Source organism: Elephas maximus, chromosome 6 (genome assembly GCF_024166365.1).
Source record: "Elephas maximus indicus isolate mEleMax1 chromosome 6, mEleMax1 primary haplotype, whole genome shotgun sequence".
NCBI classification, from domain to species: Eukaryota; Metazoa; Chordata; class Mammalia; order Proboscidea; family Elephantidae; genus Elephas; species Elephas maximus.
Genome location: NC_064824.1, coordinates 76,719,973 through 76,826,551, shown reverse-complemented (window position 1 = coordinate 76,826,551; position 106,579 = coordinate 76,719,973). Strand labels below are relative to the sequence as shown.

The following is a 106,579-nucleotide window of genomic DNA, read 5'->3' as shown; positions in this document are numbered from 1 at the left end:
AGGAACTCTTACAGAGCAGGGGAGGGAGCAGTAACCCTGCAGCTTCTTGAGGACAGATTGATTAGTGTGTGTTTTTTGATCTATCTAGATGTTCATCTGTGTATTTTATTGACTATGCAAAGGCATTCAACTGTGTGGATCGTAACAGATTATGCATAACATTGCAAAGAATGGGAATCCCAGTATACTTTAATTGTGCCCACATGGAACCTGTACATAGACCAAGAGGCAGTTGTTCAAACAGAACAAGGGGATATTGCATGGTTTAAAGTCAGGAAAGGTGGGTGTCAGGGTTTTATCCTTTCACCATACTTATTCAATCTGTATGCTGAGCAAATAATCCAAGAAGCTCGACTATATAAAGAAGAACACAGCATCAGGATTGGGGAAAAACTCTTTAAGATGACACAACCTCGCTTGCTGAAGGTGAAGAGGACTTGAAGTATTTACTGATGAAGATCAGATTATAGCCTTCATTATGGATTACACCTCAACATAAAGAAAACAAAGATCCTCACAACTGGACCAATAAGGAACATCATGATAAAAGCCCGAGAAAATAATGAAGTTGTCAAGGATTTTACTTTACTTGACTCCACAATTAATGCCTATGGAAGCAGCAGTCAAGAAATCAAACAATGTATTGCATTGGGCAAATCTGCTGCAAAAGACCTTTTTAAACTGTTCAAAAGTAAAGATGTCACTTTATGAAATAAGGTGCACCTGATCCAAGCCATGGTATTTTCAATCCCCTACCATGCATGCAAAAGCTGGACAATGAATAAGGAAGACTGAAGAACTGATACCTTTGAATTAATGGTGTTGGCAAGACTGCCAGAAGAACAAACAAATCTGTCTTAGAAGAAGTACAGCTAGAGTGCTCCTTGGAAGCGAGGATGGTGAGACTTCATCTCACAGGCTTTGGACATGTTATCATGTCCAAAATCAGTCCCTGGAGAAGAACATCGTACTTGGTAAGGTAGCATGTCAACAAGACAAAGGAAGACCTTCAATGAGATGGACTGACACAGTGACTGCAACAATGGGCTCAAACATGGCAACAATCGTGAGGATGGCACAGGACCAGGCAGTGTTTCCTTCTGTTGTATGTAGGATCGCTATGAATCAGAACCAGCTTGACAGCACCTAAAACAACAGGAACCTCTGAAAAGCCGAAAGCTTGATCTGGCTTGAGCTAGAGATATCATAGGGAGGGTGAAGGAGCCACAATCCAAGTCTGAAGGCAGTGGCCTCCTCAGATTTTCTTGTAGAAATTTGTGCTGTTGAAAGCACCATATATTGGGGTAATTGAGAAAAGCAACATTAAAAAATTCTAATGTTTGGATTCAACAAAAAATAACAACACACACAAAGAAGCTGAAAATAATGGGCCATTCAAGTGAACAAAACAAAGGGAGAGAAATCATATTGATGGAAGCCTGAATAATAAACAGATTTTTTATTAAGGATATAATACAACAATATTAAATAAGCTCAATGAACTAAAGGAAAATACAAAGAACTAAAGAAAATCAGGAAAACAATGCATGAATAAATATTAAAAAAAGAGATAGACACTATAAAAAGAAACCGAACAACAACAAAAGCACAGCAGCAAAAATCAAAATGGATAAATGGAACCTCATCAAAATTAAATACATTTGTTCATCAAAGGCCTTTATCAACAATGTGAAAAGAAAACATACAGACTGGGTAAAAGTTTTCAGGAACCATATAGCCAACAAGGGTCTAAAATCCAAAATATATATATTAAAAAAAATGTCTACAACTCAACAACAAAAAGACAAACAACCCAATCAAAGATAGGAAAAGGATTTAAAGCAACATTTCACCAAAGGGATATTAAATGGCCAACGAAAACCCAATAAGCACATAAAAAGATGTTCAACATCATTAGCCATTAACACCAAACCCACTGCCATTGAGTCAATTCTGACTCATAGTGAACCTGTAGGACAGAGTATAATTGCCTCATAGGTTTCTAAGGCTTTGGAAATCTTTACAGAAGCAGACTGCCACATCTTCCTCCCATGGAATAGCTGGTGGGTTTGAACCACCTACCTTTCAGTAAGCAACTGGGTGCTTAACCTCTGCACCACCATTAGCCATTAGAGCAAGATGCAAATCAAAACCACAATGAAAAATTATTTTTCACTTCACGTCTACTAAATGGCTGTGGTTGAAAAAAAAGAGGTGTTGATGAGGATGCACAGAAATTGGAACACTCATCCATTGCTGGTGGAATTGTAAAATGGTACAACCACTGTGGAAAACAGTTTGGCGGTTCCCCAAAAAGTTAAACATAGAATTATCATATGATCCAGTAATTCCATTCCTAAGTATATACCCTAAAGAACTGAAAGCAGGAACATGCACAGATACTTATATACCAATATTCACTGCAGCACTATTCACAATGGACAAAAAGTGGAAACAGCCTAAATGACCATCAACAGATGAATGAATAAAATGTGTACATACATACAATGGAATATTTACTCAGCCATAAAGAGAAATGAAGTCCTGATACATGCTACAACAGGCATGAACCTTGAAAACATCATGCTGAGTGAAATAAGTCAGTAAAAAAGAACAAATATTGTATGATTCCACTTATATGAAACATCTAGAATAGTTAAGTGTATACAGACCCAAATTTATTAGTGGTTACCAAAGGCAAGTGGGAGAAAGGAGGCAAGGGGGACTCAGTGCTTAGGGGACACTGAGCTTCTCTTCAGGGTGATGGGAAAATCTGGAAATGGATAATAGTAATGGTTGAACAACATGACAAGCATAACTAATGTCACTGAACTGTACACATGAAGAATACTGAAATGGCAAAAGATTTGTATATATATATATACACATATATAAAATCAAAATTTTTAATGCAAAAAAAAAAAAGAAATTTGTACAACCACTTTGGAAAATGATTGGGGCTTCCTTAAAAAGCTAGCAATAGAAATATCATATGATCCAGCAATCCCACTCCTAGGAACATGCCCTAGAGAAATAAGAGCTGTCACATGAATAGACAGATGCACACCCATGTTCACTGCAGCACTATTCACAACAGCAAAAGATGGAAACAACCTACGTGCCCATCAAAAGATGAAATGAATGAACTAATTATGGTACATACACACAATGGAATATTATGCAACAATAATGAAAAACGAAACATCTCACAACATGGATGAATCTGGAGGGCATTATGCCAAGTGAAATAAGTCAATCACAAAAGGACAAATATCGTATGAGACCACTATTACAAGAACTCAAGAAAAGGGGGGCAGGGAGGGAAACCACTAACTAGATAGTTGACAAGTATCAGCTTTGGTGAAGGCAAGGACAACAAACACACAATATAGGAAAAGTCAGCACAACTTGACCAAGGCAAAAGCACAGAAGTTTCCTAGACACATCCAAACACCTTGAGGGACCGAGTTGCTGGGCCCGAGGGCTGAGGTCCATAGTCTTGGGGAACATCTAGGTCAATTGGTATAACACACTTCATAAAGAAAATGTTCTATATCCTACTTCGGTGAGTAGCATCTGGGGTCTTAAAAGCTTGTGAGTGACCATCTAAGATATATCTATTGGTCCCATCCCGTCCGGACCAAAGGTGAACGAAGAAAACTAAAGACACAAGGAAAATATTAACCCAAAGGGCTAAAGGACCTTATGAACCAGGGCCTCCACCAGGCTGAGCCCAGAAAAACTAGATGGTGTCCGGCTACTACCACAGACCACTCTAACAGGGATCACAACAGAGAATTCTGGACAGAGCATGTGAAAAATGTAGAACAAAATTCAATTTCACAAAAGAGACCAGACATACTGGTCTGACAGAGGCTGGAGGAACCCCTGAGGTAACGGCCCCTGGACACTCTGCTAACTCTGAACTGAAACTATTCCCGAACCTCACTTTTCAGCCAAAGATTAGACAGGCCTATAAAATATACAATGACACATGTGAGGAACGTGTTTCTTAGTTTAATTAAGTATACAAGACCAAATGGGCAACTCCTGCCCAAAAGCAAGACGAGAAGGCACGAAAGGAGAGGAAAACTGGACAAATGGACACATGGGGAACCTGGAATGGAAAGGGAGAGAGTGCTGTCACATTGTGAGCATTGCAATCAATGTCACAAAATAACATGTGTACAAATTTTTGAATGACAAACTGACTTGAGCTGTAAACTTTCACCTAAACCACAATAAAGATAAGTAAGAAAAACCTTCATCCGTTGCTGGGGGAATGTAAATGGTGCAGCCACTGTGGAAAACCGTTTGGCAGTTTCTCAAAAGTTGAACACAAGAGCATGTAAGGGCCACAGTCAGGGCAACTTCTTAGCCATAACCAAACACCTCGTGGGATGAAGTTCCTAGGCTCGAAGGCAAAGGACCATAGGCTCAGGGGACATCTACGTCAACAGGCACAACATTGTCCGTAAAGACAAAGTTCTACATCCTACTTTTTTGAGTAGCGTCTGGCACCTAAAAAGCTTGCAAGCGGCCATCTAAGATACAACTATTGGTCTCTTACCATCCAGAGCAAAGGAGAGTGAAAAAAACCAAAGAGTCAAGGGAATGATTAGTCTAGAGGATTAAAGGACCACATGAACCACAGCCTACACGACCCTAAGACCAGAAGAACTAGACGGTGCCTGTCTACCACTACCGACCACTCTGACTGGGGTCACAACAGATGGTCCTGGGCAGAGTGGGAGAAAAACTGTGGAACAAAAAATCAAATTCATAAAAAAAAGACCACACTTAACTGCTCTGACAGAGACTGGAGGAACCCCTGAAGCTATGGCCCTAAGACACCCTTCCGAACTGGAACTGAAACCATTCCTGGAGACCACCTTTCAGCTAATCCATGGACAGTCTCATAAAATAATAACACCCAAGAGGAACATGTTCCCTAGAACAATCAATTATGTGAGATCAAAAGGCCAACATTTGCCCAAAAGCAAAGATGAGAAGGCAGAAAAGAGCAGAAAATCAGGACAAAAGGAAACAGAGAAACTAGGAAAGAAATGGGGAGAATGTTGACACATTGTGGGGAATGAAATCAATGTCATGGAACACTTCATGTACAAACTATCCAATGGGAAACTAACTTGCTCTGTAAACTTTCGGCTAACACACAATAAAATTTTTTTTTATAAAATTGAACACAAAACTACCATATGAACCAGCAATCCCAATCCTAGGTATATACCCAGAAGTGAAGGCAGGAATGCAAACAGAAACCTGTACACCACCAATGCTCACTGCAGCACTTTTCACAATAGCCAAAAGGTGGAAACAACCAAAATGTCCATCTACAGAGGAATGAATAAACAAAATGTAGTATATATACATAACGGAACACAACTGAGCCATGAAGAGAAATGAAGTTCTGATACATGCTGCAACACGGATGAACCCTGAAGACATCACGCTGAGCACAGTCAGTCGCAAAAGGACAGATATTATATGATCTCACTTATATGAAACAAGCAAATGTCTAGAAACCAAAGATTACTGGTTGTTACCGGGGTGAGTGGGAGGGGGTAAGGGGGGGGGTTTGTGTAGGGAGCACCGAGTTGTGTAGGGAGCACCGAGTTTACATTAATGGTGGTGGAATGATTTGGAAAAGTAGTGAGAATAGCTGCACAACTTGAGAATGTAATCAATGTCACTGAATTGCACATGTGGAAATTATTGGGATGGCATGTGTTTTGTTATACATTTTCACCACAATAAATTTTTTTTAAAGAAAAAAAAAGATACATAAATGGCCAATAATCACATGAAAAAATGTTCAATATCATTTGCCATTGTTATTGTTGTGTGCCATCGAGTAGATTCTGACTTCTATTGACCCTACAGGACAGAGTAGAGCTTCCCTACAGGGTTTCCTAGGCTATAATCTTAAAGGGAGCACATCAATAGGTTTTTTCTCCCATAGAGCGGCTGGTGGGTTCAAACTGATGACCCTCGGTTAGCAGCCGAGCACTTAATCACTTTGCTACCAGGGCTCCTTCTCACTAGCCATTCCAAACCAAAACTCACTGCCATCGAGTTAATCCTGATTCATAGTGACCCTACAGGACAGAGTAGAACTACCCCATAGGGTTTCCAAGGTGGTAAATTTGTATTGAAACAGACTGCCATATCTTTTCCACACAGAGTGGGCTGGTGGGTTCAAACCGCTGACCTTTCAGTTAGCAGTTGAGTGCTTAACCACTGTGCCACCAGGACTCCTCCACTAGCCATTATGGAGCAGCAAATCTAAACCACAATGAGACATCACTACAGCCTCATTAAGATGGCTAGGAATCCCTGGGTGATGCAAACAGTTAAGCATGCAGCTACTAACTGAAAGGTTCAAATCCACCCAGAGGCACCTCAGAAGAAAGGCCGGGCAATCTACTTCCAAAAGATCACAGCCATTGAAAATCCTATGGTGTGCAGTTCTACTCTCAAACACATAGGGTCACCATGAGTCAGAATCAACTTGATGGCAACTGGTTGGTTGGTTAGGGTGGTTAAGATTAAAAAAAAAAAAATTAAAATAACAAATGTGGGCAAAGATGTGGAGAAACTGGAACCCTCATCCATTGCTGGTGGGAATACAAAATGGTACATCCACTGTGGGAAACATTTTGGTGGTTCCTCAAAAAGTTAAACATAGAACTACCAAAAGGACCCAGTAATACCACTCCTAGGTATATACCCAAGATTCTTGAAAGCAATGACACAGACACATGTACACCAATGTTCACTGCAGCACTATTCACAATAGCCAAAAAAATGGAAAAAACCCAAATGGGTTTTTAATAAATTAATGGAAATAAAATGTACATACATACAATATTTTTCAACCAGAAAGAGAAATGAAGTCCTGATACATGCCACAACATGGATGAATCTTGAAAACATTATACTAAGTAAGCAATCACAAAAGAACAAATACTCTATGATCTCACTCATACGAAATACCTAGACTAGGCAAATATATACAGACCAGCATTTATTAGTGGTTACCCAGGGCAAGAGGGAGGGAGAAAGAGGGAAGCATTATTTAGGAAGCCCTGAGTTTCTGTTTACAGTGATGGAAAATTTGGCAGCGGATATTGGTGATAGTTGCACAATATGATTAATTAGTGCCACGAAATTGTGCACGTGAAAAATCTGGCAAGTGTTGTTTCATATATATCTTAACAACAATTTTAAAAAATGTTAAACATAGAATAAGAACACAGAGACTTGTACACTGATGTTCATTGCAGCACTATTCACCATAGCCAAACGGTGGAAACAACCTAAATGTCCATCAACAGATGATGGATAAACAAAATGTGGTTCATCCCTGCAATGAATGGAGTATTACTCAACCATAAAGAGAAATAAAGTCCCAATACATGCTGCAATGTGGGTGAACCTAGAAGACACCATGCTGAGTGAAATAATTCAGGCACAAAACAACAAATACTAGTATGATCCCACTTACATAGAATATCTAGAATAGACAAGTTTATATACACCTAAGCATATTAGTGGTCACCAGGGGCCAGTGGGACAGAGGAGAAAAGGGAGACTCACCGCTTAGAGAACACTAAGTTTTGTTAAAGGTGACAAAAAAATTTGGAAACAGATTGACAGTGATGATGGCACAAAATGATGAACACAACTAATGTCACTGAATTGTACATGTCAAAATGGCAAATGTCTTCTTACATATATATTTATCACAATAAAAAAAAAATGGGCAAAGGACTTAAATAGACATTTCACCAAAGAAGAAATACAAATACCCAACAAGCACTTGAAAAGATGCTCAACATCATTAGTCATTAGGGAAATGCAAATCAAAAGCACAATGAGGTATCACTTCACTCCCACTAAAATGACTACGATCAAAAAAAAAAAAATGGAAAACACCCGGTATTGGCAAGGGTATGGAGAAATTGCAACCCTCACCCATTGCAGGTGGGAATGCAAAATTGTTAGCTGCTGTGGAAAACAATGTGGAGGTTCCTCACAAAGTTAAACACAGAATTACCATACAATCCAGTAATTCCTCTCCTAGGCATATACCTAAAGGAACTGACAGCAGGAACACAGATAGGTATACAGCAGTGTTCGTTGCAGGACTATTGATAATAGCCAAAAGGCGCAAATAGCCTAATTCTTCACCAGCAGATAACTGCATAAACAAAATGTGGTACATACATACGATGGAGTATTACTCTGACAGAGATGAAGTCCTGATACACGCTACTACATGGATAAGCCTTGAAAACATTATGCTGAGTGAAATCAGTCAGTCACAAAGGAACAAATATTTTCATAGATCCCACTCATATGAAATATCCAGCATAGGCAAATGCATGCAGACCAAGGTCAGCTGTTCAAACCCACCAGCGCTCTGTTGGAGAAAGATGGGGCAGTCACCTTCCGTAAGATTTACACCCTTAGAAAACTATTAGGCAGTTTTACTCTGTGCTATAGGGTCGCTACGAGTCAGAATCTATTCGATGTCAGTGGGTTTGGTTTTTGGAACAATCAAGGAGCCCTGGTGGCGCGATGGTTAAGAGCTCAGCTGCTAACCAAAAGGACAGTGAGTGGGACCCATCAGCCACTCCTCCTCAGGAGAAAACACCTGGCGATCAGCTCCCGTAAAGACTACAGCCTTGGGAACCCTACAGAACAGTTCTGCTCTGTCTTGTAAGTTCGCTATGAGTCGGAATTGACTAGAGGGCACACAACAACAGCCTATCAATGATTGCCGGCTGTGAGCCTGGGGGGTGGGGGAGGAATCCCAGGCGAGGATGGGCACCTGTTGGCCAGGGCAATTCACTGCAGACAAAGGCAGCTCAACAGCCAACACACAAGTAACTGGGGAATGGGTGCCCACGCCCTGGGGGATCTGGGCGGTACCAACATCCACTACACCATTGTACGACTTTAAATGGCTATTCTTACCTTAAAATGAGAGGCAGAGCTTACTGGATGATGCTGAGGATGATTCCCAGCTCGCCAATTGTCTAACGAGCCCAGTCCGAGCCTACAGGCCGAGTAGATGGGAATTCTAAAGCCGAAGACAGGGCTTTGCACTTCTGGTATTGCAGCTCCCAGGTCCTGAGATCATTGGGCCTGGGAGACAAGGGAGGAACAATCTGTCTGGCAAAGCAGATTGACTCGACTTTCCTTTATGCCTTAAAGAAAAGTCCAGCCCTTCTGTAAGCAGCATGAGTAGCCTCGTGGGCGCCTGAGACGATTGCATATGGAGGCTCCTGGGAAGTCAGTCAGAAGACACGCCGGCTAGAACGCCAAGAATCCCTTCTTGGGTTTACCCAACCAGCCTCTCTCCTCTAGCTCTTCCAAGAACAAGTGCTCCCAGCTCGGAGGGGGTGGGGAGAGCATTCCTGCTTCTTACCGCCCACCTTCAGCAACCTAGCACTAGAAACTGATACCGTTTGGATACTGTTCTAGACCGACAGGCTCTTCTCTCTCCACATCAACAGCGGGCAACAGAGAGCAGCAAGCCAGCGCTTGCTCCCTGGTTTTTACTCATCCAATCCACAAAATCTGTGAGCTATCTTCACTGTCATCCTGCAAGTGGCCTCTATCCTTTTTGCGAAGTCATTTCTATTTTATAAACCCCCACACCCAGGCTAGATGATAACCCAGTGGCTAGATGAAAAGCAGCATAATATAGGAATTGAACAATTGTTAGTTGCCAGAGTCGATTCGGGATTAAGCCTAAGTAAGGTGGTGCAGTGGTTAAGTGCTGGGCTGCTAACCGAAAGGTCGGCAGTTCAAATCCATCAGCCTCTGAGTGCAGATGTGGCAGTCAGCTTCCGTAGATTTACAACCTTGGAGTCACTATGAGTCAGAATGACTGAAGGCAGTGGGTTTGGTTTGTTTTTGCTTTTTTGCTTGTTTTGTTTTAATCAAAACTAAGACAGCTGAGCTCAAATCTAGGTTCTGTTATTTACTAGCGTGTGTAACTTCGGGCAGGTATTCTACTTTTCCATCTTTTGATGTTCTCATCCATAAAACCGGAATAACAAAAGCACTAACCCCACATGGGAAAACAGCCTGACACAGCACTCAGTATATAGCAGTTATTATATTAGAGTGCCTGGGTTGTGCAAGAGGTTCACACAGAGGCTCAGGCCCACCCAGAAGCGCCTCAGAAGAAAGGCCTGGTGAACTCCTGAAAAACCAGCCACTGAATACCCTGTGGAGCACAGTTCTACTCTAATACACACGGAATCGTCATGAGTCAGAATGGACTCAACCACAACTGGTTTCATGGTGGCGCAGCGCTTAAGACCTTGCCTGCTAACCACAAGGTCAGCAGTTCGAATCCACGAGCCCCTCCTTGCAAACCCTGTGGGGCAGTTCAACTCTGTCCTGTAGGGTCACTATGAGTTGGAATCAACGGGATGGCCACTGGTTTATTATTACTATATTAGGAATCTCAATAAATAACATCTTTAGTTCTCCATCACAGTTAGGGACCAGACAGAGAAACGGCATTTCAGAGTTTTTAGAGGGGCCTCAGCACAGTTCTCACGTTCACTAGACAGGATAAGCATCAGACAACACATCTTTATAGAAAGTCTCTTAATGGAATTTCTCAAAAGGTGGTTTATTATCACTATCCAATAGTAGCTGGTTATGTAGCTGAACCATGTAGCGGTAAGAAGCAAGGGTAACCAGAAATAGCCAATAAAATAACAGCTTAAATTGAGTCTCCATGGTGACTAGTTTAAGAATAACATCACATGACTGTGCTCCAGGAAGAGGAAGTACTTGTAATCTTGTTTACTTTGCCCCAAAGGTAATTTTGGAAAATGCAGGCAGAGAAAGTCATTTCCTGGTAATAGAAAATAATGTCTGCTAGACTCATAGAGTTTTGAAAACAGATTGGCCCATGCATTTTTATTCTAAGGTTATAAAAAACGGAAGGTTGGCTTTCTGCTTTTGGTGTGTCTGGGTCAGTATTTCTCAAACTTTGTTTCTTGGGAGGTGAATAAAGTGCTCCACAGCCAATTAATTTAGAACTTGGGTAACTGAATTTCTTTATGCAGGACTTTTCAGAGCATTTGATAAGCTAGTGTGCATTATGATGCTCCAAGAGGTGATACAGTGTTCCCCAAACTTGATGATAGAACATATTTTTCATCAGTGCTACACGCGAGGCAGGTTGAAACAGACTGCATTAGGTGGAAACGCTGAAGGTGAGAAGAATAGTTGTTGGTTGAAGGAGGCACAGGCTATCACCGAAGCAATGAAGTGCTACGATAGAAGAAATCCAGAGTTTTGGGGAGCACATCACTGAAGCATCTGATCCAGAGAAAGGGGGAGCAGTCAGGTTAGAGGAAGTTATACGTAAAAGTTGACACGTGAAGGGGAGGAGTTGGCTTTCTAGACAGAAGACCAAACCAAAAAAAAAAAAACCACTGTCATCAAGTAGAACTGCCCCATAGGGTTTCCAAAGCTGTAGTCTTTATGGAAGCAGACTGCCACATCTTTCTGCCATGAAGCACGGCTGGGCACTTTAACCAGCACCTACAAAAGCCTGGCGGCAAGGCAGAGCACCATACATTCAAAACGTAGGAAAAAAAGTTCAGTGAGGGCAGCAAGAGCCTCTGCAGCGCAGGGGGCATGAGGCAGGGCAACCCTGCAGCATGCCTCCTGTACCATATTATGGACTTTGGGTGCTTCCCTAAGAAATAAAAGGAACCATTATATAGGTGTAAGCAAACTAGTGACTTGATCAAATTTTAGTTTTAGGAAGTCTTTAGCTATTTGGAGAAAGCTATAGCATTTAGTCACCATTTTATATCAAAGGAGGAGCCCTGGTGGCACAGTGGGTTAAGGGCTCAACTGCTAACTGAAAGATCTGTGGTTTGAACCCACCCGCTGCTCTGCAGGAGAAAGATATGGCAGCCTGCTTCCGTAAAGATTTATAGCTTTGGAAACCCTATGGGGCAATTTTACTCTGTCCTGTAGGGTCACTATGAGTTGGAATACAGTGGACAGCAATGGGCTTGGTTTTGGGGTTTTGTATCAAAGAGTATTTCCTCATGGGAGGACCCACTCACAGCATAATACCTTTAACTATCACCAAATTTCTAAATCATAGTGTCCCTGTAACTCCAGCTTGTGGGGACAGGAATTTATAGTAATTCATGGAAAGGTCCTTCTTTGGATTGTCTGGGGATCTAGGGATGAATACCGACAAGCCAGCCTGGTAGACTTGATTTCCAGGCACAGGCGAGGTGGTGTAAGGGGACTTGTGGAGATGGGGGTGGAGGGCCTTACTGCCACAGCCTTCTCAGTGACAATGACCACTGCTGTGGAATTGGCACTGAAGAGGTAGAAGAGTCCAGCCCAGCAAGCCAGGTTCTCCTGAGGATGCAGCAGCAGGAATGTGGCTCAAGGAGATGATTCCCATTCATTCCTGTTCCATTTTCAGAAAAGGTGGGAAGCAGAAAAGGAGTGGGCAAATATGCCAAAACTTTCTCATCTGTCAGGAATTCCCTGTAAAAGATAGCTTATCCTAAAAGCCAGGATTCTAAACCTGAAATTCATGCTTATTCTGTGATGTTTAGGGGACCATGAGCTTCCTGAAATTCTGCCTATGTATTTTTTTAGGGAGATGATTGGTAGTTTTCATTTTTAAAAGATGCCAATGATGCAAAAAGTTTAAGAAATACTGCCCTACATGTTTCAGAGAGGTAGTAGATACACTTGTCCATGAAATACCAATAAACAGCTCCTCTAATCTCAGAAGCTGTGATAAGCCCCACTCTCAAAACCTCTGTGAAGGCTCTGGTGCCCAGGGCTCCTTTCGTGGTGTAGCTAGGAGGGGTCTTTGTTAGTGTGTACTCACCTAAGCCTGTTGCTGTCGAGTCAATTCCAACTCATAGCGACCCTACGGGACAGAGCAGAACTGCCCCACAGAGTTTCCAAGGAGCACCTGGTGGATTTGAACCGCAAACCTTTTGGCTGGTGCCGTAGCTCTTAACTACCAGGCCACCAGGGTTTTCCTGTACTTACCTATGGGCCCCTCCCAAACTAGGTGCTTCTGAACCAGCAGAACCTCAAGGATAAATGCTTCTTGCTAGGGAAGTTTCCATTACAAATTCCCTGAATAATAAAGTCTCCAGGGATGCTGAGGGAACCTGTCTGACACCAGTCCCAGCCTTAGAGGGGAACACGGGATGGAATTCTTCCCTACTATGTGCAATGTATGAAAAAGGTCAACTCTTTGCTGACACCTACCAGTTACATCTGAGGCTTCTATCATCTGTTCTTAGATTTTAGTCAGGCAACGGACTTTTAACGGACAGGTACTCCTTGTTCCCTAACCTGCTGAGAACCTGGGCACACATCCATAAGGAAGACTGGCTGTCCCTCCCCCACCTCCACTTCTCTGCCTAGAACAACTCAGAGAAGAAGAGAAGGAGCACCAACAGACCCATCAGTCAAAACTAGATGGGAGGCTGAGATGCCCTGTCATGGTAAGTGGAAGAACCACTAAAGGGAAGAGGACGAGGCCCATGATGGAGATATTCACAAGGGAAACTGAAAGTGGAGAACATTGAGATCCATAGTCTTTATATAATGTGCCCAAAGTCACATGGTTAGCAGCAGAGGGGGAACTAGAACCCAAGTTTCTGCTTGCCAGAGTGGTGTTTCCACCCCTTCACAACACCAAAAACCAAACCTACTCGAGAGTGAAAGGGCAAGAAAGGGTGCCTGTTTAGGAAGAAGAAGTACTCCACTTCGGGCAGTTTTGCTCCAGGCAAAGTAAGAGCCAAATCCCTCCAGGCTGCCCTCCTCAAAAGGCCCCGCATTTCTAGCGTAATCAGTTCTTCTTCTCAGAAAGCTAAGGCCAGAAATACTGGACCCTTTACTGAGAATTTGCAATATAGGCAGGAAATTGGGTGCCGACCTGACCCAGCACCTTACATAAGAAAGCCAGTGGTGGGAGGGCCAAAGCTTTCCAGAAATAACAGGCCTTAAAGAAATAACAGAAAAGAACCTTTCCATCCTTGAGGAGAGGAAGTGTCCTGACAAAATAATCTGCCCAATTCTTGGTGGGTGCCCAGACAGTGAAGCCAGTTGAGAGTTCCTGGAATGCTAAAGTTACAGGACTGTAACCCCGATAAGGGAGGCTGCTGAGAGCTGGGAGCTGGGTAGACATAGAACTTGGAAGATTACGTTTTATTCAGGTCAGCATGACATAAATGTTTCTTAAAGAAAATTTCTTTCTGAAGAATCCTCAAAGATAGCCCCTGTATGAAGTACCCTTGTAAGGGTAGTAATTTTTTTACTTAATAGATAAGGGAGCTGTGAGAAGAGACTGAAAGACCACAGCCTTCTGCTGGTGACCATTCTTTAGCTCCCTTCTCCTCCCCCATTTTAGGCAGAATGGAGTTTGGTGGTGATGGTGGTAGTGGTCATAGTTTCCCTTTGCATGTGCTCCAAACCAGAAAATCATCTCGAGCTATTAACTGGCTAATGTGAGCACAAAATGAAGCCTGTAATGAAAATGTCACAACTTGCTTAAGGCAGAAAACCACACAGAGAAGCAAAAGGCTGATGCATACACATCTACATTCACCCTAAGGCCACCTCCAATGGGGCTTCTCAAAGGGCAAGTGTGAAGGAATCACCTGAGGATCTTGTTAAAATGTAGATGCTGGGCTGGGGCCTGAGGTTTTGCATTTCTAACAAGCTTCCAGGTGAAGCTGATGTTGCTGACCCAAGCTAGTAATGACCTGGGAAAACATCTGGGCTTTTAGGCTAGTTGATGACAGCCTCAAACTTAAATACTATCCTTCTTAAATGCAGTAATCAGGAATGGGAGGTTCCATCTAGATCACTGGTTCTCAACCTTAGTTCCCCACTGGAATTACTGGGGAGCTTTAAAAAATACTGATGTATTATATTTTAAAAAGTAAAGATCACCCTTCTTTAAGCTTTCAAAATATATATATATATATATATTTTTTTTTTAGTGGCATGGCAAATGTATTAAACATTTTCCCGCACACTGTTCACATATCTCAGTTTTATTGAGTTTATAAAATCACTACAATACTTTAAACAAGCAAACTTTTCATAACAAAAATATTATAGAGTACACCCTTCAGTATTTGGAAGGGAAAAAAAGAATACTCACAAATTAAGTATACATATATTTTTAAATGAAGTTACCCCTCCCCAAGAATAGAAATCCTATCCTGAAGTTGTTTCAAAATTAAAGTGCTTCATTAATCCATATTTGTCATAAAGTTACTAAGTTTATTTAGAGACTAGATTTTATATCAACTCCAGTATTTCCGATTTGTTTAACTTCTATAGTTTCAAATTGTTTATTTAAATAGTCACAAACTCTTGTTGCAAGAATTACAACCAAAAATAAAAATTAACAGGCAAAAAGAATTGATGTGCTTATGTTTTCAATAATATTTATACATATAAAAATCTATTTTCTAATGCTTGCTTATTTATGTTTAGGTTAAAATTAATAGTTGGTGTGCAAATGTGAATAATAAATACTATTTGATTAGTTAACTGAAAAAAGTGAAAATTTAGGAAAGCCAATTATGGTTAAGAGAGTACATTTATCTAAGTTATTCGCTAATAAAGCCGTGAGTTTTACGTATACTCAAGCCTAAGTAAATACTGGTAACACAGCATATAGTAAAAGGCCAATGAATATTGACTGAACAACTTTTTTAAGGTAAACAAATGTATAAGCTGTTCTAAATTAAATGAGTAACAGCCTCCTTAAGCTCATCACCTTCTCAAGTGATTCTTTTCTTTCTCAAAACAGACCACCAAATATTAGAGGTAGTGAGGAGGCTACTTTGAGGAATTCTATAATCATCGATTAAAAAAAGAGAAAAAAAAAGTGAAGGAAAAAAAAAAGTGAAAAGGTGGGAAAAATAAGTCCAAACTATTCATATGACATCCTCTTTGGCTAATTCTGGATGATATTAGAAAGCTCTTAGAAATTTAACATTGAACCATGATTTCTATGAAAGCCCTTTAGAGCTGGTAGAAAGAAAAGGTCAAGATAATGTACAGATTTTGAAAAACAGGGGGCATATGAACTCATATAGTGAGTTTTTATTTTCCTTACAGCAGACTATTAATGGACTTGAACTATAAAAAAAAAAAAATCATCTAAGACCATATCTATTCCTCTTCATATTCCTCTCCACAAAGAAAGAAAACACCTGCAGGAGTTGAATCTGAAAGTGACAGATGCAACATTATAGTAGAAGACGGCACCATATCCAAAAACACTGTTGTGAGGCCAGAAAATTATAGGTAACCTGTACTTTTTGTCAGGCTTCATGACTCAAACTACATTCAAGGACACTGTGTGGGCAACCCGGCTGGATTCAGAAAAGCAGAAACAAAAGCTGCAATCTGTGCACCACCACCCCCCAAGAAGTCACAGGCTGTATTAATAAAACACAGCAAGGAGAAAGAAGGGCAACCTATCTTTCTAAGAAGATTTGCTACCTAAGTAAAGCTACAGATGAACTAAAACTCTTCTCTCAAGTGACGACTATGGGTGATCTAAACACAAAAGGTGACTTATGTAAAGTACTGATATGCTATTGAATTTCACTTACTAAACTCATACTTTCTAAAAATGTATATGGCACTTTTTTTTTCCTGAGCACCATGTCAAGCTTGCAAAGGTCTTCAAATTCATAAAGGTACAGTGTGAATGATACGTACTATTTATACATACATATACACTTAGCCTGAATAAAGAGATGATGAGCTATTTTTGTTCCAATTTTTTAAATATACAAATGGTTAAACTCATCCTAATGGCATAGTAGAAACTGAAAACAGGGTTAGTTTATTTTGAGTGGTTAAAAAAGTATAATCTGGCAAAGTTATGCCAAGTCAGACCATAATCATCATCCTATATTCTGGATAACAGACTATTCTTGTCAGCATTCCCTACACCCTCCCACCAAGCCCATGGCAGAAATCATTAATCAAGTAGATAGATCACTCTCTGATGACACTAGCCTCAAACTCACAATCTGGAAGCCACAACTAGTCGATCAGAGTTGGCACAGAAGAGGGGAAAAAAAAAAGTTCACCATCCATGGTCACAATGCTAAACCACGGTATTTACTGCCACACACTTTTCTATGTAGCCAACCACTGCAAAACAAGAAAACAAACAGGAAAGACAAGAATAAAGCTAAATGGGAGCTGTATCCTCAGGAATCGTGGCAAGGTACCATATTCCAGTTGTGAAGGCTTGCTGACACATCTGGATAACCTAGCAAGCACAAATACCACAGGAAAAGGGGATAGGATAGAAATTTCCTATTTAATTCAAGACTTAAAAGGTACTCATTGTGTGCTCATTTACCATATAAATCCATCAAATGAAGGTTATTAATCATGTGGATACTGTATACATCCCAACAGAAATCTGGAGGCTTAACCCTTATCACTTCTAGGCCACACTTGACAGTCGCCAAGAAGAGAAAAAGACTTAACTCCCTATTTGGACCATGAGCCCTGGTGGCACAATGGTTAAGCACTCACTCAGCTGCCAACCAAAAGGTCGGAGGTTCAAATGCGGGAGAAAAGACCTGGTGATCTGTTCCTGTAAAGAGTAGAGCCTAGGAAAGCCTATGGGGTAGTTGCACTCTGTCCTACAGGGTCACTCTGAGTCAGAATCAACTGATGGCACCTACCAACAAGCTTCTACAGCAAATGTTTCATTCTGTATAGTTATATTTTTTAAATCAATTATAAAAGTAAACACTGTTGTTAGGTGCCCTCAAGTCTAATGACTCTATGTACAACAGAGCAACAGAAAAAAACATCGCCTGGTCCTGTGCCATCCTCACAATTGTTGCTATGTTTGAGCCCATTGTTGTGGCCACTGTGTCAATCTACCTCGTTGACGGTCTCCCTCTTTTTTGCTGACCCTCTAACCTTACCAAGTATATAGATCTCAAAATAAAACACAATGATTCCAAGTTGCATTGTCCACAACCAAGAAACCATGAATACATACACAGACATATACACAATGAAAAAAAAAAAAAAACACTAGTATTCTAGAATTGTCTTTCAAAGGAAAATGGCCTCATTCTTGCTATCTAGAAACAGCAATCAATTCATAGTTCTTTACAAAGACCAACTGGTAACAGTTGCCCTCAAGTTCTGTATGGCTACCCTATGTGTGTCAGAGTAGAACTGTGGTACATAGAATTTTCAATGGTTGATTTTTCACAAGTGGATTGCCATGACTTTTTTCTGAGGCACTTCTGGGTGGCCTTGAACTTCCAACCTTTTAGTTAGCAGCCAAGGTGTACTATCCAGAAAATCCAACCTTTGCATAGAGAGATTAAAAAGAAAAGGACTAGAATACCTGTCAGACCACCAATGGCAAGTGTCAGAACTATTCAGCTGTCACACACAAAAAATACTCAAGTAAAGATATATAGAGACACCTTCTTTTTTTCACCAACTGCAACATATGGATGTACCACTGTTTGTTTAACCACTTGGCTATTGATGGGCTAATTCAACAATACTGCAATCTCCATCTGTACAAAAGTCAATACATAGGAAAAAGATCTGGAAGGATATACAACAGAAAAAAGTAGCTACCTCTGGGAGAGATGGGTGCCAGGGCGAACTTCTGCTTCAATCATATTGTCTAAATGATTGTTTAATAAAGAGAATACATTGAGACACTGCTTTTTAAAAATAAGAGGAAGGGTGAGAAATGCCCAGTTTAAGTCCAGAGTACTGGGAAAGATGAGGGTATTGAATGAGACTGAAAAGTTCCTGGAGTATCTTTTCATTACACATGACTCATTATTCCCCTTATTCCTAAACTGCCTCCTCTCATCCAAAATGACATTTTACTAAGGCCAGGAAAAGCTGTGAAGGAAGAGAAGGTGAGGTTAGCTCCTGATGGCTTTGTGACCCTATTCGACCTTTGTCCCTAACTGTCCCCATGCAACCAAATCTGACAGTACACTTTATATTGAGATTTAAATGGTTAAAACAGTCTTGTGCTGAACTTTCAAAAGCACAAAGAATTATCAACAGCATCCTCCTCCCACCCTGACAGAATAAAACTGAGGAGGAAATTCATCAGTCATACATTTTATTTGTCTGAGTAGATTACCCACAGAAACTACCCCCTTTAAAGTCAATAAGGTCAGAAGAACTGCTTAATGTGTTACTATCCCTGTACATTAATTCATTTGGTTTATTTATAGCAATTAACTGAAACTTAATCTACCTTGTCATAAATTCTGCAGTTTGTGAATAAACAACAGCTATTTGTTGTTTTTTTTATTTGTTCAGCAACTAACACTAGTCCAAAAAAAATCCAGAAGCAATATATAAACTAAACTACTAGATAATCAGATAATTTAAACACTTAGTATTTCAGGGTATAATAACAAAATTTCATTATTCTAATCAATCACTTGTGAGTTAATCCTGGTTCTGTGTATCTTGGTTACTCCTGTATTGTTATACTTTAATCATACCTTTGTTATGAAGCTGAAATGAGGTAAAGCACTGGCCCATAGTAAGTGTCCCAAAAATGCTTTATTATCAAAAAGATCAACACAAGATTTTTTAGTGGAGAGGGGAGCATGTTATGGGACAGAAAGGGCAAATTACTGCATTTGGAGAAAAGGGAGTATATGGTCTCCAGAGACACAGACATCAAAACCGTGGAGATGATATATCAAAAAATCAAAGAAGACTGTAAAAGGATACAAGATAGACACTAATATTCACATCTAGGGAGGGACTGCTATCAAGCTAATAGCAGTCACAGTTTTTAATCCTGCATGTCCAACTGCTTCATCGGCACTACCAAAGTTATCCTGACAACTTGTGAAGACGTTTGTTCACACTAAACAACTAGCCCTGCTGGCGTAGTGGTTAAGTGCTACGGCTACTATCCAAAAAGTCAGCAGTTCAAATTCACCAGGTGCTCCCTGGAAACTCTATGGAGCAGTTATAGTCTGTCTATACGAGTCAGAATCGACTAGAAGGCAACAGGTTTTTTTGGTTTTAAACAACTAGCCATTCCTTTTACAGAGAAATTTCTTATCTATAGTGATACTGGTATTTACAGTTATTTATCACATCTATGGAATTCTACTTTAATGAGAGAGAATGCTAATCTCCCTACAAATAAAAATACCCCTCTCCAAAGCACGTGGCTCTCAGCTAGCCATAAAAAAGCTAATGTGATCAAAAGACAAGCCCCTCTCTCACTTCACTCTAAGAATTAGAATTCAGCCTTACTGCACACTTCTTAATCCAGACTCAAAGAAGATACTTCAAATATCTGAAAGGTAGGAATTTAAAATCTAGGCTCAGGGTAGCCTTTACCTAGAACATAATTTATCATTTTTAAAACTTAAAATATAAAAAGCCACGTGAAGCAGAACAAAAAATTTTGCCAACTGAACAAATGCAGACATTTTGCTTTATACAAGTACATTAACATTTTCTGAAGGGTGTACAACCATTCACAGTGGCTGGAATCCAACTAGTTCTCTCTTTCAGTATTCAATGTATTCAAAGACTATTACATCTATCAGCTGTACAGAAGGCATAATAACCATCTCCACAACTTCATTTTGTATACTTCATATTTTAGATACAAAAGCAAAACAATATCGATAAAGCTTAAAAGCCCATCAAAACTGTCGCTATACCTTTTCTAAAACTTTTAAAGTAACTATTAATGATTGGATGTTTTAAGGCTGTAATGTTACTAAAAAAGACAATGTTAAAACCTGAACATTTCCTGTGAAGTCTGGCCAAATGAAAGGTCAATATTATCAAACACTACATTCTCCCATATATTAATAATTCTTCCTATGATGAAAACATCTTCATTAAAGTTTAAGTGGGTTACTGAATGAAGTGTGACCACAGAAATAACAATGGCAACAATATTAATAATAGTTAATACTTATTTAATGCCTACTATATGTCGCTATGAGTCGGAATCGACTTGACAGCAATGGGTTAACGGGTTATGTGCCAAGTACTGTTCTAAGTGCTTTATATGCATTGATTCTTCTAATCCTCACAACAACCCTATGAGGTGGGTAGTACAGTAAAACCACATTAATTAGAAATCATCAAGGAGTGGAAAGAGTGAATTACAAAGTAATGTCAAAGATATTGTATTCTACACCATTAAAATTTAAATCTAGACTTCCAGTTAAACGTGGTGGACTGACCACATGCATTAATTTCCTCCACATCCAAAATTTCCTTAAAATGGCAATAAGGGAGTATATATGGCACAAAATGAGAATAGGAGAAAGACTACACAGTCAGGAGATTTCAACAGACTTTATAAAGGTAAAAAGTAGGCGGAGGTATGATAATTAATACAGGAGAGTTAAGAAGTTAAAGCCTAAGTACCCAAAAGGGGGAAGCCAAAAAATACACCCACCTACCAAACCCCTAACGAGTTTGGGACTTGGAAGTACCAGGTATTATAGAAGATGAGAGTGAGGTATAGGGCTGAAATTAGTACTAGAAATCTATATAAAGAGCAATTGGACCTCAGGTTCTCCTCCAACTCTCCACAGCCAGACCACCCATTCACCTACAACCCCTCCTCATCCATAGGAGAAAATGAACCTCAGGGTGACCAGCCACAAAAGAGGGCCAGGGAGGGGTGAAGTAAGAGTAGGGCAGAAAACAGGGGAGTTAAGTAAAAGTCATCATACAACCTGTAGTATTCTCAGCCCTCTTCTTTGACCTTTCTGCCTCAACACAAGTCTTTTCTAAAGAAATGAAATGGCCCCCGAAAAAAGACCTTCGCTGACAATTTAGGAGATCACAACAAAAAAGCCCAGCTCTCTGCATGATGGCCCTTCAGATAACTGATAAACCTGCTCACACCTAAGAAGATATGTAATTAGCTTTTTAGTACCATATTAAGAGTTTGGCGATATGAATGGATAATCTATCCAACTTTCTAAGAAAGCCTTTATAATGAAAGATGGAATCAAAACAAAGGAGCAGAAAACAGGATCATGGAAGAAACAGAAATAATGCAAGAAACAGAAACATGAAAAAAATAGCCTTAACTATCCTAGAGAAAATGTGAGGAAACACTGAATCTACAGAATAAGAACAGGGTGTTATGAAAAAAGGAACTGAGAAAAAAGATCTCCTAGAAATTAAATAAACCCATTACCATTGAGTTGATTCCAACTCATAGTGACCCTACAGGACAGGGCAGAACTGCTCCATGGGGTTTCCAGGGGTATAATCTTTATGGAAGCAGACTGCCAAATCTTTCTCCCGAAGAGAAGCTGGGTTCAAACCTCTGACCTTTCAGTTAGCAGCAGAGTGCTTAACCAGTGTGCCACCAGAGCTCCTAGAAATTAAGTAGCTTAAAACATTCAATAGGACAACTTGATGCTTAAAAAGAAAGGGCGGGGGAAGTAAAACTTAAAGAGAAATGGAATAGAAAGGATTTTCAAAATTAAAGGATCAATCTGGGAGGCCCAACATTCAAACAATAGGAACTCTAAAAAGGCAGGACAGAGAAAAACGGAAGGGACAAAACTATCAAAAAGATAACACAGAACATTTTCCAGAACTGAAGTAGTCAAGCCTGCAAGTTGAAGGCTCCACCAAGTCATTAAATTGAATGAACACCCAAATATCATCATGAAATGTCAGGGGTAAAGAGAAGCCCCTAAATGCCTCCAGAGTGTAAAAACAGATCCCATATAAAGGAACGGTATCAGAATCTCACAGTAATACTGAATGCTATAAAAGACAATACAGCAATGCTTTTAAAACTCTGAGGAAAAATTATTTTCAACAAAAAGTTCAAACTACCAATCAATCAGGAGTAAAGACATTTTTACACCTGTAGAACCTTAAAAAGTTTACCTTCCATCCAGCTTTTGATACAAAGTTAGTGGTGGATAAGCTTCAGCCAAAAAAAAAAGGCCATACATCAAGAAAGTGGAATTCATAGTATCCAACATGAGAAAAAAATAAAAAGGGGCCCAGCATGATCACTGAGCCATGAACAGACTCAAAGGGCAACAGTTCAGATGGCAAAAGATGAAGGACAGTGGAAGAGATGGCCCCAAAGGACAAAAAAAAAAAAAAGGAACTGAGAGATTATCTGATATTTCTGAGCATTTAAGCCTTTGTATAATCTTGCAATAGATACATAAAAAACTAGAAATTTTAATACCGGGCAATTATTAACTGTAAGAAAAACAAGGTCCCAATAGAGAGGAAATAATCATAGTTCACCATGTGGCTCATGAGTGATCAACATTTGTATCTACTGATTTAATAAAAAGTTGTGATAAATCTATACTGGAAGGGGTACGGAAAGAAAACTGAGGAAGATGTAAAAAAAAAAAAAAAAGCAAACACTTTCTACCACTGAAGGAATTTAAGAAATTGTTTCTGAAACAGATAAATCAAGAAAAAGTGGCTAACAAATTTTAACTTAGGCAGGTAAATACAAAAACAAACAACTAAGAATTTAAAAATGCAACTGGGAGGTAGGGATACTCTTTTTCATTATAAGTCTTTTCTATTTGATTTCTTAACTATGTGCATGAATTATTTTAATAAAAATTTAAAATATTTAAACTTCCAAATTCAGTGTGAATTCAAAGAGAAAAGGACTGGAGAACTGGGAAGACATGAAGAAGCAGCTCCATCTACCAGCTACAATTTAATTACCCACCAAAAAGCAAACCCATTGCCTGAAGAGATGACTCATAGCAACCCTACAGGACAGAGCAGAACTGCCCTATAAAGTGTCCAAGGCTGTAAACTTTACGGAAGCAGATTGCCACATTTTTCTCTCACAGGGCAACTGGTGGGTTTGAACCACCAACCTTTCGGTTAGCAGCCATGTGCTTAACCACTGTGCCACCAGGGCTCCTTACTTACCCACCAGGGCTCTTAAAAGAGGTATCTCTTCAAAGGAGCTCCTGCAGCCTAATCTGGTTTTCTTTCAGGCCAGGACACTCCCTCTGCACCAAGTAGCAACAGCAAGCCCCTAAAGACAGACTCAGTCATCTCATTAACTAAAAGAAGTAAAAATTGGTACAGCTCAAGTTAATATTATAATGTATATGAAAACAGAATAAACAGCAGCATAATGTTAACATATTACAAAGATACAAAGATATCCTGAGACCTCATGATGATTTTTAAATTCTATGATAATACATAATGAAAAACTACAATGCAAGGTCAAAGGTTCCATGGCCTCTATGGAAAAGATACTTGATCTTTTGTCTAGGAATTTAAGTTTAAGCAATAACATCCATTCCTGGACTTGTCCTGATTAAAGATAACACAATAATCCAATATAATGTAAAAAAATTCAAATATAGTCTATTTACAAAAAAAATTCTTATCAAGATCCCTTTAATCACGGAGGCCTGCGATTCCCCTTGAAATGAAACAAGAACGGTAAGCCCTTGAAACGAAAACCGAGCACTGGCTTTGCTTCTAAGACCATCGATGTACCAAGAGAATCCTCACATTTCCCAATAACTTCATGGCCCAAACAAGGCAAAAAATTATAGGAAAACCTGATATATTTCAGAGACTTTGGTGTGGCTAACATTCTTAAAGAATTGTTCTCATTTGGTTCATCTTTTTCTTAAAATTCAGAAAAGTCAGGCACACTTAAAAACACACAATGGCTCCTCAAAACGCAAGGTTCTCTTAAGCTTGATAGGTTGCTGCATGCTGCCAATTTACCCATCAAAACCTAGATGTAATTTGAGATACATTTATGCTCCCTTAAAAAAAAATAACTTCACAAATGTGTTTGGTTCCTAAGGAAAAATAAGTGGCTTTAAATCACAACAAAAGCTATATTTAGGAATGGAGCAAATCTCTCTTGAAAGCACCTGTTTCAAGGGGGAAAAAATGATACAAACCAGAAACGGCCATATTTATTTAAAAAAAATAATTACAGAAAACTGTTCATGAATTCATCTATTTGTGGAAAGAAACAGGAAGCGAGTTTGATTATTTTCTATGAGTTCAAAAGCTTGTTAAAGTGTTTTCATTATAAACCTATCACTTGGAAAAACACTGACTACCAGAAAAGCTCCCTAACAGTAGCACCTTGACCTTCGTGGTCTATGACTGCAAGTTCTTATAAAAAAAAAAAAAAAAAAAACCTGATTGCCAGCTCAACATGAAAACTTACTACACTATCAAACTTTTTTTTTTTCCAGATTAGACATACGAACTACAACACATGAGCAGAAAAAGATTCCACTAGTTAATACTGAGTAGTCTAATGATGTGGGAGCCCTGGTAGTACAGTGGTTGAGAGTTTGGCTGCTAACCAAAAGGTCGGCAGTTCACATCCATCAGCCACTCCTTGGAAACCCTAGGGGGCAGTTCTACTCTGTCCTATACGGTTGCTATGAGTCAGAACTGACTCAAAGGCAATGGTTTTTTGTCATTTTTTAATGACCATGTACTACTTAAAATCGCAAACATTTTAAGTAGCACGCAGTTTATCTACCTGCATGATTAATATATCGCGGTTGTTTATAGATTGTTTATGTCCATTTTAAACTTAAGGAAAAAAGTCTATAATTATAGATTTTAATAAATACCAAATATTAACTCTAAAAAAAAAACCCATGTAAACTTACAAGATAAATTTAAATATTATAGGTCATACCATTCTAAGCTCACAGGCAACAGAACTAAAAGTATGCCTCATTTGTGTACTCATCGTGAGGCCCAAATATACAAACAAAATCAAAGCAGTAAAATTATTAGCACTTGATAAAGATAAGACAGCATATCAACAAATATAAAAAAAAATAATGTATTATATGAGGATTTTGAATGCAAAAACCACGTATTTATTAAACATCTGATTAACTTAAAAACACCAGTTTGTTTTAAAGTGCGCCTCATCCAAGACTTTGAACAAAACCATCATCCCAAAGCGAATTAAAAAACAATTTACAAAGCAAACACTAACAACAGATATGACAGGCACTAATCAAAAAATGCTATTTGTTCTTTAATTAAATAATACCATTCTAAAGTGATGTAGAGCAGACACCTTGACAGAATTCCTTTTTTGTATAAATATTCGTAAATACAAAATATCTCTAGTATTCTAAAGAGCTGCAAACATTAATACCTTACAACAGCAGCGTAATGGCTATTTTAGGAAAAAAAAAACACTAAAATCTTCCATTGAAAGTCATTTATTTCTCTGGTGCAAGTGAGCAAGGTCACCACAACATTAAGCTTCTTTTCTAGAACAATGTAAATAATAATGTGTACACATCTTAAATTTGGTAGGTCACAAAAGTTAGAATTCATTTCTCAATGCAACAAAAAAATAAATAAAAACTAAATACTTTAACTCAACATTTGGTATTGACAAATCAGTAATGTCAACTTCACATAAGAAGGACAACATAGTCCACTTTTAAAAAATCTTCAATGTGTCATAGTATTTGGGCTAAAAATATTTAGAATATTAAGTGTTTCCTTTTGCTTAAAGGAATATAATACATTCACCATCAAGCTGCTATCATAACTCACTTTTAGCTGGGGTAAAGTGACCATTTGGTCCATGGCACAAGTTACATATATCACACTTCTGTCAAACTGAAACCTTATGTTTATAAGATTTCATGTTTATAAGCTATAATGCACACTGACTAAGCTGTCAGTCCCTCACAGTTTTTTTGAAAAATATCTACTCTACATTTGTCCTTATGGATGTCAAAATGTTACACCATCATTTGTTTAAAGAAAAAAAAAAAAAAGGGTACATATTCATACTGTGAAGTTATTAGGAAATTATTCTTGCAAATAAACTATATAAAGATAAAATACACTTCAAAAGTACGTGGGTTTTTTTTTTTTTTTTCCTTACAATGTTGTATAAAGTGCAGAGAAATCTTAAGTAAAAGGGAAAAACTACTCCAGCAGCTTTTGCATAGCAATACTTAGAGGAAGCTGGACACTTCGGTTTCCTCAGGAAGAGAAGGATGGAAGAGGATCTTCCAATTCAGATTTCTTTTTGGCCGTACATTTGTTTTCTTCAGGAATGGCTGCTGATGCCAAATCTCCATTAAGTGTATTTCTTGAACAGTGAACAGGTCCTATTAAGAAATTAATTAAAATGTTACACATTTTATCAATATTAATTTCAGTCCTCTGCAGAAGAACATTTTAAACTTCCTATTCAGGGTCATGAAATTCCTTTAATTTCTTGCTAATATTATGTTTGTTTGACAGAGAAAAATCTAACTTTTCTAACATTAACAGTGATAAAGAGACATGCCAGAGATCATGAGATATATTATGAAACTACCTAAAATAGAGATTTTTGTTTAATTCATTGCTAGAACCATGGCTGGCACATAACAGGCAGTCAATAAATATTCACTAAATCGAATTTAATCTTTCTTAATTAACTATTGCTTTTTCAGCCTGGTCCTTTTAATGCTGTTATTATCCTCCTTGTTTTCTAGGCAATGAGACCAAGACCCAAAAAAGTTTATGTACAATTGGTAACAGGACTAGGACTGATACAAGTATTGCTTTATCCAGGGTGACATTCCGCAAAGCTGACAAGGTATCTGGTAGGGAAAGTTCTCACATTTCCATTGGGAACACAAGTCAGAACTATGACTGCATCTTCAAGAACACAACTGAACACAAGCATAGCCCAGTTTGAAAACAGGTATACTTTTGTACATACATATTGTTTGAATTCACAACGGTCATTTATTACTTGTATAACTTTTTTAAAAATCTAGTTAATTAAAAAAAAGTACTTGCATACAAGGAGAATATTTTTGGATAAAGACTTTAAACTAAGACTGCCAACTGTAAAGTATATACTTTCGAAGGAAAAGCACTAATTCAGTTTCTACTTTGTCAACTAACTAGAAACGTTAAGTTTCAGCATAAACAGAATCTAAGACAAAATGTCTGACCCACCCTCCACTTGCCAAGTTAGAGATTAGTTTTGTTGCAGTCCATAACAGCTAAATTGGGGGCTGCTAAGTAAAATAGGGTATGTACACCTAGCACTTACGAAAATAATTTTCAAAAAATCAGGACCAGGGTCCCTAAAGGGAAGGGAACTAAAGGAAAATGGCTGGCTTTTAAAAAATCAGTTCATTTCTCACAAATGGTTCCCTTAAAGAAGGAAAAAAGTGACATGCAGAGAAAAGTACCAGGCAGCACACTGAACTCTTTCATGAGCTCTGGGTTAAAAAAGTCATGTATAAAAGGCAAAAAGAACACACATTCATCAGGACACTTAAAGGAAGGAAAAGTAATAATTAAAGGGCAACAGAGAAAATAAAGATGAGAAAGTCCCTCTGCCTAGGATCATTATGTGTTAGGGAAAATAGGCTGAGTTACTCAAGCCCCTGCAGGACTTCTATCTTCTTCATCAAAGAGAATCATCCAAGAGAGACTAAATTCAAGACATAGAAGAAGAGAGTGAAAGAACAATCAGTTTTAGCACCCTGGGTTGGAACAAATGGTTTGCATTTGACCACTAAATGAAAGGTTGGTAGTTTGAACCCACCCAGCAATCTGCTTCCATAAAGCTTACAGCCAAGAAAACCCTACAGAGTTCAGTCCCACTCTATAACATATAAGGTAGCCATGAGTAGGAACTGACTTGCCAGGAACAGGTTAGTACTGATCTCCAAATCAGCTAAATTACATTCCAAGGTAGTGAAAGAACTTACTTATGTTAGACCTAAAGTTTTCCAAAAGTTTTCAAAACTATTTAAAAAAAAAGGTGGGTCCTGGAAACTACAGAATAGCAATGCTGACATTAATCCTCATAATGTCCTGGCTTTACATGGATTATACCTCAACATGGAGAAAACAAAAATCCTCACAACTAGATCAAAATGCGACATCATGATAAATGGAGAAAAGACTGAAGTTGTCAAGGATTTCATTTTACTTGGATCTATAATCAACAGCCATGGAAACAGCGGTCAAGAAATCCAAAGATGCACTGTATTGGGCAAATCTGCTACAAAAGATCTTTTTAAACTGCTGAAAAGCAAAGATGACACCTTGAAGATTAAGGTGCATCTGACCCAAGCCATGGTGTTTTCAATCGCCTCATATGCATGCAAAAGCTGGACAATGAATAAGAAGACCAAAGAAGAACTGACGCCTTTAAATTGTGGTGTTGTCGAAGAATAATGAATATACAGTGGACTGCCAAAAGAACGAATCTGTCTTGGAAGAAGTCCAACCAGAACGCTCCTTAGAAGCAAGGATGGCGAGACTGCGTCTTACATACTTTGGACGTGTTGTCAGGAGGGATCAGTCCCTGGAGAAGGATATCACTCTTGGTAAAGCAAAGGACCAGCAAAAAAGAGGAAGACCCTCAACAGGATGGACTGACACAGTGGCTCCAACAATGGGCTCAAGTATAACAACGATTGTGAGGATGGCGCGGAACCGGGTAGTGTTTCATTCTGTCATACATAGGGTCACTATGAGTTAGAACCAACTCGACAGCACCTAACCACAACAACAAAGTTCTGGCTTATTAAACTAATGGGACTATAAAGACACAGAACAAAGAAGTCACTCCTACATGGCAGCTCAGGCTCACTAAGAACAAATCATGCTGGCCTGTAAGCCTTGTTTCCTATTTGGCAGCCTTAGTAGATTTGGGGACGGGAGGGGGAAGTACAGGGGTGGTTCATGGGAATCCTGTATCTCTACGTGAACACCCTATCAGACAGTCACTCTGAACACTCTGAAAGTACTTTTGGACAGAGGGAGGAATGTGCACTGGATGAGAAAACTGATGCTTAAACAGATTAATGACAACCCCTAGGGAGGCCAGTGAAACACCTTGTGTTAGTCACTGGTAGGAAAGAGATGGCAAAGTCGAACTAAGTAATTAGAGGTGAGCTTAATAAACACCACAGAAATGTGGGCAGGGTGCAGGAATATCACAAGAAATGGTGCAGTAGAGCACCAAGGTAGATATCATTACCATCCTTAGGCCTGAAGGAGCAAGGAGAGGAAGTAGTTCCTAGAATCCAGAGAGTGCTGGAGGAGAGAACTACTCTACTGAAACTGTCACCTTCCAGCAAGCAAAGAAGCCAACCTTGGACTGGGGAAATAAATGCCAACCTCACTTGCTTTGCTCCTCCTGTCTGTTGCCAATGCTCCCCTTTGGCCACACCCAACCAGAACCCAGGAAATCAGAGACCCCACTGATGCTCAAGACACAGAGCAGGGTAGGGAATGGTGGAGAGTAGATCTGGAAGGGCAAACAGAAGATGCCAAGCCCACAAATGCATCTTACAATATTCTAATATGCATTTTTCCTTTAAAGTCAAACTACTCTGTGCCATGAACAAATTCCTACAGATTAAAAAAAAATAATAATAACAGCCTCATGATAATAGTAGGAAAGACAGCAAAGACTAGAAACCTCAAATACAATAGACCAAAGTCATGTCATATTTCAGAAATATTTTTAATTCTTAGTATTGTTTGATGTTAAAATTCCTAAAAATAGAAGAGAAATGGTGACAAATGAACAGTTGAAAGTAAAGACTTACAAAAGAAAGTTCTGAAGGTCTGTAGGGTGGGACAGGAGGGAAGGGCAGTACCATTACGGGCGCTGGAGGCCATGCTATGGAGCGCAGGATCTTCTTGAAGGGATGGAAGCAGTACTCAATGAATCCTAGTCAGAACTGACAATATGAGGCAACAGAGCAGGAAAAAGAAAAGAAAAAACCGGGGAATAAATCGACCTGGGTCCTAGTCATTGCTTTGCCACAATTTAATAATAGGATCTTAGACAACTTAAAGTCTCTATGCCTTGTTGCCTTTGTTTATGAATGTGGAAATAAAAGATAAAAATACCCAACTAGTAAATGCTACTGCTAACAAATAGTGGGCTATAAACAGCTCCAAAAAATGTTAAAGAAGTTAGTTTATAGTCTTGCTACTATTGATATAAATACTGGTATCCCCTGGTAGCTTGGTAGCTTGTTAGAAATGCAGATCTCAAGCCCAACACCAGATCTACTAGATCAGAATCTATATTTGATGAAGAATATCAAGTGATTTGTATCCACATTAAAGTCTGAGAAGCACTGGTCTAAACCTAGGTTTCTGGCTTAGGACAGTGGATCAATGACGGTGTCATTCACCAACTGCAGGGCTATATGAAGAAGAAGCCTTTTGGCAGAAAGGCGTTGAGGTCCATTTGGAACAAACAGGGACTAAGTCACTGGGAGAACACCTGAATGAGTAATTCCTGTAGAGGAAGGGCCACAGAAGAGAAGAACAGGTAATGGGTTTGGTTTTGTTTTAATTACACACAAAAGAAGTGAATAGATCTAGTATCTGGATGCTGTGCATATGCTGTGCTCCTCACTTCTGCACTCTCTTTCACTGCATCTATCTAATTCTGCCTCAAATAATATTTTTCTCACATGTCCAACCTCTTTAGCCCTCTTCTTTTCCTTTTCTCTTCCAAGTCTAGCTCACTCGATCCAGGAAAAATTTCGCTCTCCCTTCTCCTACCCACCCCCCATCCCTTTTTCCTTCCTTCATTTCTCTACCCATTGTTCCAAGTTAAATTCAGAATGGGAATGAGCATAGACTAGCGCTTTATATCAATAAATACAGAAAAGAGAATTAAAAAAAAAAAAGTTACCATCAATTTCTAAAGATCTAAAAATGGCCAGCAGTCCCTTTTGGAATCTCCACCATCTCTACAAACTCTATAAATCCAATGCCATAGAGTCAATTCTGACTCATAGCAACCATATAGGGCAGAGCAGAACTGCTCCATAGGGTTTCCAAGGCTATCATCATTTTTTTTTTTATTGTGCTTTAAGTGAAAGTCTACAAATCAAGTCAGATTCTCATACAAAAGTTTATAAAGGCCTTGTTGTATACTCCTAATTGCCCTCCCCCAATAAGACAGCACACTCCTTCCCTCCACTCTCTTTTTGTGTCCATTCAGCCAGCTTCTGACTCCCTCTACCCTCTCATCTCCACTTCAGAAAGGGATGCCAACATAGTGTCATGTGTCTACCTGATCCAAAAAGCTCATTCTTCACCAGTATCATTGTCTATCCCAAGTCCAGTCTAATTCCTTTCTGAAGAGTTGGCTTTGGGAATGGTTCCTGTCTTGGGCTAAAAGAAGGTCCGGGGATCATGATCTCTGGGGTCATTCTAGTCTCAGTCAGAACATTAAGTCTGGTCTTTTTACAGGAATTTGGGGTCTGCATCCCACCGCTCTCCTGCTCTCTCAGGGGTTCTTTGTTGTGTTCCCCGTCAGGACAGTCATGGGTTGTAGCCAGGCACCATCTAGTTCTTCTGGCCTCAAGCTAATGTAGTCTCTGCTTTATGTGGCCCTGTCTGCCTCTTGGGCTCATAATTACCTTGTGTCCTTGGTGTTCTTCATTCTCCTTTGCTCCAGGTGGGTTGAGACCAACTGATGCATCTTAGATGGCCACTTGCTAGCGTTTAAGACCCCAGACGCCACTCTCCAAAGTGGGATGCAGAATGTTTTCTTAATACATTTCATTATGCCAGTTGACTTAGATGTCCCCTGAAACCATGGTCCCCAAACCCCCACCCCTGCTACACTGGCCTTCAAAGAGTTCGGTGTATTCAGGAAACTTCTTTGCTTTTGGTTTAGTCCAGTTGTGCTAACCTCTCCTGTATTGTGTGTTGTCTTTCCCTTCAACTAAAATAGTTCTTATCTACTATCTAATTAGTGAAAACCCCTCTCCCTCCCTCCTCGCTCTCATAACCATCAAAGAATATTCTCTTCTCTGTTTAAACTATTTCTCGAGTTCTTATAATAGTGGTCTTATACAATATTTCTCCTTTTGCAGTTGACTGATTTCACTCAGCATAATGCCTTCCAGATTCCTCCATGTTACGAAATGTTTCACAGATTCATCACTGTTCTTTATCGATGCGTAATATTCCATTGTGTGAATACACCATAATTTATCCATTCATCCATTGATGGGCACCTTGGTTGCTTCCATCTTTTTGCTATTGTAAACAGTGCTGCAATGAACATGCGTGTGCATGTATCTGTTCTTGCAAAGGCTCTTATTTCTCTAGGATATATTCCAAGGAGTGGGATTGCTGGATCCTACGGTAGTTCTGTTTCTAGTTTTTTAAGGAAGCGCCAAATCGATTTCCAAAGTGGCTGTACCATTTGACATTCCGACCAGCAGTGCAGAAGTGTTCCAGTCTCTCCACAACCTCTCCAACATTTATTATTTTGTGTTTTTGGATTAATGCCAGCCTTGTTGGAGTGAGATGGAATCTCACGGTAGTTTTGATTTGCATTTCTCTAATGGCTAATGATCATGAACATTTCCTCATGTATCTGTTAGCCACCTCAATGTTTTCTTTAGTGAAGTGTCTGTTCATATCCTTTGCCCATTTTTTAATTGGGTTATTTGTCTTTTTGTAGTTGAGTTTTTGCAGTATCATGTAGATTTTAGAGATAAGATGCTGATCAGAAATGTCACAGCTAAAAACTTTTTCCCAGTCTGTAGATAATCTTTTTCCTCTTTTGGTGAAGTCTTTGGATGAGCATAGGTGTTTGATTTTTAGGAGTTCCCAGTTATTTGGTTTCTATCTTCTGCATTGTTAGTAATGTTCTGTATACTGTTTATGCCACTATTAGGGCTCCCAGTGTTGTCCCTATTTTTCTTCCATGGTCTTTACCATTTCAGATTTTATATTTAGGTCTTTGATCCATTTTGAGTTAGTTTTTATGCATGGTGTGAGGTATGGGTCTTGTTTCATTTTTTTGCAGACAGATATCCAGTTATCCCGGCACCATTTGTTAAAAAGACTGCAAGACTATTATCTTTATGGAACCAGACTGCCACATCTTTCTTTCTCCTGTGCAGCTTCTACTGGGTTTAACTGCTGACCTTACAGTTAGCAGCTGAGCAGTTAACCACTATGCCACCAGGGTTCCTATGAACTCTATATTCTCCTCTAATTAAACCCGTTTAACTTTCTAGTTAAGTAAAATAACTCTAATCAACATATTCAATATATTCAAATACTAGGAATGCAACACCATTGCATTGTCTCATTTCAGCCTTACTATGAATTAGCTGGGCTCTTTCAAAGCTATCTGAAGAGTCCAACCACCATTTATTGTGTTATCTCCATAAGGCAATAAAATCTATGTTCCAAACAAATGACTTACAAATGAACTCTTGGAACACAACCTGTTCCTTAATTGGGAACTCTATGTAATTCTAACCCACATGCTTCATGGGCAATAGTAAAAGGCTTTGAAAAGCAAGAGTCTGTTAATGAAAATGTAAGGATAAGGCCATGTTTGCGTTTACTGGAAATCATGGTCACTAGACTCTAACTATAGGGTTTTTGTTTTTGTTTTTAGACTCTAACTAGATATTCTAGTATACTTTCAAAGCTTTTTCCCTCGAGAGAAAAATAGTAAAATTTTAACATAAATCACAAGGTTCTTCCTAAAGTATTCAGTCACGGTATACCGTCTCCTTAAGTAGTAACAGAGAAAAAGAGATACAGGAATGAATTCTACTATAATTCATCACTACCACCAGGCAAAATTATTTTCCTTAGCCAATTCAAGTTATTTAAGCAGCAATGCTGATTTTTTTTCTTTGAACATAGAAACTTTGTCTTTATTTCCCCCTGAAATCCAACCTGTAATTCATGTTTTCTTCTAAAATATTTTTTAATTTTAAGTGCAGTGGCAGTAAAAGATTACTAAAATGTAGTGGGAGTAAAAGATTAAGATATTCCATTTTACAAAGAGATACCCAGCACTTCTCAGTTAATGACAAAATGCAGGAGGATATATGAGCTTCTGTTAATTGTATGCTGTTTGCACATAATACCTTAATTCAAGGGCAAAGTACAGTGTTCACCGTCAGTATTCTTTCATTTCCAGCAATAACAGAGCCCAATAATTTAGCCGAATAGACCAAAAAAAGAGGCAAAGCCCATCTAACTTACTCTCTGGGTCTTCAAGGGGAATATCATTACAAGAGTCTGTATCTGAGTAAGTTCTTCGGCGTCGCTGGGAGAGTCTGTGAAGCGTAGACGCTGGTTCTTTTACAGCGTGGCTACTCCTGAAAATTAAATAAAAAGCACTAAACTAGGGGGGAAAAAAGGCATCAAATTCTAAGGCCTTAAACAAATGAAAACCTTCTCAACTTAACTGGAGTTTTAAATGACTTCCTATTAAATGAAAGAGCAACGATTTTTATACCCAAAGAAGTATTTTAGAAACATTCTACTCATTCAGAGGTCAAATCACAAGTAAGTCAAACCATCTAGAACCCAGCTGGTAACCTGGAGAAGGTGGACTCTAAGCAGAGCTAAGTGGAAAAGGGGTATAATGAAGACGCAATTTTATAGGGAAGGGCCCAGCTATATAATAAAGTTCATCAGAAATCCATGGTTTACAAATGTGTAAAAGATAAAAGTAATGGACTCACAAGCACAGCTACCTAGTGTCAATTCATAACTGATTAAAAACAGCACACTGAAGGGAATGGGCAAGTAGTGAGGCGCATTCTAAAGGCTGACTCACTGACTACAGTGAAAAAAGATAAAGATGGTAAAAAAAAAAAAAAGAAGGCTATTAACTATCAACTATTAAAACAAAGAAATCTATCTAGGATCAATCAAACACAGAGCCAAATCACTACCACTCCTCAACGGCAACTTGGCTACCACTGTGGGACAGCCCAAAACTACTGTTCTTAACACTGACCCTGATTCATCAAGAAAAAATTAAATTGTGCTCAGTGTATCTTACTTAATAAGGTAGAAAGAATAAAGTTTAGATAAATTTCTATCACAAAAATAGAAGTCTGTCAAAGGGATTAAGCTTCCACTTTCCTGGAAAATTCAGTTGGTAGAGCTCTTCGTTCCATAATGGAGTTGGATACATACATCATGGAATTCTACTGATCACATGATGGTTCAAAGATCACATAAGTATCAGAGAAAATAAACAAAATGTGACAGAACAGTAATAAGGGCTCTGTTAGGACCCGGCATTCTTTATGTAGACAAATAAATGCTAGTGTCACTATATAATCGCATCACTTTCCAAAGAACCAAGTAAGACAACCAAAGCAACTTAAAGGAATATTGCTTACCAAAATAAAGGACAGTTTAAGAACATGGGATCTTAGCAAGATCTATCCAGAAGGTAAACTAATTTTTTTTCATGTACTGATATCAACTTTTTAAACATCAATTGATTTTCTCTTTTCTAGTTCTTCAGAGAGATCTTTATCTTCTAATAAAGCAAAAGCTCGGTATGAATATATGCCACCATAAAAAGCTGTAGTAAAATGAGCCTCAGCTTTGAAGCTCTGATACATCACAAATGGCTTTCTACCAACCAAATCTGATACAACTTCAAACATCTAAAATAAAGTATGATAGCCAACAAGGTGCCTACCTCACTAGTTAATTTATTTACTCATTCTTTCTTTACTGATTACCCGCTGTGGCAACACCTACACTAACCATCAAGATACAATGCTAACCAAATCAGAGCCAAACCCAGTCCTTACAGGGCTTATATTCTGCACTACTTATTAAAGGCCCAAAGAATTCTCCTAAGTATAATTTTGAGAGAACTTGGCTGAAAAAAGAAGTTATTCTACCTCTCTGAACTGCAAGTACCAGGGTGGCTGACAGAACGCTTCATCTAGAAATTAAAAAAGAAAAAAATTAGCACAATTCATGACAACCAAAATAACGCAGCTCTAAGATATCATTACTGTCATAACAAATTTACTCAGAGAAGACTGGCAAAAGAAAAAAAATTGTTTATAGACTCGAGTAACGTAATTAACTCAATGTCAAGCTTTCTCCCTAATAATCATTAATTGGAATCTTTCTCAACTTACACAAAAAACATGCTATATTCTTTTCTCAATATTAAAAATCAAAATTTATAATGTTTTATTAATATATACATATAAAACCCACTGCCATCTAGTCAACTCTGACTCATAGCAACCCTGTATGACAGAGTAGAACTGCCCCATAAGGTTTCCAAGGAGCGGCTGGTGGATTTGAACTATCGATCTTTTGGTTAGCAGCCGAGGTCTTAACCAGTGTACCACCAGGGCTCCACTGTGTGTGTATATATATATATATATATATATATATACATATACACACACACACACACACACACACATAAAACCCAGTGCCTTCGAGTCGATTCCAACGCATAGCAACCCTGCAGGACAGAGTAAAACTGCCCCAGAGTTTCCAAGGAGCGTCTGGTGGATTCGAACTACCAACCCTTTGGTTAGCAGCCGTAGCACTTAACCACTATGCCACCAGGGTTTCCTATATATATATATATATGTGTGTGTGTGTGTATAAAATATATAAAAAATATATATACAATTACTTCAAGAGTCACACTATTTATGATAGAAAGGAATATCTTGCAACCCAGAAAGTATTCTAATAATTCTCTCTCTTTTTTAAGGGCAGGAATAGAGTCTTGCAGCAGAGATTCTCTTTACCATTTATTATTCAGGTAGCTGATACACAGATGTTCTAAAGTGTGGTTTTCATGGAAGAGGGGCATTAAGAATTCAGAGCTTAAAGAACTCAAAAGAAGAACCTAAGCCTCAATTAGGTTTCTAAAACATATATTAAAAAAAAAATCTGATTAGGGAAAACAAAAAAATAGGCAGAACATGAATAAATATACCAAATACTAAACATAATCTAAAAAATTCAACTACTCCACCAAAAAAATAGAGGGAGGCAGCCAAGTAAAAGATTATTTCAAAGTTTCACAAGGTAGCAGAAAAACAAAATTTTATTAAATACTAAAGACAGCTGCTTTTATATACACAGGTCCAAGGCCCTTACAAGTCCAGGTCTAACATTTATGTTTATGCAAACGCCTTTTGTATTTGTCTATGAGCCACAGTTACTCTGAGAAATCTCAATTGAAAGGGTAACAGAAATGACCCACCCAATATGTAGTAGAAACATTAATGTGACTGACATTCAGATGTAAGTGGGATAGGGTTGCTAGGAGTCAGAATCGACTCGATGTCAACAGGTTTGGCTTTTATAATATAAATCAGTTCCTTTAAGACCACTCCCCCATGATATCTCCACTACAAAAATCACTCAACTTCCGAGACAAAATGACAACTGTCTGAATTTCCATGATGATATGAAATACGGCGTGTTCTAAGAGGGATATGAGATTGACTACATAAAACTGTTATAAATATCAGGTTAAATAATTATCAAATCTTTCAGCTCTATTTTTCATTTACTCGAGTTATTTTAAAAATAAAATTTGCCCATGAAGACTGTCTGACATTACTTTCATTAGCTATGCGTCTCCAGAACTAATTACCATAAGCCACAATTCTTGCTTTATGTGTGAAGTAAAATGGCAGAGCTGGGAAAAATAACCTGCCTCTAACCTAATGTTTCCTAGATCGACTTACTGGATTTCCTGTAATTTTTCTACTAATAGAAGTTTTTGGTTTAAAAGAAACCAAATACACATATAACACATACATTGTAACTTCCCTGGACAACAAAGCACTTGTTACAAGGCATTTTTCTCAGAAGTTCAATCAGAAAGTGAGGAAGCTCTGATGTGTGTTTATTTTACCTGACTTTATATAGTTTTAAAAAAGGGGAAAAAAAACAAAACAGCATACCTCATGTACATTAATTTCATGAACACGGCACTGTATTTTTTTTTTTTTTTAGTTTGAATGTACACTTTACTTAACAGTTCACAACATATCTGTAATCGCTCTAAAAAGCAACACTGTCAAACTGTGTTCTACTGAACACCACAGTCCTATGAAAGGTTATTCAAAACAAACAAAAAAGGGGTTCACTTGTTAAAACAAATTTCACAAACACTGCACACTACCTCTCCCTCTGAAATTCAAAATATATGTTAGCATAAAAGAGGCTCTGAGGAGCCCTGTGACAAAGAAACCCAATTCATTTAGGTTAACCAACAGTACCTAAACTAATCTGCCCATAAAACTCTTTTTCACAGTATTCCTGCCTCAGAGGACGCTGATGAGAAAGCAATGATCTAAACAAATTTAGGTAATAATCTTTGCTAAATCCTATATAATTAACTTTTCTGTGGAGGGTATGAGAACCCAGGGATAAGCTGGACCTTATTCTTTCTTCTAATAAGTCTTTAGCTAATTGCCAAAATAGTAGCCACAAACCCTGACAAAAATGTCATTCTTCCTTCTACAAAACACTTTGATGAAAAAAATGAAAACTTGCATTAAACCTTATGCCACCTGTGAGTTCCCCACAGCATGCTAGGAGCAAGTGTATTAACATGGAAAGGACAACAAACTCATCACCCCCGGCAACGAGTACGTGTTGTTTCAGAGTCACCGGATGGCAAAAAAACTAACATTAAGCATCTGCACCCACAGCAGGTCAGACACTTCACAATGACCCTCTGATGTAGACACTCAAACCCCTACTTTATAGTTGAAGAAACAAGTTCAGAGAGATTAAGTAACTTGCCTACTCAGATACACATGGTAGATCTAAGGTTCAAATCCCAATGCGGCCATTTCCATTACGACATATCGTTTCAAATCCCTATAATTCCTTTAAAGATATGCTTAATTTTACTCCATTGTGATGTTTTTACCAAGGAAAATAGTGCTCCCCAACCTTTTTCATATCACAGAACACACAGGGAATGACAATATTTGCCTGGCACACTGGGGTAAATGGATAAAGCAGCTCATGGCAGGCCCTGCCCAGTCCCTCCAAGGGGGAAGGGATCAGGATCTTGGCAAACACGTGCTGGGCTCACCAGCTGAGAAGCTCCAGTTGATATGAGTCCTCTTCTCACCTCACCCCCTAAAATTCAACTGTCTCCCCACCCCCCGCACACCTATTCTACTCTTAGAAATATTTTTTAAAAAAAATGCAATTTCATTGGGAGAAAAACAAGAAATTCCAACCATTTGAACAGGAGAAGGTGACACAGGAGAAACTAAGGGATCCGGATGGGGCAGTTGGAACATCTCAGGTTTAAACTTGGCATTCGCTATCTTCACGCATTCCTCAAGCGTTGTGATGAACGTATTACATGTGGCACTAAGCAGAGAAGAGGCTTCATTCATGTTCTGAAAAATCACATACAAAGGTGAGCAGACTCACACACAACTATGTGGAATCATATACAACTTTATAATCAAGTAAGGAAACATTCTTTCCAAAGGACACATTACTATGTTATGCTCAAATTTATTAAATGTAGTAAATAAACCACCTCAGAGAATTAAAGCAGCACATAAATAATAAATGTGCCCCTCGGGTAAGTAATGTGTGAACCTGATTCTAGGAAAAAAATAAGTTTTGTGTTTGAACCAAATGTCACATTGAAAAACTGAACAAAAATTTATCTTCAATAAGCCTAAGTTGTAATTATCTCACTACCTACATATAGTTTAATATAATCAGAATTCTGAAGGTGGGTACAGGCAGTATAAGATCCTAAGAGTTAGTTAGAGATGGCACATTTCATGTCTACCCTACAGCCATTTTCCCACTTCTTCCTTGATAGAATAAAAACCCAGTGTTGTTTAGAACAGCAAAGTGCCCTGACCCTGGGGGATGTACACAGATTGGTGTAGGCCAATCACAGCTATCCCAGTCCCCTTTGTCAAATACTCATTTTTCCTAGTTTCCCTTGGCCTAGCCAAAAAAGATTATGAGAAGTCTGCTGCGGGGTTTCTGGGATTTTTGTTCCTTGATAAAAGGCGAAGATAGTAAGTTGGGAAGATCTCTCTGATCTCTCTCCACACTAGCCACCCCATTGCCTTCTGCCTGTACATGTTATCTTGAAGCCTTATATTTGAGGAGAAAAACTCGACACAGCAAGAACGACAGAGTGGAAAGACTGAACGAGCCTAGGCCCCTGATGCTGTCACTGAGCTGCTGGAGCCAACTGAGAGCACCAGCTATTGCTCTGAAACAGTAAGTGCCCTCAGGGTTTAACCTACTGTTTGGTTTTCCGTTACCTGTAGCCAGTATAACCTACCTCACACAAGATGCCTCCCCGACAGGCAGAAGCAAGAGAAGGCCACAGGAGAAGTAGAAAAATTTCTTTTCCCACTTCTGGCAAGTTAGGCAGAAGGGGACAAGGAACTACGGTAGCCTTTTATCAAGAGAGTAGCAGGGTTCACTGGTACTATTTTACCAGAAAAAGCGAGCCTATTTCATATCCAGGTGCTACTTCTCTGAATTTTGATTCCTACATCACTGTTCTAGGGAATTTTTTTTTTTTAAGGTTATTTCATAAAGCTAAATTACCAACTCTCAGTAGCTGCAGCTGGGATTTTATTAATGAAAGAAAAAGAATAGCAATTATCCAATGAATTCATGTAGTCGGCCTAGAGAACAAAAACAAAGCCTAGAATGTTTCTTCCCGGCCCCAACCCACAAATTATAAGATTGGCTGTGAAGACAGGCCTTGGTTCCCCTGAAAAATACGCTGCTTCCTGCTGTACTGCAGCTGCAAAGATACAACCCAGAATAGCCCTTAGGTTTCTAGGTACTCTGCCGTAAGGAGAGCACGGAAGAGCTGAAGATAATTTATTTTGAAAACGCCTCTCTGTCATCTTATGGGAAGTAGCTCACCCACCAACCCACTGCCGTCAAATCGACTCCGACTCATAGCAACCCTATAGGACAGAGCAGAACTGCCCCATAGGGTTTCCAAGGACCAGCTGGTGGACTCGAACTGCCAACGTTTTGGTTAACATCCTTAACCACTGTGCCACCAGGGCAAACCCACCAGTATGCTGCAAAGCATAACTAGGCTGGCAGGGATCATTTTTGCTGTACCTCTACACTGGGAGATGAGTGAGTCTCATCGTGGTGAACAAATTCCTGGATGGTGTGAACTTGCTGCATTAGGAGGTCACAGTAGAGGCGAAGTTCAGACATTTTGGTTTTCAGAGATTCGCTGGTTTCACTTATTTCTGAAAGGAATATATATAAACGTTCAATTATTTTCATATTCTATGGGCAATATAACCAAATGAGATCATTAAAAAAGGCAATAAACATAAATACTTATTGCTTAAGAGATATGAGAACTTGGAAATGGGATGCAGGGGTCCTGAGAAATAGCCTTCTCTTTAGATAATTACATATAAAATAACAGTCACAGTCTGCCATAAAGTTTAGGTAAATCCATTTCCAGAGAAGTGGTGATTAATAAAAGACCACTGGATGCTGTACACAGGAAAATTTCCTTTTATTGTTCATTATCTTTCACTTGAAAAGCACTTGTATTTCTTCTTTTGTGAATTGGCTTTTCTTGCCCTTTACCCATTTTCCCATTTCTAATGCTTGGTTTTTCTCTTTAACCAGTTGCTATCAAGTCGACTCTAACTCATGGCAACCCCATTTGTGTCAGAGTAGAACTGTGCTCTATAGGGTTTTCAATGGCTGATTTTTTGCAAGTAGATTGCCAGGCCTTACTTCCGAGGTGCCTCTGGGTAGACTGGAACCTCCAACCTTTCAGTGAGCAGTTGAGCGTGTTAACCATTTCTACTACCCAGTGAATCCAGTTTCTCTCTTCATACTATATAAAGTAATACCTTATAAACATTAGGACTGAGGAAAGCAGTCTCTTCTATTCTAAATATCACAAGTGCTTCTCCAGATCAGTCAGCTCCCTATCGATTTTCTTTACTGAATGTATTGGCATATCGAAGTTTCTAATTTTTACAAAATTATTGTATATAAACATTCATTCATTTCCTTCTGTTCCTTCCATGGAAACTGTGGTGGCATAGTGGCTAACTGCTACGGCTGCTAACCAAAAGGTTGTCAGTTTGAATCCACCAGGCACTACTTGGAAACTCTATGGGGCAGTTCTACTGTCCTACAGGGTCACTATGAGTCGGAATCAACTCGACAGCAACAGGTTTGGTTTGGTTCGGGTTGGTTCCTTCCATGGCTTTATTTTTACATTATGCTATTTTCAAAATATTTTTTAGAGCTATATTTTCTTCTCTCTAATATCTCTAGGCAGGCTAAATATCCAGCCAAAATCTCCGCCACTCACCTGCCAATACCTTCCATACTAGAAATTTAAGCAGCAGGGGAAGGAAAAAATACACACAGAAGATTCTGGTGCTTCTCCATAACCACTGCACCAGGCCACTGGCACTGCTGTGTAGCACTGCTAGCCAGAGAGGTCCAAAGCAGCTCCATCTGCCTATTTGATCTCACCTAAAGCAACTTCTGGAGGCCCTGGGTGCTGCAAAGAGTTAACACACTCAGCTGCTAACTGGAGGTTTGGAGGTTCGAGTCTACCCAGAGGCACCCTGGAAGAAAAGTCTGGTGATCTACTTCTAACTAACCAGTAATTAAAAACCCTACAGACCACGGTTCTACTCTCACATACATGGGGTCACCATGAGTTTGAACAGGCTTGAAGACAACTGACTTTTTAAATTAATTTCTGCCCCAACTTAAGTCCATTTCTTCCTATCCTGCCCTTAGCCATACTCTATCCGTAACGTTATTTCATATACTTGAAATCATTATAAATTCAATCCCGTTGTTGATGTTGTTAGGTGACGTTAAGTCTGTTCTGACTCACAGCATCCCTGTGTACAACAGAAAGAAACACTGCCCGATCCTGCGCCACCCTCACAATCATTGCTATGTTTGAGCTCATTGTTGCAGCCTCTGTCAATCCATCTTGTTGAGGGTTTTCCTCTTTTTGGCTGACCCTCTGCTCCACCAAGCACCATATCCTTCTCTAAGGACTGGTCCCTCCTGGTAACATGTCCAAAGTGTGAAAGACCAAGTCTTTTGCCATCCTCACTTCTAAGGAGCATTCTGGCTATAAATCCTAGACCTTCATATTTCAATACCCATAATTTAGTTGCTTTCACTAAATAACCTTTATTGTTTTTCAGAGGTTGCTTAAATTAGTTTTTTAATTTAAAATTTTTTAGGAAATAAAAAAATACATATATAAAAAGAAAATCAAACTATTATTATTTTCTTGTTGTATCTGCATTTAGTTAACACCATAAGTCATTTGCTCTGCTTTTGATTTTTATTTAATCTTTTTAAAAGGGCAATATATGCACATGGCAAAGTCAAAAGGCAGCAAGGGGTAGAGAGTGAAAAGAAGTCTCCTTTCTACACATTCCCCTTGCAGAGGTATAAACTTAACCAATTCTCACATACCCTGCCTAAGCCAGTTAATGCATATTAACACTATATGTAGTTCTGAATCCTGTTTTTTTTCAATTATTGTTCAACATTGGGCACTTTCCCACATCATTAAAATTCCCAGTAAATATTTTAATGGCCACATAATCTACCAGCCTATGGAGGCAGTGTGAGAAATACATAAAGTAATTTGGCCTTTGTCCTTGGTTCCTGAGAGATAACTCTCAAACCTTGGAATTTAAGTATTTTCAATAAGGACTCCAGAATACACCTAACTAGCAGGTTGGGTGAGGTGATGAGGTAACTCAGGTGAGGACTGGCAAGGCCAGAGATTCTCACTACATAATACCATATTATCACCTCGTGAAATCGACCCACCTCAGGGGAGAGGGGCTGGAGTTTGCATTAAGTAATAAGACAAAAAAAAGCTCTGGACATGGAAGCTCCATGGGCTTCCTGGTTGGTAAAAGACATTCATGCATGTAAGAAGGTAGTGCATCCCTTTTTGGGATGGGAAGCTCCACATTAGAAAGCCTCCCAGACTTTGCCCTACGCATCTCTTTGTTCAGTATCCTTTTTTCCTACAATAAGCTGTAACTATAGCACTTTCCATGAATTCTGTGAGCTGTTCCAGTGAATTATTGAACCCAAAGGAGTAGTGGGAGCCAGCAGGTCAGAAGTGAGGGAGCCTGGTGGGGGGGCTCCCAAACTTGTGGCTGGCATCTTGAAGGGGCAGAGGGAAACCCCTGAATTTGTAGTCAGCAGGTCAGAAGTTAGGGCGTCGTCCAGACTTCCAAACTTGAGGCTGGCATTTGCTAACTGGGCAGTCTGAAGGACAATGTTCTTTTAACTTGTGACATCAGACCTAGCTCCAGGGGCTATGGTCAGAGAAAGAAGTGCTGCATGGGCAACTCATGTCAGAACTGAACAGAAAAGCAGGAAAGTGGATATCTGATGATTCTTATCCTTGTAAGCAGCATATAGTTTACCGAACCATTTCCCTAAATTTAAACCCTTGCATTGTTTACAAACTTTTTACCATGATGATTACTCCCTTTGGATATACTACTAAACATAATAAAAAACGCAGACATGACAAATTTATGTTTAAGAAAATACTGTCACCACAGGCAAAAATCTATTAACTACCTTTTTCTTTTTTAGTCCTAGTATCAGTCAAACAGGCTTTGGAGCTGCCCAGAGCAACCAGCCACCTTTGTCTTTCAGCTGCATTCACTGCTTTCATGTAGAAATGCTGCTCTCCTGGAATGATTAATTCCATTCTTGTGTTGTCTGCTGAATGGACTGTAATGAAAAACAAAGGGAAATACAGTCACAGACATAAGTAATTTGGGGAGCAAACCATCATTCTTATGTAGTACTAAATTTATTAGACGATTCAGACACCTAAAACAACAAACTATGATCCAAGATGCAGGCAGTGCCACTCCCTAAGGGGCTATCTAGTAGCACCTTCCAAACCACCATTTTCACATATACTCAGGCAGGCAGTGGTGCCAAACTTATGGTGGAATATGAAAGAAAAAATAGTGATGAATGAACTACTGAGAAGTGAGAACCAAGAACTTCCCTGGGGACCACCTGTAGCACCTTAAATACACATGGCGTTGCCATACTTATCACACACTGTTTACTAACTTCTTTGAAAGCAAAGTCTATGTTTTGGTATCCCCAAGCTTAGGAAAGTGTCTGGAATACAAGCACAAAGAAAGGTAATTTATGGCCACCTTCCACGGGAACTGTGGTTCTCAACTAATGCAGCATCTCAGAATTACCTGGAAGGTATGTGTATTAAGGAAACCCTTCCTTCTTCCCTTCCCCCCACCTCCTTTCCTAACCCTCCCCTCCTTAATACTCTGACAAGAGAGCTAAACAAGAATGCTCACTGTGCTGAGCCAACCCCAAACTTTTTTTGTAAGACTATGTAAATTTATGTTAAGCAAAAAAACCAAACCCATTGCCACCAAGTTGATTCTGACTCATAGCAACCTTATAGAACAGAATAGAACTGCCCTGTAGGAGCTTCCAAGGCAGACTTCCACATCTTTCTCTCACAGATTAACTGGGGGTTCCAACTGCGGACCTCTCAGGTAGCAGCTGAGCACTTAACCACTGTGCAACCAGTGCTCCTTAAATTTGTGTTACTTTATTAGTAACCAACAAGAATTTACTCAGCTCAGAAGAGTGCTGGTAGAGTGAAAGACAGAGGCAGAGAAAAATATAGCCTTCACTGTCATAGAGCTGACAATTTAACCCAGGAAACAAACTGGCAGACCAAAAATAATCACCTAACTTAAATGCTGAACTCTCTGGTATAGATTTCATGTGTAATTACAACTGAGAGGAACCTAAGAAACAGGAAATAAAAAAAAGACTTCAACCTATGAGCCACCATCTAGGATACTCTACTGGTCTTCCCCCTTTGGGAGCATGGAAGAATGAAGAAAACTAAAGATACAAGGGAAAGATTAGTTGAAAGGACTAATGGACCACATCTATCATGGTCTCTACCAGACTGAGCCCAGTAAAACTAGATGGTGCTTAGCTACCACCACTGACTGCTGACAAGGATCACAACAGAGGGTCCCAGGCAGAGCTGGAGAAAAATAGAATAAAATTCTAACTCGAAAAGACCAGACTTGCTGGCCTGACAGAGTCTGGAGAAACCCTCAAAGTATGGCCTCCTTAACACCCTTTCAGCTCAGTAATGAAGTCACTCCTGAGGTTCACCCTTCAGTCAGAGAGCAGACAGGCCTATTAAACAAAAGGAGACTAAAGGGGTGCACCAGCCCTGGGGCAGGGACTAGAAGGCAGGAGGGGACAGGAAAGCTGGTAAAAGGGAATCCAAGGTTGAGAAGGGACAGGGTTGACGTGTCATGGTAGTGTTAACTAATGTCATAAAACACTGTGTGTACTAACTAATGAAAAACTAGTTTGTTCTTGTAAACCTTCATCTAAATTTTTTTTTTTTTTAAAGTCTTCAAGAAGAAGAATTTGATGACAGCAGGATTTGGTTAAGGCAAAACCTGTATGAAAAAAAGGCCTAGATGAGGGGGGAAAAAACACAATCTGTTCAGGTTATAGGGAAACAAGCCTAAGCAGAGCCTTATGATGTACTGCACAGTAATGATAGTCACGAATGGACAGGCTAGGTAGAGTCAAGTTATGAAGGGCTCAGGAAGTCTGGCAGTGGCCCTAAATTAGATTATCAATTACTGAAAATATTGGCCAGATGACTCAGGTGTATTTGGTAGCTTCAACCAAGAGCTCATCATGTCAAAGGAACTACCTTTCATGAAGGTCAAGTATTCAAGCTACGGGGGAGAAAAGAGAAGGGTTTTTAGGGAGTGTAACATTCATTGCTCTTGTGCTCTAGTTTTTCCTTCAATTCTCTTTAAAGGAGAATTCAATACTTTCATTATTATTTTTTCTGCTTTCATCCTACCTACCTCCTCCTCCACTGCCCAACCACACATACAAATGAATCAATGGTCCATGAAACCTTCCTTCATAAAATTTACTCAGCGTGACCTCTTGCATTATCTCTCCCTTTTGGGAAGGAAAGGAGAATATCTCTATCAGAGTTTGTCTCTGATCCAGCAAAGAACCACAGCTTATGCACTTAATTTCATATTTTATCAAAACTCAACAGAACTGATCCCATCATCTTTAGAGCTCAGTTTCCAACCTTTACAACACTTTTCTACAATGAGAGCAAAAGAGAACACTTGTAGACTCAACATGGACACTAATGTAGCATTATAAATTGTTTTTCAAGTCCAAAGTGGAAGACTGGCACAAGTATACTGAATTTTGATTCAAAGTACACTTATAGAGGGAGAAGTATCAAAAACTGTGTTTAACAATGGTTAATGTTTATTTTTTTATTCCCTGGTTACTAAGGAGGGAGCTCTGGTGGTGCAGTGGTTAAAGCAGCTCGGTTGCTAACAGAAAGGTCAGTAGTTAGAACCCACCAGCTGCTCTATAAGAGAAAAATGTGGCAGTCTATTTCCATAAAGATTTACAACCTTGGAAGCCCTATGGGGCAGTTCTACTCTGCCTATAGGGTCAGATGAGTCGGAATCGACTAGACGGCAATGGGGGTTTGGGTAACTTAGAAAATAAATGGTATTAGAAGATCCCTAGTGGTTAAGAGCTCAGCTGCTAACTAAAAGGTCAGCAGTTCGAATCTACCAACCACTCCTTGGAAACCCTACAGGCAGTTATACTCTGTCCTGTAGGGTCACTATGAATCAGAATCAACTCAACAGCAATGGGTTTATTTTTTGTTTTTTTTAAACTTGGTTAAAAATGTTTTTTTCCTCTTAGTTGCAGTATGATGAAGAACCCTTTACTACCAAACTTCAAATTCCTCTAATTCCATATAGTCACTTACCCTTAATTTCACAAACTGCCATCTTTATACTTCCTTTACTCCCTTTGCAAACATCATCCTGTGAATCATAGTAGGACAGGATTCCATTATCTAAAACAAACCAACGAGGCTGCCAACCTACAAAGACCATAAATAACAAAAGGTTAATAAGGAAAGAAATTACTTTCACCACACAGAAAACTCTGATTTCAAACCTTGTCATCCATACTATTTCTTGGCTCTAAAATAACATTCTAACAATGAAATTTTTAACAATCAAGTCTTGCCCAAGATGTTCCTGCATCAATCTACACTTTGCTGGGAGAGATTTCTGAGGAAATCTGTAGTTCAGAAGTATGGGGAGTAATATCTTTATTTTGGGTCACAACCTTCTCATTAACAGCCCATGAGACCCCATCCTCAATAACAGCCCTACACAGGGTACAACGCAACTCTTTTTCTAAAAGGAACAGAGTTGGGTTATAATGCAATGGAAACAGCAACAGAAGACAAGAATTCCAGCTCCATTCTCATTCTTTCAGATAACCCGGGGCAAATCTTTTCATTTCAATAAACCTTTAAAATTTCCAATTCCAAAATGACCAGATTAAACTATACGACCTCTTAGGTGCCACTCAGCCCTCAGTTCCAAACTGCAACCTTCCCTTGTTTTATAAAATACGTTGCCTAAGCAAGCTCCCCTGCCCACATCAAAGTTCCAAATGAACTTCAGTCTCTTACACAGAAACTGTATACCCTGTGGTGAGAGCATGGATTTTCTCTCTGCTGCTGCACAGTGATGGCAGAAGCTGCTAGAAACTGCAATCATTCATTTAATTAATATTTATTCAATGACTAGAGTATACAACCACCACAGACTTAGCTCGAAGGCAAAGCTGGTGATAAAAATGATGGCTTCCCTACCCGAATGGACACGAGGCGAGATAATGGAGGGAAATACTGTGTGCTATCACATCAGAGGTAGAGCAATTAGGAGTGTACAGCAAGGTGTATGTAAATTTTTGTATCAGAGACTGACCTAACTTTCACTTAAAGCACAATAAAAATTAATTAAAAAAAAAAATGATGGCTTCCCTCAGTGCCCAACTCCGACTCCCCTTACAAGCCAAACTCAGTGTCCCCTGGAATCTTATTGAGCACATTACTAATCTACAACAGTTCACCGACTAACACAGTGATCATGCTAGAGGCAATGTAACTATTCTTGTTCTTTCTGTAACTATTAAGTCATATAGAACACAAGTGTTCTAGGCTAAAATATACAACTTTTTAAACCATGGGCATTCAACTCCTAGTCACTTCAGCCATGGACTATTATACGATTAATCAATTCTATTCTTCCGGGGCCAGATATTACTTAGAATGGTGGTAGAAAGGCAAATTATTCTCATGCCTTGATACAGATCCCAAACTTACCTGCTCAAAAGGCTTTACCTATATCACTTTTGAAATAACAACCCTGAGTCACCATAAAAAAGGTTAGATTCCACTTTGTATCCTCTGTTTAAGAAAGGGAATGTCATAGTACAGTTCAGTAAGATGGATATCAAAATAATTAAAAACAAACAAGTTTCATGTATCTAGAAAATTCATTTTTATTAAACACTATTTTTTTTATATTCTGTAATGATGCCTGGCAAATTAGAAGGTAACTTCTTTTGGGACATCACATCTATCTTGTTCATCACTCCATTCCCAGCATCTAAAATGATGCCTGGCACATAACGGGTGTTAAAAAAAAATTAATTCTCAAGTGATTAAACAAACAAATGAATGAGTGATTGAATACCAGAAGAGTGAGATACCACGTTATCCATGACAGCATATGGCATTCAGTACATATAGAAATGATGTGAACATCATCATCTTTCCAATCACCAATTCACTTTGGCAAACAAATTATAACCATGGTATGGTGAAAACATACTGCTCCACACCAGGTCCAGAATGCCTGTAAGACAAATTGTGACTTTGCAAGTCTATATTATTGTGTGTGACCAAATATCTCCTTAAAACAAATATTGAATAAAATGATTCATTTAGAATTTGTAGCAACTTAAAAGGAAGCCGCCATTTTGGGGTGATGAAAAACTTTTGGAAACAGTAGTGACAGTTGCAGGATACAGTGAATGTAATTAATGTCACTGAATTGTACATTTAAAAATGGTTAAAATGGCAAAGTTTTGTTAGATATATTTTAGTATAATAAATTTTTTAAAAAGGTGACAATGGTTGGCTACATTAATCTAATCAAGCCTGTTAATTACCTCTACATACCCTTTTGAAGAAATATTCCATAAAACAACCTCTAATCGATTCACACATTTAGGTAACAGAGGGTTGTAGCTGTGAAAAAGATTCCCTAGGTATTCCCTTTTTAAATTCTTTTTTTTTTTAAGACAACAGTCTTTAAATATTACTAAAATCCTATTCTCTCCAACACGTTCTCAAATAACAATGTCATTAAACTGGAAGGTTCCTTAAAGATCATTTATATGAATAGCTGGAATCATTCTTTTTACCTAAGATGAACTCAAATTAATAACCAGCATGCCACAGAACCAAATTTAAATTTTAAAATGGAATTCTTCCAAACAAAAGATTTTGTTTCAGCAAGCTTCTAAGTTGGGAACTAGCAGTTAACTCAAATGAACGGCACAGTGAGACCTAAAGCACCTGCGGTTAAAAGCTCAGCCAGCTGGTAGTCCACACAGCAGACCAAGGTCTTAAATTATGACTCATCTAAATCCTCCTCCTTTGCTCCGGGCTATGTATAAGTGGTTCCAAGGCATTACCTCCCTGGACACTGGGCTTATGAGTGTCTGCATAGAGATGAGTATTTCCATCTTGAAGCATAGAAACTATTGTCTTAAAGTTTAACACCATACAACTAAACAGTGTAACTGTTCTCACAACTACTCAAGTGAAAACGCTTAATAAAAAATTGATTTTTATTTCCTCATTTTAAAAATGTTTCCTGTTCAAAAAATGTCATTTATAGAAGCAAATTGTTTTAATTTTCAGTGAGAGCAAAATAAAACATCCATCTTTCATAAATGTTAAGGGCCTTGCAGCTATAAATCTTGCTTTAGCCTGCCAATTAATGAAAAAAAAACAGGGGCAACAGTGACTATCCTTAAAGAGAAGTGCACAAGGTCAGGCAGATACAAGCTGAGTGTACCACAAAATTCTAAGAGGTTCAATGCTTTTGGCAGAGAGTGAATAAGTGAGCGGCAAGTTAAAATTTGTCTATTATGCTAGACCAAGAAATCTGTTTGCTTTTTAAGTTTATTTTCAAACCCATTTCCCCTTCCTCTAATTTGGTGAGATCATAGAATTCTGGAGTTGGAAGACACCTTCAGGAAAAACTAGATAATCACACTGACCTTAACAGACAGAGATCCTGAGAAAATAAGTGCCTTACCCTTACTGCCAGCTGATGGCAGAGAACAGACAACACAAACCTATGGCATTTTTAATAAGCCAGGCAGTTGGTGTCATGGAATGGGGCCCTTCCCTTCTGGTCTCTCATGTCTACAGAAACATGTAACTCTTTGGAGTTGTTCCTTCCAACCCACTTCATGGGTGAAACTTATCTGTCTGCTCTGCTTTGGTGTACTGCACTTTCTTCCACTATTTCTCACATTTACCTAAATTCCAAAACATAACGATACCTCACTGACAACCAACCCCTAAAAGAATATTATCTAGGTATAGCTTCCAAAATCATGATTGCTAAGCTCTAACAACTTCGACAAGTGAGCTTTTAGAGTAAATACTGTGTTGCTACAAAAATTAAAGATACATAAAAAAAAGATTTCTTAAAATTAAGCCTTGATGTTAAAGGGTCCAGTCCAATACCTCGACAACTCTGGCATTAATAAAATGCCGGATATTAAGTGTGAATAAGGACAGAGATCGAAACAACACCTGTACGGTGACTAGGAATTGTTCCGGAGGCTACAGGAGGGAAAAAGAAGTATTTTCACAGAAGCAATTGGTCAGGTGTACGTCCCACCCTCAGGTAGGTGTGCTGTTCCGAACTCGCCCCTGCAGGGGCCAGACAGGCTCTACAAGGGACAGAGACGGATTAAGCCTGAGAGTAAATAGACCAGATTCGCAGTGAACCTCCCCGCCTAAACTCGCCCAAGCCCTCCGCCTCTTCCTGTTGCCCCCAGAGCACCCGAGTCCACATACCTGTGAGATAATTGGTCCACTTGTACAGAACCCCCTCCATCCTTCAGAGCCCCGCGCCGCGCATCCTTCTGGCCCGGGGCCGGCCGCGGAGATGGGATCCGCGCGGAGCGCGGGGTAGCCGCTCCCGGCTCACCTGGCCCCTCCCCGGGCGCCCCCCGCCGGCACCAAGCTGCCCTCAGTCTGCGCGCCGCCGGAACGTGGCGGCCCTTAGAGGCCGGGCCGGCGGGCGCCGCCGGGAGCTCGGAGTATGCGAGGCGCGGACTCGGGCATCACCCGGCGAGGCTCGGCGGCAGGGACGACAAGAAGACAGCCGCGGCCCGCCTCCTGCTCCCGCTTCCGCGGCCCCGCTGCTCTCTCCCGCGCCCCGGCGTTCCCTCCTCCTTTTCGACTGCCTGCCTTTCCCCCGGGCTCCCCGTTTGTTTTCATTGACCCCGACGTCGCTTTCACTTCCTGGATAAAAGGGGCCGGCTCGTCCCGGGAAACCCCTCCCCGGCGGCGGGGCTGGAGGAGCGGGCGCGGCCTGCGGCCCTGCGGCGGCGCGGGAGGTTGCGCGAAGGGGGCGGGCCGGCGCGGAGCACGCTCAGCCCCCTCGGCGGTGACGCCCTCCACCTGTTTCCTCAGGAGGTCGGCCGGGGCTTCCTGGTACCCCAACCTCGGCCGCTGAAGTCTGCGTTGCCCGCCCCTGGGGCCAACGCCTCTGCCCAGGTCTGACGAACGTGGACGCCGCCGCGTGCGCAGCCCCGGAACCCACGAAAGGACAAGCTCTCGGCGCACCTGCCCCCCAGGCGGTGATTTAGGCCTGTGGGGTTTCCTATAAGTACGCCTCAGGTCTTTTCGGTGATTGTTTTCCTTCAAGAAAATAAAAGACTTCCTGTTTATGTTTCCTTCGTATTCTCCTCACAGTCAGGGGACCGAGAAATTATTTCCTACTTCTCAGGCAAAAAACGGGAAAAGGCCCCAAGAAATTGGAATTATGCCTGTAATTAACTTTGGATAGCCGCAATTTCATTTAGAATATAAAACATGGAACTAAATTTGGTGTTTTTATTTTATCTTAAAAAAGGGTGCTTCCCCTTAGCTTTTATAATCTTAAAAAAATCTTGTTTGGAAGTGATAGTCATGTTATGTAATTGACAATAATTTTCAGATTTATGGCATTTTGCAAGCTTTAAGCAAAGCAGATGAAGCAGGCCCAGTGCTGCAGCTTTTCTTAACATCACTTCCCCTCCCAGGGCATAATCCAGGCCTTGGCGGAAGGCCTTCGGGTTTAGGGTAGAAGTCTTTAGATATTCTTTTGAAAATAAGGTGGATTGATAGATGGATAGATGAATATGTGATAGATCAAATATACTTAAATATCAAAAGAATCTAGGTGATAGGGTTTACTGGCCTTCACTGTGTCAAACAAAAATGACCATAACCACTCCAGACCAGCCCCAGGTGCTTCCACCTAGAAGCCTTACTTAATGGCATTTTCAAATTCACATTCTCCTGAGACTTCCTCATAGTAAAGCCAAGACCCCTTGCGACTCATCGTCCAATTGCAAACTTAACCCCCTCTCTTCGAAAGGACCCGCCTTTGCTTAAATGACAGCTTTCAAGAACCTTTTCCTTTTCCCAACTAACATACTCAAAGCTTCTTATACAAAGAGTTTTCTATCTTTCTCAAATCGAAGTCCTTGATAGCGCCTCTTGAGTGCCAGGCTTCCTTGCTCCAGCAATTTGGTTTACTCCCAAATAAAATCTTTAAAAAATTTTTATGACTCCAGGATCTCTCATTTAACTGTAAACATCTTCGACTTTTTTGTATGTTTGAAAATTCTGACTAAAATGTGGAGGAGGGGGCTGTTAGCTGTAAGATTGGAACGAAAAAGTCCTAATACTCTTAATTACCTGTTCCCTGGTCTGTGTACTGTAGATAATTACCAATCTCAAAGCAACTCTGTCAAGAGCTCTCCTGGCCCTATTGTTGTTGTAGGTGCCAGCGAGTGGACTCCTAGTGACCCCTTGTGACAGAGTGGAACTGCCCTATAGGGTTTTCTATAGGGTCTTTATGAGTCGACCGGAAGGCAACGGGTTTTTTTGGTTTTGGCTTTACAGGAGCAGATTGGCATAGCTTTCTCCCGTGGAGCCTCTGGGTGGGTTGGCAGCTGAGTGCTTAACCGTTGTGACACCAAGATAGGCCCTCAAATCAAGAACAGGTCCCGGTGGGTGGGGAAAATATATGCAAACTAGCAGCAGGTCGGGAATCACCAAGTCAGCTGGTGGGAAAGGCCTTTAACCAAGCAGGGGTACACAAGCATCTAAATGTTTAATCACATCCAAGAGGCCGTCAGGCTGTGTGTGGCTCACTGTGGAACCGCTTAATACATGCCTCTGATCCTGAGAAAGTGCTTTAAGGATGTCCCAGAAGCTCCAAGAAAGCCACTACAGGTCTATTTCTTACCCTCTTCTTCCAGAATATCTCCCCCATACCCTGTAGTTCTCCAGGGGCCTTAGAAGTCTTTCACACTTAAGCACACCACCACATTCTGATGGCACCAGGTTATTTTCTGGAGACCCACGAAGAGGGGGTCTCTGCTGACACACCTCATCTTTGGCCAGTTTCATTTTAGGGAGCCCAAGGAAAACTTGGAAACACTGGTGGCGTAGTGGTTAAGAGCTAAGACTGCTACCCAAAAGGTTGGCAGTTCAAATCCACCAGGTGCTCCTTGGAAACTCAATGGGGCAGTTCTACTCTGTCCTACAGGGTCGCTATGAGTAGGGATGGACTGGACGGCAATGGGTTTGGTTTTAAGGAAACCGGCTGTAAAATATGCAGACTTAGCGAGGAGAAAGGTACAAGCGCGCGGTATTGCCTTAACGACTAAGTAGTGCCACCCCAGGGTCCAGCACCTGAAGGAGGCTCGTCTGGGAAACACCCGCAACGCACCACTCGGGCACGAATTCAGCAGCTGAGTTTGCGGCCGGGGGCGGGGCCTCAGCGGGGCGGGGCCACGGGCTCGCTCCGCCCCCGGCCCTTTGTGACGCAGCACAATGCATGCCACGCGTCAGAGCTCAGCCGCAGGGACGGCAACCCGGCGCGAGTGACACGCCAGAGGGAGCACGGGCAACATCTCTGGGACAACTCCAGGAATCATGCATTTCTTATTCAGCTTAGCCTTTATCTTTTACGTTTGGGGCTTTTTTACTATTCAGGGACAAAAGAAAGCGGAGAGCACAGAGGAAGTGAAAATAGAAGTTTTGCATCGTCCAGAAAACTGCTCTAAAACAAGCAAGAAGGGAGACCTGCTAAATGCCCATTACGACGGCTACTTGGCCAAAGACGGCTCGAAATTCTACTGCAGGTAGGAAATCCTGGGAACTGCTACAGAGGCCAGTTGATATGGGAAACGTGGCCTCCCTCTGCCAACCAAAAGCCTAATTCCTTAAGGGTTTACTTTAAGAGTTGAGCCTTTTATTCCTAGGAAATGAGATTACATACAGTAGTTCTTTAACTAAATATCACTTTTAAACTTGTTTAACTTATATAAAATGTTGGCCCAAGAAATTTTCAGCATCCATACGTATCCCCAGCCACCACCACTACTAACTACCCTTGGGATTTATGGAACTCAATCAGAATACCGCTCAGACTTTTCATTTCCTAAAGGTTTGAGTCTTCTTACAAAGAATTATGTAGGGTAGTTTAAGAGGGTATCCCTAGATTTTATTCTGGCCTTCAGAAGCACGATTTTTAGAAGGCTGGGTCCACTTTCTGACTGCATCAATAAGCTACTACAGTGGTGGTTTTCCCTGGTGACTTCTACTGGGCCCTGTGTCCTCCTGCCTGCCTCCTTATCCCCATCACTGCCTAGTCTGACTTGGTTTATTACTCCAAGAGAGATTATTTTTTCTTCATCTGCACCATATCCTATGAAGATAGGATTGGGGAAAGTTAGTTCTCCCCAATAAGAAGAAAAAGAAAATTTTTAATTGCTATTAAGATGACTTTAGAAGTCATTTTGAGTTAAACTGTACCATCACTTTTTAGGACAAACTCAGGTTAAATGACTTGTACAAGCCTTGCATCTATTTAGGGCCCCTCCGCAAAAAAAAAAAACAAAAAAAAAAAACCCATTGGCGTTGAGTCGATTTCTGATTCATAGGGGCTGGAGACCCATTAAAAAGTTAGCTGTTGAATAATTTTTGTAAAGGTGACAATAAGAACGAAAATAAGAAGACTTCTGATGACTAGCATTGGGCAAATCATACCTTTTACTGGCTATTATGAGGGACACTTGAGCCAAACACCCTGTTAAGTGGTTCAGATGAGTGTTAACATGGGAAAAGAGATGGTTGTAGAAGACCCCAAATTATAACTAAATACCGAACCGTGTTTTAAAATTTGATTTCATTTTCTTGGAATCATTTTACCAAGATAATTTTTTTTATTATAGCCGGACACAAAATGAAGGCCACCCCAAATGGTTTGTTCTCGGTGTTGGGCAAGTAATAAAAGGACTAGACATTGCTATGATGGATATGTGCCCGGGAGAGAAGCGAAAAGTAACTATACCGCCTTCATTCGCATATGGAAAGGAAGGCTATGGTAAGGTGTTTTAATATTTATTTCTCTTTTTGGTTATATTTAAAAATAAATCACAAAAAAATGATCACAGAAGCATAGGGCCGAACATAGGTTACTTATATCTAGTTTTTACCAGTTGTCATCAACTCAGTTGCAACTCATGGCAACCCCATGTGTGTCAGAGTAGAACTGTGCTCCATATGATTTTCAGTGGCTGATTTTTCAGAAGTAGATTGCCAGGACTTTCTTCCAAGTTGCCACTGGGTTGACTCGAACCACCAACCTTTCTGTTAGCAGCCGAGTACATTAGCCATCTGCACTGCCCAGGTACTACATATATAGTTTAGGCCCCCCCGCCCTTTTACATATAAGGCAAGTAGCATCAATGGAATCCAGATCTCTGACCAGAGTTCTTTTCTTCACATAGTGGCAGCAGTCATACTGATCATATATATTCTGTAAGCTCTACCTTAGGCACTTTCATTTTTAGTATATGTTTTATCGATTCTGACTCATGGTGACCCTATAGGACAGAATAGACCCAGCCCATAGAGTTTCCAAGGCTGTAAATCTTTAAGGAAGCCGACTGCCACATCTTTCTACCGAAGAGCAGCTGGTGGGTTCGAACCACCAACCTTTCAGTTAGCAGCTGAGCACCTAGCCACTGTGCCAGTGGTACTCCTCCGTAAAGATTACACCCTTAAAACCCTAGGGGGCAGCTCTGCTCTGTCCTATAAGGTGACTCTAGGGTCAGAATGAGTCAGAATCAACTCAACAGCAGTGGGTTATGGGTAAAGTAAGAAGATCTGAAAACCTAGGGGAAGCAGATAAATGGAGACAATGTTTGTAACTTATGCAAAGACTCTTATACACCCATGATAAAAAATGACCTATCCCTAGAAATGGGGCAAAGTTCACAAACCAGCAGCCCACTGACAAAAACCAATGGCCTTTAAATATATGAAAATTCTTAATCTTATTCAAAATGAAAATTAATTTTCATTTTGAAAACAAAAATGAGATAACATTTTTAACCCATTAGCAAAGATTAAAAAGTTGATATATTATTTGGACAAAGGCATGGAAAAACCAGCAGTCTCATGCATTATGGCTAGGAATGTAAATTCATTCAACCTCTTTAGCAATTAATCAGTGTGTCTCAGTCCGAGGTGTAGCCCTGGTGGTCCAGTGGTTAAGAGCTCGGCTGCTTACCAAAAGGTTGGCCATTTGAATTCACCATCCGCTCTTTGGAAACTCAGTGGGGCAGTACTACTCTATCCTATAAGGTCACTATGAGTTGGAATAGACTCAACAGCAACGAGTTTGGTGTTTTTTGTTTTTTTAGCCCAAGGTTTACCGAACTATTGTGGGATGTATTTTGAGATGTCCACAGGTAAGTTTTAATGAATCACTGATTTTTAACCCTGAAAGAGCCTGTTACGGATTGAATTGTATCCCCCCAAAATGTGTATCAACTTGGCTGGGCCATGATTCCCCATATTGTGCGGTTGTCTACCATACTATGATCTCATGTGAATATACTACCCAAACCACCCAGTGCCCTAATATACTATGTGTTGTAAATCCTAACCTCTATGTTGTTAATGAGGCAGGATTAGAGACACTTATGTTAATGATGCAGGACTCAGTCTACAGAATTATGTTGTCTGTTGAGTCAGTCTCTTAAGATATAAAAGAAAGACTGGAGCAGAGAGGAAAGGGACCTCATTACCACCAAGCAAGAATAGCCAGGAGCAGAGAGCATCCTTTGTACTAGGGGTTCCTGCACTGAGAAGCTCCTAGACCGGGGAAAGATGGATGACAAGAACCTTTTCCCAGAGCCAACAGAAAGAGAAAGCCTTTACCTGGAGCTGGCACCCTGAATTCGGACTTCTAGCCTACTTGACTATGAGAGAATAAATTTCTGTTGGTTAAAGACATCCACTTGGGGTATTTGTGCTGTAGCAGCACTAGATAATTAAGACAGAGCCCTTGAAGCTCGTCAATATCCACACCTTCATTTTACGCATAAGGAAACTGAGTTCCAGAAAAGTTAAATGTGTTCACTGAAATTCAGTTAGATGCTAGCATACCTGCATTACAATAGTTTGGGGTTAGATTATTTTGGAAGTTGCAGTATAGACTATTCAGTAGCTCTTTAACAACTTCTTGATTAAATAAGCTGTTTTAAGCTATTACTAAGACCTAACATCAGCTATAACTTTATTTTAGGTAGTACTTGAAGAAGCCTTTGCTCTGCGCAACAGCCTTGCCTCCTGTTACAGAGCACCTCTGCATGTCTTGAAATGCATGTGACTTTTTAGTGCTTTAATTAACTTTTCATGTGGTATGTATATATTCTTCACATTAACGCCTGTTTCTTTGAACCGCGTTTATATACTCTTTTTTTGCAAGAAAAAAACAATAAATTGGCAATATTTTCTATGTTTACAGTAGGATTGTTCAGAATCTTCTTAGGTACCAGTAATATTTTTTCTTAAAAAATTTGAATTTGTGTTTTGCAATGAGAAGCTATTTTTCTGTCATGATGAGATCAGGGCAGAATAGGAATGGATTTTATAAAAACGATCATCGACTCAATCTCTAGCTCTTTTACTGTAAGGTCGTATACATGGTGCATTAGGTTGGGACTTCCACATTAACCTCATGTTGCATGCGTAGATTTTCCTACGACCTAGCTTTGGCGATTACTGATCTACTTTTGGCTGTAACTTTCAAGCTCTTTTCTCTTTGGATTATAAGTATTTTAGCAAGTATTTCCCACTTTTTCATTAAAGAAATTGCTGTTCCTTTCAAAGGATAAACAGCTATTTTTTAAATAAACAGAAAATACGGATCATTCATTCAACAAATATTTGAGTGCCTAAAGTAGAGTAGGCACTGTGTGAAACCCTAGGGATACGCTGGTGACCCATGCTCCCCACTGCCTCTCAGCAGGGTCATTTCTGCAGCCCATTTTTAATGAAATGGTCATCTGAATAGCTTATAGATTGCTAAAATCATAGGTTAACTTTATTAAAGTATCAATACTTGAAATGTTTATTGATTAGAATTTTTTCATAAAATTGTTCCTGAATTTTTCTGTCATTGGACTTATTTTTAATGTCTATAAGGAATTTGAAAGACAAATATATTGATACATGTGTTTTATTTATACTTCCAAGTACCTATACAAAATCAATTGCCAAAGAGATTGCTGATCCATACTTTGAAATTTTTCTTTCCATGCATTTCTTCTCTGAACCAGCTCTCTCAATTAAATTCCTGCATAAAATGATAAGGGAGTATTAGCAAACACTATGTGATTTATATTTATTTCATTTAATCAGGAAATAGTGGTCCTAGAGCACAGTGGTTAAGAGCTTTGGCTGCTAACCAAAAGGTCAGCAGTTCGAATCCACCAGCCATTCCTTGGAAACCCTGTGGAGCAGTTCTACTCTGTCCTGTAGGGTCACTATGAGTCAGAATCAACTCAACGGCAAGGGATTTGGTTTGGTTTTAGTTTGGTCCCTTAAAAACATATGGAAAAAAATATTTCTAAAAATTATTTGGGAAACAGTTGTGCATATAAAATAATACAATTGATACTATTATGGCTATTTGTGAATAAATATTTGAACATTATTTTCATGTAAGTTTAATTGGTATAATTTATACTCTTAGTGGAAGGCAAGATTCCACCTGATGCAACATTGATTTTTGAGATTGAACTTTATGCTGTGACTAAAGGACCACGGAGCATTGAAACGTTTAAGTATATAGACGTGAATAATGACAGACAACTCTCTAAAGACGAGGTAATTCAACTTTCATTGTGTACAGCCTAGTTTTTTCATCACAATTGAAATACATCTAGGTTATAACTAAGGAGCCCTGGTAGCACAGTGGTTAAGCACTCAGCCACTCCGCAGGAGGAACATGTGGCATTCAGCTTCTGTAAAGATTTATAGCCTTGGAAACTCTGTGGGACAGTTCTACTCTGTCCCATAGGGTTGCCTTGAGTCAGAATCAACTCAAAGGCAATGGGTTTGGTTTTTGGTTTATGTTATAACTATTAATTTTTTAGTTGTAGCTGGTATGGGCTCTGATCACTTTGCTGTTATACGGTTGATTACTAAGAAAATCTAAGCTCTGAGAAGAAAATGTGCTTTTTAGATATAGAATCTATAAGTGTGCCATTTCTGTTGAATCACCTTTCTTGAAAAATTAACAGTTGCCATCAAGTTGATTCCAACTCATGGTGGCCGCATGTGTGTCAGAGTACACCTGTGCTCCATAGGGTTTTCAGCAATTGCTCTTCTGAGGCATTCTCGGTGGGCTTGAACCTCTAATCTTTCAGTTAGCAGCCAAGTGTGTTACTCATTTCACCACCCAGGGGCTCCATTTTTGGGAATACTCATCATGAATGTTTCAGGGCTAAGGCTCGTTCTGTTGAAGGCTGGTGCCTTATTTAGTCTCACTGACTACACTTTGAAAATGTAGCACTAACCACCTATAACCTCAGGGGAAACTAATTTGAAGACATTTCTCTCTTTAGAACGTTGCTTCAAAGGTTACAAAAACAAAACCTAAAATAGCTTTGTAAAGTTCAGTATCACTATAAGTAGTCTTACGTAAACATTCCTCAAAGTTACCAAAAATTTATTGTAATACCTTTTTATTAAAGAAATGTTATTTTGGATCTATAGATAAACCATTACTTGAAAAAGGAATTTGAAAAAGATGAGAAGCCACGTGACGAGTCATATCAGAATGCAGTTTTAGAAGATATTTTCAAGAAGAATGACCATGATGGTGATGGGTTCATTTCTCCCAAGGAATACAATGTGTATCAACATGATGAACTGTAGTATATTTTAACTTCTACATTTTCTTAGCTACTTACTGTACTTTTATATAAAAAACAAAGTCATTTTTCTCCAAGTTGTGTTTTCTATTTTCTCCTCATCAGAATATATTTTGGTCCCCCTCAATACGTGTAATTTTAGTGTAAAAATAAATATGAGGCTGTTTTGCAAATTTAAATTTCCAGAACCTAGTCACGATTGTTTCCTAGTGCTTTATTCTGTGATATGAACACAAATTGCAACACCTTGAAGTACCCATTGACCTCTGTGTGGGCAATTTTCCCTCTTCAGGATATGTTGTTGTTGTTGCTGGGTGCCGTCGAGTCGGTTCCGACTCATGGCGACCCTATGCACAACAGGACAAAACACTGCCTGGTCCTGAACCGTCTTCACAATCATTGTTATGCTTGAGCTCATTGTTGCAGCCACTGTGTCAGTACACCTCGTTGAGGGTCTTCCACTTTTCTGCTGACCCTGTACTCTGCCAAGCATCATGTCCTTCTCCAGGGACTGATCCCTCCTGACAACATGTCCAAAGTATGTAAGACGCAGTCTCGCCATCCTTGCTTCTAAGGAGCATTCTAGCTGTACTTCTTGCAAGACAGATTTGTTCGTTCTTCTGGCAGTCCATGGTATATTCAATATTCTTCGCCAACACCACAATTCAAAGGCGTCAATTCTTCTTCGGTCTTCCTTATTCATTGTCCAGCTTTCACATGCATATGATGCGATTGAAAATACCATGGCTTGGGGTCAGGTGCACCTTAGTCTTCAAGGTGAGATCTTTGCTCTTCAACACGTTAAAGAGGTCCTTTGCAGCAGATTTACCCAATGTGATGCGTCTTTTGATTTCTTGACTGCTGCTTCCATGGCTGTTGATTATAGATCCAAGTAAAATGAAATCCTTGACAACTTCAATCTTTTCTCCGTTTATCATGATGTTGCTCATTGGTCCAGTTGTGAGGATTTTTCTTTTCTTGATGTTGAGATGCTGTGGTCTTTGATCTTCATTAGTAAGTGCTTCAAGTCCTCTTCACTTTCAGCAAGCAAGGTTGTGTCATCTGCGTAACACCAGTTGTTAATGAGCCTTCCTCCAATCCTGATGCCCCGTTCTTCTTCATGTAGTCCAATTTCTCATATTATTTGCACAGCATACAGATTGAATAGGTATGGTGAAAGAATACAACTCTGATGCACACCTTTCCTGACTTTCAACCAATCAGTATCCCCTTGTTCTGTCTGAACAACTGCCTCTTGATCTATGTAAATGTTCCTCAGGAGCACAATTAAGTGTTCCGGAATTCCCATTCTTTGCAATGTTATCCATAATTTGTTATGATCCACACAGTCGAATGCCTTTGCATAGTCAATAAAACACAGGTAAACATCCTTCTGGTATTCTCTGCTTTCAGCCAGGATCCATCTGACATCAGCAATGATATCCCTGGTTACACGTCCTTTTCTGAAACCGGCCTGAATTTCTGGAAGTTCCCTGTCGATATACTGCTGCAGCCATTTTTCAATGATCTTCAGCAAAATTTTGCTTGCGTGTGATATTAATGATAATGTTCTGTAATTTCCACATTCGGTTGGATCACCTTTCTTGGGAATAGGCATAAATATGGATCTCTTCTAGTCAGTTGGCCAGGAAGCTGTCTTTCATATTTCTTGGCATAGATGATTGAGCACCTCCAGCACTGCATCTGTTTGTCGAAACATCTCAATTGATATTCCATCAATTCCTGGAGCCTTGTTTTTTGCCAGTGCCTTCAGAGCAGATTGGACTTCTTCCTTCAGTACCCTCGGTTCCTGATCATATGCCACCTCTTGAAATCGTTGAACATCGACTAATTCTTTTTGATATAATGACTCTGTGTATTCCTTCCATCTTCTTTTGATGCTTCCTGTGTCGTTTAATATTTTCCCCATAGAATCCTTCACTATCGCAGCTCGAGGCTTGAATTTTTTCTTCAGTTCTTTCAGCTTGAGAAACGTTGAGCGTGGTCTTCCCTTTTGGTTTTCCACTTCCAGCTCTTTGTACATGTCATTATAATACTTTGTCTTCTCAAGAAGCCCTTTGAAATCTTCTGTTCAGTTCTTTTACTTCATCAATTCTTCCTTTTGCTTTAGCTGCTCGATGTTCAAGAGCAAGTTTCAGAGTCTCCTCTGACAACCATTCTTTCTTTCCTGTCTTTTCAGTGACCTCTTTCTTCAAGCATGATGTCCTTCATGTCATTCCACAACTCATTTGGTCTTCGGTCACTAGTGTTCAATGCATCAAATCTATTCTTCAGATGGTCTCTAAATTCAGGTGGGATATACTCAAGGTCATATTTTGGCTCTCGTGGACTTGCTCTGATTTTCTTCGGTTTCAGCTTGAACTTGCATATGAGCAATTGATGGTCTGTTCCACAGCCAGCCCCTGGCCTTGTTCTGACTGATGATATTGAGCTTTTCCATTGTCTCTTTCCACAGATGTAGTCAATTTGATTTCTGTGTGTTCCATCTGGCAAGGTCCATATAGTTGCTGTTTATGTTGGTGAAAGGAGGTATTTGCAATGAAGAAGTCATTGGTCTTGCAAAATTCTATCATTCAATCTCCAGCATTGTTTCCATCACCAAGGCCATATTTTCCAACTACCGATCCTTCATCTTAGTTTCCAACTTTCCCATTCCAGTCACCAGTAATTACCAATGCATCTTGATTGCATGTTTGATCAATTTCAGACTGCAGCAGCTGATAAAAATCTTCCATTTCTTCATCTTTGGCCTTATTGGTTGGTGCATAAATTTGAATAATAGTCGTGTTAACTGGTCTTCCTTATAGGAGTATGCATATTATCCTATCACTGACAGCGTTGTACTTCAGGATAGATCTTGAAACGTTCTTTTTGACGATGAATGCAACACCATTCCTCTTCAAGTTGTCATTCCCAGCATAGTAGACTATATGATTGTCTGATTCAAAATGGCCAATACCAGTCCATTTCAGCTAATGCCTAGGATATCGATGTTTATGCGTTCCATTTCATTTTTGACAATTTCCAATTTTCCTTGATTCATACTTCGTACATTCCAGGTTCCAATTATTAATGGATGTTTGCAGCTGCTTCTTCTCATTTTATGTCATGCCACATCAGCAAATGAAGGTCCCGAAAGCTTTACTCCATCCACGTCATTAAGGCAGACTCCACTTTGAGGAGGCAGCTCTTCCCTAGTCATCTTTTGAGTGCCTTCCAACCTGGGGGGCTCATCTTCCAGCACTGTATCAGACAGTGTTCTGCTGTTATTCATAAGGTTTTCACTGGCTAATGCTTTTCAGAAGTAGACAGCTGGGTCCTTCTTCCTAGTCTGTCTTAGTGTGGAAGCTCAGCTGAAACCTGTCCTCCATGAGTGACCCTGCTGGTATCTGAATACTGGTGGCATAGCTTCCAACATCACAGCAACATGCAAGCTGCCACAGTATGACAAACTGACAGACAAGTGCGAGCTCCAGGATATAGGAGGAAATATATGTCAAAATCTGAAAGCTCTTCTCAACTCTAACCTTAACAATGAGTATAAATATGTAAATATTCCATTTTAATATCTTAAATGTTAAAATGGCCCATATTTTTAAAATATTCATTAGGGACCCAAGAATGATTATTTTACATATTTATACATTTCATAACATTACTGATGATAAGTTACATAATCATAGGACTGAAGAGTCTTCTTCTGGTATGAATGCAGGAAGATAGTGGTACATCTCTGTCCCCCAGAGCGTCTTAGCACTGCCTCTGTATTTTTTGATGCAAGCCTCTGGCCTTGGGATATTTGTTTCAGTGGGGAATGATGCTTAAAGATGTTTGACCAGAACAGACACTTTGTGCCTCTTTATCTTATAAGAGGCACACAATCTATGCTACTCTTGGTCTTATACTCCTTCAAATATTATAAATGCAGTACTCCTCTTCCTTCCTGTTGACCTTTAACTTTGTAAGTTATCTACCACCCCTAAGTTTTTGTCATGATAGTTTTAAACTGATGCTATGGAATTTCTCAGTGTCCAGTTCCCTTTGTCTAGGTCTCTCCTTCCTATGTCACTTCATTTCACAACATTCCCATCATTAATAATGAATGATCATTAAAAGCTGGTATGCTGTTGTTGCATTTTGTTAAATGTGTAAAATTTATTTTGCTATAAATGAGGTTAGACAGTGCCATGGCAGTTTTGTGTCCTGGTCAAATCATGACATGGTCTGACTTGTTGAGAACAGGAGATAATAGATGCTGTAGAAGTTCAAGTTGGTGCCAATGAAAGGGCATACATTTATTGGAACAGGAAACATTTTGCCTACTGCATATGAAGGAAAGTATAGTCAGGTAATACATAGCTCTATTCAGAACAGCTGATTTCAAAACTAGTAAAGTTTTTTATGTTTTCTGAAATTTTCTCTTTCCAAACCATTGTTCATCTTTTGACCTCTTTAGATGTACTCTCAAAACCTCTATTCATATTGTAGGGGTAACAAAAACCACCAGACTAGTAGGTATTATGTATGTGTGGTACAGAATTTTACACCTCATAAAACAAAAACCTATTATTATCTTTCCTTTCTTCCCAGTATTTATTTTTATACCCAAATTTTATAACATCTCACTTATTTAAACAACTCTTTCATCTTTTTCCTTCCCTTAGAAAATCTGCCCAGCTGAAGTAAACTAGGTTGATAATAGCATAATATTTTTTATTTGGGTTTGGAAATTGCCCCCCTTCTTTATACATCACTTATGCCTTTTTGATGGAAACCCTGGTAGCATAGTGGTTAAGAGCTACGGCTGCTAACCAAAAGGTCAGCGGTTCAAATCCATCAGGCGCTCCTTGGAAACGTATGGGACAGTTCTACTCTGTCCTATAGGGTCGCTGTGAGTCGGAATCGACTCGATGGCAACGGTTTTTTTTATCAGGTTTATCCTTTTTTGATCAATGTACTCATATTTGCATTGATTGGTGTACTTTTACCAAAATAAAACAAAAATACCGTAAAAGAATATATATGGAAATTGCCTGTCATGGATTGAATTATGTCCCCCCAAAAATGTGTGTTATCAATTTGGCTGGGCCATGAGTCCCAGCATTCTGTGGTTGTCCTGCATTTTGTGATTGTAATTTTATGTTAAAGAGTATTAGGGTGGGATTGTAACACCCTCACCAGGTCACATCCCTGATCCAATGTAAAGGGAGTTTCCCTGGGGTGTGACCTGCACCACCTTTTATCTCTCAAGAGATAAAAAGAAAGGGAAGCAAGCAGAGAAGGGGGACCTCATGCCACCAAGAAAGCAATGCCAGGAGCAGAGTGTGTCCTTTGGACCCAGGTTCCTGCGCAGAGAAACTCCTACTCTGGGGGAAGATTGATAAGAAGGCCGACAGAGAGAGAAAGCCTTTCCCTGGAGCTGACACCCTGAATTTGGGCTTTTAGCCTACTTTACTGTGAGAAAATAAACTTCTGTTTGTTAAAGCCATCCACTCGTGGTATTTCTGTTATAGCAGCCGTAGATAACTAAGATGTTGCCAAATCAAAAAAACCAAACCCGTTGCCGTCGAGTCAATCCTGACTCATAGCGACCCTATAGGACAGAGTAGAACTGCCCTATAGAGTTTCCAAGGAGCACCTGGTGGACTCGAACTGCCAACCTCTTGGTTAGCAGCCATAGCACTTAACCACTATGCCACTAGGGTTTCCAAGACATTGCCCCATAATATAATCTTTATAATTCAATCCTTTCTATCCCATTCTTTTTCATACAAAGTGCTTTTAAATGTATGTTTTTAAAAGTTATGGATGACATTAAATGAGTAAGGAGATTTACTCTAAAACTGCATTCACATTTAAATCATTAAAAAGTAAGTTTTCCAAGTTTCCCAGGTCCGATATCTCTGCTTATTCAACAGAGCCCTAACTGACCCACAACAGGGAGCTGAGGGCTGAAGCTCCCCCCAGACCACCTAGCCTCTTGCCTTAGGGGTCTAAGGAGGGTGACACCTACCCTAGAAGTACTTGCACTGGGGGCCTAAGGTCAGCTGCAGAGCCCTCCCACCAAGCTGCTACAGGAATAGAGACACACCTACCTCACTGACACTTGGGGGAAGCCTGTCAGCATCCTGCCCCCCCGTGGAGTGTGAACCCCAGCTGCTAATAGAATCTGGTGCACACAACTATCACCACTACTTCTCGAGGTGGATAGGTGTTAGGGTGCAGCACACACTTGATGACCCAAAATCAGATTCTACTCAAGAATAGTGAAGAGACTCAGGCATATATATCTGGCAACAGCCCAAACCAGCTGGTAATAGGTCATAAGTAAGTAAAGGGCTACAACACACAAGAGAGCACAATCTAGTAGCCCATCCATGTATATTGAAAGAAAACAAAACAAGATAAGACTCAGTGAGCAAATATAGAATAAATCACTATCTTAGTGATGGCTCGGAGACAGCAGTCGATATCAAACCACATAGAGAAGCAGACCATGACAGCTTCTACAACCCCCCAAACAAAAGAATCGAAATCTTTCCCAAATGAAGATACAATCCTGGAATTATCAGATACAGAATATAAAAAACTAATTCACAGAATGCTTCAAGACATCAGGGATGACGTCAGAAATGAAATAAGGCAAACTGCAGAAAAAGCCAAGGAACACACTGATAAAACAGTTGAAGAACTCAAAAAGATTATTCAAAAACATAGTGGAAAAATTAATAAGTTGCAAGAATCCATAGAGAGACAGCATGCAGAAATAAAATTACAGAATTAGACAACGCAATAGGAAGTCAGAGGAGCAGACTCGAGCAATTAGAATGCAGACTGGGAAATCTGGAGGACCAGGGAATTAACACCAACATAGCTGAAAAAAAATCAGATAAAAGAATTAAAAAAAATGAAGAAACTCTAAGAATCATGTGGGACTCTATCAAGAAGGATAACTTGCGTGTGATTGGAGTCCCAGAACAGGGAGGGAGGACAGAAAACACAGAGAAAATACTTGAAGATCTGCTGACAGAAAACTTCCCTGACATCATGAAAGACAAAAAGATATCTATCCAAGATGCTCATTGAACCCCATTTAAGACTGATCCAAAAAGAAAAACACCAAGACATATTATCATCAAACTTGCCAAAACCAAAGATATAGAGAAGATTTTAAAAGCAGCCAGGGAGAAAAGAAAGGTCTCCTTCAAGGGAGAATCAATAAGAATAAGTTCAGACTACTCAGCAGAAACCATGCAGGCAAGAAGGCAATGGGATGACATATACAGAGCACTGAAGGAGAAAAACTGCCAGCCAAGGATCATATATCCAGCAAAACTCTCTCTGAAATATGAAGGTGAAATTAAGATATTTACAGATAAACACAAGCTTAGAGAATTTGCAAAAACCAAATCAAAGCTACAAGAAATACTAAAGGAAATTATTTGGTCAGAAAACCAATTAATATCAGATACCAGCAAAACACAAGGTCACAGAACAGAACATCCTGATATCAACTCAAATAGGGAAATCACAAAAACAAATTAAGATTAATTAAAAAAAAAAAAATGCTCAAAACAGGGAATCATTGAAGTCAATATGTAAAAGATCACAATAATCAAAAAGAGGGACTAAATACAGGGGGCATAGAACTGCCATATGGAGAGGGATACAAGGCGATATAGGACAATACAAGTTAGGTTTGTACTTAGAAAAATAGGGGTAAATATTAAGGTAACCACAAAGAGGTATAACAACTCCATAACTCAAAATAAAAGCCAAGAAAAATGTAACTACTCAACAAAGATAAAGTCAAATACTATGAAAATGAGGATCTCACAATTTGCAAAGAAAAACGTCTCAGTACAAAAAAGTAAGTGGAAAAATGAAATTGTCAACAACAGACATAAAAAGGCATCAAAATGACAACACTAAACACTTATTTATCTATAATTACGCTGAATGTAAATGGACTAAATACACCAATAAAGAGAGAGTCTCGGACTGGATAAAGAAACACGATCCATCTATATGCTGCCTACAAGAGACACACCTTAGACTTAGAGACACAAACAAACTAAAACTCAAAGGATGGAAAAAAATATATCAAGCAAACAATAAGCAAAAAAGAAGAGGAGTAGCAATATTAATTTCTGACAAAATAGACTTTAAACTTAAATCCACCACAAAGGATAAAGAAGGACACTACATAATGATAAAAGGGACAATTGATCAGGAAGATATAACCATATTAAATATTTATGCGCCCAATGACAGGGCTGCAAGATACATAAATCAAATTTTAACAGAACTGAAAAGTGAGATAGACACCTCCACAATTATACTAGGAGACTTCAACACACCACTTTCGGAGTAGGACAGGACATCCAGTAAGAAGCTCAATAGAGACACGGAAGACCTAATTACAACAATCAACCAACTTGACCTCATTGACTTATACAGAACTCTCCACCCAACTGCTGCAAAGTATACTTTTTTTTCTAGCGCACATGGAACATTCTCTAGAAGAGACCACATATTAGGTCATAAAACAAACCTTTGCAGAGTCCAAAACATCGAAATATTACAAAGCATCTTCTCAGACCACAAGGCAATAAAACTAGAAATCAATAACAGAAAAACTAGGGAAAAGAAATCAAATACTTGGAAACTGAACAATACCCTCCTGAAAAAAGACTGGGTTATAGAAGACATTAAGGAGGGAATAAGGAGATACATAGAATGCAAAGAGAATGAAAATACTTCCTATCAAAACCTCTAGGACACAGCAAAAGCTGTGCTCAGAGGCCAATTTATATCGATAAATGCACACATACAAAAAGACGAAAGAGCCAAAATCAGAGAACTGACCCTACAACTTGAACAAATAGAAAGTGAGCAACAAAAGAATCCATCAGGCACCAGAAGAAAACAAATAATAAAAATTAGAGCTGAACTAAATGAATTAGAGAACAGAAAAACAATTGAAAGAATTCACAAAGCCAAAAGCTGGTTCTTTGAAAAAATTAACAAAATTGATAAACCATTGGCCAGACTGATTAAAGAAATACAGGAAAGGAAACAAATAACCCGAATAAGAAACGAGAAGGGCCACATCACAACAGACCCAACTGAAATTAAAAGAATCATATCAGATTATTACGAAAAATTGTACTCTAACAAATTTGAAAACCTAGAAGAAATGGATGAATTCCTGGAAAAATACTACCTACCTAAACTAACACAATCAGAAGTAGAACAACTAAATAGACCCATAACAAAAAAAGAGATTGAAACAGTAATTAAAAAACTCCCAACAAAAAAAAACCCTGGCCCGGATGGCTATACTGCAGAGTTCTACCAAACTTTCAGAGAAGAGATAACACCACTACTACTAAAGGTATTTCAAAGCATAGAAAATGACGGAATACTACCCAAATCATTCTATGAAGCCACCATCTCCCTGATACCAAAACCAGGTAAAGACATCACAAAAAAAGAAAATTACAGACCTATATCCCTCATGAACATAGATGCAAAAATCCTCAACAAAATTCTAGCCAATAGAATTCAACAACGTATCAAAAAAATAATTCACCACGACCAAGTGGGATTTATACCAGGTATGCAAGGCTGGTTTAATATTAGAAAAATCATTAATGTTATCCACCATATAAATAAAACAAAAGACAAAAACCACATGATCTTATCAATTGATGCAGAAAAGGCATTTGACAAAGTCCAACACCCATTTATGATAAAAACTCTCACCAAAATAGGAATTGAAGGAAAATTCCTCAACATAATAAAGGGCATCTATGCAAAGCCAACAGCCAATATCACTCTAAATGGAGAGAGCCTGAAAGCATTTCCCTTGAGAACGGGAACCAGACAAGGATGCCCTTTATCACCGCTCTTATTCAACATTGTGCTAGAGGTCCTAGCCAGAGCAATTAGGCTTGACAAAGAAATAAAGGGTATCCGGGTTGGCAAAGAGGAAGTAAAATTATCTCTATTTGCAGATGACATGATCTTATACACAGAAAACCCTAAGGAATCCTCCAGAAAACTACTGAAACTAATAGAAGAGTTTGGCAGAGTCTCAGGTTTTAAGATAAACATACAGAAATCACTTGGATATCTCTACATCAACAAAAAGAACATCGAAGAGGAAATAACCAAATCAATACCATTCACAGTAGCCCCCAAGAAGATAAAATACTTAGGAATAAATCTTACCAAGGATGTAAAAGATCTATACAAAGAAAACTACAAAGCTCTACTACAAGAAATTCAAAAGGACTTACTTAAGTGGAAAAACATACCTTGCTCATGGATAGGAAGACTTAACATAGTAAAAATGTCTATTCTACCAAAAGCCATCTATACATACAATGCACTTCCGATCCAAATTCCAATGTCATTTTTTAAGGTGATAGAGAAACAAATCACCAACTTCATACGGAAGGGAAAGAAGCCTCGTGTAAGCAAAGCATTACTGAAAAAGAAGAAGAAAGTGGGAGGCCTCACTCTACCTGATTTCAGAACCTATTATACAGCCACAGTAGTCAAAACAGCCCGGTACTGGTACAACAACAGACACATAGACCAGTGGAACAGCATTGAGAACCCAGATATAAATCCATCCACATATGAGCAGCTGATATTTGACAAAGGCCTAGTGTCAGTTAATTGGGGAAAAGATAGTCTTTTTAACAAATGGTGCTGGCATAACTGGATATCCATTTGCAAAAAAATGAAACAGGACACATACCTCACACCATGCACAAAAACTAACTCCAAGTGCATCAAAGACCTAAACATAAAGACTAAAACGATAAAGATCATGGAAGAAAAAATAGGGACAACCTTAGGAGCCCTAATACAAAGCATAAACAGAATACAAAACATTACCAAAAACGACAAAGAGAAACCAGATAACTGGGAGCTCCTAAGAATCAAACACCTATGCTCATCTAAAGACTTCACCAAAAGAGTAAAAAGACTACCTACAGACTGGGAAAGAATCAGCTATGACATGTCTGACCAGCGCCTGATCTCTAAAATCTATATGATTCTGTCAAAACTCAACCACAAAAAGACAAACAACCCAATCAAGAAGTGGGCAAAGGATATGAACACACACTTCACTAAAGAAGATATTCAGGCAGCTAACAGATACATGAGAAAATGCTCTCGATCATTAGCCATTAGAGAAATGCAAATTAAAACCACGATGAGATTCCATCTCACTCCAATAAGGCTGGCATTAATCCAAAAAACACAAAATAATAAATGTTGGAGAAGCTATGGAGAGATTGGAACTCTTATACACTGCTGGTGGGAATGTAAAATGGTACAACCACTTTGGAAATCTATCTGGCGTTATCTTAAACAGTTAGAAATAGAACTACCATACAACCCAGAAATCCCACTCCTCGGAATATACCCTAGAGAAATAAGAGCCTTCACACAAACAGATATATGCACACCCATGTTTACTGCAGCACTGTTTACAATAGCAAAAAGCTGGAAGCAACCAAGGTGTCCATCAACAGATGAATGGTTAAATAAATTGTGGTATATTCACACAATGGAATACTACGCATCGATAAAGAACAGTAACGAATCTGTGAAACATTTCATAACATGGAGGAACCTGGAAGGCATTATGCTGAGTGAAATTAGAGGCAAAAGGACAAATATTGTATAAGACCACTATTATAAGATCTTGAGAAATAGTATAAACTGAGAAGAACACATACTTTTGTGGTTACGAGGCGGGTAGGGAGGAAGGGTGGGAGAGGGTTTTTTACTGATTAGTTAGTAGATAAGAACTGCTTTAGGTGAAGGGAAGGACAATACTCAATACATGGAAGGTCAGCTCAACTCGACTGGACCAAAAGCAAAGAAATTTCCGGGATAAACTGAATGCTTCAAAGGTCAGCGGAGCAATGGCGGGCGTTTGGGGACCATGGTTTAAGGGGACTTCTAAGTCAATTGGCAAAATAATTCTATTATGAAAACATTCTGCATCCCACTTTGAAATGTGGCGTCTGGGGTCTTAAATGCTAACAAGTGGCCAACTAAGATGCATCAGTTGGTCTCAACCCACCTGGAGCAAAGGAAAATGAAGAACACCAAGGTCACAAGATAACTAAGAGCCCGAGAGACAGAAAGGGCCACATGAACTAGAGACCTACATCATCCTGAGACCAGAAGAACTAGTTGGTGCCCGGCCACAATCGATGACTGCCCTGACAGGGAGCACAATAGAGAACCCCTGAGGGAGCAGGAGATCAGTGGGATGCAGACCCCAAATTCTCATAAAAAGACCAGACTTAATGGTCTGACTGAGACTAGAGGAATCCCGGCGGTCATGGTCCCCAAATCTTCTGTTGGCACAGGACAGGAACCATTCCCGAAGACAACTCATCAGACATGAAAGGGACTGGACAGTAGGTAGGAGAGAGATGCTGATGAAGAGTGATCTAATTATACCAGGTGGACACTTGAGACTGTGTTGGCATCTCCTGTCTGGAGGGGGGATGGGAGGATAGAGAGAGTTGGAAGCTGGCAAAATTGTCACGAAAGGAGAGACTGGAAGGGCTGACTCATTAGGGGGAGAGCAAGTGGGAGTATGGAGTAAGGTGTATATAAACATATATGTGACAGTCTGACTTGATCTGTAAACGTTCACTTGAAGCTCAATAAAAGCTAATTAAAAAAAAAAGTAAGTTTTCAACTTTCTACATACATATTCATACAGGTATTTTGTATCCACATGACTGCTTTATGCCTCCATATGCATATACACAGTACTGTGTCCTGTAACTATACATTTTGAGTTTTAGAATTTGAACAGTATTTTTGCAATTATTTTAATAAGGGTATATAGTAAATTAATAATCTAGATTGAGTTGGTATATGAAATATTCAGATGTCCTGCAGAGTAAAAGAAAAGGATCTTTCAGAACTAAATACATTAAATGTTTTAAACATTTTCAAAGAAGGATAGAAAAGGACATGTCTCACCTGCTTCAACTTTAAAATGATAGTAGTGAGTTTTGTGGAGACAGCTAGAGAACAGACATACATCACAGACTGGCAGCCCATCACTAGTATCGGTCACCCTGTTAACTGTGTACACAAAACCCTGTGCTGAGCTCAGTGTGCTTTTAACTTGACACTGCAATTAAAGATTTAGGATTACATTAAATTATTAACACCTTTTTCTCATTTTACCAGACAATAGAGCAAAAGTTAAAGCACATCAAGTCACTACCTGTGCATTCAAGTCATCCTTAAATGTAGGATTAAAGACTGATTACAAAGAAAATTGGTGGTGGAACAACATGATGAACGTAATTTTTGTCACTGGACTGTAAATGTGAAGATTGCTGAAATGGCAACTGTTTTGATACATACATATTTATCACAATAAAAAAGAAAACATATTTAGGGAAAAAAAAAAAACTTCTTAATTATATAAGTTGTTCTCTAAAATGATAGACCTAAATCACAAAAAATGTTTCTAAAGTGACTGGCAAATTTTATGAAGTAACATCTATATTGTGAAATTTATATTTAAAACTTCTTTGATAGTAAACAATATTATTAAAACTGCTTTTTATTTTGTCACAACTCATCAAAGCGAACCTAGATAATTTTGGAAAGGTTTATGGCACAACTGCACCTAAAACATCAGCAAGGTATATTCACTTTTCATTTTATTTCATTCTCTTGTGCCAAATATCAAAGCAAGGAACTACATGAAGCCTCACATACTTCTGTCCATCAACAGAACACTGAAAGCACCCATAAACCGTCTCCCTTTTATAGTTCCCCATTCCACAGAGTGTGCAGGGCCCTTTCGGAATGTTGTGGTTGAGTAAATTAACTCGGATATGAGTCCCTTCTTTGAGTGAAATATCAGTCATACTGAGAGGTTTGTCATAGAAGTCGGAAACAAGATCGTCCAAGTAAAGCTGTGAGCGAGAAATGGCATCCATCACTCTTCTATCTAAATGGACAAAGGAATGTATTAGAAGTCAAAATAAAAAATATATAACCCAGACTTCACTTCTAAATATATGAGTTTAAACTATTCAGTGATGAAATTATTCGGCTTTTAAATTTAAATTCTTAAGAAACGGGATTAAGGAATGGATAATCTCATGTAAATCCGAGAAGAAAAAATACATTCAAAATACTTTTTCTTAAGAAGCAGGATTAATGAATAATCTCGTGTAAATCCAAGAAGAAAAAATACATTCAAAGTACTCTTCAATTGACATACTTCTTTCAAATAGGATATTTCTCAATCTGTAGAACAGTGCAAATGTTGACGTTTCTTCCCTTTCAAATCCTCCTTTTGACACTGAAGTGACACAAAGGTCTAAAAAATAAAAATAGAGGATAATATAATTTGAACAACTCATTTTATTGCAGGCTTTAATTGTGGGTGATAAATTCTGGTACGTGCCATTCGTTGCATTTTTTAAAGTTAAATTTTACATATTTTTTGAAAAGTAATCACGTTACACAATACAGAGAGTACAAAAAGGGCATCCACACAGTAAATGCACTTATAGTTACTGAATTGTACACGTAAAAATGGTTGAAATGGCAAATGTGTTGTTATAGATATCTTCCTACAGTAAATATTTTAAAAGGGGGATACAGTGACAAATAAGTCTCCCATTTTGCCCCAGCCTCAGTCTTCCACCCCAAAGGTCGTCACTGTTAACAGTCTCTTGTGTAATCTTCCAGAAACACTCCATGCATTTTCCAAACATAACAGAGTATGAATGTATGTAAGGTCCCTGGGTGACCCAAATGGTTTTTTCTCAGCTACTAACCTAAAGGTTGGTAGTTGGAACCCACTCAATGGCATCCCAGAATAAAGGCCTGACCATCTGCTTCCATAAAGGTTATAGTGAAGAAAACCTTGTGGAGCAGTTCTACTCTGTAATACATGGGGTCACGACAAATCGAAATTGAGAACAAGAGGTTTGGTTTTGTTTGGTATGTATGTATATATGTGTATAAAATTCTTTAGACCCAAATAGTTATATACTGTATACATTATTCTTTAAAATATCTTAGAGATTATCCCATGCCAGGATTTATAGTGCTACCTCATTTTTTTTTAATGACGTCATAGTATGGTACTGTGTGTATGTACCATCATTTAACTAGTCCCTAACAATCGATCTTTAAATTGTTTCCAATATTTTGCTATAACAAACTGAATATCCTTGTGTCCGTGTCATTTCACATATGTGTAAGTATATACGGAAGATAAATTCCTAGAAGTGTAAGGTCAAATTATATGTACATTTAAAATTCTAGGTTCTAGGTTATTAGTTATATATACATATTTACATATATATACACATACACATACAGTTTGCTTTCAGCTACTAACCTAAAGGTTGGTGGTTCAGACCCACCCAGCAGCTCTGCAGGAAAAACTCTTGGTAATATGCTTCCGTAAGGATTGCAGCCAAGAAAACCCTATAGGGCAGTCCTACTCTGTCACATGGGGTTGCTATGAGTTGAAATCAATTCGATGGCAACTAACTAACTATATATATATATATATATATATATAGCACAAAGATATAAATATGTTGTTAGGTGCAGTTGAGTCGGTTCCAACTCACAGCAACCCTATGTATAATAGAATAGAACACTGCCCAGTCCTGTGCCATCTTCACAGTTGTTGCTATGTTTGAGCCCATTGTTGCAGCCGCTGTGTCAATCCATCTCATTGAGGGTCTTCTCTTTTGCTGACCTTCTACTTCACCAAGCATCATGGGGTGTGTGTGTGTGTGTGTGTGTGTGTGTGTACCCATTGTCATCAAGTCGACTTTGACTCATAGCAACCCTATAGGACAGAGTAGAACTGCTGCACAAGGTTTCCAAAGAGCGGCTGGTGGATTTGAACTGCCGACCTTTCAGTTAGCAGCTGAGCTCTTAACCACTGTGCCACCAGGAATACATATACACACACACACACACACACACACACACACGCAAGCATATCTATATAATATACATGTATATTTACCAGTATACATAGATATACACACAAACACACACATACACACCTTCTCCTCACGTATCGATATGGTTAGGTTCCAAAGACCAGGTCATTACCTGTAGTCACCATTATGTGTAAATGGAGGACAACCACATCATTAGATACCTGCCAAATTACATCATAACAGAACTGCCAAACCAGCCTAGCCAAGCTGACACATAACTTTATCACAGCAGCATTACTCTCACCTTGCACCTCAGCATTTGTCACTGCCAGATGTACGTCATTAATGAACAAAATAGATAAGGTTTTTTACTATTGTCATAAATACAAAATGTCAGATAACAAGACAGTCAATAAGTGAGGTTTATATATACACACATATACATGTATATGTATACACTGATTATACATGTGTGCGTGTATAAATATATACATATAAAGTCACTTGACACTCCTCCATACAATCGATACAAATATAAAAACCTACACCTAAAGGGTTCCAAATAGGGTTTACTTAGCAGATAGTTTTCTTTCTGAACTTCTTAATCCCTCCCACAGAACTGCAGAAACAAAAACAGGTCTAAAAACGTTTGCAAATTATGATAGCTAGGGGGCTCCCTTGCCTGGTCTTTGGGCTACACCTGGACTTGTCCTGGTTGGTCTCCTAAGAAAATTGTACATTTGCCACCGGGTGATAGAAAAAAAAAATTATAAATACATACCTCAAACACCCCAATCTATGTCCACTACAGCTTACTTACTATACCAGCCCCCTTTGCCAGGAGTAAACTATGAGATTACATAAAGTAGTTATGGGTGTATTTCTGACTTAAAAAATGGCACTACAGAAAACCGCACCTAAGAATATTTTACTGATTAAATTGACAGGTAATTTTTTTTTTTTAAATAAAAATAGCCAATATTAACAAGATATAGGGAAATGGGGATTCTCATTACTGGTGGAAATGTGAAGTAGGACAATCATTTTGATAGGTAACTTAGCAACATGAATAAAAACATCTTCAAAAGCCTTCATACCTGATTACCTAGACATTCTGGGAATTCACTATAAAGGATTCAGAAACATGTAAAAATTTAAGTGTATAGATGTTCACAATAGGGTACTTAAAATAGTGGAAAATTGGAATTGAAATATCCAACAATAGGGAAATGATTAGATAAATAATGGTACATCCATAACATTCAACGCTATGTAGACATTTGAAATAAAATTCTAAACAAATGGCATAAAATGCTCATGTTATATAAATGAGTTATAAAACACTATGCATACTATAATATCATTCATATTTGGGACATATAAAAAAAATTGCAGGAAAAAAGACCTGGCAATCTGCTCACAGCCTTGGAAATCCTATGGGGCAATTCTACTCTGTCTATAGGGTTGTTATGAGTCAGAATAGACTCAACGGCACACAACAATAACAACATCCAAAAAATTAGAGCCATTAAACACTTTGTTAAAGAGCTAACTTTAAGTCACAGTGTTAACAGTATTTTTTTTTAAGTTTCCACAATAAACATTAATTATTTTTGTAACTGTTAAGGAAAAAAATACAATGATTTTAAAGTACATCGTAACAGACTAATTAGCCCTCATGGTACTTATAACTTTTGTACTCTCCGTATTGTGTAACATGTGAATATTACTTTTCAAAAAATACATAAAATTTAACTTTAAGAAGTGCAATGAATGGCATCATTTAGCCCTCAAAATTCTTGAAACTTTACAAAGCACACAATGAATGTCCATCGAAAATTCAATAAGACACCATATAAAGAAAATTTAAAATCACGTGACCTTAGATTATCTAAATTACACATGATGCGCACAAAATAACTGTAGGCCAGATTGCACAGATGTTTTCTACAGAACGTAGGGATTGTATCCCGTCCAGTCGTTACACGCAATTGCTATCTGATTACACGCTCCTCAGTTCTGGTGTTACAAGAATGTGTAGCCTGAGGAAGAACACATTTTGAACATAAGTATAAATTAAAATAGAAACTTTTACATGGATGTGGTAATGTAAAGACTCTGATGTGAGTGACTAAGAATCTACTTTCAGCAAAGCCTGATTGTGTTATTTCTTACTCTATCACATTTCCAGACTCAGAAGCAAGCTTGTGAAGTCCAAAACTCATTTTCCTCTCTGCTCAGTCCTCTGTTAACAAAGGGCCATGGAGATGTTTTTGTTTGTTTAAATGCCATGCCTAAAATAATAATGTGCCCTTGGGCCCCAAGACTCTCCAATTCCCACCTTCCTGGCAGCCACAACTGTTATTCCTCAAAAGCCCCTGTGGACCTTGGGGTCAGTGAGTACCCTAAGCAGTGGAGAATGTTCATAATTACCTCTGCCATTTTCATTCTCGAGTTCTGGCTAAGGGAGTATTATCAACAGTGTGTGTGTGGCTAAGGGAGGATGCCACTATTGTATATAATTCAAGCAAAAGTATTATTTATAAAGCTAACATACTGCTTACAGCCAAGCCAAAAATCCATTTGCCATCAAGTCAGTTCTGCTCATGGCAACCCATGTGTGTCAGAATAAAATTGTGCCCCATAGAGTTTTCAGTGGCTGATTTTTTGGAAGTAGATTGCCAGGCCTTTCTTCTGAGATACCGAATAGATGAAACCTTCAACCATTAAGTTAGCAGCAAACATGTTAACCATTCGCACCACCTGTTTGCACAATCCACTGCCTCTAGTAGATAGTCAATAGATGTTTAATTGAAATAGGACTCTTTTATATTGTAATAAGAAGTAAATGAAATCCATGAACTGCACAAATCTAAAGTAAACTTCACTGTGGTACAACACAGAGGGACAGTTTTTATGAAGCACTTGTACTTTTAAAGTTATTTGAAGGGGGACACAAAAGGCAGTTGGGTCAACGATAGGTAAAACTGAAGTAAGAAAAGTCCTTACACTAAGGTGTCCTAGTTTGGGTGCCCTGACACCTTCACGCATCTTAAGTGTCTATCTCCTTCTCTGTCTGCCACCATCAAAAACTACCTGTTATTTTATTACATCCCCTAGTAAGTCAAGGAATACTTTGTCAGTGGATTGCATTTAGGTGAGGGTGGGGAGTCTACAGAAAAGACAGTTTGGGAAATTAGGGAAGCAAGGACGTTTCCCAGCTACTTCACCCATGCAAAAGGCTGACAGTGCTGAGGGCATTGCTCTTCTATGAATTACCGACATTCAGAGACAGAAAAGAGTGAGATACAGAGCATTCAATTAAATTGGCAAAAATATATTCATTTCAGTGTTTGATGCAAATCGTTCACTCACCAAAGACACCATCCAGGTAAATGAAGAGTTCAAAAACACTGAAAGCAATGGTTGTATGTGCCGGAAAAACAATAGCTTTGTCTCGTCCTCTGGGATTCTGTTCATCCATAAAATGAAACTATAATAAGTAAATAAAATCATTAAGCATCATAACATGCAAGGATATTTTTTTTGAAAGATAAAACACCTACTACAATTCTACCCAGAAAACCTCCCCAAAACCAAAAAATGCCTCTCAAAGTAAAGAATGATTCTACTTGAATTACACTGTTTATAGCAGAGGTCCGCCTGAGACTCATGATCTGTATTAAAGAAATACCTCACCACTATCTCACTTACTTTGGTATTGGTGCCAATAGTATTAGTGCTACGACAATCAGAATGCTCTCTGGATTAGAAGTCTTTTTTTCTTCCAACTGCAAATGTTGGAAGGCAATTGTGTTAAGAGTTAAAATTGAAGCTTTTCAGCCCACTCTGTCTACTGTTTTCAAGGAAGACTATTTCAGCAGCTTTCCAAAGCAATCACCAACTTATTTTCAAGTTAATTTCAGTTGGTGCCTCCAAAATAATCTAATTTTAATCAGAATTTGGCAGGTAGCTGAATGTAGCTACTGAACAGAACATTTTTTGTGAAGACTTGAAAAATTTATCATGTAACCTATCTTTCTATCTGTTGGTTTTAATAAAGTCAATCAAGTCATTATTAGGTGTACTGACTGGCAAGGACAAACAATATCAAAATTGAGCTGAAAGTTTAACACAAATAATGTTCCAAGATTTTTAAAAAATGTTTTAATGTTGAATGAACAATATTTGGCCGCTGATAAAATTATTTTAGAATAATTATTTTAATTTAATGCAAAAATATAAATCAACTTTTAAAATTTCAAAGTATAAACTCTATCACTTAAAAAAAATTCAACTTGAGCAATTTTTATTCTTAAAACACCATTTGAACAGTAAAAAAAGAAGACCTCCAGTATGCACATTATTTTACAAGGATTAGTGTTTTCGTTGCATTAATATTACACATGTTCAGAATCCAAGTTTTTTGGACCTTTTTTTCGTATTCTGATACAAAAACTACTACTATGCAAAACCCTATGCAATTGCAGCTCTTTAATCTCAATATCTGTTCAAAATATATGCAGTCACAAGTGCCAATGGAAATTGAGCAATTTTCAAAAACTCTATTTTAGTTAGTGAGAGAAGCCTAATGCGTGTGGTTTACCCGCATTGATTCCCCACGGATTCCAGCATGTACAGACAGTGAGCACTGCCGTGTGGTTCGAATGCTTTCCATGACCACACACAGTACTGCCTTTCTGCTGCTCCTTGACTGACGTATTAAGCTGTGGTCACAATTAATTTTTCTAAAATAAAGAAGAAAGACATTCACAAGAACCAATAACATATAATTCCATAGAATGAGGGACAGTTTTTGCTATCCATTCACAGTCCATTTTAACTAAAAGTAAATCAAAGCAGAGAAGTGAAAGCAGGAACACACACAGACACATGCACACCAACGTTCACTGCAGCACTTTTCGCAGTAGCCAAAAGGTGGAAACAATGGAAACTCCATTAGCAGATCCATTAGAGGGTGAATGGATAAACAAATAATGTGGTACAACCATAGAATGGAATATTACTCAGCCATAAAGAGAAATGAAGTTCTGACAGCCACTACAACATGGATGAACCTTGAAAACATTACGCTGAGCTAAGTCAGTCACAAAAGGACAAATACTGTATGACCTCACTTACATGAAATTAACAAATATACAGAAACCAAAGGAGCCCTGGTGGTGCAGTGGTTAAAGCAATCGACTTTTAACCAAAAGGTCAGCAGTTTAAAACCACCAGAGGCTCCTGGGGAGAAAGATGTGGCAGTCAGTGTCCATAGAGAGTTACAGCCTCGGAAGCCCTATGGGGTCACTATGAGTTAGAATCCACACGATGGCAGTGGTTTTATAGAAACCAAAGCTTATTACTGGTTACCAGGGGAGAGAGGAAGGGAGGTGGAAAAGGGGTTTTTTTTGCATGGGTGGCACTGAGTTTACATTAATAGTGGTAGAATACTAGGACAAAGATAGGGATAAATAAGGGTTGCACAACATGGTAAATGTAACTAATGTCACTGAACTGTACATGAAGAAACTGTTGAATCGGTGGATGTATTATTGTGTATATTTGCACTACAATTCAAAAAAAAACAAAGGCAAATCAAGGAAAGCCTGAAAGAAATCAGAAAGTATGCTCAAAAGAAATTTAATACTCTGCCTCTCCTTTCTATTTTCTTAAAGTGTGTTTATTATAGGAGCCTCTTAGAGAGGAATCTCTTAGTATATTTGTTGCAGGCAGATTCCTGTATTCTTTCAGTCTAATAATTTAGCAAATGTGCACAGAGCCAAAGCAATTTTTTGGAACAATTAAAAATTCCCTAAGCTAAATGATTTTCAATATCTACCTTTATCCAAAGTTTGGAGCCCTGAGGGCACAGTGATTAAGAGCTCAGCTGCTAACAAAAAGGTCAGCAGTTTGAATCCACTGGCCACTCCTTCGAAACCCTATGGGGTAGTTCTACTCTATCATATAAGGTTGCTATGAGTTGGAATCGATTTGACAGCAATGGGTATGGTTTTTTGGTTTTTTTTTAATCCAAGACTTAGATACACTAATTTGCAGTGTTTCAAAAAAATGAACTACACTAGTAAAACACAGGCCAATGTTTTAAAATATTTTATAGTGAAGTTTATATAGTTAAAATATTTAATGGAAACGTTCAAATATATTAAGGATTATTATACTGACCGTGTAGTAATTTCCTTGAGTAATGTTGATACTTCCACTTCATGTTTGGTTACTACACCAAATGAAGCTTTTACTGCAATGGAATCTGATCCAGCGATATTAATCCCAACATCATTCACAATATGGTTGCCCCGCCTTCCATAGAGTGAAACATCTGACTCATCTTCATAATTCAGTAATTGATAAGATGAAATACCTTAAAGAAAAGGAAATTAGTATATTTTAAATGTCTTAAATCCATCTAAGGTAAATTACATTTAGTAACATGTTACTTTACAATTTAAGACTCAAAACACCCAAATGTTAATAAGGGCAACGATTTAAACCAAGATTTAAAATAGCAATTCAATTAATATGCCAATAAAAAGAAATAAACAGCCAGAATTCTTAAAATGAACTCCAATTCCCTCTTCAGTCAACAGAACTTCTTAAGCATAAAGACTCACTGGGTGGTTGAAATAAAGGCAAGTATTTATAAGAAATAATTTGTCAAAATGTCAACCTGTTTGTTTCTAACCTAGCCCATAAACATATTTTAGTTTACCATTGGTAATAACTGTATTGTAATAAATAATTACAAATTACTTACATCTCCAATAGTTCATTTGACTCTTTGAGGTAGGTAGACCAAATAATGCCCCCATAAATTTTTTTTTTTTCTTACAGTCTACATTAATTTGATTAAAACATCTTAGAAAATAATTCATAGATGTGGAAATTATTTCACCAATCAAACGAGATTTAATTCTTATATAAATTCCAGGCATCATTAGTCTTAGTATTATTACTACTATTGTAATAAAAGTTGCTTTTATCAATAAAAACGTGTGTTAGTATCACTAACACTAGTAATATATACAACCTGTGTTTAGGTTACAATTATACAGTTGAATGAGTAGTTAACTCCCAAACAGACATTTAAACTTACCAGCTGAAATTTCTCTGTCTCCTAGGAGAATGTCTTTCAGTGTAAAAGGTGTTGAGGTAAATTTATATCTAGGAAACAGAAAGCATCGCTTCTTTTTTACCACCAGACTTAGGGGTTGGTATTTGTCAGCTTCACTGAGGCTTGGAACAGGAACTAATCTCCCTCCATCTCCAACTTGCTTGACAAAGCTCTTGGTAGCAGCAGCAAACATATTATTAATATAAGATCAAAATGTCATCAACTATAACCTCCAGATAATAAATCCATATTTTCAAAGTAGAAAATCAGGCACAAAATTAAACCTAGCTTGATTTTAAATATATTTACATACATTAGAAATCCAAAGCATGGTTTTCACCAAGTAGTTTACCAGTGTAGAATTCACAACACAGCCTCCCCGCGTGCGCTGAGGTAATGAATTATAGATCAAAGTTGTAAAATGATATACCAAAAGCAAGTTTAATTTGGAATGGCAGTCTACGGCACTAAAATATATACAGAAAACTAATTATTTTAAAACACAACCAATGTTCTTGATTAGGGTCACATTTAGTAGTGGTTTGCAGGTACCAATGAGTGAGTTTTGAGATGAGCATATATAGCTCTATGGAAGATAATGCAATTTAGGCACTAACATTAGCCCTGGATACCAGCTACAGTGGACTTAGTCAAAAGGGAATTCCTTCATCCAATTTTGGCAACAGAAAATTGTATTGCGTTCTTATGATATATAGCCTATTGTTTTAGCATTTCCCATTCATTTCCCTTGTTGTATGCTGTGGCGCAGTGGTTAAGTGCTGGGCTACTAACCAAAAAGACAGTAGTTCAAACCCACCACCCACTCTGTGGCAGTCTGCTTCTGTAAAGACTGCAGGCTTGGATACCCTATGGGGCAGTTCTACTCTGCCCTGTCAGGTCACTATGAGTTGGAATAGACTCAATAGCAATGGGTTTATGTTACAAAACCAAGTACTTAATACTAAATACAAATTCACAGTATATAGTGGAACAATTGTATGCCAATCTTTAAAAAATACTAAATTAAAGAAACATTAAGTAACTGTATAAACCATACTACATAGAGATTTTTACTCAGAAGCTGGACACATGGATTACATCTCTTTGAAATATGATCCTGTTGCATTTATTTTCTTTTTGTCCCATCATTATCCCAGTTTCCCAATCTTTAATAGATTTGATGCATTGAACACTAATGACCAAAGACCAGACAGGTTGTGGAATGGCATCAAGGACATTATACACGAAGAAAGAAAAAGGTCTTTAAAAAGGCAGAAAAGACCAAAATGGATGTCAGAAGAGACTCTGAAACTTGCTCTTGAATGTCAAATAGGTAAGCCGAACAGATTTCAAAGGGTAGCTCAAGAAGACAAAGTGAAGTGTTACAATGAAATGTGCAAAGGCCTGGAGTTAGAAAACCAAAAGGGAAGAACATGCTTGGCATTTTTCAAGCTGAAAGAACTGAAGAAAAAATTCAAGCCCCTGGTTGCAATATTGAAGGATTCTATGGGGAAAATATAGAACATCGCAAGAAACATCAAAAGAAATGGCAAGAATACACAGAGTCACCGTACCAATAAGAGTTGGTCAACGCTCAACCATTCCAGGAGGTAGCATATGATCAAGAACGAATGATACTGAGGAAAGAAGTCCAAGCTGCACTGAAGGCATTGGCAAAAAACATGGCTCCAGATATTGACGAAATACCAACTGAGATGTTTAAATAAACACCAGGGCTGGAGGTGCTCGCTTGTCTATGCCAAGAAATTTGGAAGAGAGCTTCCTGGCCAACTCACTGGAAGAGATACATATTTGTGCCTATTCCAAAGAAAAGTGATCCAACAGAATGTGGAAATTATCAAACGATATCATTAATATCACGCACAAGTAAAATTTTGCTGAAGATCATTCAAAAGCAGTTGCAGCAGTACATCAACAGGGAACTCCCAGAAGTTCAAGCTGGATTCAGAAGAGGATGTGGAACAAGGGATATCACTGGTGATGTCAGATAGCTCTTGGCTGAAAGCAGAGAATACCAGAAAGATGTTTACCTTGTTTTTGACTACGCAAAGGTATCCGACTATGTGGATCATAACAAATTATGGGTAATATTGCCAAGAACGGGAATTCCAGAACACTTAATCATGCTCATAAGAAACCTGTACACAGACCAAGAGGTGGTCTTTCAAACAGAACAAAGGGATACTGTATGGTTTAAAGTCAGGAAAGGTGGGCAATAGGGTTGTATCCTTTCACCATACTTATTCAATCTGTATCCTGAGCAAATAATCCAAGAAGCAGGACTATATAAAGAAGAATGAGGCATCAGGATTGGAGGAAGACTCATTAACAACCTGCGATATAGAAATGACACAACCTTACTTGCTGAAAGTGCAGAGAACTTGAAGCACTTACTGATGAAGGTCATAGACTACAGCCTTCATTATTAATTATGGCTCAACATAAAGATAACAAAAATCCTCACAACTGGACCAATAAGCAACATCATGATAAACGGAGAAAAGATTGAAGTTGTCAAGGATTTCTTTTTACTTGGGTCCCCAATCAACACCCATGGAAGCAGCGGTCAAGAAATCAAACAACATATTGCATGGGGCAAATCTGTTGCCAAAAAACCTCTTTAGACTGTTGAAAAGCGAAGATGTCACTTCAACGAATAAGGTGCGTCTGACGAAAGCCATGGTATTTCAATTGCCTCATATGCATGGGAACGCTGGACAATGTATAAATGTCATGAATTGAATTATGTCCCCCCAAAAATGTGTGTATCAATTTGGCTGGGCCGTGATTCCCAGTATTGCGTGGTTATCCTCCATTTTGTGATTGTAATTTTATGTTAAAGAGGATTAGGGTAAGATTGTAACGTCCTAGGGTCTCATGCCTGATCCAACCTAAAGGGAGTTTCCCTGGGGTGTGGCCTGCACCACCTTTTATCTTACAAGGGATAAAAGGGAAGGGAAGCAAGCAGAGAGTGGGGGACCTCCTGCCATCAAGAAAGCAGTGTTGGGAACAGAGCGCATCCTTTGGACCCGGGTCCCCATGCAGAGACGCTCCTATCCTGGGGGGAAGATTGATAAGAAGGCCAACAGAGAGAGAAAGGCTTCCCCTGAAGTTGATGCTCAGAATTTGAACTTTTAGTCTACTTTACTGTGAGGACGTAAACATCTCTTTGTTAAAGCCATCCGCTTGTATTTGTTATAGCAGCACTAGATGACTAAGACAATAAAGAAGACCAAAAGAAGAATTAACGCCTTTTAATTAATGGAATATACCCCTGACTGCCAAGGAACAAATCTATCTTAGAAGAAGTACAGCCAGAATACTCCTTAGAAGTAAGGATGAATAGACTTCATGTCATGTACTTTGGACAGGTTATCCGGAGGGCTCAGTCCCTGGAGAAGGAAATCATGCTTGGTAAAGTAGAGGGTTAGCAAGAAAGAGGAAGACACTCAACAAGATGACTGACACAGTGGCTGCAATAAAGGTCTCAAGCACAACATCGATAGTGAGATGGTGCAGGACTAGTGTTTCCTTCTGTTGTACATAGTGTCGCTATGAGTCAGAACCGACTCCACAGCACATGACAATAACATAACAAGATTTGGCATGTTTTTAAGGAATGTTATGGAAACCCTGGCGGCTTAGTGGTTAAGAGCTACAGCTGCTCATCAACAGGTCGACAGGTCAGGTGCTCCTTGGAAACTCTATGGGGGCAGTTCTACTTTGTCCTATAGGGTTGCTGAGTCGGAATTGACTGACGGCAACGGGTTTGGTTTGGTGGTTAAGGAAAAATTTTATAAACAATAGTGTGGAAACATTGCATTACCATAGATGTAATGTAGACGTTAATGTATTGTGAAATAATGGCTATATGTTGCTCACAATAAGATAGTCATTAAAACATCTTAGTGAAACGTAACTAATAATAACGAAGTGGTAGAGAAGGAAGGAGAAAGAACAGGCTTAATTCAAGCCTCAAATAAAGAAAATCCATCTAGGATTCTGGACATTTTTTCATTTGCTTTCGAGTATCCAGGACTCACATGCAACTTAAAAAAAAAAAAAAGGGCTTTTAATAATGTCCCTTTGTGAGAACAGCATTGTGCAATTTTCCATTTTCCTTAATATAAAGTAAGCACAGGTAGTCATTTCTGCAAGGAGATACCAAACTCCTAGAGAAACAACGCATCTGTTGTCGTTGTCTGCCCCCTACCAAACGTGGCGCATCCCAGGCAAACAAATTAGATCAACGAAACAGGTCTGAGAAACTGCGTTTAATTGGAATCTTGTCCACAGAAAAGCCTCCGTTTACGCCTAACGTGCCTTGCCGGGGTCCGCTGGACCAGCATTTACCTCAGCGTCGCGACCAAAGCCTAGAAGACAAAGGAGCCGGCTCGGCGAGTGAGGGTCTCGGGAGGGCTCCACATTGCCTTAACAGCAGGGTTTGGGAGCCGGGGACGTCCACCGCAGCCTTCAGGGCCGGATCTCCCGCGAGGCTTGAGTCTCAAGCTTCGCGGGCAGGCCCAGGCAGGGGCCCTAGCACTACTGTATTTGGATTTTGAATCTTTTTCTTAAAGGACCCAGCCATCCATGCCGCAAAAATATAACAAAGCCTGAGCTTCAAGCCTCACAGACCCTGAGTCCGCCCCTGACAAAACCTCTCGCCGGGCAGGAAACGGCCTCCTTTTAAGGACAAAGAACCCGGTTACCGCCGGGCGGCGGGAGGGCAGGCGGGGCCAGGTGTGGAGTTGGACCTGGAGCCGCCGGAGGAGAAGGGTCAAGGGCGGGAGCCGAGAAGAGCCGGAATTGGAGCGGAGCAGGGTAGGAAGAGGGGAAGGGCGGGGCCGGGAGCCGGGAAGAACTACTAGCCGGGCGGGTCGGGCAAGGAGAAGGGTCGGGAGTTGTAGGAACGAGGGAGGCGTGGCCGGCAGCCGGGGACAGTGGGAGCCGTGCCGAGGCTCCGCCTCCGCCTCCGCCCCCCGCCCGCCCCCTCCCAGCAGGGACGCAAGCAGGGAGGGTGGGGGAGTGGGAGGCGGGGAGGAGGCGGCCGCGGCGGTTGGGGCGCTGGACCGCTCTTCTCGGCTGCCGGCCGACCCGGGGAGCGAGGACGTCGCTCCTCACCGCTCTTTCCCCCTCCGCCGACCCGTCCCTTCTCATCATGTCCCAGAGCAGGCATCGCGCCGCGGCCCCGCCGCTGGAGCGCGAGGACAGCGGGACCTTCAGGTCAGCGCCCGCTCAGCCAGGGCCGAGGCGGACAGGGCGGGAGGTGGTGGGGAGGGGAGGCCCTTCCGTGGCATTCTGGGTAAAGCCCCTTCTTGGCGTCCCGGCCCCTCCTCGCGGCTGCGGGCGGTGCTCGGGCGCTCGGCCGCGCCCACTCGGCGGCGCGCTGGCAGGCGTCTTAGGCCGGCCCCGCCCCCTTGCAGCTTGGGCGGTGCGCGGGGTGGGCGGAGGCGGCGCGCGGCCGCCACTTCCCGTAAGGGCCGGTCTCGGGTAGAGGGTTGCGGGCTTGGACCTGAGCCCCGGGCTCCGTCCTATTCCCCTGAGAACTCCTGTACTTGCGTTCAAGTTACCTCTCTAAAGACCTCCCACACTCTGTCCCGTGCCCGCCGCAGCGAGGCCGGGAAACAGGTGCACCCAGGCCTCGCCGGCTCAGGCTGCCAGGAAGCTGAGACGCCCCCCCATCATTGCTGGTGGCTGTCAGAACTGGCCTCTGTATGCGTCTGCTTCCCTCCACGCTTTGCCATGCAAAGCACACTTTTCTTCTGGTCTCTGCAGTTTGGGGAAGATGATTACAGCTAAGCCAGGGAAAACACCGATTCAGGTATTACACGAATACGGCATGAAGACCAAGAACATCCCGGTTTATGAATGTGAAAGATCAGATGTGCAAATACATGTGCCCACTTTCACCTTCAGAGTAACCGTTGGTGACATAACCTGCACAGGTCTGTATACACAGTTAACCCCTATGACCATGGGGGTTGGCAGCCAAGACTTGGTGTTGCTTTTCCGTTCAGAAAGGTGTTCTTTTTGCCAGAAACAGCTATGGGGAGAAGGCATTTTGAAACCGAGACACCTCATCTAAGGTCATTGGGACATTTCAACTTCATCTGATTTTCTCTTCTCTGGGATAGCAAGAGAAGCTCAGAAACGTAAAAAAAAAAAAAAGTTACTCAGGACTTCTGTACGGCTCCTTTCAGACCACAGGAATTAGGGAGAAGCAGGTTGGAGCAGCCATAGTTGGATCAGTAGGTGCTGTTAGGACCATTTTATAGATTATAGCAGATGCTAGAAGCCATGACCCCAGAATTTTCTGAGCTTCTCCCACTCTCTTTGGACTCATTTGGTGGTTTGTACCACACTCAATTCTGTATCCAAGCAAAATGAGAAGGGCAGAAGCTTCACAAAATCAGCAAATTATAGTTCCTGAAGTTGTACAGGTATTTTATATACAGTCTTCTTCTTTTTTTATACATGAGGAATCAGGTTTAGAGAGATTATAAGTAGTATGTCCAAGGGCACATAGCAATGAAGTTTCAGAGTTCATACAGACACCTTATAATAGTCTGTGAACTTGAACAAATGGTAGCTAAAGTTGTCCATCTGTGTGGACATTTTTTTTTTATCATGATCTATTTAATTGCAAACACAAAATGTTAAATACTAAATTTGAAAAAACACCAAGAAAAAAAAAATTCAGTAAGACTGAAATTCCACGATCTGGTAATCTGAAGGCATCATTTGTTTTTATTACCGGAAATCCGCTGTTCTCACTGAAGTTACTTTAAGAAAATCTTGAAGCTTTTTTTGTCTGTGTGAGGTAGGTGGATTGTTGGTGCTGGCTGGAAGGTTTCTTGGGTGAACCATAGAGTCAACATTTCATTACTGCTTCATCTCGTCTATTTTTACTCATTGAAAAGGTAGCCTTTTTTTCCCCCTCACTGTGGTTAATACCAGGAATTGACAACCTATGGCAACCATTCTGCCCACTAGCTTTTCTCTTAACACACTGCTTTGTCTTCCTGTACAGGGTTATCTGCCAACATGGCTTCAAATACTACCCAAAGCATAATTCTGAAATCTCTGCCTTCAGTCTAAGCCCAGTTATGAACAGTGTTATCAGCTGGTGTTTGGTAGGCATCTTCACTTGGATAATCCAAAGGCACTTCAAACTCTCACTGTCCCAAACTGAGCCCATCTTTTTTTCCCCCAAACCTATTCTCCCTGCACTCCCTATCTCAGTAAAGGCACCACCATCACCCAGTTGCTCACACCGGAGATTTGGATTTCATCTTCTTGACTCTTCCCTCTGTTGCTGGTCTAGTCTATAACCAAATCCTATCTCCTGAATATCTCTTGAATCTGTCTGTCTCCTTTTTCCCTTGTTACTATCCAGGCCACCTGGATTAGAGCTAGTCTCATTGATTCTCTTTCAGCTTCTAGTCTTGCAATGTCCAGATCATTCTCCACACTACAACAGAGTGTTCATCCTAGAATTCAGATCTGTTCCTATAACTTCTCTGCTAAAAATCCAGTTGATGGTTTCCCCATCCATAAATACAAATTTCATAGCATGGCTTACAACCTTGCTTCTCGAAGTGTGGTCAACAGCAGCATCAATAGTACGTGGGAGCTTGATGAAAATGCAGAGTGTCAGTCCCTCTCCCTGACCTTCTACACCAGAGTATGCATTTTAACTAAATTTCCAGGTGATTACTATGTACATTGAAGACTGAGAAGCACAAATTTACAAGATCGCTCTTTCCCCACCCCCAACTCTCTAGGCTTTTATCTCAAAATTTCCTCCCTCAAGCTCTCCTGTTTTAGCCATGTCCAACCTCTTGGGACTCTTGAGAACACGGTATTTTGTGTTGCCTTTAAGCCTTTCCAGATGGTCTTTTCTCTGCCTAGAATGCTCTTTCTAATCCCTGAGCTCTTTTCACCTTACCTACTTTTAATAATCTTTCAGGTTTCTGTTCTCTCTCTTCTGTGAAATCTTTCTGAATCCTTTCCAAGAGTAGAGCAGCTGCCCCTCTTGTGTGCTCCCCATACCCTCCACTTAGGCCTGCCTTACCACGCCATGTTTCACATGATTGATTACAGATGGAGTCCTGTATTTAGGCTGTGTTCTGTGTGCAGGATCCTCTGTACCCCTAATATCTGTGTTGGTGGATAAACGGATACGGTTTGTGTGCCCTGTTACACTTGAATGGTCACACTTGAAACCTTTTCCATGCCACCTTTTCTTCTCTCCATACCAAAGGAATGGATGTCAGCACTCTGCAGGTGTTCTCAACACCCAGTTTGGACTCAGAAGGAAAAAGATTAACCATTTACTAGGTATTGCTTACTTAAATTCAGACATCACCCTTAATGATTAGGCACTCTTATCCTCCCCTCCCTACCCATGTAAGGGATAGACATTGTATGGAATACACATAAGTAAACTATTACCTTCTGTATATAAACTTTCCCCCAGTATGCCCAGTGTGTAGTCGTGAGTGCTGAGGGATTTGATTCAGTATAGGATGGGCTGTCAAAATAAAATGATGCACATTTTCTGTCCAACAGTTCTGTTGCAAGTGGCTCCTTTAAAAGAAACTATTTGTTGCCATCCAAGAAATCAGTTCTTGCTGCAGAGAAAATTACTCCCTCCCCAAGAATAAGGGAAGAATACTAAATTGTATTGACATCGTCTACTTTATTACAATTTTATGCAGTAAATATAATGTAGAAATATTCCTACTCCTCACTTATCTTGTTTTCCAACATTTTGCATTTATGACAATAGTAAAAAATCTGCATTTTTGCATTAACATGTGTCTGGCAGTAATGAATGCTGAGGTGTGAGGTGAGAGTAACTGGCTGCAATGGTGTCAGGAGGGTTGGTGTCACCCAGCAGGGTAACTCATGCTGTCACCACGCCCCCACCCGCCCCCACAGACCTCCCATACTAGCCCCAGCCTGCACGGAGGAAGTGCCCTGGGCTCCCAGGAAGCGCCTCCCAGCGGTGGGTGCAGGTGCCCAGCTCCTAGCAGCTCCCAGCAGCGTGGAGTGGTGGGGGTGAGCCAGGAGGGCTGGTGACAAATCTGGGAATGGTGTAGTCGAGCAGGAAAGGCCCCCACCTGGGCCTGCACCCACTGCGCACTGAGTCCCTCCAGTGGGGCAGACTTGCCCAGCTCTGAGGAGCCATGCTCTGGCACCAGTCCCCGTGTTCCAGCTAGCTCCCAACCCAGCACGCCAGAGAGCAGGAGGAGGAGAAGACTAAGGGAGTAGAAGGAAAAGGTGAGAAGCAGTGGGGGAGGGGTTGGCAGCAAGGGGAGAGGAGGAGGGAAACTACAGCTAAGAGGAAGAAGGGGGTTGGAGCAGACCTGCTGTGGTGGGCGCATCACCTGTCAGGCACCACCTGTCAGGCCTAAGGCAAATGAAAGAGCGCCTGGGGTGCCCTGCATCCCCATTTCCCTGGTCATCTTCCTCACATAACACCAAGTGTTGCATAACAACCTGGTCTCTGGAACTGAACCATGTTGATAAGTGAGGAGTGGGGGTAACAATAATGGTTTTTATACAGGTATGCATAGAATTAAATATACAGAATTTTTAAAATTGTATTTTAATGTTTTTCATGTGGTATTTTATTACAGCGTATAACTGCATGTAATGTATGTTTTTATTACCTAGGGTATATATATAAAACCTGTACTGACTTTGTTTCGTATTAAGAAAACACCTATGGGTATAAAGAATTTTTTATAAAGATATCTTTTTTTTTTTTTAAACCTTAATTCAGGTGAAGGTACAAGTAAGAAGCTGGCGAAACATAGAGCTGCAGAGGCTGCCATAAACATTTTGAAAGCCAATGCAAGTATTTGGTGAGCTAAATTTCTTTGTATTCTGCAGCTCAAAAATATCAATGGCTGAGGTAAGATTCAAAGTTTGAACATACTTAAAAAAGCAACAAAGTGAACAATTGTTAGTATCTTAGCCCGGACATTCTATTCCTTGTTCAAATCTGTCATCCATTTAAAGACAACTTTACCTATAAAAAATTATGTCCAAAAAAATTGCACTGATTTAGGGTAGGGTTACACAGCCAGTTATTATAATTGCTGTCAATAAGTTGTATACCTGTAAAAGTTGAACTGGAAAAAGTTGTGTAATAGATATATTTACAACAAGAGGAGCTGTTGAGGCTACTTATGAACAACCAAACACCTCATGGAATTTAGTTCCCTGGTTTGGAGGTTTAGTCATAGTTTCACAGAACATCCCAGTTAACTGGCCTAATAACGTGTTTAGTACTTCTATCTCCTAGTTTGTTGTGTAGTGTCTAGCATCTTATAAACTTGCAAGTGGCCATCCAAGGCACAACAACTGGTCTCTAGTCATTTGGAGCAACAGAGGAAGAAGGAGAGTCAGGAACAGGAGGAACATATGGAATGTGTAGCTAGTTGTCTCCATGAACAACTGCCTCCTTTGTCATGAGACCAGAAGAACTGGATGGTGCCTGCCTGCTATTACTGAATATTTTGATCAAAGATTCCATGGAAGAAACCTGATCAAAAGGGGAAAAATGCAGAACAGAATTTCAAATACTCATGGACTCCAGACTTCCTGGAGCCATGAAGGATGAACCTGTGAAGCTGCTGCCCTAAGATAATCTTTAAAACTTAAACCAAAAATATTCCCTGAAGTCTTACTAAAACCAGTCATTTAGCTTAACTAGTAACAAATGTCTGCCTTGAACAATATGTTCTTTTAAGAACTACATGGGATCAAATTGACAACAGCAACTTGAAAGATTAGATAGGAACCTTAGGGGACAGTGAGTTTATGTTAATGAGGAGGGAGCAACTCAGAAAAGGAGGGCGAGAATGGTTGTATGACTCAAAGAATGTAATCAAGTCACTAAATTGTACATTTAGAAACTGCTGAGTTGGTGTATGTTTTGCTGTGTATATTCTCAACAACAAAATAAATTTAAAAAATAAAACCCTATTGAGCACAGTTCAACTCTGACACACATGAGGTCACCATGAATCAGAATCAACTTGCTAGCAAAAAAAAAAAAAATTAAGTCCAGCTATTAAAGAAGACTCTCATGAACTAGGCTTTACCTTTTTTTTTTTTTTTCAACCAGAGGGGATGCAACAGTAGAAAACCAAGAGTTTTTCTCACCAATTTCTTACTTTATTAAGACTTTGTATTTCTGCATTGAAGAAAACAAAGTGTGGCATGGTAAAAGATCAGTTAAAAGCACTCTTTTAGGAATTCTCATTAGGAAGCAGAAGACAGAGATTTCCTTTTATTATAGCATGTATACCAAGTGTAAGAGTATGTGGGATATTAATTCTTGACATGTTTTTCTAAATTTTTTTTTTTTTTTTTTTTTACCACTTTAGGTACTTTTGGAAAGTGTGTTGGTCCTGGAGCATCTTGTGTGTCATAAAGTGGTGCCCTTTGGTTTCTACTGGGCACAGTCTTGGAGCATGGCATGCCTTCAGATTCTTCTTACATGCACTCAGACATACTTGGAATACAATTTGGTATCATCTAGTCATAGCTGACAGCAGAGGCTCATGGGAATTTAGAATGGTTTTTTTCTTCCCCAGCCATAGCAACATTGGCTTAGAGGTGCATTTGGGTTCTCATTCAGTGCTCCTCTCCCTAAGTCATTCTAAACCTCTTGGATAGCTTAGGACTAACAATGCCATGGCGACCCTGCAGATAAGTACTTGCCTGAGACAAGCCTTGGATCTCACATGATGCTTGATTCTCTAGGATCATGTGTTGTAATTGATTTATGCTAGTTTTCAAGACATGCCAAGTGGCACAGCAGTTATTGAGTGTCATCTATCCCCCACCCCTCCCACAAACCGTGCGATGACCATGCTATTTCCGTGCAGCCCAAAGGTCAACAAAACAGTGTTGAGTATATTCATATAAATGAGCGTATGGAGTGTTCTTTCTCCATATGAGCACTTCACTTTGTCAGCAAAAAGAAGGCTAACAAACTTTACTATATTTGTGCTTCTTGACAGATAAGATGGGCATTACTAAGCTGTAATCAGGCCTAGAAAACAAAAAAAAAATAAACGAAAAACCAAGAGCGACTGATTTAATACAGACTTTCTCACTTCTCCATGACAATTATTTGGGTAGCTTCGGCATGCAGCATTGTAAGTGAATACTAATATCTCATCAGCCTACGTATAAAGCTTGAGATTCTGGCAGTTAGAAAAGAAACTTGAGGAAGTGGGAACAACTAAACTTGATTTGTCATGGAGGAATGACTCTCCATTTGCCTTTAAAAAAAAAAAACAAAAACCCAAACTCCTTGCTGTCCAGTAGATTCCGACTCATAGTGACCCTATAGGAGAGAGTAGAACTGCCCCACAGGGTTTCCAAGGAGTGGATGTTGGAGTCAAACTGTGGACCTTTTGGTTAACAGCTGATCTCTAGGTGGTAGTAACCTTGGAATGCAGCTTATTCAGTGTTAGGCACTGAATTCCCAAGTAACTACAGTAATTGCAAACTACTAGCAGAAATTGTTCACTTTTTCTTAATCAGAATCCACACATGCTGAAACCAGGTTCATGCAGGCCATCTATTTTATGCAGCATACATGTAAATCTTAGGGGATTATCCCAGAACTGACCAGATGATAGATCTAAAAGACCTTTCCTCCATAGTTATCTAGATGAAAAAACAATAGTTATGATCTGTATTATCACCTTATCAGGCTAAATTTCCTGGCTAATTATTAGTCTTCCTTCTGTGTGACTGTAACAATAGTTTATTTGAATACATTTTTATTGAGCATCTATTAAGTACAAAGCACTACAAGGCATATGAAGGTAAGTAATACACAGGCCTTACCATCAAGGAGCTTATTAGTATGAACAGAAGAGAGGGATGGTGAAAGTGGACAAGTAACATGCGTTTGTAGAAGTGTATAATTTAAGATTAAGTAATTTCCTTATGAACCAGTGATTCAAAGGAGGGGAGATTTTGTTCCATTAGGGTAAAAAGATAGGTTTCTTTTTTTATTATTATTTTTAATATTTTTGTTGTTGCAAATATACACAGAACATACACCAATTCAACAATTTGTACATGTACACTTCCATGACATTGATTACATTCTTCAAGCTGTGCAACCATTCTCACCCTCCTTTTCTGAATCGTTCCTCCCCTATTAATATAAACCCACTGCCCTTTAAGTTTCTTAAAGGGATAGGCTTCTTGGTGGCAGTGGCATTTGAGCTATACCTTAGATGGTAGGTAGATCAGATACCCAAAGAAGAGGTTGGAGAGAAAGGCATTCCAGGTAGAAGGAATGGCAAGAGCAAAAAAGCATAGTTAAAAAATAAAAAAATCCTCATTATTTAGTAATTTGTTTTGTAACACTTTAAAAAAATGTTTAGCTTTGCAGTTCCTGACCCCTTAATGCCTGACCCTTCCAAGCAACCAAAGAATCAGCTTAATCCTATTGGTTCATTACAGGTAAGTCATAGTTTTTCCATATTTAACATTTTGTCTACTGATAAAAGATTTAATACATTGGTAATATTACAGGGACTAAGACAAGGAATTAATATTTCAAAAATGGTGAAATATTTTGTTTTCCAGGTTGTAATTACTAGATATTATGGAACTAACTTGAAATTATTTTTCTATTTATGTTTTGGGTTTTCTCATATACTGTTTGTGCCTTTGGTTTATAGAATATCATTTGAGATCACCAGGACCTCAGTGCACATGGGTAGTATTTTATACTTTAAGAATATTTCTTGCCATTCTTGTGGCAAACCTCCTCCTACTTTTGTTGTGACAGAAGACTTTATAAAGAGCCCAAATCGGGTAACCTAACTCAAGAAAAGGGAAGTAATCTGCTTATTCTACCAAAAAAAAAAAAAAAATATATATATATATGTGTATTTTCAGCTTTGAATTTCTGCATGCAGAACATTCTTCTCGCAGATGATCCGTGTGCTCTGTTGGACAACTGCTTTCCCTGTTACCCAGCCAGTCCTTTGGTCTCTTTTTCCCGCTGTATGAGTTTTTCTACAGTTTTCTTCACCTTCTTCCCTCAACCTCAGCCAGGCGTCTCTGCTGTCTCTGCTTCTCATCTGCTTTGATCAAATGCAGTAGTTAGCCAGCCGTGGGTATGGAAGTCTTTAACTGGGAGAGGAGAGGCCCTGAGAACTGATGGCAGGGACACCTGAAAATGTCCTCTCTGGTGTTCCTGTCTTTTTATTTGAACTCTTTTATCTCAGCTTACTTTGGTTTAACGGAAGAATGCCATTCTTCACTTTTGGTATCGTGGGTTATAAGATATGAAATGCTTGAATATCTTTGGGAACTATAGGGTCTTCCTCATTTTTCCATTGTATAATAGTTTTGTTTTTTTTTTATAATAGTATTCTTTTCAAACCTATAATAGAAATGCAGTCAGAATCAAGAAATACCATTTTTGTGTTTAAGCCATTGCGTAGTTAAAATTACTGTTAAAGCCTTATCTCCATTTTATAGGAATTAGCTATTCATCATGGCTGGAGACTTCCTGAATATACCCTTTCCCAAGAGGGAGGACCTGCTCATAAGAGAGAATATACCACAATTTGCAGGCTAGAGTCATTTATGGAAACCGGTACTTAATTTTTTTCACCCTCATACAGTTAAAGACATTTGAAATGTTTTAGGATGATGAATGACTGTGGAAATGTCTGTTGTATTTTCTTTTCAAATCATTTTGTAGAGGAAAAATTGATATATTACTGGTTCTACTGTCTCTAAATTTCTGAGATTGAATTTAAGAATAAATATTTGGCATAAGCATGTTTATATGCTCTTGCTACTTTAAAAAATCAGTTTATTAATGAAAAGATAAATAATTGACTATACTTTTAAAAGTCTTCCTTGATGTGTTAGTGACTTAAAAAAAAAAACAAACTCATTTTGGAGAAAAAAAGCAATAGTAAACTTCCAGAAGATTACATTTGAACATAAGATGACTTACAAGAGTAACCCATTGCCGTTGTGTCACTTCCGACTCACAGTGACCCTACAGGACAAAGTAGAACTGCCTCATAGGGTTTCCAGGGAGCACCTGGTGGATTCAAACTGCTGACCTTTGGGTTAGCAGCCATAGCTCTTCACCACTACGCCATTAGGATTTCCACTTAAGGGACTAGATGGCAAAAAACAGCAGTGAAATGAAAATAAAGTAGGAACTCTCCTTTTGAATTACAGCAACTTCTGTGTTGCTCTGAATCAGGATCAACTCGGTGGCAACAGGTTTAGAGTTTTTGGTTTGGTGTTGTAAAGGCCATAAACTGAAAGAGAGCAGTCACTTAGAAAAGTGCTAGTGAGAATTCCTATGTTTACTCTCCAGCATGTTTTCACCATTTTTAAAGTGGCCTAGGAAAAGAATTTTACCATTGGCTAGATAATTCCAAGTAATAACTTTTGCCTGTGAGAGGTAGTACAGGCCAGTGCAGAGAGCACTGGGCCAAAAGCAGGATCTAGGCTTCCATTCTTGATGCAATCCTGCTTTGTAAGGTTAGGTAGATTTCTTAATCTCCCTGGACCTCAGTTCCTAATCCATTAAACAAAAACATTGAAGTAAATGATATTTATGGTGTATTTCAGTTCCAGCATCTCCTATGCTCTTCTTACTAGTGTTAAGGAAAGAAATTTCACAGTTGTCAGTTTATAAAAGATAGTAAGCAGAAAAACCGACATTGACAGATAGGGGTTGTAATTTAGTTGTACCTTGGTACATTTGAATATTTGCCAGAATTAAGCCAAATGTAGCTCATTAAAGCTAGACATAGGGAAATATAACTGTTAAAGAAAAAACAGAGTATGACTATTTAAAAGAACTGTTAAAAAATGTAAAAATTCATAGCTATATGAAGCACAACACACAAAGATGCCAGGTTAGTAAAAGAACAGTATGTAAAAAACCTTGAGGTTATTCTGATTAAACGTAATACTTTAAACATTAAATCATCCTCTAGGAACACTAATTTCTTTTCTAACATCTACTATTTCTTTTTTCTTTATTTAGGAAAGGGGGCATCAAAAAAACAAGCCAAGAGAAATGCTGCTGAGAAATTTCTTGCCAAATTCAGTAATATTTCTCCAGACAACCACATTTCTTTAGTGAGTAATGCTCAGACAGTCACGATGTTGATGTAATTAAGCATCTTTTGCTGTAGGACACTTTCCTTGATTTCCTATTGTACAGAGCCTTCAGAGTTGCAATTTTTAAAGATCCCTTCCTTGTTCAGTTATATACTACGCCAATGTTAGCTGACTCCTAAATGTCAGTCGGCCTCAGGGGTGACCAGGTAAGAGGGCTTGGAATAGACAGTTAAATTCAGGATAAGATCTAAAAATCATAGAGCAGTAGTGCCTTTTTGTCTTCAAAGTAACACTGCATTCTCAGAGCAGCTCTCTTTGATAAGGCCTTCTTGACATTGCCGCCACTGATATGAATGATGATATCTACTTGTTCTTCTCAAACCTAACTTACACATTTCACCTTTTCTACAGTTCCTTTGCTTTTTCTGCTTTACAGCTGTCAGTTAGTGATTGGTATTTAATACAAGAAACTGTAAAGATAAATATCTTATACCTCTTAACATGGCTACCAGAAAATTTGACTGAGACCTTTGTATTATATGAAAGCATTTTTAAATACTTAAAGTATATTTTTGCAAGTGCTTCATTTTTTAAAAAAATATTGCTGTATTTGTTAATTGTGTATCCTTGTTAATGTTGTCTATAGTTTATGTTGGAAATTTAACCAAATGGTATCCATTTAGACATGCTGTATTATATGTGGCTTTAATAAATACTTTTAATTATAATAGTGTTGGAACCTAGTGCAAGTAAAGAGTGTAAGTCTTCATCTGTGTTTTTCAGACAAATGTAGTAGGACATTCTTTAGGATGTACTTGGCATTCCTTGAGGAATTCTCCCGGTGAAAAGATCAACTTACTGAAAAGAAGCCTCCTCAGTATTCCAAACATGGATTACATCCAGCTGCTTAGTGAAATCGCCAAGGAACAAGGTTTTAATGTAACATATTTAGATATAGGTATGATTTTTTTCCTTTGGCTTATCTCAAGAAATGTTACTTTTTAAAACATGTTTAAGATTCAGAAATTTCTGTTGTAATTTATTTCTTTGATGAGGAATTCTAACTATATATAATCACCAGAGCAGTAATATATATGTGATTGATGTCACAGTCTCGTGAATAGTAATAATAGCTAACATGTATACCGTGGGAAAAACTGGTGGCGTACTGGTTAAGAGCTACTGCTGCTAACAAAAGGTCGGCAGTTCGAATCCACCAAGTCCTCCTTGGAAACTCAATGGGGCAGTTCTATTCCATCCTATAGGGTCGCTATGAGTTGGCATTGACTTGATAGCAACGGGTTTCGTTTCTGTTTTTTTATACCATTGTAGTAACAAAAACAACAGCAGCTAAGATTTAAAGAGTTCTACAATGTGCCAGGCACTATTCTAAGGACCTTACATATATCAACTTACTGAGTCCTCAAACTAACCCTGTTAAGTAGGTTCTATTACCCTTATTTATAAGGGAAGAGAGTAAGGCAGAGAAAGGTTGGGAAACTTGCCCGAGATCACACAGCTAGTCAGTGTAGTAGCTATGGTAGAATTAGAGGAAGAGTCACAGCTGATACACTGTTAAACTAGCCCTAATGCACAGCTTGGCAAATGAGAAGGCATCCTAGAACAAGTACAAAGTTTGTGGACGTCAAATCTCTTCTCTCCACTTTGTCACTGTTTGCCAAATCTGGGAGAATAAAAATGCAGACAAGTCAATTTATAGCTTTTCCTCATGTCAGCCATCATCCACCGTCTTCTATATTTTCTCTTGCCATTGTTCATTTAGATAGACAAATGGTGGACAGATTGGAAATCAAGTCAGTTTGGATTTTATTTTAATTTAGTTTATAAAGCTGGTTAGTTGGTTTTTGGTTGTTGTTTGGTTTTTGTTATCGTTACTGGACTGTGGAAGATATCAAAGCCATAGTTGTTCACGACAAAAGAAACTTAGGTGATTTTTTAGATTATGAATTAATAGTGCTTTTGAAATGCTTGCCAATTTTAAGAACTAAATAATTCTTGTAAATACAGAACAAAAAAACCCACCCAGTGCCGTCGAGTCGATTCTGACTCATAACGACCCTATAGGACAGGGTAGAACTGCCCCATAGAGTTTCCAACGAGCGCCTGGCGGATTCAAACTGCCAACCCTTTGGTTAGCAGCCATAGCACTTAAACACTACGCCACCAGAGTTTCAGTCTAAAAACCAGTCTATTAATTCGGTAAGGAGGCTAGCTTCTATGCAGTTACCTTCAAAAGAACCTAGATGCTAGAATTAGAAAGCCTCTTCACTTATTAAATTATCCCATTGTTGTGGATATTTTTCACTAAATTGACTCTAGCTGAAATAATAACATCAATCATGACTGCTTTCAACAAATCATACCCTTCCTGCTTCTGCTTCTTCCCCTTGCCTCATTTCAACCATCCTTAGTGGGAGTGACTCATCAGCTGATAAGAACATTTGTTACCTGGGTTCAGGTATTATTGTTTTTGAAAACATCCCAACCCATTTACAATATAGAACTAGACTGTGTGCACAGATTTATAATCTAAGAACACAAAGACACAAAAGAGGTCTTGCTCTGAACTAGGTACTTCCTGGTTCAGATGCCTACAAAAACCCTAGATATCATAGTGGAAAATACAATCACTCCACCCCTCTAGCAAATGGTTTTCCCTGTTAAGAAAGATCCTGTGGTCCGATAATTTACATTATACTTTCACATAGCCACATTAGATTCGCCTTGGGTGCCTTTTTTAAATAAATAAAAGATTCTGGCCACCTCTGAATCCTGACCCTGTGTTTCAGATTGAGCAGGCTAGAGTAAGGTTTGGGCACCTGTATTTATTTAAAGTTCCCTCAAGTGATTATGAAGCACAGCTATGTTTGAGAACTACTGTTATAGTTAGGCAGTTGTGTTTTTTGTTTTCACAAGCATTGACAAAGCTGTTGAGTAAATGTAGTATCATTTTTTGTTTGTACAAGCATGACAAAGCTTTTGAGTAAGTGGAGAGTATACCATAGATGCTTACCGAGAAAGACAATAAAAACTGCTTTGTTTGTCACAGAGGATCTGCTTTATACGTGCTTAGCATTAACCATCTTGTTTGCATATGTCATTACAGAAGAACTGAGTGCCAACGGACAGTATCAATGTCTGGCTGAATTGTCAACTAGTCCTATCACAGTCTGTCATGGCTCTGGGATCTCCTGTGGCAATGCGCAAAGCGATGCAGCTCACAATGCTTTGCAGTATTTAAAGATCATCGCAGAAAAAAAGTAAACTTGGAGCAACTTAGAAGATCCTTCAGTAGCACATAAAAACTTCCCTTCCCTTCCCAAGTAAAATGTTTACTATGTTTGAGTTCCTGTGTTGTTTCTAAATCTCTTCAGAGAGTCCATCAGCACTCCAGACTTAATTATCTCATAGAGTTATGATTAAGCTCTTTTTAGGCTTCAACTTTGTATTAGTATATTGTATTTATAAACTTTGTACCATAAGGCAGAGTGTAGCACTCATTTTACAATGCCATACACGTAGGAGGAAGAAAAATGCATGTTTTTTGTTTATGATGATGATGACAATGATGAAATAAAACTGCTAGCAACAGTCTTTCTTACTGGTGCTTAAACTCATCTTTGTGCAAGGCTTTGTAAAGCGAATTTGAAGGAAGCCCTTTCAATTGTCAAGGGACAACACTAACAGGCTTTTATTGAATGTGATTGTAAAGTTTCAGGGAAATGATTGGCCTACTGTGTATCTGAATCCATGTAATAAAGAGCCGTTATTATACGGGGGTTCCGTGCATTTTATTAAAGAGCTACTGACTTGATTGTCTGGTGGTTTGAACCCACCAGCCACTCTGTGGGAGAAAGATGTGGCAGTCTGCTTCCGTAAAGATTTACACCCTTGGAAACCTTATGGGGCAGTTATACTTTGTCCTGTAGGGTTGCTATGAGTCAGAATTGACTCGATGGCAGTGGGTTTGGTTTAGGTTTGGTCTTGGTCGTGAGCCCTTTTTAGCCATTCTTGTGACTAGCATTATAATCTGGATAATCTTATTTACGTAACTCTAGCTTACTTCTGCAAGTTAAAGGTAAAAAAAACCTATGTCCTAAACAAAATTTTACAAATATAATGATGAATCACTTAATTTTCACAAAGGGTACATAGCAGTTTATTTTTCTTTGATGTAACCATTCATAGATGAATTCATAGTTGAAAAAAGCATTAGTGGAATTATAAAAAACAAAACCTTTCCAGTTCACCCAATTTTGTTACAAAAATGTTCCAAACAAAGCAATGAGTATGTAAATGGTTAGGAAGTGAGTCTCATGAACAAATTTAATTTTACCTTTGATGGTTCCACATATCACCTGTAACACAAAGTCTTCCATCAATTGCCACCAGCTCATTTATTCGGGAAAGGTATGCTACTTTTGTAGAGTCAATGGAAGCCTCTCAGCCCAGTGTTCAGAGCTCAGGGAAAGCCTCATAGAGGAAGACAGCTATGAACGATGAAAGCAGGTTCTCACAATCTCAACATCAAGTGATAACCCTGAAGGAAATTTCTAACAGGTTATTTTTATGCTTGGGGAAAAAAAAAATACCTGGTTGGAATCCTTTGGGAATAATAAAACTACATAGTAACGATTTTATTAAACTCTTAAGTAATGAGGGAACCAGTAAGATGCCATGACCGTTTGTAGAGCTAGAGTATTTATTTGTAGGAGAATAAGATTGCTGAGTGAGATACAAAACTGGTTAAACCATAACCTTTGGGATTATC

General features: G+C 39.3%; 4 protein-coding genes across 13 annotated transcripts; 2 read left to right on the top strand and 2 right to left on the bottom strand.

The window, feature by feature from the left end:
- Nucleotides 1-9,003: 9,003 nt before the first annotated feature.
- Nucleotides 9,004-53,455, bottom strand: PLEKHA3 (pleckstrin homology domain containing A3). 3 transcript variants are annotated; one of them, XR_007517879.1, is made up of 9 exons: nt 53,033-53,451; nt 48,836-48,952; nt 45,568-45,723; nt 42,064-42,200; nt 40,176-40,340; nt 36,831-36,874; nt 35,161-35,276; nt 24,040-27,254; nt 9,004-9,174 (listed from the first exon to the last, which is right to left on the bottom strand). XR_007517879.1 is itself a non-coding variant. In XM_049887554.1 (8 exons), the coding sequence occupies exons 1-8, from the start codon at nt 53,070-53,072 to the stop codon at nt 27,127-27,129; spliced, it is 903 nt and encodes a 300-aa protein (XP_049743511.1). In that variant the 5' UTR covers nt 53,073-53,451; the 3' UTR covers nt 23,700-27,126. The 3 variants fall into 3 exon arrangements, 2 of the variants coding, with proteins under 2 accessions (XP_049743511.1, XP_049743512.1); XM_049887554.1 differs by lacking the exon at nt 9,004-9,174 and having other exon boundaries at nt 23,700-27,254; XM_049887555.1 differs by lacking the exons at nt 9,004-9,174; nt 24,040-27,254 and adding an exon at nt 30,565-30,851 and having other exon boundaries at nt 53,033-53,455.
- Nucleotides 53,456-56,065: 2,610 nt separating this feature from the next.
- On the top strand, nt 56,066-67,091 carry FKBP7 (FKBP prolyl isomerase 7). The gene is made up of 4 exons (XM_049887556.1): nt 56,066-56,379; nt 57,472-57,623; nt 61,287-61,420; nt 62,312-67,091. The coding sequence occupies exons 1-4, from the start codon at nt 56,171-56,173 to the stop codon at nt 62,471-62,473; spliced, it is 657 nt and encodes a 218-aa protein (XP_049743513.1). The 5' UTR covers nt 56,066-56,170; the 3' UTR covers nt 62,474-67,091.
- A 9,046-nt stretch (nt 67,092-76,137) lies between these two features.
- PJVK (pejvakin) lies at nt 76,138-85,807 on the bottom strand. Its single transcript, XM_049888990.1, has 6 exons — nt 85,597-85,807; nt 84,669-84,864; nt 83,086-83,227; nt 81,855-81,972; nt 76,787-76,885; nt 76,138-76,510 (listed from the first exon to the last, which is right to left on the bottom strand). Exons 1-6 carry the CDS (start codon nt 85,805-85,807, stop codon nt 76,218-76,220), a joined length of 1,059 nt encoding a protein of 352 aa, XP_049744947.1. The 3' UTR covers nt 76,138-76,217.
- Nucleotides 85,808-90,650: 4,843 nt separating this feature from the next.
- PRKRA (protein activator of interferon induced protein kinase EIF2AK2) lies at nt 90,651-105,606 on the top strand. Of its 8 annotated transcripts, none has more exons than XM_049887545.1 (8): nt 90,651-90,858; nt 91,411-91,580; nt 95,426-95,507; nt 99,063-99,141; nt 100,171-100,288; nt 101,711-101,805; nt 102,571-102,745; nt 104,915-105,606. In XM_049887545.1, exons 1-8 carry the CDS (start codon nt 90,794-90,796, stop codon nt 105,070-105,072), a joined length of 942 nt encoding a protein of 313 aa, XP_049743502.1. In that variant the 5' UTR covers nt 90,651-90,793; the 3' UTR covers nt 105,073-105,606. The 8 variants fall into 8 exon arrangements, with proteins under 8 accessions (XP_049743502.1, XP_049743509.1, XP_049743503.1 ...); XM_049887548.1 differs by lacking the exon at nt 90,651-90,858 and adding an exon at nt 97,038-97,181 and having other exon boundaries at nt 91,487-94,920; nt 97,677-99,141; XM_049887547.1 differs by lacking the exon at nt 90,651-90,858 and adding an exon at nt 97,038-97,269 and having other exon boundaries at nt 91,487-94,920; nt 97,677-99,141.
- Nucleotides 105,607-106,579: the final 973 nt, after the last annotated feature.

What these genes read in the sequence shown, in the direction of transcription:
- PJVK (XM_049888990.1), bottom strand. Translation starts at nt 85,807, where the DNA reads ATGTTTGCTGCTGCTACCAAGAGCTTTGTCAAGCAAGTTGGAGATGGA. An exon ending in CTCAAGGAAATTACTACACG is followed by an intron (nt 83,228 to 84,668) that starts GTCAGTATAATA and finishes TCTTTATTTTAG; the next exon opens with AAAAATTAATTGTGACCACA. An exon ending in AAATATCCTATTTGAAAGAA is followed by an intron (nt 76,511 to 76,786) that starts GTATGTCAATTG and finishes TTGTCCATTTAG; the next exon opens with ATAGAAGAGTGATGGATGCC.
- PLEKHA3 (XM_049887554.1), bottom strand. Translation starts at nt 53,072, where the DNA reads ATGGAGGGGGTTCTGTACAAGTGGACCAATTATCTCACAG. An exon ending in TAGGACTAAAAAAGAAAAAG is followed by an intron (nt 42,201 to 45,567) that starts GTAGTTAATAGA and finishes TATTCCTTTCAG; the next exon opens with AAATAAGTGAAACCAGCGAA. An exon ending in GGTACTTGCAGTTCAGAGAG is followed by an intron (nt 35,277 to 36,830) that starts GTAGAATAACTT and finishes TTTAATTTTCAG; the next exon opens with GAGTAGCCACGCTGTAAAAG.
- FKBP7 (XM_049887556.1), top strand. Translation starts at nt 56,171, where the DNA reads ATGCATTTCTTATTCAGCTTAGCCTTTATCTTTTACGTTTGGGGCTTT. An exon ending in GGCTCGAAATTCTACTGCAG is followed by an intron (nt 56,380 to 57,471) that starts GTAGGAAATCCT and finishes TTTTTATTATAG; the next exon opens with CCGGACACAAAATGAAGGCC. An exon ending in ATATGGAAAGGAAGGCTATG is followed by an intron (nt 57,624 to 61,286) that starts GTAAGGTGTTTT and finishes TTATACTCTTAG; the next exon opens with TGGAAGGCAAGATTCCACCT.
- PRKRA (XM_049887545.1), top strand. Translation starts at nt 90,794, where the DNA reads ATGTCCCAGAGCAGGCATCGCGCCGCGGCCCCGCCGCTGGAGCGCGAG. An exon ending in TGGTGACATAACCTGCACAG is followed by an intron (nt 91,581 to 95,425) that starts GTCTGTATACAC and finishes ACCTTAATTCAG; the next exon opens with GTGAAGGTACAAGTAAGAAG. An exon ending in AGAGTCATTTATGGAAACCG is followed by an intron (nt 100,289 to 101,710) that starts GTACTTAATTTT and finishes TTCTTTATTTAG; the next exon opens with GAAAGGGGGCATCAAAAAAA.